General features: G+C 38.8%; 1 protein-coding gene across 1 annotated transcript; it reads right to left on the reverse strand.

Annotated features, from left to right (window-relative positions):
• Positions 1-8251: 8251 nt before the first annotated feature.
• Positions 8252-70751, reverse strand: KCNK4 (potassium two pore domain channel subfamily K member 4). The gene is made up of 6 exons (XM_053720069.1): positions 70563-70751; positions 64251-64368; positions 57127-57287; positions 32827-33013; positions 24627-24766; positions 8252-9103 (listed from the first exon to the last, which is right to left on the reverse strand). Exons 1-6 carry the CDS (start codon positions 70749-70751, stop codon positions 8582-8584), a joined length of 1317 nt encoding a protein of 438 aa, XP_053576044.1. The 3' UTR covers positions 8252-8581.
• Between the last annotated feature and the right edge of the window lie 73428 nt (positions 70752-144179).

Below are 144179 nucleotides of genomic sequence, written 5' to 3' on the forward strand. Positions count from 1 at the left end.
AAGGGGAGCAGCAAACATACGGACAATCTAGAACCTGTTTTTATTTCAAATATCCTAAAGACAGATCCGTATTTCTCTATTTGGAACGCTCTGGACTCTGGTTTATCAAAGGAGGATTTTATCCACATTTCTACATATGTTTTTGGGCCAGAACTGTCACTTACAAGTCACATATATGAGAGACGGTAGTGTATACATATGTTAACAATGAATTTCGTTTTGACACCAGTCTACACATAAGTAAGGATTGTGAGGTTTATCATTGTTTAGTTGTCTGGCTGTCGTTTCTATATATTCCTAGGACTAATTTCAACATTGTGTGTGTCCTATTTTTATTTTATTTAGTCATCTTTTCTAGTATATGTGTATATACATATAAGGTCAGTTTTTTTTTTTAATATAATCTAATCTGTACTTATTATTTATTATTTTTTAATATTATTGCTAATTATTAGAGAGGGCAGCGCTTTGTGTGTTTTTCTTTGCATAAGGCTATCCTACATACTAATTAATGCCTGGGATAAGCATAAGGCTATCCTACATACTAATTAATGCCTGGGATAAGCATAAGGCTATTCTACTTACTAATTAATGCCTGGGATAAGCATAAGGCTATTCTACTTACTAATTAATGCCTGGGATAAGCATAAGGCTATCCTACATACTAATTAATGTCTGGGATAAGTATAAGGCTATCCTACATACTAATTAATGCCTGGAATAAACATAAGGCTATCCTACATACTAATTAATGCCTAGGATAAGCATACGGCTATCCTACATACTAATTAATGCCTGGGATAAGCATAAGGCTATCCTACATACTAATTTTTGCCTGGGATAAGCATAAGGCTACCCTACATACTAATTAATGCCTGTGATAAGCATAAGACTATCCTACTTATTAATTAATGTCTGGGATAAGCATAAGACTATCCTACTTACTAATTAATGCCTGGGATAAGCATAAGGCTATCCTAATTACTAATTAATGCCTGGGATAAGCATAAGGCTATCCTACTTACTAATTAATGCCTGGGATAAGCATAAGGCTATCCTACTTACTAATTAATGCTGGGGATAAGCATAAGACTATCCTACTTACTAATTAATGCCTGGGATAAGCATAAGACTATCCTACTTACTAATGAATGCCTGGGATAAGCATAAGGCTATCCTACTTACTAATTAATGCCTGGGATAAGCATAAGGCTATCCTACTTACTAATTAATGCCTGTGATAAGCATAAGGCTATCCTACTTACTAATTAATGCCGGGGATAAGCATAAGGCTATCCTACATACTAATTAATGCCTGGGATAAGCATAAGACTATCCTACTTACTAATTAATGCCTGGAATAAGCATAAGGCTATCCTACATACTTATTAATGCCTGGGATAAGCATAAGGCTATCCTACTTACTAATTAATGCATGGGATAAGCATAAGGCTATCCTACTTACTAATTAATGCCTGGGATAAGCATAAGGCTATTCTACTTACTAATTAATGCCTGGGATAAGCATAAGGCTATCCTACATACTTATTAATGCCTGGGATAAGCATAAGGCTATCCTACTTACTAATTAATGCCTGGGATAAGCATAAGGCTATCCTACATACTAATTAATGCCTGGGATAAGCATAAGGCTATTCTACTTACTAATTAATGCCTGGGATAAGCATAAGGCTATCCTACATACTAATTAATGCCTGGCATGAGCATAAGGCTATACTACATACTAATTAATGCCTGGGATAAGCATAAGGCTATCCTATATATGAATTAATTCCTGAGATAAGCATAAGGCTATCCTACATACTAATTAATGCCTGGGATAAGCATAAGGCTATCCTACATACTAATTAATGTCTGGGATAAGCATAAGGCTATCCTACATGTTCTGTCCATATAGTCATATGTACATCTTTAAATGCTATTTTAGTTCTTGTGCTCCCTCTAGTGTTATGTTTTATTATTGTATTCAATTTAATGTATATTCTATGTGCTACCTCTGACCTTTTTGAGGTCACTTCCTGTCTCCATTTTTGTTTCACTTGTGTGTGTAAATTAGTTTCACTTTCAATGTGTAAAGTTTGCTAGAACTTTCTGCTAATAGCTTTGTAGAGGCAAATTCTTTTTACCTGGCAATTACCACTTCTGGAACCTCAGAATTCTTGTTTTGCAACAATAAAGCTTGAATGATTCATAAATCTCTGCTGTGGAATTTGTCTGAGTTAAGCTACTCTGCTGGATTCTACTAAACTGTAAGTTGGATTGCATGTCTAACTTTACATCATAAGGCAGTCATCTTGCAAACGATAAATGAAAACAGAATAGTAAAAAGAATACCTGCAGAGTTATTAATCTTCAATAGAAAGACTCATGTTTGGTAAACTGTACACAGCTCAGTGTGTAACTAAGGACTTTATATAAATGAGAAGCTGCATTGCTTGCTGCACACAGCTCAGTAAATGTTTCTGCATTTAACAAGGAAGATTCCATTAAGCATCTGCACTGTCTCACACAAGATAATCTGCAACTGAGAAGTTTACACTGAACTTTTGTATAAACTGTGAGTTTCCTCAGAGAAATTTATGACTGCAGTTAAATAGCTCTAATCTAGTTACTTAAAATGTCTGAAAAAGAACTTGCAATACAAGATACACTGTCACAGGAGAAAGAGCAGAGCATTAGACCACAGCGTACAATAAAACCCACTGAGAAAGTCATACAAAGTTATCAAGCTGAGAAAGATGAATTAGTGGATGCATTGGATCAAATGTGGGAGAAGCTTAGAAAATGTTTGTCTTTAGCAAATGAAATTCCTGATGACAAAGAACAACTAAACAAGATTGCTGACAGACTTAATGCTTGTTATGAAAATTATGAAAGGTTGTCACGCAAATATTTTAATCTGCTATCAAAAACTAATGTTGAGGAAACTGTGCAAATTCAACCCCAGTTTAACAGCGCAAGAAACTAGTGGAAAGCACATTAGCAACAGTTGAAAGCAGGATTGCAGACTTGCTAGAATCCAGATCACAGCGTGCTGCCTCAACAATTCGCTCTGCTAAATCTAGAAGTACTTCCTCTTCATCTATAAGCTCCGCCATTATCAAAGCACGTGCAGAAGCAGAAGCTGCAATGGTGCGCGCCTCTTTTAGCAAAAAAGAAGCAACATTGAAAATGGAGGCAGCAAAACAGGAGAAGGAAAAAGAATTAGAAGCAGCAAAATGGGAGAAGGAAAAAGAATTAGAAGCAGCGAAAAAAGAAACAGATTTAGAAATACTGCAAAATGAAAAAGAAGTAGCTGTCGCCATGGCAAGATTAAAGGTACTTGAGGCAGCCAATACAGAAGAGCTCCTAGAATATTCTGTCAGTCTGGTGGGATCAGACTACCCAGAGAAGAGAACATGTGATTATGTTTTTAACCAGAGTGGAAAACACTACAACTCCTTTGAAGAGGAAGAAGGAGGCAATGCTCATAAAGACAGAGGTTGGAATGATGTGCACCCTACCACAAATGATTTACATCTCAATAGCGATCCAATTGCTCCAGCCAGAACAGATGCAATTCAGCGGATAAGCAGCTCAGGTGTCAATGCACAAATCACACAACCTCTTGTAAACAAACAAGTATGGGGTCCATCACAGTCGCCTCCATTAAGATCAGTGAAAGAAAAGGCTTCAGCTGGATTAAATGCATCAGCGAACCCATACTATCCCTCAGCATTCAATTCCTATTACCCAAGTGATCTTCAGGCACCTCCAGTAACAAAGACTGAAAGGTTAGAGATGTCTGAGTTTGCAAGGTATATGATTCGACGTGAGCTTACTAATACAAGTCTTACAAAATTTGATGATCTGCCAGAGAACTATAGGTCTTGGAAGTCTACATTCAAGACTGCTGTTGAAGATTTAGGTATATCTGCTAGAGAAGAGCTTGATCTGCTGGTAAAGTGGTTAGGTGCTGAATCTGCAGAACGTGTCAAGAGGCTCAGAGCTGTCCATGTAGACAACCCAGTTGCAGGTTTAAAAATGATTTGGGAACATTTGGATCGGACTTATGGTAGTCCAGAAGTAAATGAAAATGCCCTTTTAAAGAAAATACAAAAAATTCCAAAAGTCACAGTTAGGGACAATTGCAAGCTACAAGAGTTAAGTGATCTTCTGCTGGAACTAGAAGCAGCTAAAGCAGATCCATGTCTATCAGGACTGTGTTATCTTGATACTGCACAAGGTGTAAATCCAATTGTGGCGAAGTTACCTCATGCTCTTCAAGATAAATGGGCAACACAAGGATCAAGATACAAGCAAGAGAATAATGTATAATTCCCTCCCTTTTCCTTTTTCAGTAAGTTCATCCAAGACATAGCAAAAACAAGAAATGATCCAAGTTTCTCTTTAACCGAATTAAATCAGTGGGCGGTGACTTCTCCAGAACATGAAAAAGAAACTTCAAGATTCAAGAACTCAAAGAAATCAGTATTTGTCCAAAAGACAGATGTAGCACCTTCCAGACAGGAAATGCAAAGTGAGAAATTAAAGAATTTAATTCAAGAATGCCCATTGCACAAGAAGCCTCACCCACTTAAGAAATGTCGTAGCTTTAGAGAAAAGCCTTTGCAAGAACGCATAGAGCTTCTTAAAAATTATGGACTATGCTTCAGGTGCTGTGCTTCAACAGATCATCTTTCTAGAAACTGTAAAGCCAATATTAGATGTTCAGAATGCAATAGTGACAGACATGTGTTTGCTCTCCACCCAGAGTCTTCAAGTTCCCTTCCACTTGAAAGTATTGCCCCTGCTGAAAAGCATGGCGGGGAGAAAGCAGAAGAGACAACAAACAAAACATCTGTTGCTTCAAAATGTACTGAAATATGCGGTGAAGGACTTAGTGGAAGGTCCTGCTCTAAAATATGTCTTGTTAAAGTGTATCCTAAGGGAGAGCCTGATAAATCAGTAAGAATGTATGCAATTCTGGATGATCAAAGCAATCGATCACTGGCTAGAACTGAATTCTTCAACATATTCAACGTAAATGGTAATCCTTCATCTTACACCCTTGGTACATGTGCAGGTCAGTTTCAAACAAAAGGAAGAAGAGCTAGTGATTTCATAATAGCTTCTATTACAGATGGTATACAGTTGCCTTTACCTACACTTATTGAATGCAATCAAATTCCAGATAACAGGGATGAGATTCCTACGCCAGAAATAGCACATTACCATCCTCACATGAAACACATAGCTAGTTGCATACCAGCTCTAGAGAAGAATGCCCAGATATTGCTTTTACTTGGTAGAGACATTCTAAGAATACACAAGGTACGCCAGCAATGTAATGGACCTCATAATTCTCCATACGCTCAGAGACTTGACCTTGGCTGGGTAATAGTTGGACATGCCTGTATAGGAAAAATCTACAGAACAGATATTACTAACTCCTTGAAAACTAATGTGTTAATTAATGGGCGTCCATCTTACTTTGAGCCATGCCCAAATCACTACCATGTAAAGGAGAAACCTGGAATCTATTAATATTCATAATATGCCAATCAAGATGATATAGTTACTCCCTTACCAGATGATGACAACATTGGAAGTACAGTGTTCCACACAACACAGCATGACAATAAACTAGCTCCTTCTATCGAAGATAAAGAATTTCTCAAGTTAATGGACAAAGATTTTTACAAGGATGACTCAAACAGTTGGGTAGCCCCTCTGCCATTTCGCAATCCAAGACAAAGGTTACCCAACAACAGAGTTCAAGCACTCTCTAGACTTTCTTCCTTACAACGTACTCTAAAGAAAGATCCGAAGATAAAAGAACACTTTGTATCATTCATGCAGAAGATATTTGAAAATAAGCATGCAGAGCCAGCTCCTCCACTAAAAGAAGGTGAAGAATGTTGGTATCTTCCTTCATTTGGCGTCTATCATCCACGCAAACCAGGTCAAATAAGGGTTGTGTTTGATTCAAGTACACAGTATGAAGGCATGTCACTCAATAGTGTTCTTCTTACTGGACCTAACCTTACTAACAGTCTCTTAGGAGTATTGATCAGGTTCAGGAAAGAACCTGTAGCATTCATGGCTGACATACAACAGATGTTCTATTGTTTCATTGTTAGAGAAGACAATAGGAATTACCTCAGGTTTTTGTGGCATCACAACAATGATACTAGTGCTGAGATAATAGATTATCGCATGAGAGTGCATGTCTTCGGCAACAGTCCATCACCTGCAGTGGCAATATATGGACTGAGAAGAACAGCTCAAGAAGGTGAAATGGAATATGGAACAGATGCCAGACAATATGTAGAAAGAGACTTCTATGTGGATGATGGAATCAAGTCTGTACCGACAGATGAAGAAGCCATTGATCTGCTTAAAAGAACACAAAAGATGCTATCTGTAGCAAACCTAAGGCTTCATAAAATAGTCTCAAACAGCAGCAAGGTGTTGAAAGCCTTTCCTCCAGCAGACCATGCAACGGACCTCAAAGACTTAGATCTAGGTACAGATAAACCACCTGTACAACGAAGTCTTGGTCTACATTGGAACATATCAACTGATGAATTTGTTTTCAAAGTTTCTACTGATGAAAAGCCATACACTAGGCGTGGTGTTTTATCAATTATTAACAGTCTTTATGACCCACTGGGGTTTGTAGCTCCAGTGACTATACAAGGAAAGTCTCTGCTTAGACAGCTTTCATCTGAGTCAAAATCCTGGGATACTTTACTACCTATAGAGAAACGTCAGATGTGGGAAAAGTGGAAGGATTCTTTGAAGGCTCTTGAAAAGCTCTGTATTCCAAGGTGTTATGCTTCTATATCTCTATCAACAGCTACAGTAACAGAGATATACATCTTCTCAGATGCATCTACAGAAGCTAATGCAGCTGTGGCCTACCTAAAAGTGACCGACACTGAAGGAAAACCACATGAAGGATTTATCAACAACCGAGTAGAACGCATCAGGAGATCTACAAAACCAGAGCAATGGTATTACGTACCTACTGACCAAAATACTGCAGATCTTGCAACTAGGTCATTAACTTCAGCACAATTCATGAAATTGACATGGTTGACAGGACCCGCATTCTTGTTAAACGCTACAGATACAACATCAACCAGTACTACATTTCAGTTTGTGGGACCTGATAAAGAGAACCATCTTCAAGCTACTACACTTCTTACCAGTGTACCTGGTCTTGGATTACAGAAGTTGTACTTCTTCTATTTCACATGGACTGTGATTATAAACATAGACACTGGTTGACAATTTGTAAGGATTACAATAGAGAGATGACTACAGGGGACAGTGCCAGCCCTGCTTCTCTTCAAGAATTATCATGTTAAAACAACATGGACTTATGTTCGCAATTGCATTTTGTATGTTTTCTCTCTTTCTTTGTCTTGCAGATCTCATGGATAAAGATTATACTTTATAGGAAATGTGGACAAACAACTTGGGCTTAAAGTTCTTATACGTTGTCAAAATCAATGTTTCTATAGAAACACTTCCTCTCTTTGGTAAGTAAGCACAATATTTAGATGTATTTTACAGCAAAAACAGACAAAATTAAATTAATATATAGTGCAATGATGTTTCCCTTTTCCTTAAAGAGACAGGATACCCCAAAATTTTCTTTCATTTTTTAGATGGAGAATAACATTTTTTTAAAAGTTTCCAATTTACTTCTTTTATCAAATTTGCTTCGTTCTCATGTTATCCTTTGTTGAAGAGATATCTGGATAGGTAGCGTGCACATTTCTAAAACCCTACATGACAGGAAATAGTGCTGCCATCTAGAGCTCTTGCTAATGTATAACACATTAGTACTGCCATATAGTACTGCAGACACGTGCACACTCCTGAGCTTACCTTCCTGCATTTCATCAAAGGATAACAAGAAAACAAAGATAATTTGATAATACAAGTACATTGGAAAGTTGTTTAAAATTGTATGTTCTATCTGAATCATGAAATATTTTTTTATGTCCCTTTAAACATTCTGTAGGGATATTTAAATATTGTTTATATATTTAATTTCTAGTCTTAAAAAACTCAGGATGGATTAATAAATATCTCAGAAAATATATATGAGGCGGAGGGGTAGTTATGGGACAGGAAGTGCAGACCCCGCTGCCAGGTACTGAGAGTGCTCGTGAGAGACAGTTACTGACTGCTGTGTTTGGTTCTGGCAGTAAATGAGTCCGCAGCCTCACTGGCAGCTTGTTAAATCTCTTTATTTCAGACCATTAATTAGCCCTGCCCCTCACAACCACCAACCTCAGATACCCGTAACTCAATAGCCTGTCCTGCAAGAGACATTTTACTGATGGAATCTCTTCCCAAGTTGCCTCCTCCATCAACGCAAGGCACAGATATCAGCTGCTTTAGTTATAGAAGCAGTAAGGGCAGTGTGTGAGGAGGCTGTAGCTGCCTAGGCTGTGCATTCTTGGTAACACAGGGTGAGGCAGGCACTTATGGGGTAACACAGGGTGAGGCGAGTAGGGGTTTACTTTAAAACAGAGTATTAGGACAACTTAAAGTCCTTCTCCTATCCGCTTTCACCCTTGTCCCGGTTCCGTGGCACAGGAAGGACGTCAACTTTGGCTCCTCTTTTCACACCGCGCCTTTTTCTCTTACCTCTAGGAACCCTACATTTAACCTCTCCTTCACCTCCTATCTCCCCATCTTCAGCTCCCCTCTCACTTTGGGTGTCAGATGACTCGTCTATGAAGGCCAAGTTTTCTCCCCACTCCAAGGGCCATCTCCCAGCATCCTCTGTAAGGCTAGGCGTTTGAGGTGGTGTCTGCATGATTATTGGTGTGGAAGGAGGTATTGTTTGGGGAGGTTCCTCTTCATCGTTCATGTCTTCTTCTTCTTCCTCCTCCTCCTCCCTCTCGGGCTCGTCGCCGTTGTCATTATAGTCTCCTTGTATACTTCCAGACCCTGGCTTGCCTCCTTTTGTACGAGACAACTTTTCCTGGAAGTTGAGGCTCAGCCCGCGGTGCGGCAGCTTCATATCCGCTGTCATACTTGCTGTCCAGTTTGCTGCGTGAGCAGTAAGGCCCCCCATCTATGAGACAGGTTAAAACAAAATGTCACGTAAAATTATATTAAACTCAGAATTACATTCACTATATTTAAATATGCGGAGTGAAAACGTTTCTAATGCACGTTTTGTGGTTTTCCACTATACCAGAGTGCATACTGTAGTATCTTGACCCTACAACATGCTACACAGTGATTGCTTGGTCAGTGCAGGAGCTCATTTACATTGGTCCCTTCACAACAAAAGAGATAAGATAAACATACTCAAGATGGGCTTTAGTTGAAAATGCATAAACAATATAAATTTTTTAGAACTGTATTTTTTTTATTTCTTTTTAAATAGGTTTTAAGATAAAACAAACAGAACAAGTAAGAATAGGAAATAATCACAGTGATAAATTGTAAATGGTATCAAACCGTATGATAACAATAGCGCAGGTAGAAGGCTGCTTAAAGGGCCATACATTAAAAAAAATAACATACTGTAATTAATTAGAACATGTCATTGTAAGACTAGCGACCCTGAACTACTGTACATTTAACCCCGTAAACATACAGTAGAAGTACTGCTCGGGATCCGCAGAGCACTTCCAGTCCTGTGCAGAAAAGCACTAGTTTGGACATTTGATATATTGTTCTGCTAGAGCCCTTTGCGAAAATCACTGCAACACATTTCACAAGTTTAAAGAGGTGTTGGATGTTATCTATAACACCCATGAGATTACTATAAATAGATGTCTGTGGCTTCTCCGGCCCTCTGCTTACAGAAAATTTATATTATTGAGAGTGCAGTGGATCCTGCTAGGCTGCTGGGAGAATAATCGTCAGACAGTCAGGAAGTTGGTCGCTGTGTGGAAAGTTAAGAGTGACTGCGCACTTCCCTGTTTTCTGTGCCACAATGTTTTCAAAAAGGCTTCCTAGGCCTGACAAGAATACCAAGCCCAACGCTATGGAATCTTACCTAAAATCTGCTAAAGGAAGCAAACAAATAGGAATCCCTGAAACGGATACAGAAAGAGACTCTGATATACCCTTAGAGCCACAATCCCAAATAAAGGATCTGACTCCAATGACTAAGGCTGATTTGCAACTCCTAGTTTCGAAGCAAGATATTGCCATAAATTTTGAAAAATTACGGGACAAAATAGATGGCCTCCACGCCACAGCTACAGCCAGCCTCACAGAAATCAAGCAGGACGTCTCAGATTTAGGAGAAAGAGTAGAGACGCTTGAAGATAATCAGGATACCATGGTGGAAGATTTATCAAATTCAGCGCAGGTTGTCTCATCCCATCAGCAGCAAATACAGGAGCTTGAAGATAAAATAGAAGATATTGAAAACAGGAATAGAAGGAACAATATAAGGCTTAAAGGAGTGCCAGAATCAAGAGGAGCAAAGGATTTATCTACATATTTGCAGCAACTTTTTAGAGCAATTACAGGAGAAAAAGGGGAGAAGGACTTTCCCATTGAGAGAGCTCACAGAGCATTGAGGGCAAAACCTTGAGAAGACCATCCGCCTAGAGATGTTATTATCATGCTACTCCGTTATCCTGATAGAGAACACATCCTCACAGCGGCAAGGAAGAACCCCACCTTCAAGCATCAAGGAACTGTGATACAGTTCTATCAAGATCTTTGTATTAAAACATTGCAACGTAGACAAGCACTTCGGCCTCTCACATCTCTACTACAGAAAAATGACATTTCCTACAGGTGGGGTTTCCCATATCCCTCAGGGATAGACAAGATATCCCAGAGGTCTGTAAGTTGCTACCTCTGGAAGTTCCGGAACTTCAACCTGAAGAGACTTCCGTTTTGTCCAATGACTCTAGGGAACTCCAGATAAATTCACGTAAATCCACCTGGTCCAGGGTGGCATGTAAGAAAGTTAAGGCTTGATTATGTAATGTTCTATACTTTGTTTAAGATGTCTATTGTCATTTAGAGGATATCTTATGTTGCTTATTCTTTGATGAGGATATCTCTAGATATAGGAGTAATGTAGAGGATCTTCGTGAAAGTTCCTAGCTCCTAGACTTCTACCAGTTCTTCACCTGTTATCGAGAATTTTTTGAAGATAAGACTGCACCTATTTAATTAAAGTTGATATGCATAAATGTTTAATTATACATTTTAAAAAGGGGACTGTTTATATGCAGTATTTAATGTTTAAATGTTTACTGTTAATTTTTTGTTTTTTGGTCATTGTGATGCACGTCTCTCCTTCTCTATCCCTTGTTAGGCGGAAAATCCATGCTCGGGGTGCAAATAGCTTACAATTAAACTCTGTAGTGTTGGCTCTGGTTGGTTTTTGTTGGTTAATAGTTAAGAAGATAGGCCTGAACGAATCAAGGTATCTTGAGAATCACGCTTGCCGCCACTTCACACTATTCAACAATGTCCCTTCCGAACATTAGGCTCATCTCTCATAATGTGAGAGGTCTAAATTCAGACATTAAGCGACGCACAGCTATGACACATTATAAAAAGCTACAGGCCAATATTATCTATTTGCAAGAAACTCATTTTACTAAACCGAGCATACCAAAATATTGGTCTAAGGAATAAACAACACTCACGCGACTACAGACACTAAGAAAAGAGGGGTATCGGTGTTGATTCACTCCTCCCTGCATTTTGTACTTGATAAGACTATAGCTGATAAAGAGGGTCATTATCTATTAGTTCAGGGACAGATACAAGGGGTGGAGGTTTTATTATGCAACATATATTCCCCGAATGAAAGACAAGATGTTTTTTTTCAACACATCTCACATTTATTGACCAACTGGTCTCAGACTAGGATAATTTTGACAGGGGATTTTAATGTAGACATCAAATCCTTATGCTATACAGATTCATCTAGGCTAACCAAAAAACAGCAGAGATCTAGACCAAGTATAGAAAAAGCCAAAATGCGCTTGCTGACCAATAACAAGTTGAAATTGTGACCTTGGAGGGCGAACATAAAAAAACACAAACAGGATCTACACTCCATACATTACAACAGAAGAGACAACAATTAAATAGTATCCTAAATGAACAATCGCTTAAGTTAGCCCAGAGGTTGAAAACTAACTATATGTTATATGAGAACAAACCTGATAAATATTTGGCCAGGAAGATCAGAGAGAGCTTCTATCCCAGTTATTCAACGGGCTGATGGGGAATTGACTTCCCACCCCCAAGAGATAGTAGACACATTTGCATGTTTCTATGAGACATTATATGACAGGAAGAAAGTAGAGCACTCCAGGGAGACCACAAGCCTTTTACAGGCTTTCTTAGAGGAAGCTAAGCTAAACCAAATCTCTAAAGATGAGCAAGAAAAGCTTAATTCCAAGATTACACAAGCTGAGGTGGTACAGGCAATTAAAGACCTTAAACCTGCTAAAGCCCGGGCCCAGATGGCCTGTCTGGGGAATACTATAAATTATTTGCATCTACTTTGATCCCACACTTGGTACAATTTGTGAACCACATCTTGGAAGGAAATGAGGTGCCCAAAGACCTGCTTCAAGCTAAAATCATAGTTATATCAAAACCAAGTAAAAAATCCAAGTTCTGTTCAAACTACAGACTGATATCTCTAATTAATCAGGATATTAAAATAGTAACGAAAATTTTGGCAAATAGACTTAAAATAATTCTACCCCATATTATACACCCAGATTAAGTTGGGTTTATTAAAGACAGGGAGGCCCCAGATAATGTTAGGAGAATGACGATTGTAATAGACTATTTGAAAAATCATGGAAAACCCTCTCTATTGCTGTCACTGGACGCAGAGAAGGCCTTTGACAGAGTGGATTTGGCCTATATGCAATCAGTTCTAGAGAAAATGGGGTTTGAAGGGGCATTTGTTAAAGCTATTCAGAACATTATTGATGAACATCATTGATGAAACAGTTTTTACTGAGAAACGCGTTGCATGGTTTCTCCTTTTATCCAAGATTTTATTTGGCACCACAAGAAGTTGTGTATTTTACAAGTTTTAAATAAAAAAATTTTTATTTTACCAACTTTTAAGTGTCTATCCTATCTTGGTGCTGCGCTACTAATAGGGTGAATTGCCCTTTTGCTACCATCCTGCCTGTATACCTATTCTGGTATTCAACCTGGACCTGTTGATTCCCTGCACCCTGGAGTTGCTTGTTGGGGCCTTGATCAGCTAGCTGGACTGCTGTAGAAATCCAGCCTGCCCCTATAGGCATAACTGATTGCCTCTCCCACAAGTGAGTACCCTGTACATATCTCCTTCTGATAACCCTTGAGATTCCTCATTGATCTGCACCATTGGCGCCTCTATCTATTTTGTCTTCAATTCAGAACATTTACTTTAACCCAACAGCGTTTGTGAGAGCGATTGGCCATCAATCAGAAACATTCCCAATATTAAATGGTACCAGGCAGGGTTGCCCATTGTCCCCATTGTTGTTCGCGATTTGTATAGAACCACTTGCAGCAGTCATCCGTAATTCCCCAGATATAATGGGTCTGGATATTGGAGGCACCTCACATAACATAACCCTATTTGCGGATGACGTTCTGCTCACACTCTCTAAACCATTGATCTCTGTCCCTAATGTATATGAAAAACTGCACAGATTCGCTAAGATATCTGGATATAAACTCAATTCGGATAAATGTGAGGCTTTACCTACAAATATCCCTGAACATACTACCAAGCTGTTGAAATTAAACTTTGATTTTAATTGGGCTAAAGATCATATCCCATGCTTAGGTATTAAACTGACTTTACACTCATCCCATTTATACAAAGCAAAATATATTCCGCTGTACCGGATGATTAGACAGGATTTAGCAAGGTGGCAAAAACAAAACTTTTCATGGTATGGGCGGTTGTCCTCGGTGAAGATGAATATTCTTCCCAAGATTCTTTACTTATTTAGAGTTCTTCAGATACAGATAAACAAACAGGATTTGGCTTCACTGCAATCAAACATCCATAGCTTTCTTAGAGGGAATAAACATGCTAGGATCTCTCACCAAGTTCTTACTAGACATAGGCAGCTGGGTGGGGTGGGGCTCCCGAATTTATTGGATTACTTTAACGCAGCTAGATTAGCTCAGATATCCATGTTGGGTAGGAAAACGGGGGATGTAATTTGGCCCAATATAGAAGCAGCATTGGGAGGCTATGACTCCCCAGAAGATATTTTATGGGAGGAGAGAGGAGGGGTGTCAGGTATTCCTAGTTCTTCAACGATTACATTGATGTCTAGGAAGCTATGGAACAAAATGAGCAATATTAGTGACCTGCTACCCACAAACACACTAGTTATTCCAGTACAGTACCTACTCCCCAAAGATTCTAAAAGACTTATTGATAAGTGGGAAAATAAGGGACTTTATAGAGTAGCAGACTTTTTGTTAAATTTAACACCCCTGACCTACGGCCAGCTACGACTTAAAATAGAGCCACTCCCACTTCACTGTTTTTTTTATCTGCAAATTATGACGGCCATACGTAAGCGGGTTGGAGACTATGTCTCAAGGCCTCTAACCACGTGAGATGGTGTTATAATTATATTTCTTGTTTGTTTGTTCACTATGGGAAGTGAAACATACAGGATTTCTTATAGCAATTATTATAGAAATTGACAGAAAATATGTATAGTGTTACAGGTTGGTTAACAGAATAAGTCTTTTGCTAGGTTAACCTATCTGTATTAATATTTGCCAGCTAGATAGTTTTATCCTACAAACACTGTAGTCTGCAGTAAACTAATTAGGCAGGATTAAAGTTCAGGTTCATGCAATAATACTGTCCAGATATTCAGTGAGATATTGATCAAGGTAGATACTGAAGCGAATGAAATATAAGGTTTCAAGTTATAGTATTGGTAAACATACGACCTGTTAATCAGTCCTGGAAACAGAAGTGTGCAAAGTTATATGAGAGACCGCGGAGGTTTGCGGCTTGCAGCGTGGAGCTGTGTGAGAATGGCTCCAGGCGGTAGCTGATGACGTCAGCGGGTAGCAGCCGATACTGGTCTGAGACAAGCTGAAAGTACAAGCTGCGGTTAGTAGCGAGAGCGAGAGTGCCGCTCTGAGATGCTGGGAAAATTAGGTGGAGCCGGATTGGCTCAGTTTCACACACAGTTCACTGAGGAATTGCAGATAATCCAGCATAGAAGAGAGGCAAAGGTGTGTCTTAAATAGGCAGGTGCATTCATTAAAGGGGCAGTGAGCAGAGAAAAAAGGAAGGATCTGACATATCCCCCCCCCAAGAACACCCACAGCGAGGGTTCTAAGGACAAGGTCTATCCGGATTTCTACGGTGGAAAAGTGAAACACACCTGGGGGCCGTGACTGAAGTAGCAGGTTCCCATGAGTCTTCAGAATGATCATACCCTTTCCATCGTACTAGATATTCCAAAACACCCCTTCGCCTCCTGGAGTCAAGAATAGCTTCTATCTCATATTCTAAATCCTGGGAAAGAACATGTGTAACAGAATCCACGGTAAATCTGTCGGAAAGACAGGGTTTAACCAGGGAGACATGGAAAGTCGGGTGCAACTTATATGAGTGTGGCAGTTGTAGAGTGACAGTAGCTGGATTCCTAACGGCAATTATAGGAAAAGGCCCTATAAATAGCTTACTCATTTTCTTGGAGGGTGTATGTAAGCGCAAATTTTTTGTTGACAACCAGACTAGTTGTCCAACCTGGTAGACAGGTTGAGGCTTATGCCGCAAGTCATAATAACGTTTATGGGATGCTTGTGCATGTTTTATGTTGTCTCGAGCAACAGACAAGGTCTGGGAGATGTCATTCATAGTGTCGTTGACTTTAGGACAGGGAGATGGTACATAAGGAAGGAAGCTGATTCTGGGATGGAGTCCATGATTGAGAAAGAAAGGGCTAAAGCCAGTTGAAGAATTCTTAGCGTTGTTGTAGGCGAATTCTGCCAGAGCTAGATGGTCAGCCCATTGATCCTGTTGGTTGGAGCAAAAGCAACGGAGGTATTGCTCCAACCACTGATTGGTGCGCTCTGCCTGTCCATTCGTTTGTGGATGATAAGAAGTTGTGAGCTTTTGAGTTACTTGTAGAGTATTACATAAATGTCTCCAAAACCGAGAGGTGAATTGTGATCCTCTGTCCGAAAGGAGTACCATAGGCAACCCATGTAATCTAACAACATTCCTGATAAACAAGTCGCAAGTTTGTTGTGCAGTGGGTACTCCTATAGCTGGTATGAAATGCGCCATTTTTGTTAGTAGATCAACTACTACAAAAATGGAGGTGTAGGACAAAGATTTTGGTAGATCGACAATAAAATCCATTGAGAGATGAGTCCAAGGGGTTTCTGGAACTGGATATGGTTGTAAAAGTCCCATCGGAGATTGATGTGATGGTTTACACGTGGCACAAATACCACAATTTGAAATATAGTCTTCTACAGAGGAAAGCATAGTTGGCCACCAGTAATTACGCTTAAGTAGCTCTAGAGTTTTTTGTATGCCTAAATGTCCCGTGAGTGGGGAATCATGATGAGCTCGTAAAAGAGAAATTCTATACTGAGGTGGTATGTATAGATGTTTACCATGGTAATATAAACCATCTGGATTTCTTTGCAGTAGATGAGTTGGTTTTGTGGAATCCTGATTTTGAGCTTTCTGGAACTGAGGATCTGTATGAACGAGTAGACCTAAAAAGTTTGATGAGGGTATAACTGTAGACGGGGTTTCCACATTGAGCGGTCTAATGTCTTTGCGGGAGAGGGCGTCAGCTTTGCCGTTTCGACTACCAGGTCTGTAGGTGATGAGATAATTGAATCGTGAGAAATAGAGATTCCAGCGGAGTTGTCTGGAGGAGAGAGTCCTACTTTGTTGTAAATATTGTAAATTTTTGTGATCTGTAATAACGATAATAGGGTGTAAAGCTCCCTCTAATAGATGTCGCCATTGCTCAAATGCAGTTTTGATGGCCAGTAATTCCTTTTCCCCTATGGGGTAATTTCGTTCAGCTGGTAGCATGAGCCTGGAAAGATAGGCGACAGGATGCATCACATCAGTAAGAGACTGTTTCTGTGACAACACTGCCCCCAGAGCATAATCCGACGCATCAACCTCTACAATAAATTGTAAATCTGGGTCTGGGAATTTAAGAATAGGTGCCGTGGTGAAGTCAGTTTTCAACTGTTGGAAGACTCTCTGACAGTCAGATGTCCAGTTAAAAGTGTTTGTGTGTTTTGTTAAATCAGTAAGTGGTTTAGCAGTCTGGGCGAAATTACGAATAAACTTTCGATAGAAATTCGCAAAACCAAGGAATCTTTGTACTTGTTTGCGATTTTTTGGGGTAGGCCACTGAGTGATAGCATGGATTTTAGAGTCATCCATTTTAATACCAGTGTTCGATATAATGTAACCCAAGAAAGTGACTTGACTGCAATGAAATTCACACTTTTCTAGTTTAGCGTATAACTTATGTTGACGAAGTCTTGCTAACACTGTTCTCACGTGGGTCACATGTTGTTGTATAGTATCTGAATAGATCAAGATGTCGTCAAGATAAACTACTATAAAGGTGTCCAAGATGTCTTTAAAAATGTCATTTATGAAACATTGGAATGTAGCTGGAGCGTTACATAACCCAAAAGGCATAACGGTATATTCATACAAGCCATAACGAGTTCTGAAAGCTGTTAACCATTCATCTCCAGCTCTCATTCTTATAAGATTGTAAGCACCCCTGAGGTCCAATTTTGTGAAGACTTTGGCAGTGCGCAATCTTTCTATCAATTCAGGGATGAGGGGTAATGGGTAGCGATTTTTCTTGGTACGTTTGTTTAACTCCCTGTAGTCAATAATTGGTCTGAGCGACTGATCTTTGTTTTTAACAAAAAATATACCTGCGCCAGCAGGTGAGGTGGAAGGTCTAATAAACCCTTTTGCTAGATTTTCCTGTAGATATAATTTTAGGTGATCTAATTCGGGTTTAGATAGGGGGTATATGTGACCCACTGGTATTGTGGAGCCAGGTAAGAGGTCTATAGGACAGTCGTAGGTCCTGTGTGGCGGAAGTGTCTGTGCATCAGTCTTGTTAAATACGTCTTGGAAATCAGTATATTCGGATGGCAACTGAGAAGTAGATGAGAGAAGAATATTATTGAGAGGGAAACAAGTTTGAGAGCAGTAGGAAGACGTTAGGTCTATAGTCAATTTGTGCCAGTCAAAGATAGGTTTATGGAGTTGTAACCAAGTAAGACCTAATATAACAGGATATAGAGGACTAGGTATAATGTCAAAGCTGATAGATTCTCTATGTCCTGTGGAGGTGCACATAAGTAAGGGAGTGGTTTCAAGAGTTACTGGACCATAGGATAATGAAGACCCATCAACCAAATTTATAGAAACAGGAGACATTTTTGCTTGTGAGGGTATTTTATTCTTATTTACAAAATCACAATCAATGTAATTTCCTGAAGCGCCTGTATCAATAATCGCATCAATCTTTAGGCAATGTAGATCCCACTGTAAAGTAAAAGACATAGAAATATGTGGTTGTTTTGGTCTGTTTACTGAAAGGCTAAGAAACGTTGAAGAAGTCTTACCGTTTTTTGTCTTTTTTAAGAGAGGACATGCTGTCAGGTCATGCTCAGGGGCAGCGCAGTACATACACAGACGATGAGTGCGTCTTCTGCCCTTCTCCTCAGGTGATAAAGGACCTCTGATAAATCCAATATCCATTGGAGTCTCATTCTCCCTAGAGGGTACTGGCGGAGTATTCTGTCTCTTGTATGAGGTTGGGGTGTTTGCCCTCTCTTGTTTGCGTTCCCTTATACGCCTATCAATTGTAGTACAATGTGTGAAGAGATCCTCCAAATGCTCTGGTACACCAGTACGGGAGAGCTCATCTTTGATGTCTTCTGAAAGCCCAATCCTGAACTGATGTCTAAGCGAGGGTTCATTCCACTTTGATTCAATTGCATAGATTTTAAATTGTGATATATAATTTTCTACAGGTTGTCTGCCCTGTCTCAAGGCCCTGAGAGAGGATTCGGCAGATTCCTGTTTAAAAGGATCTTCATATAGTGAGGATAGAGCCTTTAGAAAATCCTGTATAGAGTTTAGAATGGGATTCTGATTTTCAAACAAACTATCCGCCCAGACACGGGGTTCACCCCTTAAATAAGAGATAGTAGTCAATACCTTAATTCTATCAGTGCTATAAGTTCTGGGTTTTAGTTCAAACATCAAAAGACAAGCATTTCTAAATTCCTTAAACATTGCTCTATTACCACTAAACTTGTCAGGAAAAGACACCTGTGGTTCAGGATGTGCTTCTGCATGTGCAGTTTTAGTAGTATACATATCTCTAAGGCAATCTTTGAGCACCTGATTTTCAGTTTGCACATCTCTGAGAGTTAAATTTACAGAATCCATACGTTGAGTTAAAGTGGCAATTTGGTTTGCAATTTCTGTCATATCCATAGTGCTATACCTGTATTCAGAGGCTGGATTATACTGTTATAATTATATTTCTTGTTTGTTTGTTCACTATGGGAAGTGAAACATACAGGATTTCTTATAGCAATTATTATAGAAATTGACAGAAAATATGTATAGTGTTACAGGTTGGTTAACAGAATAAGTCTTTTGCTAGGTTAACCTATCTGTATTAATATTTGCCAGCTAGATAGTTTTATCCTACAAACACTGTAGTCTGCAGTAAACTAATTAGGCAGGATTAAAGTTCAGGTTCATGCAATAATACTGTCCAGATATTCAGTGAGATATTGATCAAGGTAGATACTGAAGCGAATGAAATATAAGGTTTCAAGTTATAGTATTGGTAAACATACGACCTGTTAATCAGTCCTGGAAACAGAAGTGTGCAAAGTTATATGAGAGACCGCGGAGGTTTGCGGCTTGCAGCGTGGAGCTGTGTGAGAATGGCTCCAGGCGGTAGCTGATGACGTCAGCGGGTAGCAGCCGATACTGGTCTGAGACAAGCTGAAAGTACAAGCTGCGGTTAGTAGCGAGAGCGAGAGTGCCGCTCTGAGATGCTGGGAAAATTAGGTGGAGCCGGATTGGCTCAGTTTCACACACAGTTCACTGAGGAATTGCAGATAATCCAGCATAGAAGAGAGGCAAAGGTGTGTCTTAAATAGGCAGGTGCATTCATTAAAGGGGCAGTGAGCAGAGAAAAAAGGAAGGATCTGACAGATGGCCTAAGAGGGCCATCTCACTTCTATACCTAGAAATCCAGAGGGGTAGTATCAAATCCAAGTCTACTATTATTCAAAAATGGGAACACGACTTGGGTATAACTAAACCCCTAGAAGAATGGCATTCGATTTTCTATAACTCAAACAAAGGTTTGCTTAGTGCAGACTTTAGGGAAAATGCAAATAAATCGGTTTTCCGATGGTATCTCACTCCGGTTCAGTTAGTACATATGATCAAGGGTAGTTCCCAGAATTGTTATAGAGGTTGTCAAGAAAAAGGCACATACTTTCATATGTGGTGGGAATGCCCCAAAATAAGGGAACTTTGGACAAAGGTTTCTATTTTTCTAGGTGAAATATTGGACGAACCAATCGAGACATCACCTTCCCAGGCCCTGTTGAATGAAGAGTATGAGAGATTTAGTCCCCAGATTAATACATTTCTCAGAATTATTTACACCATAGTCAGGACTAGGATTGCAAAACACTGGAAAGTCGGGGTGCCAGATTGGAGTGAGATACTAATTAGAATAGAATCGGCATATAATATGTACCGATTAGCGGCATATTTGCAGAACAATACAGGAACTTTCCATAAAGTCTGGTTCTACTGGATGCTTAGGGGTCAGTTATCTCTGTGATTGGAACAGTGGTAGAAAGGGAGTTGGGTCAGAATGGGGGGTTGGTGTTGAGAGTGCCCGACTTTAGCATGGAGAAGAGGAGCTGAATTCAGAGAAGCTTCTTAAGAGGGGGTTGGTATTCACAGTGACAATTATTAATTTATTTTTACCAATTATTTTAATGTATATTGGTTTTTTAGTTTCTGTTTATCCTAGATTCTAATTATATTTATAGGTGGAAAAAGCAGTGAATTGGATTTGGTAATGGCCTAGACATGTTTGATGCATTTGTAATAATATGGAGTTGAGAATATATTTTTGTCACAAAGTATACTTATGTGTCAAGCAAAATGTTCTTGATGTTTATGTATGTGTGAACAGGTTCAGTCACAGACTCAATAAAAATAATTTCAACTAATTATGTTAAAGAGTAAAGTCATAGATTTGGATTGCAGACGGTGCGGCATTTTGACAATGAGTTCATCCATGAGTGGAAAGAATAGTATGTCCTCTGATTTGCTCTGAGTGGTATGTTACATATAATATAAATACTATGAAACATTCATAATGTGGAAAACAAATTGTACATTTATTATCAAAAGGTGCAGTCCCACTGAGTGGTTAGTGATTGGTAGTGAGAAAATAGCGCAGCAGGTGGCACCCTATGCCTTCACAAAGTGTGCTGAGAACACATCTAGTATATTCAGGATGCACTTCCTGTTATCCTCCAAAATAGGTATAATCAGTAAGAGAAAATGTGTTTAACACCTCTCCTCCACTCTCTGCACTTGCTGCCAATAAAATGGCGCATACTATTTATGATAAGCCTGCTATCCTAAGAATCTCTGCATGATTAAGGGCCAATCTGCATGATTAAAGGGACAGTATACACCAATTTTCATATAACAGCATGTAATAGGCACTACTATAAAGAATAAGATGCACAGATACTGATATAAAAATCCAGTATAAAACTATAAAAACTTACTTAGAAGCTGTCAGTTTAGCTCTGTTGAAAAAGTAGCTGGAAAGCCCACTGCAAGTGGGAAATAAGACACTCCCCCCTCCCCCTTCTTTTGGATATAAAAAGACCCTTTACACAAACAGGAGCAAGCTGGAGTAGGTATCTGACGGTATTTTCCTAAAACTTTGGGGCTTGGTTAGGAGACTGGAAATCAGAGCAATGTTATTTAAAAATAAGCAAAACTATACATTTAAAAAAACCAACTTTATGGGTTATATAAATAGATCATTTACAAAACAATTATTCAAAGAAAAAAATGAGTGTATAACGTCCCTTTAAGGACCAAGATATTTAAAAGAATTACTGGTGCCCTATGTCCCAACTCGCACCCTTCGATCAGCACATGCCCAGAAGCGAAAAGTGCCAAGAATTCACAAAACATGTGGTTGGCAAGCTTTTAGCCATACCGCCCCTTCTCTATAGAACACTCTCCCAAGCACAGTAAAAGAAGCCACAAAGACTCAAGAACGACCTGTTACACAAACCTTTCAGGAATCAATTCTGTAGCTTCTAACCTCCTATGTCAATATCCTGTGTGTAAAGCGATTTGAGACCAACCCGGAGAAAAGAGCGATATACGTTGCTGTTATTGTTATTAGGTGTGGTGAATAATTAGATGAGAGAACGAGAGGTGGTTGCTAAGTTTATAAGGTTGTCTGGTGAAGTAGAAAAAATCACACCCTTCAGAGGCAGCAATGTCCAATAGTGTTACAGTATTTCAGCCAGTTCCTGTTTCCCATGAAAATGATAGCAGAGATAGAGAACCATTCCATTACCCCGAGGGGTTGAGGAGGCTTTCATTGTTTGGGGATTAGCTTCTTGGTACAATTGGTCATATTTTGTAATAGGATTTCTCTTACACAAACAAGGCGTTAGTATTGGTAATATTAAAGGGACAGGTCACTGTAAAATTGTGTTCCCCATGACTGTTATACCAGCTGCAGCGTATAAAATGTATGAGAAACTGCTCATTTATGCTTCTTTTTGTAAAAATATTAGCTGTATTTGCTCTTATCACTCAAATGCTTCATTTTCTTATCTCTGTCTCTGTACAATACTTAGAAAGAACCATTGAAAATTAAAATTTCAGTGCTTTATCTGTTCCACCTCCCACTGTGAGTGTAATTTCTTCTGCTGGCTGTGTTTACATAGTTTTTCTGTAGCCTATACCTAGGTATTGAAACGTTTAGTATAGGTAAGGACGCTACAGGATAAATCAGCTATTTCAAATGCCAACATAAAGGCTAAGGAGCTATTTGTAAACAATTTAATAGATTCCAGCAGGTAAAATGGAGAGAATTTTTGGGGGTAAACTGTCCCTTTAAGGATTTTTTCTAGCCCTAGGTTATATTCATGTAGAAAATGTGATGTGAGATCATCTTGTAATGAGTTTGACAATTGTTTCTATAGTAGACCCTGATAATGAGGCTTTAAATGTAGAGGTTAATATAGATTATCACTTTATCGCCTCTGCTGTGGCCAATTAGTTACCTTAATCATGAAAGTTTAATTTTCACGTTCACGCCCCTATTAAAGGGATATGAAACTTAAATGTATTTATTTCATGATTCAGATAGAGCAGCAAGTTTAAGCAACTTTCTAAATAACTCCTATTATCAATTTGTCTTTGTTCTCTTGGTATCTTTATTTGAAAAAGCAGGAATGTAAGCTTAGGAGCCGGATCATTTTTGGGTCAGTACCCTAGGTAGCAATTGCTGATTGTGGCTAAATGTAGTCCCCAATCAGCAACCGTTATCCAGGGTGCTGAACCAAAAATGGGCCAGCTCCTAAGCTTACATTCCTGATTTTCAAATAAAGATACCAAGAAAACGAAAAAATAATATTGATATTAGGAGTAAATTAGAAAGTTGCTTAAAATTGCTGCTCTGATTCATGAAAGAAAACATTTGGGTTTAATGTCCCTTTAATGTAATCTGCCATAAAATATTAATGTGTTTTTTTTCTTTCTTTTTAAAATTGTAACAGGAAAGGATGGGGCTAAAGAATAAATTTAATTTATTCTCTTGGTATCTTTTGTAAAAAGCATATCTAGGTAGGCTCAGAAGCAGCATTGCACTACTGGGACCTAACTGCTAATTGGTGGCTGCACCTATATGCCTCTTGTCTTTGGCTCACGAGATGTGATCAGCTAGCTCTCAGTAGTGCATTGCTGCTTTGGAGCTTACATTAACTATGTGTTAACCCAAAGCCAGGGGCATTATTATTTACTTGCTAGAGGCCAAAAGGGGCGCGATACGATTGGCTACAGACTGAATAGTCACTGAATTAAGAAACAGGGTATACGTTACGGGCAGAGGAACGGCGTATTGGATGAACACATGAAAATGGAATTATAAAAAAAAAAAAGTAAGCGTTTACTAAGACTTTTATGAATTAAAGTCGCCATCTTTTACTTTAAGATCACTAATATTGTCAATAAAAATGTACAAGTTTACAATCACTTTAATGAGCTTTTGATCTGAACTAACCAATCACTGTGTAGCATGTTGCTCAATTAGAAAGCTTTACCATATTTATAGCAAAACAGACTACATAAATAATGCTCTTATATTGCAATCCCCCCCTTATACATAAACATTTGACAAGGAAATTAAATGATGGGTTAACAGAGATCTTAATAGAAGCCATCATGGTATCATTTAACTCCTTGTCTGCCAGTTCTCTACCATTTTACCTCCGCTCACCTCAGCTCTCGTTTTCCGGGTCAGCACTCTCAGCCAGTTGCCGATCATCGTCAGTATTGAAGCGAAGTAAGCGAGACCCAGTAATATCCAAAACCACACCAGAGGTTTGTACCATGTGTCCTCTCTTCCTGAGCCATCCCCTGCAGTGTAGAGTGGGACTGAGTATCACCTCACACTGATGAAGAACATGCTGCACTGTATAATGATGCAGATTATCTACATAATGAGAATCAACACGGTGTATAATGAGGATGGGTTAGATGTGGCACTGCATAATGATGCTGAGTATCTAGAATGAGGGACATGAAACCCAATTGTTTTCTTTCAGGATTCAGGTAGAGCAGCAATTTTAAAGAACTTTCCAATTTACTTCTATTAAATTTGCTTCATTCTCTTGTTATCCTTTGCTGAAGAAACAGCATTGCACTACTGGCAGCTAACTGACATCTAGTTAGCCAATCACAAGAGACAAATGTGTGCAGGCACCAATCAGCAGCTAGCTCCCACTAGTGTAGGATATGTGCGTATTCTTTTTCAACAAGGGATACCAAGAGAACGAAGCACATTTGAAAATAGAAGTGAATTTAAAAGTGTCTTAAAATGACCGGCTCTATCTGAATCCTGCAAGTTTAATTTTTGACTTTCCTATCTCTTTAATTCTCTTTGTATCCTTTGCTGAAAAGCATACCTAGGTAGGCTCAGAAGCTGCTGATTGGTGGCTGCACATATATGCTTCTTGACATTTGCTTTCAGCTCACTCCTACTTCTTCAACAAAGGATACCAAGAGAATAAAGCAAGTTAGTTAATTGAAGTACATTGGAATGTTCTGTCTGAATCATGAAATAAAAGATGGGTTGCACTACATAATGTATAGGAGTTGTATATAATGCTGGCCTGGATTCACTAAAGCTGGCTGGGTCACTAAGGGATACATTTAAATGGCCACTAAAGTAAAAAATAAACTTTCATGATTTAGATAGAGCAGCAGCTAAGCAAATTTACTTTTATCAAATTGTGCTTTTTATATGCACCAGCTTCTACTGAGCATGTGCAAGAGGTCATGTGTATATGTATGTGAGTCTGTGATTGGCTGAAGGCAGTCACATGGTACAGTTTTATATGTACTTTGTCGGAGGCACCAGCTTCTACTGAGCATGTGCAAGAGTTCATATGTATATGTATGTGAGTCTGTGATTGGCTGAAGGCTGTCACATGGTACAGTTTTTACACGCACTTTGTCTGAGGCACCAGTTACTACTGAACACGTGCAAGAGTTCATGTGTATATGTATGTGAGTCTGTGATTGGCTGAAGGATGTCACATGGTACAGTTTTACATGCACTTTGTCTGAGGCACCAGCTTCTACTGAGCATGTGCAAGAGTTCATGTGTATATGTATGTGAGTCTGTGATTGGCTGATGGCTGTCACATGGTACAGTTTTATATGCACTTTGTCTGAAGCACAAGCTTCTACTGAGCAAGTGCAAGAGTTCATGTGTATATGTATGTGAGTCTGTGATTGGCTGAAGGCTGTCACATGGTACAGTTTTATATGCACTTTTTCTGAGGCACCAGCTTCTACTGAGCATGTGCAAGAGTTCAGTGTATATGTATGTGAGTCTGTGATTGGCTGAAGGCTGTCACATGGTACAGTTATATATGCACTTTGTCTGAGGCACCAGCTTCTACTGAGCATGTGCAAGAGTTCAGTGTATATGTATGTGAGTCTGTGATTAGCTGATGGTTGTCACATGATACAGTTATATATGCACTTTGTCTGAAGCACAAGCTTCTACTGAGCACGTGCAAGAGTTCATGTGTATATGTATGTGAGTCTGTGATTGGCTGAAGGCTGTCACATGGTACAGTTTTATATGCACTTTTTCTGAGGCACCAGCTTCTACTGAGCATGTGCAAGAGTTCAGTGTATATGTATGTGAGTCTGTGATTGGCTGAAGGCTGTCACATGGTACAGTTGGTTCAGTGTATATGTAAGTGAGTCTGTGATTGGCTGAAGGCTGTCACATGGTACAGTTTTATATGCACTATTTCTGAAGCATCAGCTTCTACTGAGCATGTGCAAGAGTTCACAGTGTATATATGTATGTGAGTCTGTGATTGGTTAAAGGCTGTCACATGATACAGGAGGCTGGCAGATTAAAGGAAAATGTGAAATTTGTCAGAAAAACAACTACTGCTCATATAAAATTCAAAGTAATTTATACAGAATTGTATTTTTATTATGCACTTGTTCATTATGCAAATCTACTGTATTTAAAGGAGCACTAAACACAATAGAACTGAATAACTGACAAATACACAATAACAGACCGTACAACAGCACTTAAATGAGCAGTTCAATGTTTTCTGTCAACTTTTCCCTCCACCTGCATCATGTGACAGCCATCAGCCAATCACACAATTTAGATACGTATATACTGTGCACTTTTGCACATGCTCAGTAGGAGCTGGGGCTTCAGAAAGTGTAAATATAAAAAGAATGTGCACATTTTGATAAAAGAAGTACATTGGAAAGTTTTTTAACCCCTTAATGACCACCGACGTACCCTGTATGTCGCTGGTCTTTCTATTGTGTGTCTTTTTCAATAGCGCTCTATTTTAGCAGGCCTGCAGGAGGGAGGGAGGGTCTAATAGCGCAGTCTTGCCGCTCTCTGCAAGACCCATGCTATTAAACACAGACAATCCCTTAATAAGCGATGTACACGGTCGTTAAGGGGTTAAATTGCTGCTTTATCTGAATCATAAAACTTTAATTTCTTTCTAATGACACGGTGAGTCCACGGATCATCTTAATTACTGTTGGAAATATCACTCCTGACCAGCAGGAGGAGGCAAAGAGCACCACAGCAAAAGCTGTTCAATACCACTCCCCCTACCCACAATCCCCAGTCATTCTCTTTGCTTGTATCAGTTGCAAGGAGGGGTAAAGTTAGGTGTCTGATTCTTCAATCAAGAGTTTATTTTTTAAGCACAGCAAGTTTGTTCTGGTTTTCTTTAGGGTTTAGCCGTAGTCCATGTCAGTCTCTTCAGTAGAGCAAGTGGTGGCTTTTAAGCATTTAGGAACTTGTGGGGTATAATCCCCACTGGGCCTCCCAAGTAATTTCATGCTGCCCTTGGTTGAAAGTTTGAGTAAGTTTACTCAGCCTTTTCTTTTTTCCACAGGTCCATGTGAGGTAGGAAGCCCCTCTCATACCAAGTGAGCTGTCCTGCTGCCGGACAGATTTTTGAGGTAAGTGCCTATTTCTTTCCCTGTTTTGATATAGGAGAATTTGGCACTTTGACAGTTAATTCTGTCTAAATATACAATCAGCTTTCTAGGTTAACGGTTTATTGTATAGCAGTTCTGCAGGCACTGGGGATGTTTGGAGGATCAGTTTATTATGTTTTCACTTTGGTGTACATGTTTTTTGTTTGTGTATTAATGGATACCGGAAGGTTTGTTAGGCCACACCCACAATAGGCGGGCTTATCTGAGATAGCAAGGGCGTTTTTGGCGCCCTTTTAGCTGTTTCCTGTTGTTCCTGGATGTTGCAGCTCTGTTGCATAGCTCCTCAGAGGTGGTTCAGCCTTCTCTCCGGTGCGGCTGTATGGGGTCCGGATCATTTTCTGACTTTGTTTCCGGCAGCAAGGAGGTCAGGTAGGCATCTCAGCAGAGCTTGCTGAGGTGTGGAGGTTGCCTGTTGTTTTTCTGTGGAGCTGTTGCTCTGTTTATATTTAAGTTTCTGTCTGAATTTCAGGGACTATAACCTTTGTGTCTCTTTTTGCATTCATTTTGTGAAAAATTGTTGCTGCAAGATTTATTGTGCATTTTTTTAAGGATTTTCTAGTTTGGGAAAAAAAAAAAAAAAAGTCTGTTTAAAATTTAAAGGTACAGTAACGCTTTTTTGTTTCATTAAAATTCTGATTTGAACTTAGAATTTTTTATTGATTAAGTTTTTTTTCCTTTGGAATAAGATGGACCAAGAGGCCCTGCAAGCTGTTGCTTGTTCTCTATGTTTAAATACTAATGTTGAGCATCCTATCCCTTTTTGTTCCTCTTGTATTGAGAGAACATTACATTACAAGGCTATACTTATTGATTCTGAGCCTTCATTGTCTAGGGCGGATGTTGTTCAGGAGTCTCCTGTTCAGGCTAATCTGCAGCTTTCTCCTTGTACGTCCCAATCTTTTGCAGTGCCCTGTGTTTCATCTCAGGTTGGTTTTTCCTTTCAGGATATGGCTACCCATATATCCTTGGCAGTATCTGAGGCTTTGTCTGCTTTTCCTATGTTACAAGGGAAGCGCAAGGGGAAGTATAAGATTTCTGATTCTGTTGCAATTGTGTCTAGTGTTTCTTCTCATAAGTCTGAGGAGGAAGATATTTCAGTAGCATCTGAAGGTGAGATCTCAGATTCTGATAGTGTAAATCCTTCTTCTGAACCTGAGGTTGTTTTCCTTTAGGTTTGTTACTCAAGGAGGTTTTAGCTACCTTGGATGACTCTGAGGCGTCAGTCATGGTTATTCCTAAGAAATCTAGTAAACTTAATACGTTTTTTGATGTCCCTTCCTCGGTGGAAGTTTTTCCTATACCAGATCGTGTTTCAGATATTATTGCACGTGAATGGGAGAAGCCTGGGATTCCTTTTTCCCCTTCTCCAATTTTTAGGAAGATGTTTCCTATTGCTGATTATATTAAGGAATCTTGTCAGATGGCTCCTAAGGTGGAGGGAGCAGTTTCCACTGTGACCAAGAGGACCACTATTCCTATTGAGGACAGCTGTTCCTTTAAAGATCCTATGGATAAGAAGTTGGAAGCTTTGCTTAAAAGGATTTATGTGCACCAGGGGTATCAATGGCAACCGGCTGCATGTATTGCTACGGTTACTAGTGCAGCGGCATATTGGTTTGATGCATTGTCTTATTCTATTCAGCAAGATACTCCTCTTGAAGAAATTCAAGATGGTCTGTGGATGTATCCTCTAAATCTAAACTTTTGTCTATTCCTTACAAGGGTAAGACCTTGTTTGGGCCAGGTTTGGCTGAGATTATTTCTGATATTATGGGAGGGAAGTGGCATTCTCTTCCTCAGGATAAAAGAAATAAACAGAAGGGTCGGCAGAGTAACTTCTCTGGTAAATCTTCCTCTTCTTTCTCCAAGCAGGAACAGTCCAAGCCTTCTTGGAAGTCAAATCAGTCTTGGAATAAGGGGAAGCAGTCCAGGAAGCCTGTTGCTGACTCAAAATCAGCATGAAGGGTCTTTCCCCGATCTGGGAATGAATCTTGTGGGGGGCAGACTCTTTCTTTGCTCAAGCTTGGGTTTGAGATGTTCAGGATCCCTGGGTGGTAGATATCGTGTCCCAGGGTTACAAACTGGAGTTCAAGAATTTTCCTCCCAGAGGCAGGTTTCTTCTCTCCAGGTTATCTGTAAACCAGATCTTACGTTGTGTTCAGAATCTTTCCGTCATGGGAGTGATAGTTCCTGTTCCGGTTCAGGAACAGGGTCTGGGTTTTTATTCCAATCTCTTCATCGTTACCAAAAAGGAGGGAACTTTCAGACCTATTTTAGATCTCAAGAGTGTAAACAAGTTTCTCAGGGTTCCGTCTTTCAAGATGGAAACTATTTGTTCCATTCTTCCTTTGGTTCAGGAAGGTCAGTTCATGACCACAGTGGATCTAAAGGATGCATATCAGAATATTCCCATTCACAAGGATCATCACAGGTTCATAAGATTTGCATTTCTAGACCAACATTTTCATTTTGTAGCTCTTCCTTTTGGTCTGGCAACAGCTACCAGAATTTTTTCAATGGTCATGGGAGTATTGTTGGCGGTGCTTCGATTTAAGGGTGTTGCAGTGGCTCCTTATCTGGTCAACATTTTAGTTCAGGCTCCATCTTTTCAACTAGCAAACTCCCACATGGAGTTGTTGTTGTCTTTTGTGCGCTCCTACGGTTGGAAGGTGAATTTAGGAAAAAGTTCCTTAATTCCGGCTACAAGAGTGTTATTTTTGGGGACCATTATAGATTCTCTAGAGATGAAAATTTTTCTGACAGAAGCAAGAAAGTCAAAGATTTTCAACATGTGTCTTGCTCTTCAGTCCCTTCCTCGGCCATCAGTGGCTCAGTGCATGGAGGTTATTGGTCTGATGGTTTCAGTCAGGGACATCATTCCGTTTGCTCAGTTCCATCTCAGACCTTTGCAGTTATGCTTGCTCAGGCAGTGGAACGGGGATTATGCGGATCTATCTCCAAAGATTGTTCTAGATCAGATGTACAGAGATTCTCTTCCATGGTGGTTGTCTCAGGATCTTCTCTCTCAGGGAACTTGCTTTCACAGACCTGCCTGGGTGATTGTAACCACCACGGATACCTGTTTGCTGGGCTGGGGTGCTGTCTGGGGTTCATTAAGGGCTCAGGGTATATGGACTTGGGAGGAGTCGGTTCTTCCAATAAATGTTTTGGAACTGAGAGCAATTTTCAATGCTCTTCTAGCCTGGCCTCAGCTAGCTTCAAACCAGTTTATCAGGTTTCAGTCGGACAACATAACATCAGTGGCTTACATCAATCATCAGGGAGGAACTCGGAGTTCCTTGGCCATGACAGACGTAGCCAAGATTATTCAGTGGGCGGAGATTCACTACTGTTGTCTATCTGCTATCCATATTCCAGGGGTGGACAATTGGGAAGCGGATTTTCTGAGCAGACAGACTTTTCATCCGGGGGAGTGGGAACTTCATCCAGAGGTATTTTACTGCTTGATTCTCAGTTGGGGGGCAGCCAGAGTTAAATCTCATGGCATCTTGTCAGAATGCCAAGCTCCCGAGGTACGGGTCGACGTCAAAGGATCCTCAGGCTGTTCTGATAGATGCTCTGGCAGTTCCTTGGAATTTCAGTCTGGCATATGTGTTCCCTCCGTTTGCGCTTCTTCCTCGGGTCATTGCTCGGGTCAAACAAGAGAAGGCATCAGTGATTCTCATTGCTCTGGCGTGGCCTTGCAGAATCTGGTTTGCAGATCTGGTGGAGATGTCTACCCTTCCACCTTGGCGTCTTCCATTAAGGAAGGACCTGCTTCTGCAGGGTCCCTTCCTTCATTCAAATCTCGTTTCTCTGAAGCTGACTGCTTGGAGATTGAACGCTTGATTCTTTCTAAGCATGGTTTTTATGAGTCAGTCATTGAGACTATGATTCAGGCTCGTAAGCCTGTGACTAGGAAGATTTTTTTCTATAAACTTCAGGCACCTCTGCACCTTAGATTACTTCCTTTCTCCTTTCCCTTTGGTCGAATGACTGTGGATTGTGGGTAGGGGGAGTGGTATTTAACAGCTTTTGCTGTGGTGCTCTTTGCCTCCTCCTGCTGGTCAGGAGTGATATTCCCAACAGTAATTAAGATGATCCGTGGACTCACCTTGTCAAGAAATAAATAAATTTATCAGGTAAGAAAAAATTATGTTTTTGACTTTAGTGATCCAGTTTAATACGAGTAACTTGTGACACATTTGCATACCTCACAACTGTCCTGCAGGATTGCCAATAGTCTAGCCCACTTCCTGCCCACAGACTCTTGGGGCCACATGTATGGATTAAGGGTGTGTCATGGATGAGTCAGGGCATGCCATTGGAGGAACTGGGATAACAGACCTCACTACTCATGACAGGTAATAAATAAACAAATGGACTATCAAAGATCCCCTCACAGCCAAGATGGCAGTAGTGTCACTGAGGGGCCATGGTGTGGCACTCACATGCACTCCCCCAATGGTGATCATCCTTTGTATTCCCACCACCACTCCTCCCAGTCCTGCCCACTACATTCACCATCTCTTCTCACAACATGAAATGTTCCGCCTTCCTATCATTGCGCCTCTCACAAATAACTCCTCCTAGAAGTGCCCTTCATATTAATATATATTTAACTTCTGGAGACACCTCTGCAAGAAGGAGGATTTCAGGACACATCTTGTCCCTCCGTATGGTTTGGAGGGGATTGTGCAGCAACTAGCACTTATGTATGGGAATGATAACAGTTTGGCAACATCATGAATTTAGGTGAGTGAAATTTCCAGTGCTTTAACCCCCCCCCCCCCAAGTAATGGCAAGGGAGGCCCCATTTCTGATTAGCTCACTTGACCTTGCAGATATAGAGAATCCAGGTCAGTATCTACATTTTGATAATGAATGTGTTGTATATTTATGATGAGTACCCGCTACATAATCCCCGAAGCCGATGGTGGTCAAAGTAATGACTACAAAATATATAGACTCTAGGAGGGTCCATTCCTCGATCCGCTGGAAGATGAACGTGGGGATGAGCACAAAGAGGAGACAGCCAATAAGAATGAAGAGAACAGCAGACAAGACTCTTACAATTGTGGGGGAGACGCGCCACTTCTGCAGAGGAAAGAAGAAAAGTCGGACTTAATACTTAACTTGTCCATTTTGTATTTACAGCTCATTAAAGTAAACATTCTTCCCTCCTGTTATATTCACACAAATACAGCTACTACCCTAGATACACTAAGGTTGGAACATCCTTTACAGATACTATACTATACCATGAAACAGATGCACTAAGAACAGCTGAGGCTGGACAAGTCAATACAGCAAAATGAATCTATGGAAAAACCACTTGATTCTTTACCTTTTACATACAGCCCCAATAGTGTCACTTTTCTCACTTCTTAAGGCCTCTACAACTTTACCAACCTCCCCAGCCACTACAGCTTCACCAACCTCCCCAGCAATTACAATTTCACCAACCTCAAGAGCCTCTACAGCTTCATCAACCTCTCCAGCAATTACAATTTCACCAAACTCACTAGCTTCTACAGCTTCCCCAGGTACTACAGCTTCACCAACCTCACTAGCCTCTACAGCTTCACCAACCTCACTAGCCTCTACAGCTTTACCAACCTCACTAGACTCTACAGCTTCACCAACCTCGCCAGCTTCACCAACCTCACTAGCCTCTACAGCTTCACTAACCTCGCCAGCTTCACCAACCTCGCTAGTCTCTACAGCTTCACCGACTTCGCCAGCCTCTACTGCTTCACCAAGCTCGCCAGCCTCTACAGCTTCACCGACCTCGCCAGCCTCTAAAGCTTCACCAACCTCACCAGCCTCTACAGCTTCACCGGTCTCCCCAGCCTCTACAGCTTCCCCAACCTCGCCAGCGTCACCAACCTTGTCAGTCCCTACAGCTTCACCGACTTCGCCAGCCTCTACTGCTTCACCGACCTTGCCAGCCTCTACAGCTTCACCAACCTCGCCAGCCTCTACAGCTTCACTGACCCCGCCAACCTCTACAGCTTCACGACCTCGCCAGCCTCTACAGCTTCACCGACCTCCCCAGCCTCTACAGCTTCACCGACCTCCCCAGCCTCTACAGCTTCACCGACCTCCCCAGCATCTACAGCTTCACCGACCTCCCCAGCCTCTACAGCTTCACCGACTTCCCCAGCCTCTAAAGCTTCAGCTACCCACAGCCTATAAAGCTTCACTAACCTTCCTGTCATATACACCCCACACCCTGTCACTTAACCTGTCACTTGTCATCTACACCCCACACCCTGTCATTTAACCTGTCACTTGTCATATAAACCCCACACCCTGTCACTTAACCTGTCACTTGTCATATACACCCCACACCCTGTCACTTAACCTGTCTCCTGTTATATACACCCCACACCCTGTCACTTAACCTGTCTCCTTTCATATACACCCCACACCCTGTCACTTAACCTGTCTCTTGTTATATATACATCCCACACCCTATCACTTAACCTGTCTCCTGTTATATACACCGCACACCCTGTTACTTAACCTGTCTCTTGTTATATACACCCCACACCCTGTCACTTAACCTGTCTCCTGTCATATACACCCCACACCCTATCAATTAACCTATGTCTTGTTATATACACCCTACACCCTGTCACTTAACCTGCCTCTTGTCATATACACCCCACACCCTGACATATAACCTGTCTCCTGTCATATACACCCCACACCCTATTACTTAACCTGTCTCCTGTTATATACACCCCACACCATGTCACTTAACCTGTCTCCTGTTATATACATCCACATCCTGTCACTTAACCTGTGTCCTGTTATATACACCCCACACCCTGTCACTTAACCTGTCTCTTGTTATATACACCCCACACCCTGCCGCTTAACCTGTCTCTTGTTATATACACCCCATACCCAGTCACTTAACCTGTCTCCTGTCATATACACCCCACACCCTGTTACTTAACCTGTCTCCTGTTATATACACCCCACACCCTGTTACTTAACCTGTGTCCTGTTATATACACCCCACACCCTGTTACTTAACCTGTGTCCTGTTATATACACCCCACACCCTGCCACTTAACCTGTCTCTTGTTATATATACCCCACATCCTGTCACTTAACCTGTCTCTTGTTATATACACCCCACACCCTGCTACTTAACGTGTCTCTTGTTATATACACCCCACACCCTGTCACCTAACCTGTCTCCTGTCATATACACCCCACACCCTGTCACTTAACCTGTCTCCTGTCATATACACCCCACTTCCTGTCACTTAACCTGTCTCCTGTCATAGACCCCACACCGTATCACTTAACCTGTCTCCTGTCATATACACCCCACACCCTGTCACTTAACCTGTCTCCTGTTATATACACCCCACACCCTGTCACTTAACCTGTCTCTTGTTATATACACCCCACACCCTGTCACTTAACCTGTGTCCTGTTATATACACCCCACATCCTGTAACTTAACCTGTGTCCTGTTATATACACCCCACACCCTGTCACTTAACCTGTGTCCTGTTATATGCACCCCACACCCTGTCACTTAACCTGTCTCCTGTTATATACACCCCACACCCTATCACTTAACCTGTCTCTTGTTATATACACCCCACACCCTGTCATTAACCTGTGTCCTGTTATATACACCCCACACCCTGTCACTTAACCTGTCTCTTGTTATATACACCTCACACCCTGTCACTTAACCTGTCTCCTGTTATATGCACCCTACACCCTGTCACTTAACCTGTCTCCTGTTATAGAAACATAGAAACATAGATATTGACGGCAGATAAGAGCCATAGGCCCAGCAAGTCTGCCCGACCTTACCTAACAGTATAAACTTATCTAGTTCGTAGGATAGCCCTATGCTTGTCCCATGCATTTTTAAAGTCCCCCACAGTGTTTGTTGCTACTACCTCTTGAGGAAGTTTATTCCATAAATCAATCACTCTTTCTGTAAAGAAGTGCTTCCTCAAATTACTTCTGAATCTACTACCCTTTAGCTTGAGCTCATGACCCCTTGTTCTTGAATTTTCCATTTTATGTAAAATACCCACAGCCTCAGTTTTACTAAACCCTTTAATGTACTTGAAAGTTGCTATCATATCACCTCTTTCCCTTCTCTCCTCTAAGCTATACATATTTAGGTCATTGAGCCTATCCTGGTAAGTTTTATTTTTTAGACCATGTACCATTTTGGTAGCCCTCCTTTGCACAGATTCAAGTTTGTTAATATCCTTCTGAAGATATGGTCTCCAGAACTGCACACAATACTCAAGATGAGGCCTAACTAATGATCTATAAAGTGGCATAAGAACCTTACTATTTCTGCTGCAAATACCTCTACCAATACATCCAAGCATTCGGCTAGCTTTACTCGCTGCATTACTACATTGTTTACTAAGTTTTAAATCATCTGAAATAATAATTCCCAAGTCCTGTTCCTCGTCTGTAACAGTCAGTAAAGTGTCATTGAGTCTGTAATTAACATTTGGATTTTTCTTCCCTAAATGCATTATTTTACACTTTGCTGTGTTAAACTTTAGACCCCAGTCATTTGTCCAATCCTCCAATTGTTGTATATCACTTCTCATTTTGTCTACCCCCCCTGGAACATCCACTCTGTTGCAAATTTTTGTATCATCTGCAAAGAGACATACTTTCCCCTGTAGCCCTTTGCTGATATCGCAGATAAATATGTTAAACAAAACAGGCCCCAGAACTGACCCCTGAGGAACACCACTAGTAACAGCCCCCTCTGCTGAATGAACTCCATTTACTAAGACACTTTGTTTTCTGTCCTTAAGCCAGCATTCCACCCAGTTCACAATTTTTGAATCTAGACCAAGGAGATATAGTTTGTGAATAAGTTTATTGTGTGGGACGGTGTCAAATGCTTTGCTGAAATCTAGATATGCTACATCAACTGCTCCTCCCTTGTCTAATACTTTTGTTACATAATCAAAGAAGTCAATTAGATTAGTCTGACATGATCTCCCTGAAGTAAAACCATGCTGATTTTGGTCCTCTAAATTGTTTGTCTTTATGTAAGTCATAATTCTTTCTTTTAAGAGGCTTTCCATTAATTTCCCTACTACTGAAGTTAAACTAACTGGCCTGTAGTTGCCAGATTCTTCTCTACTGCCCTTTTTATGAAGGGGTATTACATTTGCTATTCTCCAATCATCTGGGACAGCTCCTGTTAATAGTGACTGATTAAACAGATCAGTTAATGGGACAGTTAGCACTGATCGAAGTTCTTTTAAAACCCTTGGATGAATATTATCAGGACCCACTGCCTTTGTAACATTTATTTTTGATAATGCTAACAAAACCTCATCCTCTGTAAAAAGATTACTGTTAAGCTTGTTTCTATTTTGCGTTGCATCCCTTAATGTAGACATTGTATCTTCACAATCTTTAGTGAAAACAGAACAGAAGTAATCATTGAGACAGTCTGCAATCTGCTTATCTCCTTCTATTATTCTACCATCAACTGATTTCAATTTTACTATTCCTACCTTATTTTTTCTTCTTTCACTGATATATCTAAAGAATGTTTTGTCCCCATGTTTTACTGACTGTGATATCTTCTCTTCTGCATGAGCTTTAACCTTCCTAATTAACTGCTTAGTCTTTTTTTTGTTGGAGTCTCCATATTTTCATATCATCATCTGCTTGTGTGTGTCTGTAATTTTTATAAGCTATCTTTTTTGTCTTTACAGCATGTGCTACTTCTTTGGAAAACCAAATTGGTTTCCGCTTTCTTTTACTTTTACAGACATGTCTAATACAGTGTGCGGTTGCATCTAAAATGGCACCTTTCACAAATTCCCACTGTTCTTGAACCCCTGTAATAAGAGTTTTCCCCTTTAAATAGTTCTTTAGGTATTCTCCCATTAATGAAAAATCTGCCGTCCTAAAGTCTAAAACTTTTGTTTTAGTCTGGGTGGACAGTTCCTGAACATGAATACTAAACCAAACAGATTGATGATCACTGGATCCTAAGTTCTCACCTACAGACACATCTGAAACTGTATCACTGTTTGTAAGTATTAGATCTAATATAGCTTCCTTACGAGTTGGTTCCTTGACTAATTGTTCAAGTGATTCCCCTAGCAGAGATTCAAGAATATACCTGCTTCTAGCCGATCTGGCAGAAGGAATCTTCCAGTCTATATCTGGCAAATTAAAGTCCCCCAGTACTATAACCTTACCCTTCATGGTCATTTTGGTTATTTCATCTAATAACAGATTGTCCAGTTTTTCATCCTGCAATGGAGGCCTATATACAACCCCTATTCTAAAAACATTTTTATCTCCAATTTCCAAAGTCACCCAAATACTTTCCACCTCATCATTTGTTCCTACAATTTCAGTAACCTTTATATTTTCATTTACATACAAAGCAACTCCTCCACCTTTCTTTCCTACTCTGTTCTTTTTAAATAACCTGTATCCAGGTATGACTATGTCCCAGTCATGCAAATCATTGTACCATGTTTCTGTTATAGCTACTAAATCCAAGTTGTCCCTAGTCATTATTGAAATGAGTTCACCCCACACCCTGTTACTTAACCTGTCTCCTGTTATATACACCCCACACCCTATCACTTAACCTGTCTCTTGTTATATACACCCCACACCCTGTCACTTTACCTGTCTCTTGTTATATACACCCCACACCCTGTCACTTTACCTGTCTCTTGTTATATATACCCCACACCCTGTCACTTAACCTGTGTCGTGTTATATATACACCCCACACCCTGTTACTTAACCTGTGTCCTGTTATATATACACCCCACACTCTGTCACTTAACCTGTCTCTTGTTATATATACCCCACACCCTGTCACTTAACCTGTGTCCTGTTATATACACCCCACACCCTTTCACTTAACCTGTGTCCTGTTATATACACCCCACACCCTGTTACTTAACCTGTGTCCTGTTATATACACCCCACACCCTGCCACTTAACCTGTGTCCTATTATATACACCCCACACCCTGTTACTTAACCTGTCTCCTGTTATATATACCCACACCCTGTCACTTAACCTGTCTCTTGTTATATACACCCCACACCCTGTCACTTAACCTGTCTCTTGTTATATATACCCCACACCCTGTCACTTAACCTGTCTCTTGTTATATACACCCCACACCCTGTCACTTAACCTGTCTCCTGTTATATACAACCCACACCCTGTCACTTTACCTGTCTCTTGTTATATACACCCCACACCCTGTCATTAACCTGTGTCCTGTTATATACACTCCACACCCTGTCACTTAACCTGTCTCTTGTTATATACACCTCACACCCTGTCACTTAACCTGTGTCTTGTTATATACACCCCACACCCTGTCACTTAACCTGTCTCCTGTTATATGCACCCTACACCCTGTCACTTAACCTGTCTCCTGTTATATACACCCCACACCCTGTTACTTAACCTGTCTCCTGTTATATACACCCCACACCCTATCACTTAACCTGTCTCTTGTTATATATACCCCACACCCTGTCACTTTACCTGTCTCTTGTTATATACACCCCACACCCTGTCACTTTACCTGTCTCTTGTTATATATACCCCACACCCTGTCACTTAACCTGTGTCGTGTTATATATACACCCCGCACCCTGTTACTTAACCTGTGTCCTGTTATATACACACCCCACACTCTGTCACTTAACCTGTCTCTTGTTATATATACCCCACACCCTGTCACTTAACCTGTGTCCTGTTATATACACCCCACACCCTGTCACTTAACCTGTGTCCTGTTATATACACAACACACCCTGTTACTTAACCTGTGTCCTGTTATATACACCCACACCCTGCCACTTAACCTGTGTCCTATTATATACACCCCACACCCTGTTACATAACCTGTCTCCTGTTATATATACCCACACCCTGTCACTTAACCTGTCTCTTGTTATATACATTCCACACCCTGTCACTTAACCTGTCTCTTGTTATATATACCCCACACCCTGTCACTTAACCTGTCTCTTGTTATATACATCCCACACCCTGTCACTTAACCTGTCTCCTGTTATATATACCCACACCCTGTCACTTAACCTGTCTCTTGTTATATACACCCCACACCCTGTCACTTTACCTGTCTCTTGTTATATACACCCCACACCCTGTCACTTAACCTGTGTCCTGTTATATACACTCCACACTCTGTCACTTAACCTGTCTCCTGTTATATATACCCACACCCTGTCACTTAACCTGTGTCCTGTTATATACACCCCACACCCTGTCACTTAACCTGTGTCCTGTTATATACACCCCACACCCTGCCACTTAACCTGTGTCCTGTCATATACACCCTGTCACTTAACCTATCTCCTGTTATATACACCCCACACCCTGTCACTTAACCTGTCTCCTGTTATATACACCCCACACCCTGTCACTTAACCTGTCTCCTGTCATATACACCCCACACTCTGTCACTTAACCTGTCTCCTGTTATATACACCCCACACCCTGTCACTTAACATGTCTCCTGTTATATACACCCCACACCCTGTCACTTAACCTGTCTCTTGTTATATACACCCCACATCCTGTTACTTAACCTGTCTCTTGTTATATACACCCCACACCCTGTCACTTAACCTGTGTCCTGTTATATACACCCCACTCACTGTTACTTAACCTGTCTCCTGTTATATACACCCCGCACCCTGTTACTTAACCTGTCTCCTGTTATATACACCCGCACCCTGTTACTTAACCTGTCTCCTGTTATATACACCCCACACCCTGTCACTTAACCTGTTTCCTGTAATATACACCCCACACCCTGTCACTTAACCTGTCTCTTGTTATATACACCCCACACCCTGTCACTTAACCTGTCTCTTATTATATACACCCCACACCCTGTCACTTAACCTGTCTCTTGTTATATATACACCCCACACCCTATAACTTAACCTGTCTCCTGTCATATACACCCCACACCCTGTTACTTAACCTGTCTCTTGTTATATACACCCCACACCCTGTTACTTAACCTGTCTCTTGGTATATACACCCCACACCCTGTCACTTAACCTGTCTCCTGTCATATACACCCCACACTCTGTCACTTAACCTGTCTCTTGGTATATACACCCCACACTGTGTCACTTAACCTGTCTCCTGTTATATACACCCCACACCCTTTCACTTCTGTCCCTACAAGGGTTGGCAGATTATTTCACTGTTTACTGGCTAGTTTTGATAATTGGGGCCTTAGTCTCCAGTTATGAAGACACCACAAACAGTTGTCTAATTTCTCTCCTGTATATACAATCTGCATAGAGTAACTTAATCTCTCCTACTTACATAAGATGAGCAGATCGCAGATTTACAATATTGCCAAGCAATCAGTCCCATGTGACTTCTCGTCTGCACAAGTTCTAGACTGAACTTCAAATTGAATTTTAACCTGACAAATCAATAAGCAAGCTCCTTGGGAGGTTAGAACCAATCTTTCTCATTACAACTCCTAAAGAACAGGAAAGGACTGATGGAAAGTCAATTATAATTACCCTAACACTCAGCACGCAACTCATCCACTATCTTGTGTACCAAGGAAGGGAAAAATAAATTATACAGTGGTGAAAATTCACTAAAATTCTTTACTAGTTACCCCTAGCTTCCCCGGCCTCACCAATTGTTTTTATTATTTTATTTTAAAACATAACATTATCTATTTTGTTAGTGAATTTTTTTTTAACAAATTCCTTTCCTTTACTGTAATCATAGAAACATTGATTGTGATAGTAGATAAGAACCATAGGCCCAACAAGCCTCTTCATAATTCCTATCATGTGTAAGCTTAATTAGTACCTAGGATATACTTATCACAGGCATGAATTAGTATGTAGGATAGCCTTATGCTTATCCCAGGCATTAATTAGTATGTAGGATAGCCTTATGCTTATCCCAGGCATTAATTAGTATGTAGGATAGCCTTATGCTTATCACAGGCATGAATTAGTATGTAGGATAGCCTTATGCTTATCCCAGGCATTAATTAGTATGTAGGATAGCCTTATGCTTATCCCAGGCATTAATTAGTATGTAGGATAGCCTTATGCTTATCCCAGGCATAAATTAGTAAGTAGAATAGCCTTATGCTTATCCCAGGCATTAATTAGTATGTAGGATAGCCTTATGCTTATCCCAGGCATTAATTAGTATGTAGGATAGCCTTATGCTTATCCCAGGCATTAATTAGTATGTAGGATAGCCTTATGCTTATCCCAGGCATTAATTAGTATGTAGGATAGCCTTATGCTTATCCCAGGCATTAATTAGTATGTAGGATAGCCTTATGCTTATCCCAGGCATTAATTAGTATGTAGGATAGCCGTATGCTTATCCCAGGCATAAATTAGTAAGTAGAATAGCCTTATGCTTATCCCAGGCATTAATTAGTATGTAGGATAGCCTTATGCTTATCCCAGGCATTAATTAGTATGTAGGATAGCCTTATGCTTATCCCAGGCATTAATTAGTATGTAGGATAGCCTTATGCTTATCCCAGGCATTAATTAGTATGTATTATAGCCTTATGCTTATCCCAGGCATTAATTAGTATGTAGGATAGCCGTATGTTTATCCCAGGCATTAATTAATATGTAGGATAGCCTTATGCCTATCCCAGGCATTAATTAGTATGTAGGATAGCCCTATGCTTATACCAGGTATTAATTAGTATGTAGGATAGCCTTATGCTTATCCCAGGCATGAATTCGTATGTAGGATAGCCTTATGCTTATCCCAGGCATTAATTAGTATGTAGGATAGCCTTATGCTTATCTCAGGCATTAATGCGTATGTAGGATAGCCTTATGCTTATACCAGGCATTAAGCAGTATGTAGGATAGCCTTAAGCTATGTAGGATAGCCTTAAGCTTATCCCAGGCATTAATTAGTATGTAGGATAGCCTTATGCTTATCCCAGGCATTAATTAGTACGTAGGATAGCCTTATGTTTATCCCAGCCATTAATTAGTATGTAGCATAGCTTTATGCTTATCCCAGGCATTAATTAGTATGTAGGATAGCCTTATGCTTATCCCAGGCACTAATTAGTATGTAGGATAGCCTTATGCTTATCCCAGCCATTAATTAGTATGTAGCATAGCTTTATGCTTATCCCAGGCATTAATTAGTATGTAGGATAGCCTTATGCTTATCCCAGGCACTAATTAGTATGTAGGATAGCCTTATGCTTATCCCAGCCATTAATTAGTATGTAACATAGCTTTATGCTTATCCCAGGCATTAATTAGTGTGTAGAATAGCCTTATGCATATCCCAGGCATTAATTAGTGTGTAGAATAGCCTTATGCATATCCCAGGCATTAAATAGTACGTAGGATAGCCTTGTGCTTATCCCAAGCATTAATTAGTACGTAGGATAGCCTTATGCTTATCACAGGCATTAATTAGTACGTAGGATAGCCTTATGCTTATCCCAGGCACTAATTAGTACGTAGGATAGCCTTATGCTTATCCCAGGCATTAATTAGTACATAGGATAGCCTTATGCTTATCACAGGCATTAATTAGTACATAAGATAGCCTTATGCTTATCGCAGGCATTAATTAGTACATGGGATAGCCTTATGCTTATCCTAGGCATTAATTAGTATGTAGGATAGCTTCATACCTATCCCAGGCATTAATTAGTAAATAGGACAGCCTTATGCTTATCCCAGGCATTAATTAGTACGTAGGATAGCCTTAGGCTTATCCCAGGCATTAATTAGTATGTATGATAGCCTTATGCTTATCCCAGGCATTAATTAGTATGTAGGATAGCCTTATGCTTATCCCAGGCATTAATTAGTACGTAGGATAGCCTTATGTTTATCCCAGCCATTAATTAGTATGTAGCATAGCTTTATGCTTATCCCAGGCATTAATTAGTATGTAGGATAGCCTTATGCTTATCCCAGGCACTAATTAGTATGTAGGATAACCTTATGCTTATCCCAGCCATTAATTAGTATGTAGCATAGCTTTATGCTTATCCCAGGCATTAATTAGTGTGTAGAATAGCCTTATGCATATCCCAGGCATGAATTAGTGTGTAGAATAGCCTTATGCATATCCCAGGCATTAAATAGTACGTAGGATAGCCTTGTGCTTATCCCAAGCATTAATTAGTACGTAGGATAGCCTTATGCTTATCACAGGCATTAATTAGTACGTAGGATAGCCTTATGCTTATCCCAGGCACTAATTAGTACGTAGGATAGCCTTATGCTTATCCCAGGCATTAATTAGTACATAGGATAGCCTTATGCTTATCACAGGCATTAATTAGTACATAAGATAGCCTTATGCTTATCGCAGGCATTAATTAGTACATGGGATAGCCTTATGCTTATCCTAGGCATTAATTAGTATGTAGGATAGCTTCATACCTATCCCAGGCATTAATTAGTAAATAGGACAGCCTTATGCTTAACCCAGGCATTAATTAGTACGTAGGATAGCCTTAGGCTTATCTCAGGCATTAATTAGTATGTATGATAGCCTTATGCTTATCTAAGGCATTAATTAGTATGTATGATAGCCTTATGCTTATCTAAGGCATTAATTAGTATGTAGGATAGTTTTATGCTTATCTAAGGCATTAATTAGTATGTATGATAGCCTTATGCTTATAGGACTAAAAAGAATTAGGCAGCTAAGGGGTTACTATAGCACTCACTCTCACTCATATCGGTCAAAAGAATATAATAAAATACATACTTTATTATTTATGTTTAAAATCTGGGATACAAATCCCTAGGAACCTTTAATTTACCCACAACCATGTATTAAACTAAAATTAAAATATGGCCGCCAAACACTCTTCTGTTTCCTGGCCGAGAACTGGATACATCGGCTTCAGGTGGCTGGAGTGAGTGGTCGACCTATAGTCAAAAGTGCGGAACAAACGCGTTTCGGCTCTAATATCGCCTTTCTCAATGTTACACTTTCTTTAGAAAAATGAGTAAGCAGAGGCTTCGGAGTGCAGGACTTAAATATTCATAGAACAATTGCTCTCTACCAATCCGGTACACTTCCGGGACCTCCGCCTCCGCAACAACCAATCAGCTTGTTTTTCGGCACACGCCTATCGAAAGTAGTGTTGTGATTGGAGGAATATCGAGTGGTATTGAGCTTATCCATGAAATGCCTGCACTTTGAATTGAATAGTATAATGTAAGCTATTAGAAACATAAAGGATTCTACACTGATGTGATAACATATATTTAGGCTCAAATACTGTAAACGTAGTAAGTACAAATATCGTATGGAAAATATTTTTAGAAGACTTACACACGCTATAGTAAATATACAATTAGATTATTATGGAGCGCAAAATAACTATAAGGTGCTTTTTATGGTACTATAAGGTGCTGGTTTAGTGGTATATAGTTATGTCCTCATTATGTTTGTGTACGTAGTAATGATTCCAAATCCAAACTTGTACATATTTTCAATTTACAGAACAGGACTTTCCACCACTTTTTGCCATTAAATACAACATCAGGGAATAATTATCTACCTATCTACCTAAGGCAGTGATCAATCTCCCTGATGTCAAATCACGGGTACACGGTGGGCTATATATGTTAATTCAGTTCATGGATTATGTTTCAATGCTCACAAATTATTTAGATATACACCCAATAATTGTTAAATTCATTCATACCATTGGGTATAACCGAGTTCAGATTGAAAATCCATTTGGTTTCCATTTTTAACAATCTTTGCTCGGTGTCCCCACCTCTTATCCCAGGTTTAAGTTTTTCAAGCCCCCAACATTTCATTGCATTGGTGTTCCCCTTATGAGACATTAGGAAATGTTTGGCTACACTAGTGATTTGTTTCTTCTTTTCTATATCTTTCTGGGCTGTCCTGATATTGCTAAGATGTTCAGTCATACGTGTGCCCAGGCATCGTGTGGTCATGCCAACGTAGAGTAAATCACAGCTGCAGGATATGCAATAAATCACATTAGTGCTTTGACAATTAATATGTTCTTTTATTGCCCATTTTTTACCAAACCTATCCATTGTATATTCTTTTTTAACCATATGTTGGCACACTTTGCAGTGTCCACATGCGACTGAGCCTTTGTGTATAGGATCCCTTTTAGCATTCCTATCGTAATGACTAGTTACTAACTTGTCATTAAGGTTGCTAGCTCTCCTATAAGTCACCAGTGGTCTATCTGTTAACAATGGTTTCAATAATGTATCCTGGGTCAGAACATGCCAGTGTGTTTTCAGAATGTTGGTGATCTTATCACTCTGGGGTGAGTATGTCGTTATGAACCTGATAGGGTTATTACTTTCTCTTGATCTTGGAGTGAGTAACTCCTTTCTATCTTTCAGCAATGCATTATTATATGCCTTAGCTAGTATCTTTCTTGAATAGCCTCGTTCTAGTAATCTTTGTCTCAGATCCCTAGCTGATTCTTTATACTTCTCAATAGTGCTGCAGTTTCGTCTTAGGCGAATATATTCCCCCATTGGTAACCCTTTAATAGTATTGGGGTGGTGGTAGCTGCTTGCATGTAGGATATTGTTGGTAGATGTAGGTTTCCTATATGCATTTGTTGCAATGGAGTTATCGACCTTCTCAATATAGAGGTCTAAAAATTCAACCTTAGACTTTTCTACAGTAGATGTGAGATATAATCCAAAGGGATTATTGTTGAGGCTGCTGATGAATTCAGACAAAAGGTGTTCAGGTCCATCCCATACAAAGAATATATCATCTATATACCTGGACCAGTGGGATACATGTTGGGTAAGATGTTTAAGATCCTCGTGGAAAACCACGGTTTCCTCCCACCAGCCCAGGTATATATTCGCGTATGTAGGGGCACACGACGTGCCCATGGCCGTACCACATACTTGCAAGAAGAACTTGTCGTCAAAAACAAAAAAGTTATGTGTCAAAACAAATTCCAACAAATTGAGCAGAAACTCTTTCACCTCTTGACTTATATTGGTGTTTTTGGATAAGTAATAAGAAATCGCTCTACATCCCCACTGGGTCTTAATGCTTGTGTAGAGCGATTCTACATCACAAGTAACCAATAACGACGAATTCATATCAAGCTTCAGATCATTCACTTTATTTAATAGGTGCATGGTGTCCCTGGTATAAGATGGAAGAGATTCCACAATATATCTCAGCCTTGCATCTATATATTTACTTGCCTTCTCGGTCAAAGATCCAATCCCAGAGACTATAGGTCTCCCGGGTGGTTTTGACATGTTTTTATGGACCTTAGGCAATAAATAAAGTGTGGCTATTTTGGGTGATTTTACTTCAAGAAAGTTATACTCCTTTTGGTCAATTATGCCATTAGTGAAAGCTGATTTAATTAGTTTGTTGTAACTGTTCAAAAACATATCCATAGGGTTACACAATAGTGGTTTGTAATTTGTTGGATTGTTTAATTGGCGAAATGCCTCTTCACGATACATATTGTCAGGCCAGATAACTATGTTCCCACCCTTATCACTACATTTAATCTGAATATTCTTCATTTCAGATAATTGTTTCAACGCTACATTCTCTTCCTTACTCAGATTATAGTTAGATGTTCCAATATGACCTTGGATATCGAGGACATCCTGGCACACTAAGTTTAGGAAAGTTAATGCATTGAATGATGTGTTGTTAGGGGGAACAAATTTCGATTTTACTTTTAAAATCTGGCGCCAACTATTGTTATCTTCAGTTTCAACATTACTAATAGATTCCTCTAGTAGAGAAATTAGATCACTGATGGCCGCCTGATCAGAGGCATTTAGCTGGTCCTGATCAGGATTGCTGAAATATTTTTTCAAAAGGATTTTACGAATGAATAAATGTATATCTTTAATCGCCTCAAACTTATTGAATTGTGGTGTGGGTATGAATGATAGGCCTTTTTTCAGGACAGATATTTGGTCAGGTGTCAGAATTATATTGGAGAGATTAATAATGTTTAACTCAGTGGTGTTTACTTCTTGTGATGTAGGGATTTCTGTGTGAATCTCACTTGTCGCCTGGTTCTGGGTTTTGCTTTTGCGCCCCCTTCTGGTTCTCCGCCTAAAGGGATGTTAGCGTTATTGACTTTATGAGGCTGAATTCTATTTTTATTTTTAAGTATAGTTTTTGGTATAGACTCCCCATCAGATGCATCCGCATCAGTACTGTCTCCTTCTCTGTCTGAGGTGTCTATATCTGAATTAGCACTCATATTTTTTCCCCATGCGTATATGGTATCAGAGGAATAATCTTTAAGGTCTCTGTCGATTTTACGTTCTTTTTTCTCAGATATGAAACGTGCAAACTTCTCGACTTCTCCCTTAATCTTTTTGTATGATTTCTGAAATTCCTCATTAATTTCATATTGTTTAAGTTCATCACAGATTATAGCAATATCTGCATTAATATCTGTAAGCTTGTCTAGTTCATACTCAGTTAAATATCCCATTAATTTTATTGAGCACTCAGTTAGTGCACTTTCCCACTTTAATTTGAATTCAGGTTTAAAATCTTTGAAGGAAGGAAACAATTTCAAGCGCAAACCTCTGGGAATGACATTATTTTCTTTATAGAAATTGTACATGCCAATATTCCATTGCTTTTTAATTTGTTTCCTTCTTATCTTTTTTAGTTGTTTCAGAGATTCAAACCATTCCAAAGTATTATTAATTTCCACAGTATTTTTGTTTTTTAATTCTGCTGTTAGACTAGTTATATCATTAGTCCACTGGAGCATTTCTGCTCCTAAATCAAAAACGGCCATTATATAAACAAACCAGGTTATATAGAGTGTGTGCTCAAGTTTAAAGGAAAAATGCGAGTACAATTCTCACATTAAATGTAACAGTATTAGGACAAAAAAAGAAAAACTGGCACTACACCATAGACTAGGTGAGACTGGAATATAGAATAAATTCCGGTGCTACCCCTTGTAATATAACTATAGGACTAAAAAGAATTAGGCAGCTAAGGGTTTACTATAGCACTCACTCTCACTCATATCGGTCAAAAGAATATAATAAAATACATACTTTATTATTTATGTTTAAAATCTGGGATACAAATCCCTAGGAACCTTTAATTTACCCACAACCATGTATTAAACTAAAATTAAAATATGGCCGCCAAACACTCTTCTGTTTCCTGGCCGAGAACTGGATACATCGGCTTCAGGTGGCTGGAGTGAGTGGTCGACCTATAGTCAAAAGTGCGGAACAAACGCGTTTCGGCTCTAATATCGCCTTTCTCAATGTTACACTTTCTTTAGAAAAATGAGTAAGCAGAGGCTTCGGAGTGCAGGACTTAAATATTCATAGAACAATTGCTCTCTACCAATCCGGTACACTTCCGGGACCTCCGCCTCCGCAACAACCAATCAGCTTGTTTTTCGGCACACGCCTATCGAAAGTAGTGTTGTGATTGGAGGAATATCGAGTGGTATTGAGCTTATCCATGAAATGCCTGCACTTTGAATTGAATAGTATAATGTAAGCTATTAGAAACATAAAGGATTCTACACTGATGTGATAACATATATTTAGGCTCAAATACTGTAAACGTAGTAAGTACAAATATCGTATGGAAAATATTTTTAGAAGACTTACACACGCTATAGTAAATATACAATTAGATTATTATGGAGCGCAAAATAACTATAAGGTGCTTTTTATGGTACTATAAGGTGCTGGTTTAGTGGTATATAGTTATGTCCTCATTATGTTTGTGTACGTAGTAATGATTCCAAATCCAAACTTGTACATATTTTCAATTTACAGAACAGGACTTTCCACCACTTTTTGCCATTAAATACAACATCAGGGAATAATTATCTACCTATCTACCTAAGGCAGTGATCAATCTCCCTGATGTCAAATCACGGGTACACGGTGGGCTATATATGTTAATTCAGTTCATGGATTATGTTTCAATGCTCACAAATTATTTAGATATACACCCAATAATTGTTAAATTCATTCATACCATTGGGTATAACCGAGTTCAGATTGAAAATCCATTTGGTTTCCATTTTTAACAATCTTTGCTCGGTGTCCCCACCTCTTATCCCAGGTTTAAGTTTTTCAAGCCCCCAACATTTCATTGCATTGGTGTTCCCCTTATGAGACATTAGGAAATGTTTGGCTACACTAGTGATTTGTTTCTTCTTTTCTATATCTTTCTGGGCTGTCCTGATATTGCTAAGATGTTCAGTCATACGTGTGCCCAGGCATCGTGTGGTCATGCCAACGTAGAGTAAATCACAGCTGCAGGATATGCAATAAATCACATTAGTGCTTTGACAATTAATATGTTCTTTTATTGCCCATTTTTTACCAAACCTATCCATTGTATATTCTTTTTTAACCATATGTTGGCACACTTTGCAGTGTCCACATGCGACTGAGCCTTTGTGTATAGGATCCCTTTTAGCATTCCTATCGTAATGACTAGTTACTAACTTGTCATTAAGGTTGCTAGCTCTCCTATAAGTCACCAGTGGTCTATCTGTTAACAATGGTTTCAATAATGTATCCTGGGTCAGAACATGCCAGTGTGTGTAAATTGAAAATATGTACAAGTTTGGATTTGGAATCATTACTACGTACACAAACATAATGAGGACATAACTATATACCACTAAACCAGCACCTTATAGTACCATAAAAAGCACCTTATAGTTATTTTGCGCTCCATAATAATCTAATTGTATATTTACTATAGCGTGTGTAAGTCTTCTAAAAATATTTTCCATACGATATTTGTACTTACTACGTTTACAGTATTTGAGCCTAAATATATGTTATCACATCAGTGTAGAATCCTTTATGTTTCTAATAGCTTACATTATACTATTCAATTCAAAGTGCAGGCATTTCATGGATAAGCTCAATACCACTCGATATTCCTCCAATCACAACACTACTTTCGATAGGCGTGTGCCGAAAAACAAGCTGATTGGTTGTTGCGGAGGCGGAGGTCCCGGAAGTGTACCGGATTGGTAGAGAGCAATTGTTCTATGAATATTTAAGTCCTGCACTCCGAAGCCTCTGCTTACTCATTTTTCTAAAGAAAGTGTAACATTGAGAAAGGCGATATTAGAGCCGAAACGCGTTTGTTCCGCACTTTTGACTATAGGTCGACCACTCACTCCAGCCACCTGAAGCCGATGTATCCAGTTCTCGGCCAGGAAACAGAAGAGTGTTTGGCGGCCATATTTTAATTTTAGTTTAATACATGGTTGTGGGTAAATTAAAGGTTCCTAGGGATTTGTATCCCAGATTTTAAACATAAATAATAAAGTATGTATTTTATTATATTCTTTTGACCGATATGAGTGAGAGTGAGTGCTATAGTAACCCCTTAGCTGCCTAATTCTTTTTAGTCCTATAGTTATATTACAAGGGGTAGCACCGGAATTTATTCTATATTCCAGTCTCACCTAGTCTATGGTGTAGTGCCAGTTTTTCTTTTTTTGTCCTAATACTGTTACATTTAATGTGAGAATTGTACTCGCATTTTTCCTTTAAACTTGAGCACACACTCTATATAACCTGGTTTGTTTATATAATGGCCGTTTTTGATTTAGGAGCAGAAATGCTCCAGTGGACTAATGATATAACTAGTCTAACAGCAGAATTAAAAAACAAAAATACTGTGGAAATTAATAATACTTTGGAATGGTTTGAATCTCTGAAACAACTAAAAAAGATAAGAAGGAAACAAATTAAAAAGCAATGGAATATTGGCATGTACAATTTCTATAAAGAAAATAATGTCATTCCCAGAGGTTTGCGCTTGAAATTGTTTCCTTCCTTCAAAGATTTTAAACCTGAATTCAAATTAAAGTGGGAAAGTGCACTAACTGAGTGCTCAATAAAATTAATGGGATATTTAACTGAGTATGAACTAGACAAGCTTACAGATATTAATGCAGATATTGCTATAATCTGTGATGAACTTAAACAATATGAAATTAATGAGGAATTTCAGAAATCATACAAAAAGATTAAGGGAGAAGTCGAGAAGTTTGCACGTTTCATATCTGAGAAAAAAGAACGTAAAATCGACAGAGACCTTAAAGATTATTCCTCTGATACCATATACGCATGGGGAAAAAATATGAGTGCTAATTCAGATATAGACACCTCAGACAGAGAAGGAGACAGTACTGATGCGGATGCATCTGATGGGGAGTCTATACCAAAAACTATACTTAAAAATAAAAATAGAATTCAGCCTCATAAAGTCAATAACGCTAACATCCCTTTAGGCGGAGAACCAGAAGGGGGCGCAAAAGCAAAACCCAGAACCAGGCGACAAGTGAGATTCACACAGAAATCCCTACATCACAAGAAGTAAACACCACTGAGTTAAACATTATTAATCTCTCCAATATAATTCTGACACCTGACCAAATATCTGTCCTGAAAAAAGGCCTATCATTCATACCCACACCACAATTCAATAAGTTTGAGGCGATTAAAGATATACATTTATTCATTCGTAAAATCCTTTTGAAAAAATATTTCAGCAATCCTGATCAGGACCAGCTAAATGCCTCTGATCAGGCGGCCATCAGTGATCTAATTTCTCTACTAGAGGAATCTATTAGTAATGTTGAAACTGAAGATAACAATAGTTGGCGCCAGATTTTAAAAGTAAAATCGAAATTTGTTCCCCCTAACAACACATCATTCAATGCATTAACTTTCCTAAACTTAGTGTGCCAGGATGTCCTCGATATCCAAGGTCATATTGGAACATCTAACTATAATCTGAGTAAGGAAGAGAATGTAGCGTTGAAACAATTATCTGAAATGAAGAATATTCAGATTAAATGTAGTGATAAGGGTGGGAACATAGTTATCTGGCCTGACAATATGTATCGTGAAGAGGCATTTCGCCAATTAAACAATCCAACAAATTACAAACCACTATTGTGTAACCCTATGGATATGTTTTTGAACAGTTACAACAAACTAATTAAATCAGCTTTCACTAATGGCATAATTGACCAAAAGGAGTATAACTTTCTTGAAGTAAAATCACCCAAAATAGCCACACTTTATTTATTGCCTAAGGTCCATAAAAACATGTCAAAACCACCCGGGAGACCTATAGTCTCTGGGATTGGATCTTTGACCGAGAAGGCAAGTAAATATATAGATGCAAGGCTGAGATATATTGTGGAATCTCTTCCATCTTATACCAGGGACACCATGCACCTATTAAATAAAGTGAATGATCTGAAGCTTGATATGAATTCGTCGTTATTGGTTACTTGTGATGTAGAATCGCTCTACACAAGCATTAAGACCCAGTGGGGATGTAGAGCGATTTCTTATTACTTATCCAAAAACACCAATATAAGTCAAGAGGTGAAAGAGTTTCTGCTCAATTTGTTGGAATTTGTTTTGACACATAACTTTTTTGTTTTTGACGACAAGTTCTTCTTGCAAGTATGTGGTACGGCCATGGGCACGTCGTGTGACCCTACATACGCGAATATATACCTGGGCTGGTGGGAGGAAACCGTGGTTTTCCACGAGGATCTTAAACATCTTACCCAACATGTATCCCACTGGTCCAGGTATATAGATGATATATTCTTTGTATGGGATGGACCTGAACACCTTTTGTCTGAATTCATCAGCAGCCTCAACAATAATCCCTTTGGATTATATCTCACATCTACTGTAGAAAAGTCTAAGGTTGAATTTTTAGACCTCTATATTGAGAAGGTCGATAACTCCATTGCAACAAATGCATATAGGAAACCTACATCTACCAACAATATCCTACATGCAAGCAGCTACCACCACCCCAATACTATTAAAGGGTTACCAATGGGGGAATATATTCGCCTAAGACGAAACTGCAGCACTATTGAGAAGTATAAAGAATCAGCTAGGGATCTGAGACAAAGATTACTAGAACGAGGCTATTCAAGAAAGATACTAGCTAAGGCATATAATAATGCATTGCTGAAAGATAGAAAGGAGTTACTCACTCCAAGATCAAGAGAAAGTAATAACCCTATCAGGTTCATAACGACATACTCACCCCAGAGTGATAAGATCACCAACATTCTGAAAACACACTGGCATGTTCTGACCCAGGATACATTATTGAAACCATTGTTAACAGATAGACCACTGGTGACTTATAGGAGAGCTAGCAACCTTAATGACAAGTTAGTAACTAGTCATTACGATAGGAATGCTAAAAGGGATCCTATACACAAAGGCTCAGTCGCATGTGGACACTGCAAAGTGTGCCAACATATGGTTAAAAAAGAATATACAATGGATAGGTTTGGTAAAAAATGGGCAATAAAAGAACATATTAATTGTCAAAGCACTAATGTGATTTATTGCATATCCTGCAGCTGTGATTTACTCTACGTTGGCATGACCACACGATGCCTGGGCACACGTATGACTGAACATCTTAGCAATATCAGGACAGCCCAGAAAGATATAGAAAAGAAGAAACAAATCACTAGTGTAGCCAAACATTTCCTAATGTCTCATAAGGGGAACACCAATGCAATGAAATGTTGGGGGCTTGAAAAACTTAAACCTGGGATAAGAGGTGGGGACACCGAGCAAAGATTGTTAAAAATGGAAACCAAATGGATTTTCAATCTGAACTCGGTTATACCCAATGGTATGAATGAATTTAACAATTATTGGGTGTATATCTAAATAATTTGTGAGCATTGAAACATAATCCATGAACTGAATTAACATATATAGCCCACCGTGTACCCGTGATTTGACATCAGGGAGATTGATCACTGCCTTAGGTAGATAGGTAGATAATTATTCCCTGATGTTGTATTTAATGGCAAAAAGTGGTGGAAAGTCCTGTTCTGTAAATTGAAAATATGTACAAGTTTGGATTTGGAATCATTACTACGTACACAAACATAATGAGGACATAACTATATACCACTAAACCAGCACCTTATAGTACCATAAAAAGCACCTTATAGTTATTTTGCGCTCCATAATAATCTAATTGTATATTTACTATAGCGTGTGTAAGTCTTCTAAAAATATTTTCCATACGATATTTGTACTTACTACGTTTACAGTATTTGAGCCTAAATATATGTTATCACATCAGTGTAGAATCCTTTATGTTTCTAATAGCTTACATTATACTATTCAATTCAAAGTGCAGGCATTTCATGGATAAGCTCAATACCACTCGATATTCCTCCAATCACAACACTACTTTCGATAGGCGTGTGCCGAAAAACAAGCTGATTGGTTGTTGCGGAGGCGGAGGTCCCGGAAGTGTACCGGATTGGTAGAGAGCAATTGTTCTATGAATATTTAAGTCCTGCACTCCGAAGCCTCTGCTTACTCATTTTTCTAAAGAAAGTGTAACATTGAGAAAGGCGATATTAGAGCCGAAACGCGTTTGTTCCGCACTTTTGACTATAGGTCGACCACTCACTCCAGCCACCTGAAGCCGATGTATCCAGTTCTCGGCCAGGAAACAGAAGAGTGTTTGGCGGCCATATTTTAATTTTAGTTTAATACATGGTTGTGGGTAAATTAAAGGTTCCTAGGGATTTGTATCCCAGATTTTAAACATAAATAATAAAGTATGTATTTTATTATATTCTTTTGACCGATATGAGTGAGAGTGAGTGCTATAGTAACCCCTTAGCTGCCTAATTCTTTTTAGTCCTATAGTTATATTACAAGGGGTAGCACCGGAATTTATTCTATATTCCAGTCTCACCTAGTCTATGGTGTAGTGCCAGTTTTTCTTTTTTTGTCCTAAGCCTTATGCTTATCTAAGGCATTAATTAGTATGTAGGATAGCTTTATGCTTATCCCAAGCATTAATTAGTATATAGGATAGCCTTATGCTTATCCCAAGCATTAATTAGTATATAGGATAGCTTTATGCTTATCCCAGGCATTAGTTAGTATGTAGGATAGCCTTATGCTTATCCCAGGCATTAGTTAGTATGTAGGATAGCCTTATGCTTATCCCAGGCATTTTTTAATTAATAACAAGTGTTGGTCTTTACCACCTCAAATAGAAATTTATTCCATGAATCTCCCACCAATTCTGTGAAGAATCTTCTGCAAATTAAGCTAAACCTACTGCCCTTCACTATAAGATTTGGACCACATGTTCTGGCATTGATTTAACCCTTTTAAATTAACTAAAAAGACATTAAAAGAAAAAAGGTTTTGTTTTAAAATAAAATTCCCTAACAAAATAGTAGGCTTTATTGTAACAGTAGCATGTGCCTTTAACAATGACAACTGCAAGATGTGTTACAAATCCCATGCGCTGTGCAAAGCAAAGAGAGAGGTAAAATAATAGAAATAGGAACAGGACACGAGGTCCACATTAGAAGGATTCTGGGAAATGGTGTTAAAAGGATATTAAACTGCGGAAATGGTGTTAAAGGGACATTTAATTGCAGGGAACATGGTTACTACACACCATGCTAATGTTTTACTGAGCCTGTAGCTTTTGTTAAAGCTATTCTCCTTTTTAACTTTTTACATGGGTCAGCTGGCCAATGTTGGGCGCCATTTTGGAGCATACACTATGTGATTCAGCATTCAGTGATAATGGCAGCATTCTGATAGCTGTACTGTGCTCTTCGGGTTAGAGCACATGATATAGTGTAAAGCAAAGAGAGAGGGTTAGAGCACATGATATAGTGTAGAAGCTTTATAGTTCTACAGTGGATTTATTTCTCTATATTTTTCATATTATTAACTTTTAAACTGTGTATTAAAATTGCAAAAATGTAACAACCTGCTCTGTATTGTGTGTGCTTACCTGAAGGCACGATACAGTTACAGATTTGTGAGCTCCATTATGGCAGTGCCCAGTATGAAAATGCTTCACCAACTGGCACCTGTAAAGGGTTAATGTAAGAGAACAGCTCTGATGACCGCTACAAGCACAGTAGAAAACAGTAGCATGGTGGGTAGTGACAGTGATATTCTGTCCAGCAGTTCAACATCCATTTAATGCTATACTGGTTAAAGTGTCACTAAGCCAGTACACTATTCTAAGATTTTTTGGGACAAAATAAGTAGCTATGAAATTTGTGACCTCACCAGGAATATCATCTCCACTTTCCCAATTCCTTTACGAAGAGCAGATCCCAAGTGATCGCCGACTCCAGCCAAAAGAATTCCAAAGAGGGGAATCCCTACGAGGGCATAGAAAATACAGAAGATGCGTCCACCGTCCGTCTTAGGGGAATTATTACCAAATCCTGCAAGAAAACAGAAAGGAGAAAAATAGGAATTAACAATTAGAGGAAAGGAGTCAATGAAAAGAAGAAAGGAATTGATGGCTGGAGGAATGTACAGGGGTTAAGAGAGAGAGGATTTAAGGGAGCAGAATTCACTCTAAATTCTCTACAGTCTCTTCCTATGTTATTCCATGAACCTAATTCAGTAAAGAGAGCAGAGATGAGTGAGGTTCACTGAGGTTGCCGTCTAAAATTACGTTAGAACTGGGGAAATAGTTGAAGAGAATACATTTTGTCCAATTAGATCAACGTATATAGGCAGAACAAAAGAGTAGTTGAGGAACTTTTAAAGTGAAATTCTAACGTAATGATGAAATTCTCTCATGCATTACTGCATTTTTAAATGATTTATTTATTTACAAATGATCAATGATAACTATGTGTTTAACCCTATGGCTTATATTTATCAATGTGCGTGCGGATAGGGTTCCCAGATTACAGATCCCTAACTCAGCACCTCCGGCCACCCACGTCACACACTTTCTTCAATGAGGTGACGTTTCCTCCTCTAAACCAATAGCAGTGTGTGTCAACTTACATCCTAGCGCAGCTAGAGGTGGAAGCATCACATCATTGGAGAAAGCGCTGTGCTGTAGGTGGCCGGAGGTACTGTGTTAGCGATATGCTTTCTTTATAGATAGGGTAAGTTTAACATCATATTTGACAAAACAATGAGAGAACCTAATGTTTATTTTTAGTGATGGTAAATCCTATCATTTGTTATATGCTTAGATTTACCATCACTTTAACCCTCTAATCAAAAAGAACTTCCTCCTAATTACCCCCATAACCTCTATGGAAACGTTATTTGTTATTCACTCACACTTCTAACAATTTTAAAACTTTGCTCCTCCCATTATAAGTATGGAATTAGCGCTCACAGTAACATCTTTGGGCATTTTTTAATGTGATTTGAAATAATGAATTAGTGATAATACCGGGCCTTGCTCTAATTAACACAGCATACATTATCAGTGATGCATCTAAAGTGACTTTGCCCCTAGTTATTCTCATAATGGTTTTCCAACCCTGAGCAAGACACAGCCTGTGTGCAAGTCATGAGTTGCATATGCAGGTAGCAGCCGTGTCCTGTAGTAAGGGTTAAACACATAAGCTCTAACAAATTAGAAAATTATTACATTAGATTTTTCCTTTAAGATGAAAAAAAAATAGGGAATTAAGTTGTAAAACAAATGACATTGCTTGCAGAAATGACAATTTTCAATTTAAAATAACAGACTTGACTGAATTTACTTTGATGGTGTTAAAAAGCCACAAAGCATTAACCAGTTCGCTGCTGTTAAGTGTTTTTTTTACTGCTGAATTACACACAAGAGTTTTTCAAAAGCACAAGCATTGTATCAGGCAGCTGGAGGTAAGTTACCATATACATTACAGGACTTCAGTTCTGGGCAGCTGAAGGTAAGTTACCATATACATTACATGACTTCAGTTCTGGGCATCTGGAGGTAAGTTACCATATACATTACAGGACTTAAGTTCTGGGCATCTGGAGGTAAGTTACCTTATACATTACAGGACTTCAGTTCTGGGCATCTGGAGGTAAGTTACCTTATACATTAAAGGACTTCAGTTCTGGGCATCTGGAGGTAAGTTACCATATACATTACATGACTTCAGTTCTGGGCATCTGGAGGTAAGTTACCATATACATTACAGGACTTCAGTTCTGGGCAGCTGGAGGTAAGTTACCTTATACATTACAGGACTTCAGCTCTGGGCATCTGGAGGTAAGTTACCATATACATTACAGGACTTCAGTTCTGGGCATCTGGAGGTAAGTTACCATATACATTACAGGACTTCAGTTCTGGGCATCTGGAGTTAAGTTACCATATACATTACAGGACTTCAGTTCTGGGCATCTGGAGGTAAGTTACCATATACATTACAGGACTTCAGTTCTGGGCAGCTGAAGGTAAGTTACCATATACATTACAGGACTTCAGTTCTGGGCATCTGGAGGTAAGTTACCATGTACATTACAGGACTTCAGTTCTGGGCATCTGGAGGTAAGTTACCATATACATTACAGGACTTCAGTTCTGGGCATCTGGAGGTAAGTTACCATATACATTACAGGACTTCAGTTCTGGGCATTTGGAGGTAAGTTACCATATACATTACAGGACTTCAGTTCTGGGCATCTGGAGATAAGTTAACAAATACATTACAGGACTTCAGTTCTGGGCATCTGGAGGTAAGTTACCATATACATTATGGGAATTCAGTTCTGGGCATCTGGAGGTAAGTTACCATATACATTACAGGACTTCAGTTCTGGGCATCTGGAGGTAAGTTACCATATACATTACAGGACTTCAGTTCTGGGCATCTGGAGGCAAGTTACCATATACATTACAGGACTTCAGTTCTGGGCATCTGGAGGTAAGTTACCATATACATTAAAGGACTTCAGTTCTGGGCATATAGAGGTAAGTTACCATATACATTACAGGACTTCAGTTCTGGGCACCTGGAGGTAAGTTACCATATACATTATAGGACTTTAGTTATGGCCATTTGGAGGTAAGTTACAATATACATTACAGTACTTCAGTTCTGGGCATCTGGAGGTAAGTTACCTTATACATTACAGGACTTCAGTTCTGGGCAGCTGAAGGTAAGTTACCTTATACATTACAGGACTTCAGTTTTGGGCATCTGGAGGTAAGTTACCATATATATTACAGGACTTCAGTTCTGGGCATTTGGAGGTAAGTTACCATATACATTACAGGACTTCAGTTCTGGGCATCTGGAGGTAAGTTACCATATATATTACAGGACTTCAGTTCTGGGCATCTGTAGGTAAGTTACCATATACATTACAGGACTTCAGTTCTGGGCATCTGGAGGTAAGTTACCATGTACATTACAGGACATAAGTTCTGGGCATCTGGAGGTAAGTTACCTTATACATTACAGGACTTCAGTTCTGGGCATCTGGAGGTAAGTTACCATATACATTACAGGACTTCAGTTCTGGGCAGCTGAAGGTAAGTTACCTTATACATTACAGGACTTAAGTTCTGGGCATCTGGAGGTAAGTTACCTTATACATTACAGGACTTTAGTTCTGGGCATCTGGAGGTAAGTTACCATATACATTACAGGACTTCAGTTCTGGGCATCTGGAGGTACGTTACCTTATACATTACAGGACTTCAGTTCTGGGCATCTGGAGGTAAGTTACCATATACATTACAGGACTTCAGTTCTGGGCATCTGGAGGTAAGTTACCATATACATTACAGGACTTCAGTTCTGGGCAGCTGAAGGTAAGTTACCTTATACATTACAGGACTTAAGTTCTGGGCATCTGGAGGTAAGTTACCTTATACAATACAGGACTTCAGTTCTGGGCATCTGGAGGTAAGTTACCATATACATTACAGGACTTCAGTTCTGGGCATCTGGAGGTAAGTTACCATATATATTACAGGACTTCAGTTCTGGGCATTTGGAGGTAAGTTACCATATACATTACAGGACTTCAGTTCTGGGCATCTGGAGGTAAGTTACCATATACATTACAGGACTTCAGTTCTGGGCATCTGGAGGTAAGTTACCATATACATTACAGGACTTCAGTTCTGGGCATCTGGAGGTAAGTTACCATATACATTACAGGACTTCAGTTCTGGGCATCTGGAGGTAAGTTACCATATACATTACAGGACTTCAGTTCTGGGGATCTGAAGGTAAGTTACCATGTACATTACAGGACTTCAGTTCTGGGCATCTGGAGGTAAGTTACCATATACATTACAGGACTTCAGTTCTGGGCATCTGGAGGTAAGTTACCATATACATTACAGGACTTCAGTTCTGGGCATCTGGAGGTAAGTTACCATGTACATTACAGGACTTCAGTTCTGGGCATCTGGAGGTAAGTTACCATATACATTACAGGACTTCAGTTCTGGGCATCTGGAGGTAAGTTACCTTATACATTACAGGACTTCAGTTCTGGGCATCTGGAGGTAAGTTACCATATACATTACAGGACTTCAGTTCTGGGCATCTGGAGGTAAGTTACCATATACATTACAGGACTTCAGTTCTGGGCAGCTGATGGTAAGTTACCTTATACATTACAGGACTTAAGTTCTGGGCATCTGGAGGTAAGTTACCTTATACATTACAGGACTTCAGTTCTGGGCATCTGGAGGTAAGTTACCATATACATTACAAGACTTCAGTTCTGGGCAGCTGAAGGTAAGTTACCTTATACATTACAGGACTTAAGTTCTGGGCATCTGGAGGTAAGTTACCTTATACATTACAGGACTTCAGTTCTGGGCATCTGGAGGTAAGTTACCTTATACATTACAGGACTTTAGTTCTGGGCATCTGGAGGTAAGTTACCATATACATTACAGGACTTCAGTTCTGGGCATCTGGAGGTAAGTTACCTTATACATTACAGGACTTCAGTTCTGGGCATCTGGAGGTAAGTTACCATATACATTACAGGACTTCAGTTCTGGGCAGCTGAAGGTAAGTTACCTTATACATTACAGGACTTAAGTTCTGGGCATCTGGAGGTAAGTTACCTTATACATTACAGGACTTCAGTTCTGGGCATCTGGAGGTAAGTTACCTTATACATTACAGGACTTTAGTTCTGGGCATCTGGAGGTAAGTTACCATATACATTACAGGACTTCAGTTCTGGGCATCTGGAGGTAAGTTACCTTATACATTACAGGACTTCAGTTCTGGGCATCTGGAGGTAAGTTACCATATACATTACAGGACTTCAGTTCTGGGCAGCTGAAGGTAAGTTACCTTATACATTACAGGACTTAGGTTCTAGGCATCTGGAGGTAAGTTACCTTATACATTACAGGACTTAAGTTCTGGGCATCTGGAGGTAAGTTACTATAGACAGTGGTTAAGATGAGGAAATGAGAGGTCACTGGAGCAGCATTTTGTGCCCCTTTAACTTTAGAAATGCAAATTAAGCTATTACATTTTTGTGCTATAGCTGTATAATATATTTTATATCCTTCATGCAATAAAGTTGAATTCAAGGGAAAAACAAATTGTAATGCTAAACTTCTAGCACTGATCTCACTTTATCATTTACATTGTTGTGTATATTAATCTATATACGTGTAAGTAAATCTTATATATGTTTAAGTAAATCTATATGTGTAAGTAAATCTATATGTGTAATTAAATCTTATATATCTGTATATAAATCATATATCTTTATAAAAATCTTAAATATGTGCATGTAAATCTATATATGTGTACATAAATCTATATATGTGTATATAAATCTATATATGTGTAAGTAAATCAATATATGTGTAAGTAAATATTATATATGTGTAAGTAAATCTATATATGTGTATGTAAATCTTATATATATATATATATATATATATATATATATATATATATATATATGTAAGTAGATCTATATATTTGTATATAAATCTTATATATGTGTATGTAAATTTTTATATGTGTACGTAAATCTATATATGTGTATATACATTTTTATATGTGTACGTAAATCTATATATGTGTATATAAATTTATATATGTCTATGTAAATCTTATATACGTGTATGTTAATCTTATATATGTGTGTATGTAATTCTATATATGTGTATGTTAATCTTATATATGTGTATATAAATCTATATATGTGTACCTAAAACTTTATGTGTATGTAAATCTATATATGTGAATGTAAATCTATATATGTGTATATAAATCTGTATACCGTATATGTATGTAAATCTATATATGTGTATATAAATCTATATATGTGTATGTAAATCTATATATGTGTATGTAAATCTATATATATGTAACTAAATCTATGTATATGTTTAAGTACATCTATATATGTGTATGTAAATCTATATACCATATATGTATGTAAATCTATATATGTGTATGTAAATCTATATATATATGTATATAAATCTGTATATATGTAAGTAAATCTATATATGTGTATATAAATCTATATATGTAAGTAAATCTGTATATGTGTATATAAATCTATATATGTGCATGTAAATCTATATATGTGTATAAATCTATATATGTGTATGTAAATCTATATATGTGTATAAATCTATATATGTGTATATAAATCTATATATGTAAGTAAATCTGTATATGTGTATATAAATCTATATATGTAAGTAAATCTGTATATGTGTATATAAATCTATATATGTAAGTAAATCTGTATATATGTGTATAAATCTATATATGTGTATGTAAATCTATATATGTAAGTAAATCTATATATGTGTATATAAATCTATATATGTAAGTAAATCTATATATGTGTATAAATCTATATATGTGTATGTAAATCTATATATGTGTATAAATCTATATATGTGTATATAAATCTATATATGTAAGTAAATCTGTATATATGTGTATAAATCTATATATGTGTATATAAATCTATATATGTAAGTAAATCTGTATATATGTGTATAAATCTATATATGTGTATGTAAATCTATATATATAAGTAAATCTGTATATATGTATATAAATCTATATATGTGTATATAAATCTATATATGTAAGTAAATCTGTATATATGTGTATAAATCTATATATGTGTATGTAAATCTATATATGTAAGTAAATCTGTATATGTGTATATAAATCTATATATGTAAGTAAATCTGTATATATGTGTATAAATCTATATATGTGTATGTAAATCTATATATGTAAGTAAATCTGTATATATGTGTATAAATCTATATATGTGTATGTAAATCTATATATGTAAGTAAATCTATATATGTGTATATAAATCTATATATGTAAGTAAATCTGTATATATGTGTATAAATCTATATATGTGCATGTAAATCTTTCCATTTGCTGACGATCACATGACATTACCGATGGTGGTGATAACTGTGCCCGCGAAGAAGAAGCAGCTTCCAATATCCCAGCGCGTTGTTTCATTTGTGGAATTCCCAGCAGGGTCAACCCCGGAGCCGAGTGCATCCTTTACCTGCTGCAAATTCAGAACATCATTTAACCGTTCTACTAAAGGCCAGTGCAGGGGAAGGGTCATTCAAGTCAAAATTACACTTACATGATTCAGATACAGGATGCCATTTTAAACAGCTTCCCAATTATCTCCATTAGCAGTCTTTTCAAATGCACACTTTCTGAGGCAACAGCGCCTACTGAGCATGTGCAAGATTCATGGTGTGTACGTATATGAGTCTGTGACTGGCTTATGGTTGTCACATGATATAGTAGGCAGGGAAATGGAAGCAATTTTAAATTTCTCAGAAAAAAAATCTACTGATAATTAGAAATTCAGAGTAAGTGCTATTGCATTGTCTTTTTATTGTGCAATTCTACTGTATTTAAAGGGACACTAAACCCAAAAATGTTCTTTCATGATTCGGGTAGAGAATACAATTTTAAGCAAGATTTCAATTTACATCTATTATCTAATTTTCTTCATTCTTTATATATCCTTTTTTTGAAGAAATAGCCAATCACATGAGACATCTATGTGCAGCCACCAATCAGCAGCTACTGAGCCTATCTAGATATGCTTTTCAGCAAAGGATATCACGAGAAACAAAGGAAATTAGATAATAGGAGTAAATTAGAACTTTGCTTAAAATTGCATATTCTGTCTCAATCATGAAAGAAAAAAAAATTAAGTTTCATGTCCCTTTAACCCCTTAAGGACCACAGCACTTTTCCATTTTCTGTCCGTTTGGGACCAGGGCTATTTTTACATTTTTGCGGTGTTTGTGTTTAGCTGTAATTTTCCTCTTACTCATTTACTGTACCCACAGATATTATATACCGTTTTTCTCGCCATTATTTTCATCATATCTTATAATTTACTATAATTTTTTTTTATAAAATATGAGGAAAAAATGGAAAAACACACACTTTTTCTAACTTTGACCCCCAAAATCTGTTACACATCTACAACCACCAAAAAAAAAAAAAACATGCTAAATAGTTTCTAAATTTTGTCCTGAGTTTAGAAATACCCAATGTTTACATGTTCTTTGCTTTTTTTGCAATTTATAGGGAAATAAATACAAGTAGCACTTTGCTATTTCCAAACCATTTTTTTTTCAAGATTAGCGCTAGTTACATTGGGACACTGATATCTGTCAGAAATCCCTGAATATCCCTTGACATGTATATATTTTTTTTTAGTAGACAACCCAAAGTATTGATCTAGGCCCATTTTGGTATATTTCATGCCACCATTTCACCGCCAAATGCGATCAAATAAAAAAAAATCGTTCACTTTTTTCACAAATTTTTTCACAATATTTAGGTTTCTCACTGAAATTATTTACAAACAGCTTGTGCAATTATGGCACAAGTGGTTGTAAATGGTTCTCTGGATCCTCTTTGTTCAGAAATAGCAGACATATATGGCTTTGGCATTGCTTTATGGTAATTAGAAGGCCGCTAAATGCCGCTGCGCACCACACGTGTATTATGCCCAGCAGTGAAGGGGTTAATTAGGGAGCTTGTAGGGAGCTTGTAGGGTTAATTATAGCTTTAGTGTAGTGTAGTAGACAACCTAAAGTATTTATCTAGGCCCATTTTGGTATATGTCATGCCACCATTTCACCGCCAAATGCGATCAAATAAAAAACAAAAACCTAAAATGTTTCACAATTTTAGGTTTCTCACTGAAATTATTTACAAACAGCTTGTGCAATTATGGCGTATCTGGGATCCCCTTTGTTCAGAAATAGCAGGCATATATGCCTTTGTAGTTGCTTTTTGGTTATTAGAAGGCCGCTACATGCTGCTGCACACCACACTTGTATTGTGCCCAGCAGTGGCTGGGTTAATTAGGTAGCTTGTAGGGTTAATTTTAGCTTTAGTGTAGAGATCAGCCTCCCACCTGACACATCCCAACCCCTGAACTCTGCCTGACCCCTCTAAAATAGCTCTCCCCCCCCCACCTTACAATTGTCACCGCCATTTTAAGTACTGGCAGAAAGTCTGCCAGTACTAGAATAAAAAGCATTTATTTTTATTTTATTTTTTTATATTGATTCTGCAGTGTTGGATCCCCTCTTAGCCCCCAACCTCCCTGATCCCCCCCATATAGCTCTCTAACCCTCCCCCTCTAGCTATTTGCCGCCATCTTGGGTACTGGCAGCTGTCTGCCAGTACCTAGTCTGCCCCTAAAAACTCTATTTTAATTACTTATTTTTATAAAACATATTTTCTGTAGTGTAGCTGCCCCCCCCCCCTCGATATTCTACCTCCCTCCCCCTCCCAGATCTCTTTCCCAACCCCAGGAGAGCTCCACCATCGTTACATTAATTTTTTTTATGAAAAAACTTGCTGATCGCCGCTCGTGCATGCGCATGCGAGTGCACACGCCACCACCCGTCCCCCCTCGCCGCTTCCGCCACCGACAGGATACAATATCGGGAGGTGATCAGACATGAGGGACATTGAAGGGCTTCTCACCGGCGTCACAACTGATGCTCCCACCCACCAACACTTGCCGACATCAATGCACGATGCAGAGAGGGCCACAGAGTGGCTCTCTCTGCATCGGACTACTAAATAGTAAGGTAACTTACCTCCAGATGCCTACTCAATATCGAGGCATCACTGCAATAACAGGAAAGCGGCTGGAAGTGATCAGGATCGATTCCACCGCTTTCAAAGACCAACGACATACGGGGTACGTCCTTGGTCGTTAACTGCATTTTTTTGCAGGACGTACCCCATACGTCGTTGGCCGTTAAGGGGTTAACCACTTAATGACAATTTTCCATTTTCTGTCCGTTTGGGACCAGGGCTATTTTTACATTTCTACAGTGTTTGTGTTTAGCTGTAATTTTCCTCTTACTCATTTACTGTACCCACACATATTATATACCGTTTTTCTCGCCATTAAATGGACTTTCTAAACATACCATTATTTTCATCATATCTTATAATTTACTAAAAAAAAAATAATAAAATATGAGGAAAAAATGGAAAAAAACACACTTTTTCAAACTTTGACTCCCAAAATCTGTTACACATCTACAATCACCAAAAAACACCCATGCTAAATAGTTTCTAAATTTTGTCCTGAGTTTAGAAATACCCAATGTTTACATGTTCTTTGCTTTTTTTGCAAGTTATAGGGCCATAAATACAAGTAGCACTTTGCTATTTCCAAACCACTTTTTTTCAAAATTAGCGCTAGTTACATTGGAACCCTGATATCTGTCAGGAATCCCTGAATATCCCTTGAAGTGTAAATATTTTTTTTTAGAAGACATCCCAAAGTATTGATACATACAATTTTAAGTAACTTTCTACTTTATTTCTATTATCAATTTTTTTTCGTTCTCATGCCATCTTTATTTGAAAAAGCAGGAATGTTAGGTTAGAAGCCGGCCCATTTTTAGTTCAGCACCTAGGTAGCGCTTGCTTATTGGTGGCTAAATGTAGCAAACCAATCAGCAAGCTCTACCCAGGTGCTAAAACAAAAATGGTCCGGCTTCTAACCTAACATTCCTGCTTTTTCAAATAAAGATAGCAAGAGAACGAAGAAAAAATTATAATAGGAGTAAATTAGTAAGTTGCTTAAAATTGTATGCTCCGAGAGAGACTCATATAAAGTTATTATATAGGACCTACTATACCCCGAAGAAGGGGTCTAGATATGGGAACATTAATTTCTGTAAATGTCCAAAATGTTCATTTTTATCAGCAGATCTCATTCATATGATCTGGGAATGTCCCAGAATCAAATGCTTTTGGCTTAAGATTGAATACTGGATCAATTAAATATTAAAAATTTCCCCTTTAAAATTAAAAGTGGCTGATGTAATTTTTCTATGGGACGCGACTAAAAATCTGCGGATGTATAATAAAATAGTGAATATGATTATCTTAGCGGCAAGGTACTTGATTTTTAAGAAATGGAAAGGAAGTAGGAACCCTAGTATAAATGAGCTTAAAAACTGTCTAAAAAAACAGTGTATACTAGAGCAAAAAGATACCAATATGGAAAAGGAAACAGATATCGAAGGTTTCTTTAAAAAATGGTCAGTACTTATTAAAACGCTGTCACCAAATGAGATAGAATATATGATTTACCCTTTCAGAAATTCAGAGCTAGTTTTGCTGGGGGTTTGGTAATCCGCTCTGCTCAGGCCTCAAACTGGTGGGTCAAGATTCCTTCCTTCTCCCCCCTTTTTTTTTTTTTTTTTTTGTTTGTTGTTGTTGTTTGTATGTGTTTTGTTTTTTAATTTTTATTTTTTCTTGTTTGTTTGTTTTGTTTTTTTTTGTTACTGTACGGTTATTTTTTCTTAAAAATTTTCAGATTACTGTATAGTAAAAGGTCTAATTTGTTGTAATGTTGAGAGAATGGAATAAAAAAGGAAAGAAAAGACTCCAGCAGAGAATATAATTTATTTTAGAATCTATGTTTTGGTATAATTCTGTGAAATACTGACAACTTTTTTATTTTTCTTGTATTGTCTACATTAGTTGTAATATGTAACATCAGGCCCTGCGTGGCGCAAAATTTGTAATTTGATTTCTTTTTTTCTCAATATAATGCTGGATTTAAATAAAAGTTTAAAAAAAAAAATTGTATGCTCTATCTGAATCATGACAGAAAAAAATTGGGTTTAGTTTAGTACCCCTTTAATGATCCTTTGCATCTTCACTTAACCCAGTATGGGCTAGATTACGAGCGCTATTTATTGTTCCGGCTCCACTAGAAGGAAGCTTTTTGTGCGTGTCGGGTAGCACCTGTATTAGAAAAAGAAAGTAAAACGTTTTCGCACGAGTGCACAAAAAATCGTACTTTGAATATCGCGTCCGCATTAACCTATTCTCTGATAGACTTCAATAGTTTGCGAAAAGTAGGGAAAAAGGCTAACACCGTTACTCGAGCGCAAACCCGATCGCATTTCTTCAAGTCTGCTAACCTGACATGAAATATTTCACATTCCAATGTTCTTCACATAGAAGAACATGTTTTATATATATATATATATATATATATACTGTGTATGCATACATATCTATTTATGCATTTATATGTGTACATATGTCTGTAAATGCATATACTGTATACACATATAAATATATAAATGCATATGTGCACACGTATAAACATATATGTATCCCTATGTTAAAGCCCTTAAAGACCTCATATCTTTAAACCCTTATAACTTTTTTATGCAATGTTTTTTTTTAACAAAATGTTTATTAGACATTAATATGATTGTAACGGTACTGATAAATGTAATTTTGATGTGTTTTGTACAACTGTTTTGTTGAGGGTAACAGTTATCCAGAGCTCTAAAGTTGCTCTATCCAGTGCGCGTTAAATTCAATTGTGCTTGAGCGAATGCGTTTACTTTCAACCTTTAATATGCGTGCTACTTCCAAAGCGCACCACTCATAATCTAGTCATTTTTTTTCTTTTAATGAATATTAGATAAAAGTTCTTTACATCTAAACTGAAGCAAATACCGCAGTAATGGTTATCTTCTTATTGTCATTATCTTTACTGGCTGATTTAGTGCAGGAACATGAGCTATAAAAAACAAACACTAAAACATATTATGACATGCTCTCTATTAGATAAAACAAAAACTAAAGTTTATGCTTATCTGATAAATTAATTTCCTTCTTGGCAGTGAGAGTCCACGAGAACATTCATAACCTATGAAAAAATACTCTACCTGGCCAGGAGGAGGTAGCAGAGGCCCCCCAAACAAAGCAATAAATATCCCACCACTTTGCCTACCCTCTCAGTAGTTCCAGACGAGGATATGGAAGAAGTGAAGAGAGATACAAGGAGTACAGAGGTGCCAACACCTGCAGCCACTACACGTTTCGCTTTAGGGCAGGGTTGTGGACTCTCACTGACAAGAAGGAAATGAAATGAAACCCTTCTCCCAAAAGATGCTCCACTGAGGTAAATATATCAAATTTATCAAACTTAATTTCTTCTTCTTACAGAGCACCTCTCTCTGCCTACCTCCTATGATAAGAGGCAAAGAATTACTGAGAGGGTAGGGGAAGTGGGATTGGGGTTGAGTATTTTCCCATAGGTTATGAATGTTCTCGTGGACTCTCACTGCCAATAGTAGGAAATGTTGAGTACATTGACTTTTTAATTGACAAAGTATTAGTTAACCCCCAGCTTTCCTGAATCATGCAGATCATCTTACTAACCAGTATAAAGACGTCCAAATTCTCTTCAGGAATGCACGTGTACTCCTCAAGGAAAGCCTTGCGATGCTTAGTGAGTTGGCCTTGCTGTTCAGCCTCATACGGTTGCTCCAACATCTGGAAGATTACAGCCCCTGTCACCAGGTAACCCAGGACCACACCAAACAAGGCCAGCACAGTCTTTTTCTTCATGACACTGCGACTTGTCACTGCCTGTTGCTCAGACCTAACTGTGTCCCCCAATAAGATAGAGTCCTGGGAGGAGCAGGAGATGGGATAGAGAAGAGCCCCAGGAAGGGACGCTTTGATAGAATTGCAGGACACTGTGGGAGGACATAAATAAATAGTGTGAAATACAGATGTGATTGCGTCTTTATCTACTGCTGACTTCTTAAGTGTTTCTTTAAAACTGTCAGTGCGATTTACAACTGGAAATGAGTCAAATGAAAAATGACTGACTATTTGTAGCGTTTTTAACTTCTTAAAGGGATTTGATACCCAATTTTCTTCTTTCATGATTCAGATAGAGAATTCAATTTAAAAAAAGTTTCCAATTTACTTTTATTATCAAATTTGCTTTGTTCTCAATTTATTCTTTGTTAAAGAGATATCTAGATAGGTAGCGTGCACATGTGTGAGGCACTACATGATAGGAAATAGTGCTGCCATCTAGTGCTCTTGCTAATTTATAACATTGTTATAAATCTGCTGCCATCTAGTGCTCTTGCTAATGTATAACATTGTTATAAAACTGCTGCCATCTAGTGCTCTTGCTAATGTATAACATTGTTATAAAACTGCTGCCATCTAGTGCTCTTGCTAAGGTATAACATTGTTATAAATCTGCTGCCATCTAGTGCTCTTGCTAAGGTATAACATTGTTATAAAACTGCTGCCATCTAGTGCTCCTGCTAATGTATAACATTGTTATAAAACTGCTGCCATCTAGTGCTCCTGCTAATGTATAACACTGTTATAAAACTGCTGCCATCTAGTGCTCTTGTTAATGTATAACATTATTATAAAACTGCTGCCATCTAGTGCTCCTGCTAATGTATAACACTGTTATAAAACTGCTGCCATCTAGTGCTCTTGTTAATGTATAACATTGTTATAAAACTGCTGCCATCTAGTGCTCTCGCTAATATATAACATTGTTATAAAACTGCTGCCATCTAGTGCTCCTGCTAATGTATAACATTGTTACATAACTGCTGTCAGAAAGTGCTGTAGACACGTGTTCGCGCCTGAGCTTACATTCATGCTTTTTAACAAAGGATAACAAGAAAATGAAGAACATTTGATAATATAAGTAAATTGGAAAGTTGTTTAAAATTGTGTGTTCTATCTATTGTGTGTTCTATCTGAATCATGAAATAATATTGGGGGTTTTATGTCCCTTTAACAAAACGTAGTACCCGACAGTGGTGACGGAAATAGTCCGCTCTCGCCACTATCCTTAACAATACAATGATTAGCTGAACTTACAGCAAACAAATAATGCTCCAATTTTATGACATACTGATAGATTTATTTATTTTTGTCTAGTAAGTTCCTTTGTTTTGTGATTGCAAATAATCGGCTAGATTAAGAGTTTTGCGGTATGAGTGAAAAAGCAGCGTTAAGGCTCTTTTTCACTACCGCTGGTATTACGAGTCATGCAGGTTTAGCTGCACCGCACACTTTTTTGTCCGTAATGAAACGTAACTACCGCAGCTTTCCAAAAGTCGTTTTTCAATGGGACTTCCTTTGCGCCGGTATTACGAGTCTGCCTGGGAGGCCAAAAAGTGAGCGGTACAGCCTATACCGTCAAGATCCATACCAAATAAAATTATTAACCCCTAATCTGCCGCTCCGGACATCGCCGCCACTAGAATAAACATATTAACCCCTAAACTGCCGTACTACCGCATCGCAAACACTAGTTAAATATTATTAACCCCTAATCTGCTGTCCCTAACATCGCGGCAACCTACATTACTGTTATTAACCCCTAATCTGCTGCCTCAAAATCTCTGCCACTATACTAAAATTATTAACCCCTAAACCTAACCCTAAGTCTAACCCTAACCTTAACACCCACTAACTTTAATGTAATTAAAATAAATCTAAATAAAACTTACTATTAATAACTAACTAATTCCTATTTAAAACTAAATACTTACCTGTGAAATAAAACCTAAGCTAGCTACAATATAACTAATAGTTACATTGTATCTAGCTTAGGGTTTATTTTTATTTCACAGCTAAGTTTGTATTTATTTTAACTAGGTAGACTAGTTAGTAAATAGTTATTAACTATTTACTACCTAGTTAAAATAAATACAAATGTACCTGTAAAATAAAACCTAACCTGAGTTACACTAACACCTAACCTTACACTACAATTAAATAAATTACATTAATTAAATACAATTAACTAAACAAAAAAAAACAACACTAAATTACACAAAATAAAAAAGAAATGATCAAATATTTAAACTAATTACACCTACTCTAATAGCCCTATCAAAATAAAAAAGCCCCATGGGGCTTCCTGGATACCCCTCCCAGACCGCTGACACCATGGGAGAACCGACTCTCTACAGATTCTCAACACATCTCCACCCTGTCCTTCCATTATCAAATTCTCCTTGATGCTACCAAGCTCACTAAGACCAGACAGATGGAGGACTGGGAGAGAGACTGGGGGGTGGATTTACCGACAGAGGTGTGGTCAGAAGCAATCCAACACACTAAGTCATCCATTCACTGTATAACACTCTTTGAATTGTTCTACAAGCTGATGACTAGATGGCATTATGTTCCCTCAAAGATACATAAAACTGCCCCATCATTGCCCCTCTGTGGCGTGAATTGGAGGTTCTGTGCCGTCATCTGGGCCTTCTTACGTCCCTGCCCCCAGAATGGCCCTGATCCATGCCGGTCTACGGTCACTCTCTGCATCAAACCGCATTTTGCTGATAACAATCATGATGGCTGCAAAGCTATTAATCGCTAGAAATTGGAAGAAACCTGATTGTCCTAACTGGCAGGCCTTGATTCAACTCATTTCCTATTTTCGCTCCATGGAAAACGATGTATATAACACCCGCCAACTAATAGACCTACATGCTATGACTTGGGGTCCCTGGGACTCACTGGGAGAGGGCAAGATTCTTTCCATTTGAGGGAAGATAGCTGATACCAATTTCAATATGTATTCTGTGGGAGGGGACTGTACTACTCCCCCCCCCCTCCCTGTGTCTGGCTTTATTAACTACCCCCCCCCACTTTTTTTCCCCTCTATTCTCTTTCTCCTCTTCTTCCCCTCCCCCACTACCCTTCCTGCTCTGTTCTTCTAAGATATTTTCTACCTGAAAAATGCTTATACTGCTCTCTGTCTGCAAACGCCCTACGTCACTCACCTAGAACTAATTTCTGTACCCTAGATACTCGTTGAATATTTATATCTCTAATGTTTATCAACATAGTTAAAAATGTTAAAGTCCTCTTAAAAGGTAAATGAAGATCCATTATGCCCAGGTGCATTACATACTTCAGATAGTTTTTGCCATAAAAATCTACCAATATGTGCCTTAGACGTACAAACTAATTTTCTACCCTAGTCACCGTTGTTGCACGTTATGGTTTGAATCACACAAAAATAGACGTGGGTGTTAGATGATCATTTATCTGTTTTGTATATTTCTCTTACCTATAGTTAGTACCCAAGGCCCAAAAGAGGCCATTTTTATCTTTTCATCTCCATTCTCCTTTATATTGTTTTATTTAAGCAACAGGGTCCTTGAGGGACCTTATTTGAGTTCAGGGGATTATATTTTACAGAATTTAAATAAAAAATGAGGTATCACTATTACAATTTCATTTATATGTTAATACAGTGATTTTCAACCTTTTTTTTGCGGTGGCACACTTTTTTCATTAAAAAATCTTGCGGCACACCACCATCCCAAAATTTTACAAAATAACACATTGTAGCTTAATACAGTGTGTGTATAAATATATATATATATATATACACACACAAACATACACACATACACACACACTGTACTGTGCTGTCATGCCATGCCTCCAACAAACTATACATGACATATTGACATTCATTCACAAACAATCATAATGATTGTCTGTGAATGAATGTCAATATGTCATGGTTGAAAAAAATGACGCCTGATGAGCCTGTTACATACCTCCCAATATTTCAAAATTTGAAAGAGGGAGACCCCCGCACTGGGAAAAGCCCCGCCCCATCAGTCATCATCTCACTGGTTGAAAAACACTGTGTTAATAGTTCATGTAATATCGATGATATTCACAAGATTATTTTACTTGGTTGATGTACTGCCATGTCTATTGTCGTCTGCTTCTGGAGAATATTTCAAATTGAAATTGCACTTTCAATTTAAACTGTATGTTTTAAATACCTCAATAAAGAATATATATATATATATAAAAAAAAGCCCCCCCAAATAAAAAACCCTAGCCTAAACTAAACTGCCAATAGCCCTTAAAAGAAATCAGCTCTTTTACCTGTATAAAAAAAATACAAACAACCCCCCAACAGTAAAACCCACCACCCACACAACCAAATCCCCCAAATAAAAACCTATCTAAAAAACGTAAGCTCCTCATTGCCCTGAAAAGGGCATTTGGATGGGCATTGCCCTTAAAAGGGCATTTAGCTCTTTTTTAAGTGCCCAAACCCTAATCTAACAATAAAACCCACCCAATAAACCCTTAAAAAACCTAACACTAACCCCCGAAGATCCACATCCATCCTCAACGAAGCGGCAGAAGTCTTCATCCAAGCAGCAAGAAGTCCTCAATGAAGCCGGGAGAAGTCTTCATCCAAGCGGGCCGAAGTCTTCATCAAAGCCGCCAGAAGTCTTCATCCAGACGGCATCTTCTATCTTCATCCACGGCGACTGAAGAATGAAGGTTCCTTTAACGGACGTCATCCAAGATGGCGTCCCTTGAATTCCGATTGGCTGATAGAATTCTATCAGCCAATCTGAATTAAAGGTGAAAAAATCCTATTGGCTGATGCAATCAGCCAATAGGATTGAGCTTCAATCCTATTGGCTGATCCAATCAGTCATTAGGATTGAGCTTGCATTCGTTTGGCTGTTTTTATTTTGGGGGGCTTTTTATTTTGATAGGGCTATTAGATTAGGTGTAATTAGTTTAAAAAATTGATCATTTCTTTTTTATTTTGTGTAATTTAGTGTTTTATTTTTGTAATTTAGTTAATTGTATTTAATTAATGTAATGTATTTTATTGTAGTGTAAGGTTAGGTATTAGTGTAACTCAGGTTAGGTTTTATTTTAAAGGTAAATTTGTATTTATTTTAACTAGGTAGTTAGTAAATAGTTAATAACTATTTACTAACTAGTCTACCTAGTTAAAATAAATACAAACTTAGCTGTAAAATAAAAATAAAACCTAAGATAGATACAATGTAACTATTAGTTATATTGTAGCTATATTAGGGTTTGTTTTATAGGTAAGTATTTAGTTTTAAATAGGAATTATTTAGGTAATAATAGTAATTTTTATTTAGATTTATTTTAATTATATTAAAGTTAGTGGGTGTTAGGGTTAGTGTTATGTTAGGGTTAGACTTAGGGTTAGGGGGTTAATAACTTTAGTATAGTGGCGCCGAAATTGAGGGTGGCAGATTAGGGGTTAATAACTGTAATGTAGGTGGTGGCGACATTGAGGGCGGAAGATTAAGGGTTAGTAAGTGTAGGTGGGTGGCGGCGACATTGGGGGCAGCAGATTAGGGGTTAATAAGTATTATGTAGGTGGCGCCGATATCGGGGGCGGCAGATTAGGGGTTAATAAGTGTAATGTAGGTGTTGGCGATGTTGGGGGTGGCAGATTAGGGGTTAATAAGTGTAATGTAGGTGGCGGGGACATTGGGGGCGGCAGATTAGGGGTTAATAAATATAATGTAGGTGTTGTCGATGTCGGGGGTGGCAGATTAGGGGTTAATAAGTGTAATGTAGGTGGCGGTGACATAGGGGGCGGCAGATTAGGGGTTAATAAGTGTAGGTGGGTGGCGGCGATATTGGGGGCGACAGATTAGGGGTTAATAAGTATAATGTAGGTGGCGGCGATGTCGGGGGCGGCAGATTAGGGGTTAATAAGTGTAATGTAGGTGGCGGTGGTGTCGGGGGCGGCAGATTAGGGGATAATAAGTGTAATGTAGGTGTCAGCGATGTCGGGGGCGGCAGGTTAGGAGTGTTTAGACTCAGGGTTTATGTTAGGGTGTTAGGTGTAAACATAACTTTTGTTTCCCCATAGGAATCAATGGGGCTGCGTTACCAAGCTTTACACTCCTTTATTGCAGGTGTTAGGCTTTTTTTCAGCCGGCTCTCCTCATTGATGTCTATGGGGAAATCGTGCACGAGCACGTAAAACCAGCTCAAAGCAGCGCTGGTATTGGAGTGCGGTATGGAGCTCAATTTTGCTCTACGCTCACTTATTGCCTGCTAAGGCCGGGTTTATGCAAACCTGTAATAGCAGCGCTATAGGGAGGTGAGCGGTGGCAATAACATGCAAGTTAGTATCAAGCCGCTCATAACGCAAAACTCGTAATCTAGCCGATTGGTTGCTGAGATATAAAGGTTTAAATTATCCTTATTTTGACATATTAAGAACATACTCAGTAGTAGGAAACAGCTGTAAAAAAGGTAAATCAAGACATGCTCAATAATGATTTGGCAATGTTATTCAGCTTCTTGTAAATTTAAGTTGCTTGGACTAAATTCTTTGAAATTTGACAATTTTGTGGGCACACTCAGTGACTGGAAATTAAATTACTTGAGTATTTTGGAGTAATTAAAAAATGTACTCCTTAATATAAAGACATTTGGAGTTCATAAGCCAAATCCTACAACAAAAACCACAGCACCAATCTTCATGAAATTTGACCTGCAAATGTTATTGTTTAGTGGGTGTTTTTTTGTTTTTGTTTGTTGTTGAGTTGTAAAGGTTTAAAGTTATATTAATATATTTCAAACATGCAAAGTAGACGCTTGTAAAAAATAAATAAAGACATGCTCAGTAGCAGAGGATCGTGGGAACTGTAGTCCCAGAAATTGTATGGTGCTGTAACTTGGAGGCCAGTGAGAATTTGCAATGGTGTCCTTTTATAATGCTTATGAAACAAAACCCTCCAATCAAATAATATTTTGCATTATTATATTGTATTAAAAATGTTGTGCAATTAACACTTTTCCACTAAATTTACATAAATATTTAACTAAGCTGTCCTTTCTAAAATGTCAACAAAAACATTGTACAGTAGCTAGTGCATGCACATTCGATGCCTCCGTATGCCTCCGTATGTGGGAGAAGGCAGTCGCTCGGGGCATTTAGCTCTTTTCAGAGACGGATTTATTCTTGTGAAGGCGAAACACACTGATCTGCACTGATTTGCACAGATTTTAGTGTGTTAAACTTTCACAAGAATAATTCCACCTTCTTCCACATTTGGATGCATCTGAAATCTCCACAATGCACAATAGTAGCTTAGATTTATTTATTCCAATCAATACGTGAAACCACTAAATTCATTTGAAGGAATATGCTCATGGTATTTCTGGGTTTACAATAGATATAAGAAACGAGTATCACAGACTTTTCATGTAGGCTTTTTGCACGGATTTTCCAAGACCTCCAAGAAACATAATCAAAATAAAAGTAAAACAAGACAGGTAATTAATTATTGACCATGATGCATACTGTTTGACAGAAGGTTTTTCTCTCAACCAAAAATATCATTACTGCATTCAATTGTTTAGTATAGAGCATGTACGAAGCAGCGAAAGCTGCTCCGGAGCCTTTGCGGGGCAGGTTCGCATATGCGAGCCTGCTTCCCGCAATGTAAGAAGCAGCGGTCATTAGACCGCTGCTTCCTACACCCTACGCCACCTCTTAGGTGGCGAGGCAAAATCATAGAGAGCACGCTCGCTCTCGGTGATTGACAGCCCCTTCAGTCGCGTGATTGGTCGCGCAATTGAAGAGGCGGGTATTACACACTCTGATGAGTGTGTAATGATACATACGGGCAAGCGGATCAACAGATCCGCTGCCCGTGTGTAGCGAAGGCGGGCGGACAGCTTTGCGAGTTAAGAAGCTGTCCGTCCGCCATTTAGTACATGGAGCCCTATGTTGTGCAATATATACTACCCGTTGTTAATTAATATTTGTATCATAGGTCACAAGAGATAGTTATGCTTAGGCTTTTGAAAAAATGTATCCAAAAAGAATAAATGAATATAGGAAAACAGGAATATCTCTAGGTACAAAGAAAATAACATGAAACAGTAGCACAAACGAGGTAAAAATGAATTGTTACTGTTAGATAAAAAGTCAGCAAAGGGAATACGTTTGCTGCCCTGCTATATTAAAAACCACTTCATTACTTGTTATTAGAAAATCATAAGATAAGTAAATAAATCAGACCTTCCTATCCTCTAATAGAGTGGCTGGAGAAAAGCAAGTGTGTGTAAATCTCAATTTGCAACCAGTGCACTATGAAGATATGCTCATGTGTTGAAATCACTAGTGGCCAGATTGCGTTATGAGGGGTGCGGTACTAACTTGCACGTTATTGTCACCGCTCACTTTCCTGCAGCGCTGGTATTACAGGTTTTTACAAACCCGGCGTTAAAAGGCAAGAAGTGAGCAAAATTGTGCTCCATACCGCACTCCAATACCAGCGCTGCTTAAGTCAGCGGTGAGCTGGTTGTATGTGCTTGTGCACGATTTCCCCATAGACATCAATGGGGAGAGCCGGCTGAGAAAAAGTCTAACACCTGCACTAAAGTAGCGTAAAGCTCAGTAACGCAGCCCCATTGATTCCTATAGGGAAACAAAATTTATGTTTACACCTAACACCCTAACATGAACCCGAGTGTAAACACCCCTAATCTTACACTTATTAACCCCTAATCTGCCGCCTCCGACATTGCCAACACCTACATTTTATTTATTAACCCCTAATCTGCCGCCCCAATGTCGCCGCAATTTACCTACACTTGCTAACCCCTTATTCTGCCGCCCCCAACATCGGCGACACCTACATTATATTTATTAACCCATAATCTGCTGCCCACAACATCGCTGACACCTACATAATGTTATTAACCCCTGATCTGTCGCCCCTAACATCGCCACCACCTACCTAATTTATTAACCCATAATCTGCCGCCCCCAACGTCGCCGCCACTATATTATATTTATTAACCCCTAAACCTAAGTCGAACCCTAACCCTAACACCCCCTAACTTAAATATAATTAAAATAAATATAAATAAAAATAAAATCCCAGGAGGGGAAATAGAAAGGCGCGCTTAACAATATTCGGTATTAAAAATTCTGATATGCTCAAAAAAATATATATGAGCCAATAGGATTTTTCAAAATAATGATTTGTGGTAGATATTTTCAAATAAACATTAGGTATTATAGTCCTAAGCAATAGTTATAATTGCTGTTTTGGTCAGGACTGCTCCTCTTGATCACGGAGTGTGGGGTGAAGTGTTAGAAGATAAACAAGAAGAGGGCGCCTCATAGCGTAATTCTGTTTCACAAACAGGGATATGATGATAGGAATTACCACTGTACTGTGACCAGTGCAAATCAGCAGGCTAGCACTTAACCTAACTAAGGCAACTTCCAATCTTTTTTTGTAAAAAGCGTTCTACTTTTTACAAAAAAAGATTGGAAGTTGCCTTAGTTTTTATCTCATTGTATAACTGACACAGAAAGTGAACTAATATTTCTAACAGCCGTGCAGCATCAGATTCGAGAGGTGGCCACTACAAGTGGAACCGGTCCCAGTGTACTAGCCACTGTTAAGTGCTAGCCTGCTGATTTGCACTGGTCACAGTACAGTGCCAACAATTCTGGTAAGCGCAATTCTTATCAAATATAAATAAAGCCTACAATTATTACCTAAATTATTCCTATTTAAAACTAAATACTTACCTGTAAAATAAACGCTAAGCTAGCTACAATATAACTAATAGTTACATTGTAGCTAGCTTAGGGTTTATTTTTATTTTACAGGCAACTTTGTATTTATTTTAACTAGGTAGAGTAGTTACTAAATAGTTATTAACTATTTAATAACTACCTAGCTAAAATAAATACAAATTTACCTGTAAAATAAAACCTAACCTGAGTTACAATAACACCTAACACTACAATTAAATAAATTCCCTAAATAAAATACAATTAAATAAATTCAAAACAATTAGCTAAATTACAAAAACAAAAAAACACTAAATTACAGAGAATAAAAAACAAATTACAAGATCTTTAAACTAATTACACCTAATCTAATAGCCCTATCAAAATAACACCCCCAAATAAAAAAAACCCTAGCCTAAACTAAACTACCAATAGCCCTTAAAAGGGCCTTTTCGGGCCATTGCCCCAAAGAAATCAGCTCTTTTACCTGTAAAAAAAAATACAAACAACCCCCCAATAGTAAAACCCACCACCCACACAACCAACCCCCCAAATAAAACCCTAACTAAAAAAAACTAAGCTCCCCATTGCCCTGAAAAGGGCATTTGGATGGGCATTGCCCTTAAAAGGGCATTTAGCTCTTTTGCAGCCCAAAGCCCTAACCTAAAAATAAAACCTACCCAATACACCCTTAAAAAATCCTAACACTAACAACGATGTCCTAACCCCAAGATGTCCTCAACGAAGCCAGCAGAAGTGGTCCTCCAGATGGGCAGAAGTGGTCCTCCAGACGGGCAGAAGTCTTTATCCAGAAGGCATCTTCTATCTTCATCCATCCGGCACGGAGTGGGTCCATCTTCAAGATATCCGGCGCGGAGCATCCTCTTCCAACAACGACTACCCGACGAATAAAGGTACCTTTAAGTGACGTCATCCAAGATGGCATCCCTTAGATTCCGATTGGCTCACATACAAAAACAGCAACTTCTTGGGAGTTCCAGTGCATGTGAAGACAGGGACTCTGCCAAATCCCCCAATCACATAAATTGAACAATTGTCCACAGCACTGTATATTCTAATGTTTCTTTATTATACAGACATAGAAAAAAGCGACGTTTCAAGTCTAAAGACTCTTATTCATGCTAGTGACACAATACTCTAATACACTCTTTTAAAATCATCTATTTTCGCGCCAACCACTAAATAATGTGGCTCTGCTGCCATCTACTGGTAGAAAATAATATTACAATTTAAAACAATATCGTTGTACAAAAGAATGCTTACACTTCCTTTTGCTCAGATCTAACTTAACTGTATATAACTGTTATCGATATTTTAATAATTCCCTTCATGATTAAACGTTTGTATTTATATACATCTTACACTTGAGTACGAAATTTATTACAAATACTCCATTGTGTATAGAAACACTGACCAATCATACTCCCTGTTTAGGCCTTTAGGTGTCATACTTTCTAACTCATGCACCCAAAACATTTCTTTTTGTTTGAGAAGCTTCTCCCTATTAATCCCACTTCTTTGTGGATTTACATTATCTATTACTTGCCATCTCAATTGGCTGATTTGATGTCCACATTTTAAGAAGTGGTTAGAGACTGGTGCTTCTACATTCTTACACCTTATATTCGATCGGTGTTGACACATCCTGTCTCGGGCCTTGCGGGTCGTTTCCCCTACATAAATTAGGGAACAGGGGCATTTGATGATATACACAAGATAGGTTGATTCACATGTATAATATTCCTTTATTTCATACCTCTTACCTCTATTGAAAAAGTATTCCCCCTTAATCATGGAATTACAGCTCATACAGCCTAAACAGGGATAACATCCTAGATGTTTGTTATTTAAAAAGTCTGTTTATCTTTCTTTTTAGAACCTACATCTGTGTTAGTTAATTGGTCTCTAAGGTTTTTCACCCTCCTGTATGCCATTAATGGGGGATTTTTAAAAATCTTCATATCTTTATTGCATTCTTTTAAAACATGCCAATGTCTTCTTATTATGCGTGATATTTCCTCGCTATTTGGGTTATATTGTGTGACCAAGACCAATCTATCTGCTTTAGTATCTTTCCTTTTGACTACCATACTCTCTTTTAAACTATTAAGTTGTTTATTGACTAAGGCCTGAGGGTAGCCCCTATTAAGGAATTTTTGATGCATTTCCTTCATTCACAATTCCTTAGTATTGTCATTACTCACTACTCTATCAACTCTTAATAGCTGACTTTTGGGTAGGGAGTTTATCAAACCCCTTGGATGGAAACTTTCATAGCTTAATAGTGTGTTTCTGTCTGTGTCTTTCACATATAGATCAAATGTTAATTTATTCCCATCTTTAAAAATTCTTGTGTCTAGAAAAGAAACTGACTCCTCACTATATTCCACCAAGAATTCCAATCCCCTCGCTGCTGCATTTATTTCATTAACAAATTATTTTAGGGACTCAACGTTGCCCAACCATATGCCAAAGACGTCATCTATGTATCTCCACCAAGTGGCTCCATATTTAATGAACTTCTCATTTTCATAGATGATCCTTTCTTCTATCTCATTCATAAAAAATTGGCATATGCTGGGGCAAGGTTGGTCCCCATAGCTGTTCCCTTTACTTGGATATACCAATCCTCTTGAAAGATAAAATTATTCCAATATAATATGAGTCTTAGTAAATCTTTAATGAACTCTACTTGTAACTCAGAACATTTTTTGTTCATTCTAAAATTTTTCTTAATTACACCAATTCCTGTTTCGGGGTTAATAGCTGTATATAAGCTTTTCACGTCCATTGTATATAACAGGAATTTATTTGACTCAAAATACAGATCTTTAGCTTTATTTAGGAAATCTCCTGTATCTTTAAGATATGAGGATATTTGTATAACCTCTGGCTGCAGTATCTTATCTAAAAAAATTGAAAGGTTAGTGAATGTGGAGTTTATGCTAGAGACTATGGGTCTCCCTGGGGGTCTGGTTGTGTCCTTATGCACCTTAGGTACAGTATAGAAAATAGGGTTTCTTGGTTCTTTATTGAATAAATATTCTTTCAATTTTTTATCTATTAAATTGTTACTATATGTCCTATTAAGGATGCCTTCCACCTCCTTCTGTATATTGTTAATGGGATTATAATTTAACATTTTATAGGTCTCCTTATTCCCCAACTGGCTCTCTATTTCCTTGATGTAATAATTCCTGTCCAAAATTATTGTAGCTCTGCCCTTATCCGCTTTTTTAATGGTCACCTCCTTGGCTTTATTTTTAAGTGTTTGTATAGCTTTCAACTCCCCTTGTGTCAAATTCAACCATTTCGGTCGTTTAGAACAGGGGTCGCCAACCTTTTGTACCTCAGGGACCAATAAACTCAGAATTTTTAATCCTGTGGACCACTAACGATTTTTTTAAAAAAAGGGACAAATCTGTATAATGTATATATATATATATATATATATATATATATATATATATATATATATATGTATATATATATGTATATATATATATATGCACACACATATATATTTATATATATATATATATATATATATATATATATATATAAATATACACACACACTGTACATAACTAGTATAACCATAGCTAAGTTTACATTATGTATATATTTACACGTTTTTAAGAATTATTTTTTGGAATCAACTAACTGAATGACAGAACTGATAGAATACTTCCAAATGACAGATGAAAGGTGAGTGCCAATTTTTGAGCTGGAAACAGAGAGGCAGAAAGTGGGAAAAAAAAGGAAAAAAGACTTCCAAGTCAATTATTCAAAACTACTTTTGATCATGGACAGACATTGGAGTCATAACTTAAGTTTATATCAGAAAGCTCTCAATATGCATGTGAGCTAACCACGACTGATGTTTCTAGCAATTACTATAATACTGGTGGGATATGGCTGATCTTCAGGATGGCAATTACTGGAATTCAGTTGGAATGGGTTTGTGCGCAGGAAAATTATTAGAATGAAAAAATAATTAATTAATAAATAAAAAAAAAGAAGATGGAGAGGAGGAAGACAAACAGTGATGTAAGTCCGTCTGAAAGAATTAGGAAAACTACTACAAAGAGACAGGTAAAGGGAAGAAAATAAATGAAATATGAGAAATAGAAAAAACAAAATTTATGCTTACCTGATAAATGTCTTTCTTTTGCGATGTACCGAGTCCACGGTTTCATCCTTACTTGTGGGATATTGTCCTTCCTAACAGGAAGTAGCAAAGAGAGCACCACAGCAGAGCTGTCTATATAGCTCCCCCCTTAACTCCACCCCCCAGTCATTCGACCGAAGGCCAAGGAAGAAAAGGAGAAACTATAAGGTGCAGAGGTGACTGAAGTTTTCAATAAAAAATACTATCTGTCTTGATAGACAGGGCGGGCCGTGGACTCGGTACATCGCAAAAGAAAGAAATTTATCAGGTAAGCATAAATTTTGTTTTCTTTTGCAAGATGTACCAAGTCCACGGTTTCATCCTTACTTGTGGGATACCAATACCAAAGCTTTAGGACACAGATGAAGGGAGGGACAAGACAGGAACCTAAACGGCACCACTGCTTGCACAACCTTTAGTGGAGTGAGCTGTAATTCTTTCAGGAGGCTGCTGTCCAGCAGTCTCATAAGCCAAACGGATGATGCTTTTCAGCCAAAAGGAAAGAGAGGTAGCCATAGCCTTTTGACCCCTACGTTTTCCAGAATAGACAACAAACAAAGAAGATGTTTGACGAAAATCTTTGGTTGCCTGCAAATAGAACTTCAAAGCACGAACCACGTCCAAGTTGTGCAATACACGTGCCTTCTTAGAAGAAGGATTAGGACACAGAGAAGGAACAATAATCTCCTGATTGATATTCCTGTTAGTAATAACCTTAGGGAGGAACCCAGGTTTGGTACGCAAAACCACCTTATCAGCATGGAAAACAAGATAAGGCGAGTCACATTGTAATGCAGATAATTCAGAAACCCTTCGAGCTGAAGAGATAGCAACTAGAAACAGAACTTTCCAAGATAGAAGCTTAATATCTATGGAATGCATAGGTTCAAACGGAACCCACTGAAGAACATTAAGAACTAAATTTAGACTCCATGGCGGAGCAACAGGTTTAAACACAGGCTTGATTCTAACTAAAGCCTGACAAAAAGCCTGAACATCTGGGACATCTGTACAATAGAATAGACAAAGCAGATATCTGTCCTTTTAAGGAACTAGCTGACAATCCTTTCTCCAATCCTTCTTGAAGAAAGGACAAAATCCTAGGAATCCTGATCTTACTCCATGAGTAGCCTTTGGATTCGCACCAAAAAATATATTTACGCCATATCTTATGATAGATTGCCCTGGTGACAGGCTTTCGAGCCTGAATCAAGGTATCTATGACTGACTCAGAGAAACCCCACTTTGATAAAATCAAGCGTTCAATCTCCAAGCAGTCAGTCGCAGAGAAATTAGATTTGGATGCTTGAACGGACCTTGAATCAGAAGGTCCTGTCGTAGGGGCAGAGTCCATGGTGGCAGAGATGACATGACCACCAGGTCTGCATACCAAGTCCTGCGTGGCCACGCAGGTGCTATCAAAATCACTGAGGCTCTCTCCTGTTTGATCCTGGCAATCAGACGCGGAAGGAGAGGGAAAGGTGGAAACACATAAGCAAGGTTGAACGACCAGGGTACTGCTAGAGCATCTATCAGTACTGCCTGAGGATCCCTGGACCTGGATCCGTAACAAGGAAGTTTGGCGTTCTGACAAGACGCAATCAGATCCAATTCTGGTGTGCCCCATGGCTGAACCAGTTGAGCAAACACCTCCAGATGGAGCTCCCACTCCCCCAGATGAAAAGTCTGATGACTTAGAAAATCTGCCTCCCAGTTCTCTACTCCTGGGATATAGATCGCTGATAGATGGCAAGAGTGAGTCTCTGCCCATCGGATTATCCTGGAAACTTCTATCATCACCAAGGAACTCCTTGTTCCCCCCTGATGATTGATATAAGCTGATAATCTGATGAATCCGGCTGAAGCCAGCTGAGGCCACGCCTGAAGAGCATTGAATATCGCTCTTAATTCCAGAATATTTATCGGTAGGAGGGCCTCCTCCTGAGTCCACAAACCCTGTGCTTTCAGGGAATTCCAGACTGCACCCCAGCCCAGTAGGCTGGCGTCCGTCGTCATTATAACCCACGCTGGCCTGCGGAAACACATTCCCCGGGACAGGTGATCCTGTGACAACCACCAAAGAAGAGAGTCTCTGGTCCCTTGATCCAGATTTATCTGAGGAGATAAATCTGCATAATCCCCATTCCACTGTTTGAGCATGCATAGTTGCAGTGGTCTGAGATGCAAGCGAGCAACGGAACTTTGTCCATTGCCGCTACCATAAGTCCGATTACCTCCATACACTGAGCCACTGACGGCCGAGGAATGGAATGAAGAGCTCGGCAGGTGATTAAAATCTTTGATTTCCTGACCTCCCTCAGAAAAATTTTCATGTCCACCGAATCTATCAGCGTTCCCAGGAATGGAACTCTTGTGAGAGGAATAAAATAACTCTTTTTCACGTTCACCTTCCACCCATGAGATCTTAGAAAGGCCAACACTAAGTCTGTGTGAGACTTGGCTAGTTGGAAAGTCGACGCTTGAATTAGGATGTCGTCTAGATAAGGCGCCACTGCAATGCCCCGCGGTCTTAGAACCGCCAGCAGGGACCCTAGCACTTTTGTGAAGATTCTTGGCGCCGTGGCCAACCCGAAGGGAAGAGCCACAAACTGGTAATGCCTGTCCAGAAAGGCAAACCTTAGGAATTGGTGATGATCTTTGTGGATAGGAATGTGTAAATACGCATCCTTTAAATCCACTGTGGTCATATATTGACCCTCCTGGATCATTGGTAAAATAGTCCGAATGGTCTCCATCTTGAAGGATGGAACTCTTAGGAATTGGTTTAGGATTTTGAGATCTAGAATTGGTCTGAAGGTTCCCTCTTTTTTGGGAACCACAAACAGATTGGAGTAGAAACCTTGTCCCTGTTCTGCTTTCGGAACTGGGCAGATCACTCCCATGGTAAAAAGGTCTTCTACACAGCGTAAGAACGCCTCTCTTTTTGTCTGGTTTACAGACAATTGAGAAAGATGGAATCTCTCCTTTGGAGGAGAATCTTTGAAATCTAAAAGATACCCCTGGGTTACAATTTCTACGGCCCAGGAGTCCTCAACATCTCTTGCCCAGGCCTGAGCAAAGAGAGAGAGTCTGCCCCCTACTAGATCCGGTCCCAGATCGGGGGCTACCCCTTCATGCTGTCTTAGTGGCAGCAGCAGGCTTTTTGGCCTGTTTACCCTTGTTCCAAGCCTGGTTAGGTCTCCAGGCTGGCTTGGATTGAGCAAAGTTCCCCTCTTGCTTTGCAGCAGGGGAAGAGGAAGCGGGACCAACCTTGAAGTTTCGAAAGGAACGAAAATTATTTTGTTTGGTCCTTGTCTTATTTGACTTATCTTGGGGAAGGGCATGACCCTTCCCCCCAGTGATGTCTGAAATGATCTCTCTCAGTGCAGGCCCGAATAGGGTCTTACCTTTGAAAGGGATGGTCAAAAGCTTAGATTTTGATGACACATCAGCCGACCAGGAGTTAAGCCATAACGCTCTACGCGCTAAAATGGCAAAACCTGAATTCTTTGCCGCTAACTTAGCGAGATGAAAAGCTGTGTCTGTAATAAAAGAATTAGCTAGCTTAAGAGCCTTAATTCTGTCCAGAATATCATCTAGTGGGGTCTCCACCTGAAGAGCCTCTTCTAGAGCCTCAAACCAAAAGGCAGCTGCAGTGGTTACAGGAACAATGCACGCTATGGGTTGAAGAAGAAAACCTTGATGAACAAAAATTTTCTTTAGGAGACCCTCTAATTTTTTATCCATAGGATCAATGAAAGCACAACTGTCTTCAATAGGTATAGTTGTACGCTTAGCCAGAGTAGAAATAGTTCCCTCCACCTTAGGGACCGTCTGCCATGAGTCCCTTATGGTGTCAGATATGGGAAACATTTTCTGAAAAACAGGAGGGGGAGCGAATGGAATACCTGGTCTATCCCACTCCTTAGAAAAAATGTCCGAAATCCTAACCATGTGTTGGAGGGAGTGCGGGGAGACAGCAACTTTTGCACATATATGGTGGACATGCCCAAAAGCAGCATCCTATTGGGGCTCTCTCAAACCAGAAATCGAAAAAGCGCTAGGCGCATCGCTCCCGCTCACACCATGGGTCTTCCTTTTCAACAAATTCCCTAAGATCACCTGCAAGTTGAAACAAGCACTCCTTACCGCCATGGTAAATTCTGCAAAAAGGCTAATCCCACTCAATTGGAAAAAAACTAATTTACCATCTCTGGCTGTCTGGAAGACTAAAGTCACTCATTACCTCCAACTGGAGAAATACCATTATACCCGCACCAAACGAGCAGAAGAATTTCAAAACATAACCTTCCTTTGGGAGGAATATGTAAATAGCTCATAGAAATCCTTCCCCCTCCCCCTTCCCCGCCTGCAATCTTCCAAATATCAGACTACACAACCGGACCTACACCTTTGACATTCACAGACTTATCTTACGTAATATATACACACAGCAGGGTCAGTCCACAATAGAAAAGAGGGCGATAATGTCATTCCATTCACAGCTACCTCCTATTATTAGGCATGGGAAGATTGGTACTACTAACCTAATCCACTTACAATAACCAACCTTGAGTCTTACTAGCATGAACCTAATCACTGTAAACTTAACTGCACAATTGTAAAGATGTTTTATTTCTTATTCCTCTTGTAACAAAAGATGTTGATTTGAACGTTTTCTTATTGTTTTTCTATGTATATCCTTTAAAACTCTCAATAAAGCATTTGAAAATTAAAAAAAAAAAAAAAAAAAATGTCCGAAATCCTCTTAGGGACCGGAAAAACATCAGTGTAAACAGGAACCTCTAGATATTTGTCCATTTTACACAATTTCTCTGGAACTACAATAGGGTCACAATCATCCAGAGTCGCTAAAACCTCCTTAAGCAATAAACGGAGGTGTTCTAGATTAAATTTAAATGCCGTCATATCTGAATCTGTCTGAGGGAGTAACCTTCCTGAATCAGAGATCTCTCCCTCAGATAGCAAATCCCTCATCCCTACCTCAGAACATTGTGAGGGAGTATCGGATACGGCAACTAAAGCGTCAGAAGGCTCAGCATTTGTTCTTAACCCAGAGCTACTGCGGAGCTACTGCGCTTCCCTTGCAACCCTGGCAGTTTAGATAAAACCTCTGTAAGGGTAGTATTCATAACTGAGGCCATATCTTTCAAGGTGAAAGAATTAGACGCACTAGAAGTACTTGGCGTCGCTTGTGCAGGCGTTACTGGTTGTGACACTTGGGGAGAACTAGATGGCAAAACCTGATTTCCTTCTGTCTGAGAATTATCCAATGCCAAACTCTTATAAGTCAAAATATGCTGTTTGGGGGGGGGGGCGGAGCTAACTGCCAAAGTTGCAAGACGCACTGTACAGGAGCTCTTGAATTAAACTTTATAAAAGGAAAATATAATGGTGATATTCCCCCTGCTTTACTGCTGCCTGAGGGGTAATGGCATAGGAAAAACTCTGAGACATGATAACAAAGAACCGGTGGCTACTTAAGCAATTTTGAGTTGAAGAACTGCAGCGCAGCTCCCTATCATAAGCTGGCCCGCCATCTTGGAGAAGACTGTGTTGCTATCCGACATGGAGGCCCAAGACCTGTTTGCAAACATTAAAGGCCTGCTGGAAGAATATGGGAGAAGAATCTGTGACAGGCTGGACGCATTTACAGCCACAATCCAAACTGCGCGTATATGCAGAGCTACCTCCGCTGTAGCACATGGAGCAGTAATGGAGATGCAGGATATAGCGACGCCAGCGGATCCATGGCCGGGTACTCCACTTCTGACACCGGTGAAGGCGGAACCAGGAGAAGGACTTAGCTCTCCCTTTGTTGACCCGAGAGGTATGCTTGCGCCCTGCTGGGACCGCTACCGGACGCTCCAATCTGGGAGCCATTGCCCCCCTCAAGTTGGCAGACTAGTAGATGTCACCTCTCGCACTCACATGGAGATCTTTGACTCAGATTTGCGGAGGCCCACCAGGCAGCCGGAAGGTACTCAGGACTCCTGTGTCAATACAAGAGTCGGTGTTGGGTGACATTTCAGGCACATAGGGGGCCCCTAGACCCTCGGGTCTGACTTAACGTATTTCATCCCCTTCTAACTGGGCACCTTTTGGAGTTTGGGTCCTGGTCACTTTTATGACAACTATAGTGTTCGAAACAGAGGCCCAGGGAACCATAATTTAGAGCGGTGGACTCCTTTACTCAGGACCTGTTGGTTCTTGTTTTACTTTTGCAAGGACCTGTGTTCAATTTGCCTACCTCCCTGAAGCGTCTTCTATTTGTATACAGGTGGTTTTATAGGCTACTGTAGAGCCGAGCATAGCTGAACCTGGTTAACATCTCACATTTAAGGTTGGGCTCTATGACACCAGACACTCAGACTGCAATTGGTAGGGTATTATGTTCCCTATCTCACACCTAACTGTAGTGAGTTTCTCTAAGTGCTTGGGACCTCTGCAATGTTTATTATACCACACGTCTGTTGTTTTGATGCAATGTAATTTGTTGTAATCTAGTACCTTTAAGATATCACCCCTGCGACTTTTGGAGAGAGTTCTCTTATATGTCACCAAGTATACTACAGCAATATTTCCTGTCTGTTTTTATTTGCATGCTTCTGTATTAGCTGAGTTTTATTAATCTATCCTACAGATATGTGCACTATATTTTTCACGTGTGCTCACTGCTGTGAAGAACTAATATATAAAAACAGTAGAAATGGGGCAATTGTAGATCCCACAGATAGCTCCCATCACATAGCGAGTGAGTATAATAGGGTCTGTTTGGTTCTCTTAGCTAGATACTTTGTGCAGCTGAACTGAGGGTTTAGTGTTACTGTTAACAGTTATGAATGCTAGGACTTTCAATACTTTTACTGACTGTGTATACCACTAGCAATTATTGTATACTTTATCGTATGTTAAGTGGCAGATACGAATAGTGGGTTGTGGTTTTAACTATAGATACGTATCTAACACTTAGGGAGATTTGACCCTTACCTAGTCTAAGCCACATCTAGCTAGCAATCCAGTCACCTTGCGCTTTGTGTGACTATACATATGCTAAATCCAAGGCCCCTAGAATCCTTCTTGTGTAATACTTTAGACTCCTAGCTATACGTGATGATGTTAAAGTTGCTCTACCAATATTCTCTGACTCTATGTTAGAAGTGTAAGATACCACTAGTAAGATCTGTTATTCTAGCCTCCCCTCCGCCCCCCCTCCATTACTTCTGTGCGGTCAGGGATGTTTCCCTTTCTCTTTGCACACCCTTTTGGCAGAGTTTAGTAGTCTCTGCCCAACTCGTAGAGCCATTACTTAGTTTTACCTGCGCCAATGTAGAATGGCTCACGGGGGTTCAACACAGGAATATTGACTTTGCAGTGATATCCTGTTTTCCTGAAGTTTATTCTAGATAATAGTCTTAAAATTGCTTATGTTTTAATAAAGGCTCAGCGCTAATGGTTATTGGATTATACTAAATACTGAGAGATGCTATGCTCCATACTTTCCCAATTGACGATTCATTCAGAGTTATCTTGATGCTTTTATTATGCTTCACTATATCGATATTGTATATGCACTTCATAATTTGTATTTATCCCACATAAGCTGAAATTGCAATTTTTACTGTTATCTAAGTTGACATGTCCTCAATTGCTTTGTTTAACTTTTGGTCCCACGATTGGACCTGCCTGTTTGAGGAATTCGCACACCTATAAGACTTAAAAAAATGAGGTGCCTAATCTGTTATGTCATGCCAGTACAATATATGTTGTAAAATGTATTCTGTTGATGAGACTGTTGTCATTATGCTATTTCAACCTCAATAAAAACTATTTAAAAAAAAAAAAAAAAAAGAGTGCAACTTAGGGGTGAATGGCTCCTTGAACCATAGATACCTTTTGATAGGAGATTGAAGATGAAGCTCAGTGAAATTTTGAGGTATGCGAAGAGAGTACACTTATTTGATAATTTCGGTTTGATTTTTTTTTTTAATTTTCTTTTTCTTATTTAAATTTATTGTAGTATATTTTGTTGTACAATTCTAAAAGGTTAAATTGCAAATCTTAGACTAAGATGTTATACATTTAATGCTAACACTTTTACGGCTCTACCGTGGTTACTATCTTCAAGTCCGGACTCATACCATTACCACATCCATAGCCTCTGCTTTTGGGGCACAACAAGATATCAATGTTAATGAATATCTTGTATCTAGTATAATGGCATGGATTTACTGGACTCTCTGCACAAGAAATTATAGTTTGTTATTGTTTTCTAAAGAATTTGTATTGTATTATGTATGATGTCTTTTTTCTCTGTTTATCAAGGCAACCAAATAAAGAGATAATGAAAAAAAAAAAAAAAAAAAATATGCTGTTTGCAAGTTATAGACATATCAGTACAAGTGGGACACATTCTAAGAGGGGGTTCCACAATGGCTTCTAAACAAATTGAGCAATGCTAGTAATGAGCCAAGCAAGCTTGGAAAACACTTTATTTAATAAACAAAACACAATTTTCAAAAACGGTACTGTGCCTTTAAGAGAAAAAAAGACATACACAAACTGCAAAAATGCTTAAAATTACCTCAAATTTTCCGAAATTTTTACAGTACACCCACTGAGTTACAATAAGATTGCACCACAAATATCTAAGCAATATACCCCCAAATGAAACAACCGGATTGACAAATGTCTAAAACCGGTAAAAAAAACCCTGTCAGCACCTTGCCACAGCTCTGCTGTGGCCCTACCTGCCCTTAGGGAACGATTCTGTGGGAATAAAGCTTCAATTGGGCCCCAGAAGAGTACCAGGACCTCTGGAGACTTGCTTGCTGCTTGCCTGTATCAACTAAGTGCGCAACTGAGGCGTGAAAATAGGCCCCACCCCTCTCACTCAATGTTTCTGGCCCTCTCACTCGATGTTGCTGGGGTATACACAAAAACCTTTCTTTGAAAGCCATGTGGGTTATAAAAACCCTTAAATAAGCCAAGTGTACCCTCAAACATATGTCCCATAAAACACAAACGTTTGCCCAATATATTATACACAAACTGAGTGCCCATAAGATTAGCCCTGTATGTAAGCTAGTAATGCCCCTTATATAACTAGGATTACTGCTTACCCTTCCCCTAATGGGGAAACTGTCAGCCTTTCTGAGTTAAAGGGACACTCAGGTTAAATTAAATTTTCATGATTCAGATACAGCATGTAATTTTAAACAACTTTCCAATTTCTTCCATTAAAAAAAATGTGCACAGTCTTTTATATTTACAATTTTTGAGTCACCAGATCCTACTGAGCATGTGCAAGAGTTCACAGACTATACGTATATGCATTTGTGATTGGCTGATTGCTATCACATGGTACAAGGGGAGTGGAAATATACATAACTTTGAAATTTGTTATAAAAAAATCTACTACTCATTTGAAGTTCAGACTAAGTGATATTGCATTGTCTTGTTATCTTGCATTTGTTTATTATGCAAATCTAATGTGTTGACTGGTCCTTTAACACAGTCTCTGCAGAAAAAATGACTGAACATACCTCATTGCTGTATAGCAAGAAACCGTTCCTCACACTGAAGTTTTCCTGTACTCCTCAGCTTTTGTGGGAACAGCAGTGGACCTTAGTTACAAATGCTAAGATCATCATCCTCCAGGCAGAAATCTTCATCTATGTCCTGCCTGAGAGTAAATAGTACAACACCGGTACCATTTAAAAATAACAAACTCTTGATTGAAGATAAAATAAAACTAACAGTTTAACACCTCTTCTCTTTACCCTTCCAGCTTACAGCCAGCAAAGAGAATGACTGGGGGGGTGGAGTTAAGGGGGGAGCTATATAGACAGCTCTGCTGTGGTGCTCTCTTTGCTACTTCCTGTTAGGAAGGACAATATCCCACAAGTAAGGATGAAACCGTGGACTCGGTACATCTTGCAAAAGAAATACATTTTTTAAGATTTTCTCTTTTTATATACTTTAATTCCACTATTTCAAGCCAAGACTATACCAACCTCTACTGGCTTTAGAATGTAATCATCTTCCTCTGAACAGCGTGCTGTGCGGGAGGAGTTAAAAATACAATCTAGCTGCACAAGTTGCGCAGTACTACGCAATGTGTGTAGGGAGATTGTAATTTAACTTCTCCTCTGTCAGTTTACACTGATGTCCAGCCAGGCAGTTGCGGCACGACAGGGGTGACACCATCAGAGGAGATTAATTCCTGCTTGATGGTGTCAAGGACCACCAACATCTTCTCGTGGACCACCAGTGGTCCATGGATCACTGGTTGGCGACCGCTGGTTTAGAATATCTTTTATTCATTTTTTCTGTCTTATCCTTTAATTTATCTATATCATTACCTATCAATTCAATTAAAAATGTGGTTTAAACAAAGTGAACACGAAGGGCTTCCTACTAAAATTGACAATACAGATTGGTCTTTAAAAGAATTAGCATTGAGAAATAAAAGTGTGTTTAATCCAGCAACAACAAACCATTGTGTAAATACATTCATTGAATTGGTAGGTAATGATATAGATAAATTAAAGGATAAGACAGAAAAAATTAATAAAAGATATTCTAAACGACCGAAAGGGTTCAATTTGACACAAGGGGAGTTTAAAGCTATACAAACACTTAAAAATAAAGCCAAGGAGGTGACCATTAAAAAAGCGGATAAGGGCGGAGCTACAATAATTTTGGACAGGAATTATTACATCAAGGAAATAGAGAGCCAGTTGGGGAATAAGGAGACCTATAAGATGTTAAATTATAATCCTACTAACAATATACAGAAGGAGGTGGAAGGCATCCTTAATAGGGCATATAGTAACAATTTAATAGATAAAAAATTGAAAGAATATTTATTCAATAAAGAACCAAGAAACCCTATTTTCTATACTGTACCTAAGGTGCATAAGGACGCAACCAGACCCCCAAGGAGACCCATAGTCTCTAGCATAAACTCCACATTCACTAACATTTTTTAGATAAGATACTGCAGCCAGAAGTTATACAAATATCCTCATATTTTAAAGATACAGGAGATTTCCTAAATAAAGCTAAAGATCTCTATTTTGAGTCAAATAAATTCCTGTTATATACAATGGACGTGAAAAGCTTATATACAGCTATTAAACACAAAACAGGAATTGGAGTAATTAAGAAAATTCTTAGAATGAACAAAAAATGTTCTGAGTTACAAGCAGATTTCATTGAAGATTTACTAAGACTCATATTATATTGGAATAATTTTATCTTTCAAGATGATTGGTATATCCAAGTAAAGGGAACAGCTATGGGGACCAACGTTGCCCCAGCATATGCCAATTTGTTTATGAATGAGATAGAAGAAAGGATCATCTATGAAAATTAGAAGTTATTAAATATGGAGCCACTTGGTGGAGATACATAGATGACGTCTTTGGCATATGGTGGGGCAACGTTGAGTCCCTAAAAGAATTTGTTAATTAAATAAATGCAGCAGTGAGGGGATTGGAATTCTCGGTGGAATATAGTGAGGAGTCAGTTTCTTTTCTAGATACAAGAATTTGTAAAGATGGGAATAAATTAACATTTGATCTATATGTGAAAGACACAGACAGAAACACACTATTAAGTTATGCAAGTTTCCATCCAAGGGGTTTGATAAACTCCCTACCCAAAAGTCAGCTATTAAGAGTTGATAGAATAGTGAGTAATGACAATACTAAGGAATTGCGAATGAAGGAAATGCAACAAAAATATAGGTTCTAAAAAGAAAGATAAACAGACTTTTTTAAATAACAAACATCTAGGATGTTATCCCTATTTAGGCTGTATGAGCTGTAATTCCATGATTAAGGGGAAATACTTTTTCCATCCAAGAAGAGGTAAGAGGTATAAAATAAAGGAATATTATACATGTGAATCAACCTATATTGTGTATCTCATCAAATGCCCCTGTTCCCTAATTTATGTAGGGGAAATGACCCGCAAGGCCCGAGACAGGATGTGTCAACACCGATCGAATATAAGGTGTAAGAATGTAGAAGCACCAGTCTCTAACCACTTCTTAAAATGTGGACATCAAATCAGCCAATTGAGATGGCAAGTAATAGATAATGTAAATCCACAAAGAAGTGGGATTAATAGGGAGAAGCTTCTCAAACAAAAAGGAATGTTTTGGGTGCATGAGTTAGAAAGTATGACACCTAAAGGCCTAAACAGGGAGTGTAACGGTACCAACCGGATACCAAGGGTTACCACCAGGGAACAATGTCCTGCATAGGGAATCAGCAATTCACAACCCAGCCAGTTTTCAGGTTTTAAAACAGAATGACTTTTATTAAGGCTCATATGCCCAGTATTTATGCAGGTCTGACCCCCCCCCCAGAAGGGGGGTTGAAAGAATGTTGTACATTAGATGAAGGGAACACACCCTTGACATGATACAATAGATTTACCTTGCTTAAGCTGATAACAATTTAAACACAAGATACATTTGGCTTTTCTTATCACCTAAGCATTTGCTCTCTGAGGGTGATTAAACAATGGACTGTGTATTAATAACATTAATGACAGTGCACAATAGTTGAGGCTAAAGCTGAACACAGTTAACTCTTTCAGTGCTGACAGAAGGGTCTGTCACATCTACATAGCACAATATACAGCCTATAGACAAGCTTTCTTACGTTATAGTCCAGAAGTGGCTAGGTTTGCCACAATGCTCCCCCAGAACCAAGCCGGCATACACAGTCTGATCCCAACGGATCGGCTTGGGGATGTCCGGGGCAACTTTCGGCTCAAGTAAGCTACGGGGTGTTCTCCGCCATCTGCTCCAACTTGGCTCAGTACTGCCCCCACCCCAAACATGGAAGCGTCTCTTCCCAGAGGGACTGGGCTTGGGTAGTCACAGGGTTAACATCAGCGGGATCCATGGGAGCATAGGCAGAAACAAGGGGGGCCAAGTCATTTCCAAGGAGAACATCAGCAGGTAAGTCCTTCTTGACCCCCACATTCACAAGTCTAGCGCCCACTCCCCAATCCAAATGTACCCTGGCAACAGGTAGGCGGAACACAGTGCCCCCTGCTACCCTCACAGCCATAGTGTCTCCAGTGTGCTGTTTCTCAGACACCAAGTTCTCTTGAAGCAAGGTCATGGTAGCACCAGTATCCCGTAGACCACTGACCTCCTTCCCATTCACTTTAACCCGCTGCCGGTTATTCCGGTGGGCAGCTTGCACGGGGTCTGCTTCATGTAGGCTGCCCCAGCATTCTGGCGCCTCTACGTAGCGGGCCGCAGGCTGAGGATTATGTGGGATTCCGCCGGCGGGTCTTCTCCAGGACTGTGCTTGATTTGCTGCGTTTAGGGGACACTCTGGTCTTTTGTGCCCTAGTCGCTTACATCCAAAGCACCGAATAGGTTGTGAGTAGCCCCGCGAATTGAACCGGGCTCTCTGAGGGTAGTTCGTGGCCGGAGGCCGCGTAGTATAGCGGTGCGCCGGGGGCTGGTAACTGGCCGCTGCTGGGGTGACTGGGGGTCTGTACTCCACTCTAGCAGTGGGCAATCGGTATACCGCTCCCCCTGCTCCTCGTACTGCCACGGATCCGCCCGTGTGTACTGTATCCGGCACCAAATGGGGAGCTATCAGGGTTAAAGTAGCTCCCGAATCCCGAAGTCCCTGGACCTCCTTCCCCTCTACGGTCCCCAGCTGGCGGGGATGTTGCCAGTTATCGGCGGCCCGGACCGACATCACCTCATGCAGAATTCCCAGGGGTTCCTCGGCTTGGGTGCTCAACACCTCATGAGCGGCTGGCTCCGTTTGGTAATGGTGAGCAGCCGCCCTTGGGGCCTGGTTCTGTCTGACCTGGTTCCAAGCTTGTCTGCTCCGATTTTGGGTGCACTCACGTGCCATATGTCCCCACTGCTTGCAGGTGTGGCATTGTATATTCGCCCGTCCGTTGTTAGGCTGTAGTCCATGGTGCCTCCTGGCATCAAAATGCTGGTCTGCTAATCTGGCTGCTTCGGTTAAGGTGAGGGGTTTTCGATCTCTCACCCATTCTTGGGCTTCTGGGGACAAGCCGTTAAAGAATTGCTCCAACAGCATCAGTTGTCGCAATTCTTCCATGGTGGTAGCTTGGCTGGCCTGTATCCACCCTTGAGATGCTTGATCCAGCTTGTGGGCCCACTCTGCATGTGAATCTCTTTCTGGCTTGCGCAGGCCTCTAAACTTGCGCCGGTATGCCTCTGAGGTAATGGCATATCTTTCCAAGATCGCTCTCTTCACTTTAGCGTAATCCTTGCTGTCCTCCCTGGGTACAGCGCGATACGCTTCCGCTGCCCTACCGGCTAGCTTGCCTGCTAGCACCGGCACCCATACGGACTGCTCCAAATCATGTAACTCGCACAGTCTCTCAAAATCCTGTAAATACCCATCGATCTCATCCTTCTCCTCACAAAACATTTTAAATGCATGGTATGGGATTTTAGGTCTTACTGGGTTGCTGAGTGCGTCCAAAATGGATTCTGCTCGGGAGGATGCATTCCGCGGACTGTGTGCCATCACGTACTCCTGCACATCTGCCATTACCACGGATAGCATATCCCGTGGTACAGGTTGGGGTAAAAATTCCAGCCTGGTCCTCATTTCCCTCTGGTATAGGGTCTCCTCCATGGCTGCTGGAGGCGTAGCGCTGCGAGCTCTGTCTCCCTCCATCAGCTCAGCAATTAATATAGCCTTGGGTTTGCTGCTGCCTATCTTTCCCCTGGCTTCTAGCAGTTCCTTTAACGTTTGTCTCTTTAGCTTAGAATAATCCATCTCCATTCACTTCGGTCCCTGGTACTCCTTCCATCTTAGTCAGTATTGTAGTAATCCCCCTCTTCCTGAGGTTACTGGCTTGTGTAGTTGCTCTTCTGGGCGATAAGGTTCATTCCGTCGCTTGCCACCAATTGTAACGGTACCAACCGGATACCAAGGGTTACCACCAGGGAACAATGTCCTGCATAGGGAATCAGCAATTCACAACCCAGCCAGTTTTCAGGTTTTAAAACAGAATGACTTTTATTAAGGCTCATATGCCCAGTATTTATGCAGGTCTGACCCCCCCCCCAGAAGGGGGGTTGAAAGAATGTTGTACATTAGATGAAGGGAACACACCCTTGACATGATACAATAGATTTACCTTGCTTAAGCTGATAACAATTTAAACACAAGATACATTTGGCTTTTCTTATCACCTAAGCATTTGCTCTCTGAGGGTGATTAAACAATGGACTGTGTATTAATAACATTAATGACAGTGCACAATAGTTGAGGCTAAAGCTGAACACAGTTAACTCTTTCAGTGCTGACAGAAGGGTCTGTCACATCTACATAGCACAATATACAGCCTATAGACAAGCTTTCTTACGTTATAGTCCAGAAGTGGCTAGGTTTGCCACAGGGAGTATGATTGGTCAGTGTTTCTATAGACAATGGAGTATTTGTATTAAATTTCGTACTCAAGTGTAAGATGTATATAAATACAAAAGTTTAATCATGAAGTGAATTATTAAAATATTGATAACAGTCATATACAGTTAAGTTAGATCTGAGCAAAATGAAGTGTAAGCATTCTTTTGCACGATATTGTTTTAAATTGTAATATTATTTTCTATCAATAGATGGCAGCAGAGCCACATTGTTTAGTGGTTGGCACGAAAATAGATGATTTTAAAAGAGTGTATTAGAGTATTGTGTCACTAGCATGAATAAGAGCTGTTAGACTTGAAACGTCGCTTTTTTCTATGTCTGTATAATAAAGAAACATTAGAATATACAGATTCCGATTGGCTGATAGAATTCTATCAGCCAATCGGAATTTAGGTTGAAAAAATCCTATTGGCTGATGCAATCAGTCAATAGGATTGAACTTCAATCCTATTGGCTGATTCAATCAGCCAATAGGATTGAGCTTGCATTCTATTAGCTGTTCCAATCAGCCAACAGAATGCGAGCTCAATCCTATTGGTTGATTGGATCAGCCAATAGGATTGAAGTTCAATCCTATTGTCTGATTGCAGCAAATCGGAATCTAAGGGACGCCATCTTGGATGACGTCACTTAAAGGGACAGTATACACTCATTTTCATATAACTGCATGTAATAGACACTACTATAAAGAATAAGATGCACAGATACTGATATAAAAATCCTGTATAAAATGGTTTAAAAACGTACTTAGAAAGTTTCAGTTTAGCTATGTTGAAAAGGTAGTTGGAAAGCCCACTGCAAGTGGGAAATAAGACACTCCCCCCTCCCCCTTCTTTTGCATATGAAAAGACCCTTTACACAAACAGGAGCAAGCTGGAGAAGGTAGCTGACGGTATTCAAATAAAACTTTGGGGCTTGGTTAGGAGTCTGAAAATCAGAGCAATGTTCTTTAAAAATAAGCAAAATGATACATTTTTTAAAAAAAAGCAACTTTATGGGCTTTATAAATAGATCATCTACAAAACATTTATGCAAAGAAAAAATGAGTGTATAATGGCCCTTTAAAGGTACCTTCATTCGTCGGGTAGTCGTCGTTGGAAGAGGATGCTCCGCGCTGAATGTCTTGAAGATGGACCGACTCCGCGCCGGATGGATGAAGATAGAGGATGCCTTCTGGATGAAGACTTCTGCCCGTCTGGAGGACCACTTCTGCCCGTCTGGGGGACCACTTCTGCCGGCTTCGTTGAGGACATCTTGCCGCTTGGATGAAGACTTCTCCCGGTAAGTGGATCTTTGGGGGTTAGTGTTAGGATTTTTTAAGGGTGTATTGGGTGGGTTTTATTTTTAGGTTAGGGCTTTGGGCCGCAATAGAGCTAAATGCCCTTTTTTTTTTTTTTTTTTTAAATAATTTTTATTGAGGTTTGAACAATACAATCACAAACATTATTCGCCTCTAAAAAACAACAGTAGAGTCATAAGTATGTTACTATAGTGAATGACAACTTATGCATTTGTCACAGGCATAATATTAGCAAGTGGCAAGGTCACGGTAAATAACTATAAACCATGCAATGCCTCACTATAAGTTATTTGGCAAAAAAAAACAGTGCACAACCTCATTTTTTACTTAAACATAATAATTCACCCAGTTCTCTTAGAAGCCACTCTTGTGCTTCTTAACAGCTGTTGGTGCGTACATAGGGGGTTTTGAGTTGTTCAGAATATTAACAGTAAGTAAAATCCCCAGAAGATAATTTATCAGCCGCTTTTGGGCTGCAATAGATTAGAAAGAACTAAAAAGGGGAATGCTAAAGTAAATGAGGGAAAAGACCACTTTTGGGTCTAGAATCTAGAATGGTCAATCTTAACATGTGGGGAGCCAGTCTATGTTATGCTTTAGAAAATGGAGAACAATAACCTCGTACAGTAAAAAAGGGAAATTAATAACTATGTGGGAACATATAGAACAGTCAAACCAGCAGATGCTATTTTGTAAAGTGGAATACATGGGGAATACTGCCTCTCTACATAAGTGGGAACTATGGTGTCTTGTAATGAAGGGGTGTGAGGGATAAGAGCCTTCCATACTAGTTCTGGTATGAGCAGGTACCATCTAAGAACAGCGTTAGTGGTCAGTACAGGAAATCAAGATGTGCCATCTCGGCCACAGGCAGCACATCTCCCAATTAGTGTAACTTAGAGTGACCGACTAATCACAAGCAAGTCTCTACCGTCTATTTCGGGGTAATAGTGATTCATTTTATAGTAGGGTTCAGATATTACAGTATGTGATTATGTATGAGCCAACTGTAGCTAGACTACAAGACTATTTGGGGAAGATAATGGATTCAAACTTTTGCAACAACCCTATAGGCATGGAGATTATTATTTTTCAAATCCTACACAATAGAGCATATCCACCTAGAGCATCCCCTGCCCACAAAAGTGCAGCTAAAATTGAGGAATTGACCTACATATATTAAAGACATAAAAAAGAAACAAAACCGGAATAATAAGAAAAGTAAAAAAACACAAATAAGCAGCTCATATCCCTGCATTCCACCAACACAAGCAGAAGATATCCAGAAGGGCAGAGTATGATGTGAAAATATGTTGTGGCTATTTTTGAGTTAAATAAAATTCCCCTTGCCTTCTATGTAGGCTTAATAATAATCCAGTAGGGTTCAGATATTACAGTATGTAGTTATGAATGAGCCTACTATAACTAGCCCATACGACTATTTAAGGAAAATGATGAATGGACATTATATGGACAGATTCCTGAACTAGTAAACGTTTGCAGAACCCCTATAGGCATTGAGATTAATGTTTTCCAGGTGTTGCAAAATAAGACAAATCTACCTAAATATCTTCAACTTGCAGAAGTGTGGCTCAAATTGAGCAATTAACCTACAGAAATAATACACATCATCTTGTAGCATGAAGGCCAGTCCCAGTTTAAAGGCAATGCCCATCCAAATGCCCTTTTCAGGGCAATGGGGAGCTTAGTTTTTTTTAGTTAGGGTTTTATTTGGGGGGTTGGTTGTGTGGGGGGTAGGTTTAACTGTTGGGGGGGGGGGTATTTGTATTTTTTTTACAGGTAAAAGAGCTGATTTCTTTGGGGCAATGCACCGCAAAAGGCCCTTTTAAGGGCTATTGGTAGTTTAGTTTAGGCTAGGGTTTTTATTTTTATTTTGGGGGGGCTTTTTTATTTTGATAGGGCTATTAGATTAGGTGTAATTAGTTTAAAGATCTTGTAATTTGTTTTTTATTTTCTGTAAATTTAGTGTTTGTTTGTTTTTGTAATTTAGCTAATTGTTTTGAATTTAGTTAATTGTATTTAATTTAGGGAATGTATTTAATTGTAGGGTTAGGTTAGGTGTTATTTTACAAGTAAATTTATTTTAGCTAGTTAGTTATTAAATAGTTAATAACTATTTAGTAACTATTCTACCTAGTTAAAATAAATACAAACTTGCCTGTAAAATAAAAATAAACCTTAAGCTAGCTACAATGTAAACATTAGTTATATTGTAGCTAGCTTAGGGTTTATTTTATAGGTAAGTATTTAGTTTTAAATAGGAATTATTTAGGTAATGATAGGAATTGTTATTTATATTTATTTTAATTATATTTAAGTTAGGGGGTGTTAGGGTTAGGGTTAGACTTAGATTTAGGGGTTAATAAATTTAATATAGTGGCAGCGACGTTGGGGGCGGCAGATTAGGGGTTAATAAATGTAGGTAGGTGGCGGCGCTGTTAGGGACGGCAGATTAGGGGTTAATAATATTTAACTAATGTTTGCGAGGCGGGAGTGTGGCGGCTTAGGAGTTAATATGTTTATTATAGTGGTGGCGATGTCCGGAGCGGCAGATTAGGGGTTAATAATTTAATTTTAGTGTTTGCAATGCGGGAGGGCCTTGGTTTAGGGGTTAATAGATAGTTTATGGGTGTTAGTGTACTTTTTAGCACTTTAGTTATGAGTTTTATGCTACAGCGTTGTAGTGTAAAACTCAAAACTACTGACTTTAAAATGCGGTACGAATCTTGACGGGATAGGGTGTACCGCTCACTTTTTGGCCTCCCAGGACAAGCTCGTAATACCGGCGCTATGGAAGTCCCATAGAAAAAAGACTATACGCAAATTGCGTAAGTTGATTTGCGGTAAGGCCAAAAAAGTGTGCGGTGCCCCTAAATCTGCAAGACTCGTAATACCAGCTGTAGTAAAAAAGCAGCGTTATGAGGCTTAACGCTGCCTTTTTACTCATAACGCAGGACTTGTAATCTAGCCGTAGGTTAGTAGAATAATGAGCCTGGCTGAGTCAATATAAGATAAAGGGCCCAAATACGTACATTGTTTAAAAACCGGCAGGTCCGAGTGAACCATCCCTCCAGTATAACAAATTAGAGAAGCCAATAGACATATGTAACTCACTGATATGTCCCCTCTGAGGAAGCGTAAAGTGAAACGTGACCGCGTCAGGGGCTTCTTTGTTATTTTAATTGTTCTTTACTTGTTAATAATTACAATAACTATTAGACTGGACACTTATGAGAGCAAAGTAAATTTGAATTATTTGCAACAACATTTATGACAATATTATACATTTTTGAAAACACTGCTGCCCTCTAGTGCTCATCAATGTATAACATTGTAAAAAAAACTGCTACAAACACTGGTACCATAGAGTGCACATTCCTAAGCCTATCTATATATGCTCTTTAATAATGTATATCAAAAGAACAAAGTAAATTTGATAAAGATGTAATTTGGACATTTTTTTTTAAATTACATTCTCTATACAAATACTAAAAGTTCAATTTTGAATTTCATGTCACATTAAAAGCATTAGATTTCATGAACCTTTTCATCTTCTATAGACAGATCCTCTTCAAAATGACTGATGCCAAAATAACAAGTATATAGCCTAAGTAGTAATACTTTTCATTGGGCCAAATATAAATAAGAAGAGTGAGCAGCAAAGAGAGAGGAGCCAATCTGTATAAATGGGAATGAGGGAGGAACCAATTGGTATATTATAGTATAACTATAGTAAAACAGCAGGTTACAACTGAAACTGACTTTTTCTTGGGATTCAAACTACCCTATTTGTCGGCTATCATTTTAATTGGAAGGGGTTAACATGTGCGGTCTCGCCTCTAAAGCAAGGCAGATAGTAATCGTGGGTCTCGCCAGCAGTGAGACCCGTGCTGTTACTGAGGTAAAAACTCCTTAATGGCACACAACTTACAGGGTATGTCCTTGTCATGAAGGGGTTAAAAACAAAATTTATGCTTACCTGATACATTTCTTTCTTTTGCGATGTACCGAGTCCACGGATTCATCCTAACTTGTGGGATATTGTCCTTCCTGACAGGAAGTAGCAAAGAGAGCACCACAGCAGAGCTGTCTATATAGCTCCCCCTTAACTCCACCCCCAGTCATTCGACCGAAGGCCAAGGAAGAAAATGAGAAACTATAAGGTGCATAGGTGACTGAACTTTTCAATAAAAAATACTATCTGTCTTGAATAGACAGGGCGGGCCGTGGACTCGGTGCATCGCAAAAGAAAGAAATTTATCAGGTAAGCATAAATTTTGTTTTCTTTTGCAAGATTTACCGAGTCCACGGATTCATCCTAACTTGTGGAATACCAATACCAAAGCTTTAGGACACGGATGAAGGGAGGGACAAGACAGGAACCTAAACGGAAGGCACCACTGCCTGCAAAACCTTTCTCCCAAAAATAGCCTCAGAAGAAGCCAAAGTATCAAATTTGTAAAATTTGGGAAAGGTATGAAGTGAAGAACAAGTCGCAGCCTTACAAATCTGTTCAACAGAAGCATCATTTATAAAAACCCATGCGGAAGCTACCGCTCTAGTGGAGTGAGCTGTAATTCTTTCAGGAGACTGCTGTCCAGCAGTCTCATAAGTCAAACGGATGATGCTTTTCAGCCAAAAGGAAAGAGAGGTAGCCGTAGCCATTTGACCTCTACGCTTTCCAGCATAGACAACAAACTAAGAAGAAGATTGGCGAAAATCTTTGGTTGCCTGCAAATAAAACTTCAAGGCACGAACCACGTCCAAGTTGTGCAACAGACGTTCCTTCTTGGAAGAAGGATTAGGACACAGAGAAGGAACAACAATTTCCTGATTGATATTCCTGTTAGAAACAACCTTAGGGAGGAACCCAGGTTTGGTACGCAAAACCACCTTATCAGCATGGAAAACAAGATAAGGCGAGTCGCATTGTAAAGCAGATAGCTCAGAAATTCTTCGAGCTGAAGAAATAGCAACTAGAAACAGAACTTTCCAAGATAAAAGCTTAATATCTATGGAATGCATGGGTTCAAACGGAACCCCTTGAAGAACATTAAGAACTAAATTTAAACTCCATGGCGGAGCAACCGGTTTAAACACAGGCTTGATTCTAACGCCTGACAGAACGACTGAACGTCTGGAACATTTGCCAGACGCTTGTGCAATAGAATTGATAAAGCAGATATCTGTCCCTTTACGGAACTAGCTGATAGCCCCTTCTCCAATCCTTCTTGGAGAAAGGACAAAATCTTAGGAATCCTGATCTTACTCCATGAGTAGCCTTTGGATTCGCACCAAAAAAGATATTTACACCATATCTTATGATAGATTTTCCTGGTGACAGGCTTTCGAGCCTGAATCAAGGTATCTATGACTGACTCCCGCTTTGATAAAATCAAGCGTTCAATCTCCAAGCAGGCAGTTGCAGAGAAATTAGATTTGGGTGCTTGAACAGACCTTGAATCAGAAGGTCCTGTCGCAGTGGCAGAGTCCATGGTGGCAGAGATGACATGTCCACCAGGTCTGCATACCAAGTCCTGCGTGGCCACGCAGGTACTATCAAAATCACCAAAGCTCTCTCCTGTTTGATTCTAGCAATCAGACGCGGAAGGAGAGGGAAAGGTGGAAACACATAAGCCAGGTTGAATGACCAGGGTACTGCTAGAGCATCTATCAGTACTGCCTGAGGATCCCTGGACCTGGATCCGTAACAAAGAAGTTTGTCGTTCTGACAAGACACCATCAGATCCAATTCTGGTGTGCCCCATAGCTGAACCAGTTGAGCAAACACCTCCGGATGGAGCTCCCACTCCCCCGGATGAAAAGTCTGACGACTTAGAAAATCTGCCTCCCAGTTCGCTGATAGATGGCAAGAGTGAGTCTCTGCCCATTGGATTATGCTGGAAACTTCTATCATTGCCAAGGAACTCCTTGTTCCCCCCTGATGATTGATATAAGCTACAGTTGTGATGTCCGACTGAAATCTGATGAATCCGGCCGAAGCCAGCTGAGGCCACGCCTGAAGAGCATTGAATATCGCTCTTAATTCCAGAATATTTATCGGTAGGAGGGCCTCCTCCTGAGTCCACAAACCCTGTGCTTTCAGGGAATTCCAGACTGCACCCCAGCCCAGAAGGCTGGCGTCCGTCGTCACTATAACCCACGCTGGCCTGCGGAAACAGATTCCCCGGGACAGGTGATCCTGTGACAACCACCAAAGAAGAGAGTCTCTGGTCTCTTGATCCAGATTTATCTGAGGAGATAAATCTGCATAATCCCCATTCCACTGTTTGAGCATGCATAGTTGCAGTGGTCTGAGATGCAAGCGAGCAAACGGAACTATGTCCATTGCCGCTACCATAAGTCCGATTACCTCCATACACTGAGCCACTGACGGCCGAGGAATGGAATGAAGAGCTCGGCAGGTGGTTAAAATCTTTGATTTCCTGACCTCCGTCAGAAACATTTTCATGTTCACCGAATCTATCAGAGTTCCCAGGAATGGAACTCTTGTGAGAGGAATAAGAGAACTCTTTTTCACGTTCACCTTCCACCCATGAGATCTTAGAAAGGCCAACACTAAGTCCGTGTGAGACTTGGCTAGTTGGAAAGTCGACGCTTGAATTAGGATGTCATCTAGATAAGGCGCCACTGCTATGCCCCGCGGCCTTAGGACCGCCAGAAGGGACCCTAGCACCTTTGTGAAGATTCTTGGTATCGTGGCCAACCCGAAGGGAAGAGCCAGAAACTGGTAATGCCTGTCCAGAAAGGCAAACCTGAGGAACTGGTGATGATCTTTGTGGATAGGAATGTGTAGATACGCATCCTTTAAATCCACGGTGGTCATATATTGACCCTCCTGGATCATTGGTAAAATAGTCCGAATGGTCTCCATCTTGAAGGATGGAACTCTTAGGAATTGGTTTAGGATCTTGAGATCTAGAATTGGTCTGAAGGTTCCCTCTCTTTTGGGAACAACAAACAGATTGGAGTAGAAACCTTGTCCCTGTTCTGCTTTCAGAACTGGGCTGATCACTCCCATGGTAAAAAAGGTCTTCTACACAGCGTAAGAACGCCTCTCTTTTTGTCTGGTTTACAGACAATTGAGAAAGATGGAACCTCCCCCTTGGAGGAGAATCTTTGAAATCTAAAAGGTACCCTTGGGTTACAATTTCTACGGCCCAGGAGTCCCGAACGTCTCTTGCCCAGGCCTGAGCAAAGAGAGAGAGTCTGCCCCCTACTAGATCCGGTCCCAGATAGGGGGCTACCCCTTCATGCTGTCTTAGTGGCAGCAGCAGGCTTTTTGGCCTGTTTACTCTTGATCCAAGCCTGGTTAGGTCTCCAGGTTGACTTGGATTGAGCAAAGTTCCCCTCTTGCTTTGCCGCAGGGGAAGAGGAAGTGGGACCACCCTTGACGTTTCAAAAGGAACGAAAATTATTTTGTTTGGTCCTTGACTTATTTGACTTATCTTGGGGAAGGGCATGACCCTTCCCTCCAGTGATGTCTGAAATGATCTCTTTCAGTGAAGGCCCGAATAGGGTCTTACCCTTGAAAGGGATGGTCAAAAGCTTGGCTTTAGATGACACATCAGCCGACCAGGACTTGAGCCATAACGCTCTATGTGCTAAAATGGCAAAACCTGAATTCTTTGCCGCTAACTTAGCGAGATGAAAAGCTGCGTCTGTAATAAAAGAATTAGCTAGCTTAAGAGCCTTAATTCTGTCCAGAATATCATCTAGTGGGGTCTCCACCGGAAGAGCCTCTTCTAGAGCCTCAAACCAAAAGGCAGCTGCAGTTGTTACAGGAACAATGCATGCAATAGGTTGAAGAAGAAATCCTTGATGAACAAAAATTTTCTTTAGGAGACCCTCTAATTTTTTATCCATAGGATCAACGAAAGCACAACTGTCTTCAATAGGTATAGTTGTGCGCTTAGCCAAAGTAGAAATAGCTCACTCCACCTTAGGGACCGTCTGCCATGAGTCCCTCATGGTGTCAGATATGGGAAACATTTTCTTAAAAACAGGAGGGGGAGCAAACGGAATACCTGGTCTATCCCACTCCTTAGTAACAATGTCCGAAATCCTCTTAGGGACTGGAAAACATCAGTGTAGACAGGAACCTCTAAATATTTGTCCATTTTACACAATTTCTCTGGAACTACAATAGGGTCACAATCATCCAGAATCGCTAAAACCTCCTTAAGCAATAAACTGAGGTGTTCTAGCTTAAATTTAAATGCCGTCATATCTGAATCTGTAACCTTCCTGAATCAGAAATCTCTCCCTCAGATAGCAAATCCTTCATCCCTACCTCAGAACATTGTGAGGGAGTATCGGATATGGCAACTAAAGTGTCAGAAGACTGAGCATGTGTTCTTAACCCAGAGCTACTGCACTTCCCTTGCAACCCTGGCAGTTTAGATAAAACCTCTGTAAGGGTAGTATTCATAACTGAGGCCATATCTTGCAAGGTGAAAGAATTAGACGCACTAGAAGTACTTGGCTTCGCTTGTGCGGACGTTACTGGTTGTGACACTTGGGGAGAACTAGATGGCAAAACCTGATTTCCTTCTGTCTGAGAATCATCCATTGCCAAACTCAAAATATGTTGTCTGCAAGTTATAGACATATCAGTACAAGTGGGACACATTCTAAGAGGGGGTTACACAATGGCTTCTAAACAAATTGAGCAATGAGTTTCCTCAATGTCAGACATGTTGAACAGGCTAGTAATGAGACAAGCAAGCTTGGAAAACACTTTATTTAATGAAAAAAACACAATTTTCAAAAAACGGTACTGTGCCTTTAAGAGAAAAAGAGGCATACACAAACTGCAAAACAGGTTAAAATAGCTTCAAATTTTCTGAAATTTTAACAGTGTACCTATTAAGCTTTAGGAGGATTGCACCCCAAGTAAATAAGCAATGCACCCCCTAATTAACAAAACTGGATCACAAAATGTCTAAAACCGGTTTAAATCCCTATTAGCACCTTGCCACAGCTCTGCTGTGGCCCTACCTGCCCTTAGGGAACGATAAAAAGATATTAATGCTTCGATTAGGCCCTCAGGATGAATATCAGGGCCTCAGGAAAAGTTTCTTGCTGCTTGCCAGTACAACTAAATGCGCAACAGAGGCGCAAAAATAGGCCCCGCCCAAATCCAATAAAACCTTGCCTGACGCCATGTGGGTTATAGTAACCCAAATATAAGCCAAATGAACCCTCTGCAAAAGTCCCAATAAAGAACGTCACTCCCAGAAAACCCAAACGTTTGTCCTCCATATCTCTCATACAAACTGAGTGCCCAAAATAAATAAACAAAATAATCCCTTTATGCAAGCTAGTAAAACCTCTTCACCCTAGGATTACTGATTACCCTTCCCCTAAAGGGGATACTGTCAGCCTTTCTGAGTTAACACAGTCTCTGCAGAAAAATTACTGAACATACCTCATTGCTGTATAGCAAGAACCGTTCCTCACACTGAAGTTTTCCTGTACTCCTCAGCTTCTGTGGGAACAGCAGTGGACCTTAGTTACAAATGCTAAGATCATCATCCTCCAGGCAGAAATCTTCATCTATGTCCTGCCTGAGAGCAAATAGTACAACACCGGCACCATTTAAAATAACAAACTCTTGACTGAAGATAAAATAAAAACTAACAGTTTAACACCTCTTCTCTTTACCCTTCCTGCTTAGAGCCAGCAAAGAGAATGACTGGGGGGTGGAGTTAAGGGGGGAGCTATATAGACAGCTCTGCTGTGGTGCTCTCTTTGCTACTTCCTGTCAGAAAGGACAATATCCCACAAGTTAGGATGAATCCGTGGACTTGGTACATCTTGCAAAAGAAATAAAAACATTTGAAAACTCAGAGTTCTTTCAAACATGAGGTGTAATCTGTACTGCTATGCTCCTATATACAGAGCAGTCTGTGAATATGTCAGTCATAGGCCAACAACACACACATGCACAGACACTGATACACATACACACACACTGACATGCAAACACACCTACATAGTTACACACTCACACATGTATATACACACACAGACACTGATACACATACACACACACTGACACGCAAACACACATACATACACACACATGTATATACACACTCAGACACTGATACACATACACACACTGACACGCAAACACACATACATACACACTCACACATGTATATACACACACAGACACTGATACACATACACACACACTGACACGCAAACACACATACATACACAAACATGTATATACACACTCAGACACTGATACTGATACACACACACTGACACGCAAACACACATACATACACACACATGTATATACACACTCAGACACTGATACACATTCACACACACTGACACGCAAACACACATACATACACACACATGTATATACACACTTAGACACTGATACACATTCACCCACACTGACACGCAAACACACATATATACACACACATGTATATACACACTCAGACACTGATACACATACACACACACTGACACGCAAACACACATACATACACACAAACATGTATATACACACTCAGACACTGATACACATTCACACACACTGACACGCAAACACACATACATGCACACTCACACATGTATATACACACACACAGACACTGATACACATACACACACACTGACATACATACACATACATACTGTACATACACTTACACTTGTATATACGCACACACAAACACAGACACTGATACACATACACACACTGACATACATACATACATACACTCACACATGTATATACACACACAGACACTGATACACATACACCACATACATACATACACTCACACATGTATATACACACACAGACACTGATACACTGACATACATACATATACAAACAAGTATATACACACAAACACAGACACTGATACACATACATACACACTGACATACATATACATAAATACATACATACACACTCACATGTATATACACACTCAAACACAGGCACTGATACACACGCATACACACTGACATACAAACACATACATTATACACTCACATGTATATACACACACAAACACAGACACTGATACACATACATTCACACTGACATACATACATACATATACATACATACACACTCATATGTATATACAAACACAGACACTGATCCACATACATACACACTGACATACAAACACATACATACATACACACTTACATGTATATACACACACAAACACAGACACTGATACACATACATACACAATGACACGCAAACACACATACATACACACTCACATGTATATACACACACTCACACATACACACACACTGACATACACATGTATATAAACATATACAAAAACAGACACTGATACACATATACACAGACACACTCACACATACACTTACACACACTGAAATACATATATATACACACTCACACATGTATATACAAACAGACACTGATACACGTACATACTCACTGACACACAAACACAGACAATGATACATATGCATACACACAACCACATACATATACTTGCACCTACATAATCTCACACATATACTTGCTTGTAAACACACACTCACAGAAGCATACACACATAAATATATACATACACAAACATATACATAATAACTCACACATACAGGTACACATATACACTCTCACTGATGAACACACATACTCACATACATGCACACACATAATCATATATTCACACAGAAACAAGGGCACACCCATATACACAATCCTGCATGTATGCTAACACACACACATACATATACACATATTATACTGCAATCATATCCCATATACCTAGATTTGCTAAGAGATCAGAAACAATAAAACAAAACAAAAAACACTTTCCAATTCCCATATCATGCAAAGCTTTTAAGAGTTTAGTGAATCCATCCTTAGGATAACGTAACAAAGGGTAATTGATTCTGTTGCCCAGACAGACAGCAGTTGGAAAATACTTGTCATCTCTTTGGCAGTGATATTTAATACAGCAAAACCTTTACAGTAAGAATGGGATCACTTTATTGCAACAATTCACAATGTTTTGTTTTTTTGGGGTATACTATATATATTTTTGAAGTTCATGTGACCCCACTGATTTACCTGTGTGACCCCTGGGACTATATTAAAAAGACAGTAAACTAAAAATGTGATTTCTCATAAACGGTTTATTCCAAACCAATTTTTCTAAATGGCAGTGATTACAATACAAACAATAACACTATTTTCATATTGGATAAACGTTAGATAGGATATCAGAAAAGTCACACATACAATTCATTTACAATATTGAGTAATAACAAAATATATTAACTAAATATTGATGCAGATGTATAAGGTTGACGCGGACCTGGGCTGGCAGCAATCTCTATTAAGGGAAGTGCTTTACACAGTTTACGCAATATTCTAGCCGTATTTACTAAATATCGCATACAAAGTGATCACATCCAATCCAACAGTCAAAGGCATTTGATAAATACTCATCACCCACACATGAATAACACACATAGGTCAACCAATCTCTGCATGTTCTGACCTAAAAACAAAATGGATCTGGCCATGCCAACAACGGCTCTTTTTGATGACAATTGAATCATGCCAAATAAAAAAGGTATTTAAAGGGGCAGACTACTCCAGATTGGTTATTGTTTAAAAGGATAGATTTATTACCCATTCCTTAGTTTTCCTTAGCCAACATTGTTATATTAATACACTTTTACCTATGTGATTACCTTGTATCTAAGCCTCTGCAGACTGGCCCCTTATCTCAGTGCTTTTGACAGACTTGCATTTTAGCTAATCAGTGCTGACTCATAAATACCTCCACGGGAGTAAGCACAATGTTATCTGTATGGCACACATAAACTAGCGCTGTCTAACTGTGAAAAACTGTCAAATGCACTGAGATAAGAGGTGGCCTTGAAGGGCTTAGAAATTAACATATGAGCCTACCTAGGTTTAGCTTTCCATGAAGAATACCAAGAGAACAAAGCAAAATTGATGATAAAAGTAAATTGAAAAATTGTTTAAAATTACATTCCCTATCTAAATCATGAAAGTTTAATTTTGACTAGACTGTCCCTTTAATATGAAATCATTGTCATCAATTAAAAGTAAAAACATACAAAAACCATTTGTAGGGGCAAATTTATTAAGCTCTGTATAGAGCTTGATGCCCCTTGTTTCCGGCGAGCCTTCAGGTTTAAAGACCGCTGCTCCATAACTTGTCCGCTCGCGCTGAGGCCGCGGACAGAAATAAACCCGATCGAATACGATCGGGTTTATTGACACCCCCTGCTAGCGGCTGATTGGCCGCGAACCTGTAACTGGCGGCATTGCACCAGCAGTTCACAAGAATGATAAATGCCGACCGCGTTTGCCCCATAGTATATTAAATCAGATACCAATGTATACCAATCAGTAAATGATATCAAACATATTTTTGTATTAAAAAAATACCAACCTCGGACATGGACTCTTAACCTATTGTGGTCTTCTGTGATTGGCAGCCATTAGCAACCATTAACGGAGCCATAGTGGGAAAATGGAGATTGACTATGATGAGAGATATTAACCTCGACTGGGTTTTACTTGAATTGTGTGTTTTATATACTGAATATATATATTTCAAGGAGAATTTTATAAAGATTAGAACCGAAACCAAATGTTTATTTATACAAAGCCATTTTTCAAAGTTCTACATGATTTATTGTGCAAACACTGATAATTGTAAGTTTCCCAGCTAAAGTGCATATTTTCAGGCTGAAGTTTATCTTTTGGAATCCAGAACACTGACCCTGCAACATGTTACAGTGTGCCTTTATCAATGCAGTAGCTCATTTATATCTGATCCTAACTGACCACAATAAAGGGAATAAAATAAACCTACTGGAGAAGCTTTACAAGGAGTGTGTATCTGGACTGCAAATCCATGCAAACTTACATAATGATGTTTTTAAAAAGATATACGTATACTACAGATTAGCAATTATGCAAAGGTTTTTAATGTGTGCTAAAAAGGGCATTTTCTAATTGTGTTATCTGAATTGGAATTGTTTTGCATACCAGCGCTAAACCTCTTGAAAAGCTGGGGTATATTTAGCCTATCACCACTGGTGTGACCAGAAATCTGTGCTTGTGCACTTATCAAACAATCACTGTGTAAACTACTGAGTCCTGCAGTATGCACTGCACCTACTAAGGGCCAATGGAAATAAGCTACATTTTAAGAAAATAAATATACTAAATAAACAATTAAAGGATATTGCAAAGTTGTTTTACTAAATAAATTGAAACATTTTAGACCAGATTACAAGTACAGCGGTATTCATCTCTCCTGCACTATCTCCGCTAGAAGTAAGCTTTTTGCACATGTTGGGTTTGCGCTCGTATTACAAGTTCAAAGTAAATAGTTTTAGCTTGCGTGCTAACCCGATGAACGCAAAAAGCCAAACTTTGAATATCACAATCACATTAATGTATTCCTTTATAGAAGTCAATGGAGCAAAAGAAAAAACCTACTCACGTGCAAACCCGATCACATATTCCCAAGTGCACTAACCTGTCATGAAAATATATATACGTCTTTCAGGCATTTTGGGTGTTGCTTTAAGATTTTATGCATTACCGGCATCATATTGCAGTGTTTTGTCTTTTAACCAATCATGAGCACTCATGCTGTTTTAAAAGGTGAACAGGTGTTTAATCCTTAGCTATGATTACAGCCTAAGGGCGGAAACATGTTAGCGGGTTTGCTGCAATTGCCGTTTGTGTGACCCAAGATGCTGAAATAAAGAAGTTGTTTTATCCGTCATCTGCTACTGTATTCTTCTTTGACTATAATTATATATAGGTATAGATATAGGCAGAAATATATAGGTATAGATATATACAGAAATAAATAGGTATAAATATATACAGAAATAAATGGGTATAGATATATACAGAAATAAATAGGTATAGATATATACAGAAATATATAGGTATAGATATATACAGAAATAAATAGGTATAGATATATACAGAAATATATAGGTATAAATATATACAGAAATAAATGGGTATAGATATATACAGAAATAAATAGGTATAGATATATACAGAAATATATAGGTATAGATATATACAGAAATAAATAGGTATAGATATATACAGAAATAAATAGGTATAGATATATACAGAAATATATAAGTATAGATATATACAGAAATATATAGGTATAGATATATACAGAAATATATAGGTATAGATATATACAGAAATAAATAGGTATAGATATATACAGAAATATATAGGTATAGATATATACAGAAATAAATAGGTATAGATATATACAGAAATAAATAGGTATAGATATATACAGAAATATATAGGTATAGATATATACAGATATATATAAGTATAGATATATACAGAAATATATAAGTATAGATATATACAGAAATATATAGGGATAGATATATACAGAAATAAATAGGTATAGATATATACAGAAATAAATAGGTATAGATATATACAGAAATAAATAGGTATAGATATATACAGAAATATATAGGTATAGATATATACAGAAATATATAAGTATAGATATATACAGAAATATATAAGTATAGATATATACAGAAATATATAGGTATAGATATATACAGAAATAAATAGGTATATATACAGAAATATATAGGTATAGATATATACAGAAATAAATAGGTATAGATATATACAGAACTATATAGGTATAGATATATACAGAAATATATAGGTATAGATATATACAGAAATATATAGGTATAGACATATACAGAAATATATAGGTATAGATATATACAGAAATATATAGGTATAGATATATACAGAAATATATAGGTATAGATATATACAGAAATATATAAGTATAGATATATACAGAAATATATAAGTATAGATATTGTGACAGAAAGCAAGGCCTGGTTATAAATGGAAGATATTTAAGACCAAGCATTGTACATGCTATTTCTCCTTTCAGTTAAAATCCCAGGGAGAAAGAGTGTGTATTTGATTATCCTAGACAGCTGTGAAGCTGTCCAGCAGCTAATCACAGGTGTGGCTAATTAGAAGTTATGAGGGTTTAAATAGCAGTCTCACTTAGGCCTTGAGAGAGAGATATACAGCTACAGAAGCTGGTGTGTGTGTTTGTTACACTGTGTAAAAGACTTTTGTTCCTGTGAACTGTAAAAGGACATTATTTTTACAAAGCACTTGTGGAATGCTGTGAAGTGCTGGGACACATTTAAAAGCACTTAACTTTGCTGCAGAGGAAGGATTTCCCTCTTTTGGAAATGAACTGCCTGTTTGTTATTGCTGTGAAAAATAAAGCCTTTTAAACTACAGTGGATTGTCCTGTGCTGCATTTGTGCCCTAGAAGACCGTGGTTAAAAGTGTTCCTGTCACACTTGCCACGTTGTATGTCTGTGGGCATAATAATCTGCAAGCAACATGGAGGAAGTCATTAAAGCTTTGATCCATTCTAATGCTATACAGCAGGAGACTAACAGAAAAGCTGCTGAAAATAGTGCAGCACTGCAACAGTTGGTCTTGGCCCAGTCAGAGAGTGCTATGCTGCTGGCTAAATCACAGAAGGAGAACACTGAATTGTTGATACAACAGATGGCTGCTGTGCAAGCTGAGACATTCAAGAAGACCCGGGAGGAGCAGCAAAGTGCTACACAGACTATGCAACGAGAGGTTCAAGCCATATCAGAAAGACTGAACTCTGAATATGTTGGTGGCAGCCAAGGTTCCAGAGTAATAAGGGCTAGTCATTATCTTCAAAAAATGACAGCAGCTGATGATGTTGAGGTGTATCTTTTGGCATTTGAACGCACAGCAGAAAGAGAAAAATGGCCGACAGTTGAGTGGGCGAGTATACTTGCGCCATTTCTTAGTGGTGAACCTCAGAAGGCCTACTTTGATTTAGAGCCAGCACAAGCCGGTGACTATGAGAAATTGAAAGCAGAAATCCTTGCACGCCTGGGGGTGACTTCGGCAGTCCGTGCACAAAGATTCCATTCCTGGATGTTTTCATCTCATAATGCTGCAAGATCCCAGATGTTCGACCTTATACACCTTGCCAGGAAGTGGCTGCAACCAGAGGTTAATTCGGCTACCAAAATAGTGGAACTACTGGTGATGGACCGTTTTCAGCGTGGATTACCTGCTTCCCTGCGGCGGTGGGTTAATCAAGGTGATCCTCAAACAGCAGATCAGTTGATTGTATTGGTCGAAAGATTTATAGCTTCAGGAGAAGTTTTGCAACAATCTTCAATGGATCAGCCCCACAATCCCAAGTCCCAGAGCTCTACAAGAACTGGTAAGACTGTTCAGGGGATAAAGGGGATAAGAGAGCAGCAGGTGTATAGGCAAAACACCAGAGACATTTCCCCAGGAATTAAGGAAACATTTAAATATAACCAACCTGTAAGATGTTTTAAATGTAATGAGGTTGGGCATATTGCTAGAGACTGTGATAAAGATGAATTTATGGACTGTAATGTTGCACATTCACTATTGTCTAATAGCAACAGCTCTGTTAATAATGATTCCCATTGGTGTACTGTGATGGTTAATGGTAAAGTGTCTAGGGCTTTGCTTGATTCAGGAAGTATGGTCACACTAGTGGCTAAATCTTTAGTACCAGATGCAATATTAGATTATGGGGAAAAAATGGGAATTATCTGTGTTCATGGAGATAAACGGGAATATCCTACAGCTGAGGTGGAGATTGAGACTCAGTGTGGTAAATTAAAATATTGTGTTGGTGTAGTACCAAATTTAGCCCATGAGGTGGTGATAGGGAGAGATTTTCCAAAATTTCTGGAGTTATGGGAATCTCCAGAAATATGTCAAACTTCTGATATTTATGTATTTCCTTTCTCTGAAACTGATTTTGAAGGGGGTTCCATTGAAAAGGAGAAAAATAAGATTTATTGCCCTATGCCTGTATTAGTAGGTGATCAACCTTCTCAGAGTAATGAAGTACCAAGTACTAGCTCGGAAAATATTGATGATTTGATAGATCTGGTTGGTGGCCCTGGTAATTTTAAAAAAGCCCAATGGGAGGATCCAACATTGGTAGAGGCAAGAAATAATATCAGGGTTATAAATGATGTTGTGACACAGCCAGGAAATGTATTACCCTATCCTTATTTTGAAGCAGTTAATGATTTGGTATATCGTGTAGAGAAGAAAGGAACAGACATTGTTAAACAACTTTTGGTGCCCCAGACTTTTAGGAACACTGTTTTAAATCTTGCACATAACCACATTCTAGGGGGGCATTTGGGAGTTGAGAAAACCAAAGAGAGAGTTCTTAGAAGGTTTTATTGGCCAGGGATATTTGTAGCCATCAAGGATTATTGTGCTTCATGCCCTAAGTGTCAACTTACAACTCCTGCTAAAGATTTTCGTAACCCTTTAGTGCCCTTGCCTATAATTGATGTGCCTTTTGAAAGAATTGCTATGGACTTGGTGGGTCCGTTGGTTAAATCTGCTAGAGGACATCAGTATATACTGGTAATCCTTGATTATGCTACACGCTATCCTGAGGCAGTTCCCCTTCGTAACAGCTCTGCAAAGTCCATAGCAAAAGAACTCATGCTAATGTTTAGCAGGGTCGGGATACCTAAGGAAATTTTGACAGACCAAGGAACTCCATTTATGTCCAGGGTTACAAAAGAATTGTGTAAGTTGTTTGGCATAAAACAACTAAGGACCTCAGTATATCACCCTCAGACTGATGGTTTAGTAGAAAGGTTTAACAAAACTCTCAAAAGTATGCTAAGAAAGGTAATTGACACAGATGGGAGAAATTGGGACCTTCTGTTACCCTATTTAATGTTCTCTATCAGGGAGGTTCCCCAGGCTTCTACAGGTTTTTCCCCATTTGAACTGTTATATGGGCGGCATCCCAGGGGATTACTAGATATAGTTAAAGAGACTTGGGAGCAAGAGACAACACCTTATCGAAGTATTATTGAACATTTTTCCCAAATGCAGGATCGTATGGAAGCTGTCATACCCATTGTAAGGGAACATATGGGAAAAGCACAGGAAGCACAAAAGTACAGCTACAACCGTAATGCTAGAGCCAGGGTGTTTCAACCTAGGGATAGGGTGTTAGTTCTGGTCCCTACAGTTGAAAATAAATTCTTGGCTACTTGGCAGGGCCCATATGAGATAATTGAGAAAGTGGGTGATGTTAATTATAAAGTAAGTCAGCCAGGGAGAAGGAAACCTGAGCAAATATATCATATAAATCTGTTAAAACCTTGGAAAGATAGGGAAGTTTTAGTTGCCTTAAAATCTACAGAACTCCCTGTCACTGAACCAGAGGTAAATATATCAGAAACCCTATCTGTACATCAGAAGCGAGAGGTCAAGTATTTTATTAGAAGAAACAAAGAGGTATTTTCTGTGGTACCGGGAAAAACTAATGTTATTAAGCATGACATAATAACAGAACCAGGGAAGAAGGTCTGCCTTAAACCCTATAGGGTCCCTGAGGCTCATAGAAAGGCTATTAAACTGGAGGTAGAAAAAATGTTAAAGCTTGGGGTAATTGAGGAATCACAAAGTGAGTGGAACAGTCCAATCGTGCTTGTTCCAAAGCCGGATGGTTCATTAAGGTTCTGTAATGACTTTCGTAAGCTTAATTGTGTTTCCAAATTTGACACCTACCCAATGCCTAGAGTAGATGAGTTAATAGAAAGGCTAGGAAAAGCACGTTATCTCACTACAATTGATTTAACGAAAGGGTATTGGCAGGTGCCTCTCACGAGTCAAGCAAAGGAAAAGACAGCTTTTTCAACCCCAGAGGGCTTATTTCAGTATACGGTGTTGCCATTTGGTTTACATGGGGCCCCGGCAACTTTCCAGAGGATGATGGATAGAATTCTGAAACCCCATGTTCGTTATGCGGCAGCATATTTGGATGATGTTATAATTTATAGTACAGATTGGGAATCCCATCTTCCAAAAGTTCAAGCAGTACTTGATGCAATACGGTCCGCTGGGTTAACTGCCAATCCTGCAAAATGTACTATTGGTTTACAGGAAGCTAAGTACTTGGGTTATACTATTGGTAGAGGATTAGTTAAACCTCAGACAACAAAAATAGAGGCCATACAGAACTGGCCACAGCCTCTAACTAAAAAACAAGTAAGAGCATTTATTGGGATAACTAGTTATTATAGAAGGTTTATCCCGAATTTCGCTACAATTGCGGCACCCTTGACGGATCTCACAAAAGCAAGGGCCCCAATTATGATAAAATGGTCCCCAGAAGCAGAACAAGCTTTTAAGCAGTTGAAAGATGCCCTTTGTGCCCATCCAGTTTTGGTAACCCCCAATTTCGCTAAAGATTTTATTGTACAGACAGATGCCTCTGATGTTGGTTTAGGAGCAGTTATCTCGCAGGAGTGTCAGGGAGAAGAGCATCCTGTCCTTTTCCTAAGCAGAAAACTTATTTCACAGGAAAAGAACTATTCTATAGTAGAGAAAGAATGCCTTGCCATTAAGTGGGCTTTAGAGACCCTAAGGTACTATCTGTTGGGAAGAAAATTTAAATTAATAACAGATCATGCTCCTCTCACATGGATGAGTCAGAATAAGGAAACAAATTCAAGGGTTACTAGGAGGTTTCTTAGCTTGCAACCCTTCAATTTTACTGTTGAGCACAGGGCCGGTCTTTTGCAGGGCAATGCTGATGGTTTGTCTCGGGTACATTCATTAATGTCCATGGTCGCTCAACCCACTGGGTGTGAGCTGGGGGGGAGGATATGTGACAGAAAGCAAGGCCTGGTTATAAATGGAAGATATTTAAGACCAAACATTGTACATGCTATTTCTCCTTTCAGTTAAAACCCCAGGGAGAAAGAGTGTGTATTTGATTATCCCAGACAGCTGTGAAGCTGTCCAGCAGCTAATCACAGGTGTGGCTAATTAGAAGTTATGAGGGTTTAAATAGCAGTCTCACTTAGGCCTTGAGAGAGAGATATACAGCTACAGAAGCTGGTGTGTGTGTTTGTTACACTGTGTAAAAGACTTTTGTTCCTGTGAACTGTAAAAGGACATTATTTTTACAAAGCACTTGTGGAATGCTGTGAAGTGCTGGGACACATTTAAAAGCACTTAACTTTGCTGCAGAGGAAGGATTTCCCTCTTTTGGAAATGAACTGCCTGTTTGTTATTGCTGTGAAAAATAAAGCCTTTTAAACTACAGTGGATTGTCCTGTGCTGCATTTGTGCCCTAGAAGACCGTGGTTAAAAGTGTTCCTGTCACAATATATACAGAAATATATAGGTATAGATATATACAGAAATATATAGGTATAGATATATACAGAAATAAATAGGTATAGATATATACAGAAATATATAGGTATAGATATATACAAAAATATATAGGTATAGATATATACAGAAATATATAGGTATAGATATATAGAGAAAAATATAGGTATAGATATATACAGAAATATATAGGTATAGATATATACAGAAATATATAGGTATAGATATATACAGAAATAAATAGGTATAGATATATACAGAAATAAATAGGTATAGATATATACAGAAATATATAGGTATAGATATATACAAAACTATATAGGTATAGATATATACAGAATTATATAGGTATAGATATATACAGAAATATATATATATATATATATATATAGATATATACAGAAATATATATGTATAGATATATACAGAAATAAATAGGTATAGACATATACAGAAATAAATAGGTATAGATATATACAGAAATATATAGGTATAGATATATACAGAAATATATAGGTATAGATATATACAGAAATATATAGGTATAGATATATACATAAATATATAAGTATAGATATATACAGAAATATATAAGTATAGATATATACAGAAATATATAGGTATAGATATATACAGAAATAAATAGGTATAGATATATACAGAAATATATAGGTATAGATATATACAGAAATATATAGGTATAGATATATACAGAAATATATAGGTATAGATATATACAGAAATAAATAGGTATAGATATATACAGAAATATATAAGTATAGATATATACAGAAATATATAGGTATAGATATATACAGAAATATATAGGGTTAGATATATACAGAAATAAATAGGTATAGATATATACAGAAATATATAGGGTTAGATATATACAGAAATAAATAGGTATAGATATATACAGAAATAAATAGGTATAGATATATACAGAAATATATAAGTATAGATATATACAGAAATATATAGGTATAGATATATACAGAAATATATAAGTATAGATATATACAGAAATATATAGGTATAGATATATACAGAAATATATAGGTATAGATATATACAGAAATATATAGGTATAGATATATACAGAAATATATAGGTATAGATATATACAGAAATATATAGGTATAGATATATACAGAAATAAATAGGTATAGATATATACAGAAATATATAGGTATAGATATATACAGAAATATATAGGGTTAGATATATACAGAAATATATAGGTATAGATATATACAGAAATAAATAGGTATAGATATATACAGAAATATATAGGTATAGATATATACAGAAATATATAGGGTTAGATATATACAGAAATATATAGGTATAGATATATACAGAAATAAATAGGTATAGATATATACAGAAATATATAGGTATAGATACATACAGAAATAAATAGGTATAGATACATACAGAAATAAATAGGTATAGATATATACAGAAATATATAGGTATAGATATATACAGAAATATATAAGTATAGATATATACAGAAATATATAAGTATAGATATATACAGAAATATATAGGTATAGATATATACAGAAATATATAGGTATAGATATATACAGAAATATATAGGTATAGATATATACAGAAATATATAGGTATAGATATATACAGAAATATATAGGTATAGATATATACAGAAATATATAAGTATAGATATATACAGAAATATATAGGTATAGATATATACAGAAATATATAGGTATAGATATATACAGAAATATATAGGGTTAGATATATACAGAAATAAATAGGTATAGATATATACAGAAATATATAGGTATAGATATATACAGAAATAAATAGGTATAGATATATACAGAAATATATAGGTATAGATACATACAGAAATAAATAGGTATAGATATATACAGAAATAAATAGGTATAGATATATACAGAAATATATAGGTATAGATATATACAGAAATAAATAGGTATATATATATACAGAAATATATAGGTATAGATATATACAGAAATATATAAGTATAGATATATACATAAATATATAAGTATAGATATATACATAAATATATAGGTATAGATATATACAGAAATATATAGGTATAGATATATACAGAAATATATAGGTATAGATATATACAGAAATATATAAGTATAGATATATACAGAAATATATAGGTATAGATATATACAGAAATATATAGGGTTAGATATATACAGAAATAAATAGGTATAGATATATACAGAAATATATAGGTATAGATATATACAGAAATAAATAGGTATAGATATATACAGAAATATATAGGTATAGATACATACAGAAATAAATAGGTATAGATATATACAGAAATAAATAGGTATAGATATATACAGAAATATATAGGTATAGATATATACAGAAATAAATAGGTATAGATATATACATAAATATATAGGTGTAGATATATACAGAAATAAATAGGTATAGATATATACAGAAATAAATAGGTATAGATATATACAGAAATAAATAGGAATATCTATTTATAAATACATAGAACATATTCTGCTTTGTGCAGAACACTGGAATGTGAAATAGTTACAGTAAATAAACAGTATATATATATAAATAAATGATAAATATATAAATAAATGACACATACATATTTAGACATGTATATGTATATATCTCTATGTTAAAGCTCTTTTCCTAACACCTGAGATCTCATATCTTTGAGCCCTTATAACTTTTTGTGCAATCATTGTTATTAGATAGTGTTATTATGTGTGTAACTGTACGGTGTAATGTATATTTATTAGATAGTGTTATTATGAGTGTAACTGTACTGTGTAATGTATATTTATTAGATAGTGTTATTATGAGTGTAACTGTACTGTGTAATGTATATTTATTAGACAGTGTTATTATGTGTGTAACTGTACTGTGTAATGTACATTTATTAGACAGTGTTATTATGTGTGTAACTGTATTGTGTAATGTATATTTATTAGACAGTGTTATTATGTGTAACTGCAGTGTAATGTATATGTATTAGATAGTGTTATTATGTGTGTAACTGTATTGTGTAATGTATATTTATTAGACAGTGTTATTATGTGTAACTGCAGTGTAATGTATATGTATTAGATAGTGTTATTATGAGTGTAACTGTATTGTGTAATGTATATTTATTAGATAGTGTTATTATGTGTGTAACTGTACTGTGTAATGTATATTTATTAGATAGTGTTATTATAAGTGTAACTGTACTGTGTAATATATATTTATTAGATAGTGTTATTATAAGTGTAACTGTACTGTATAATGTATATTTATTAGAAAGGGTTAATATGAGTGTAACTGTACTGTGTAATGTATATTTATAAGATGGTGTTATTATGTGTGTAACTGTACTGTGTAAGGTATATTTATTAGATAGTGTTATTATGAGTGTAACTGTATTGTGTAATGTATATTTATTAGATAGTGTTACTATGTGTGTAACTGTATTGTGTAATGTATATTTATTAGATAGTGTTATTATGAGTGTAACTGTATTGTGTACTGTATATTTATTAGATAGTGTTATTATGTGTGTAACTGTACTGTGTAATGTATATTTATTATATAGTGTTATTATGAGTGTAACTGTATTGTGTAATGTATATTTATTAGATAGTGTTATTATGTGTGTAACTGTACTGTGTAATGTATATTTATTAGATAGTGTTATTATGTATGTAACTGTACTGTGTAATGTATATTTATAATATGGTGTTATTATGTGTGTAACTGTACTGTGTAAGGTATATTTATTAGATAGTGTTATTATGTGTAACTGTACTGTGTAATGTATATTTATTAGATAGTGTTATTATGTGTAACTGTACTGTGTAATGTATATTTATTAGATAGTGTTATGATAAGTGTAACTATACAGTGTAAGGTATATTTATTAGATAGTGTTATTATACGTGTAACTATACAGTGTAAGGTATATTTATTAGATTGTGTTATTATGTGTGTAACTGTACTGTATGATGTATATTTATTAGATAGTGTTATTATAAGTGTAACTGTACTGTATAATGTATATTTATTAGATAGTGTTATTATGTGTGCAACTGTACTGTGTAATGTATATTTATTAGATAGTGTTATTATGTGTGTAACTGTACTGTGTGATGTATATTTATTAGATAGTGTTATTATGTGTGTAACTGTACTGTGTAATGTATTCTTATTAGACAGTGTTATTATGTGTGTAACTGTACTGTGTGATGTATATTTATTAGATAGTGTTATTATAAGTGTAATTATACAGTGTAAGGTAAATTTATTAGATAGTGTTATTATGTGTAACCATACTGTGTGATGTATATTTATTAGATAGTGTTATTATGTGTGCAACTGTACTGTGTGATGTATATTTATTAGATAGTGTTATTATGTGTGTAACTGTACTGTGTAATGTATATTTATTATATAGTGTTATTATGAGTGTAACTGTATTGTGTAATGTATATTTATTAGATAGTGTTATTATGTGTGTAACTGTACTGTGTAATGTATATTTATTAGATAGTGTTATTATGTATGTAACTGTACTGTGTAATGTATATTTATAATATGGTGTTATTATGTGTGTAACAGTACTGTGTAATGTATATTTATTAGACAGTGTTATTATGTGTGTAACTATACAGTGTAAGGTATATTTATTAGGTAGTGTTATTATGTTTGTAACTGTACTGTGTAATATATATTTATTAGATAGTGTTATTATGTGTGTAACTGTACTGTGTAATGTATATTTATTAGATAGTGTTATTATAAGTGTAACTATACAGTGTAATGTATATTTATTAGATAGTGTTATTATAAGTGTAACTATACAGTGTAAGGTATATTTACGAGATAGTGTTACTATGTGTAACCGTACTGTGTGATGTATATTTATTAGATAGTGTTATTATGTGTGTAACTGTACTGTGTAATGTATATTTATTAGATAGTGTTATTTTGTGTGTAACTGTACTGTGTAATGTATATTTATTAGACAGTGTTATTATGGGTGTAACTGTATTGTGTAATGTATATTTATTAGATAGTGTTATTATAAGTGTAACCGTACTGTGTACTGTATATTTATTAGATAGTGTTATTATGTGTAACTGGTATTGTGTAATGTATATTTATTAGATAGTGTTATTATGAGTGTAACCGTACTGTGTAATGTATATTTATTAGATAGTGTTATTATAAGTGTAACTGTACTGTGTAATGTATATTTATTAGATAGTGTTATTATGTGTAACTGTACTGTGTAATGTACATTTATTAGATAGTGTTATTATAAGTGTAAATGTACTGTGTAATGTATATTTATTAGATAGTGTTATTATGTGTAACTGTACTACTGTGTAATGTATATTTATTAGATAGTGTTATTATAAGTGTTACTATACAGTGTAAGGTATATTTATTAGATAGTGTTATTATGTGTAACCGTACTGTGTGATGTATATTTATTAGATAGTGTTATTATGTGTGTAACTAGACTGTGTAATGTATATTTATTAGACAGTGTTATTATGTGTGTAACTATACTGTGTAAGGTATATTTATTAGATAGTGTTATTATGTGTGTAACTGTACTGTGTAATGTATATTTATTAGATAGTGTTATTATGTGTGTAACTATACTGTGTAATTATGTGTAACTGTACTGTGTAAGGTATATTTATTAGATAGGGTTATATGAGTGTAACTATACAGTGTAAGGTATATTTATTAGATAATGTTATTATGTGTAACTGTACTGTGTGATGTATATTTATTAGATAGTGTTATTATAAGTGTAACTATACAGTGTAAGGTATATTTATTACATAGTGTTATTATAAGTGTAACTGTACTGTGTAATGTATATTTATTAGATAGTGTTATTATAAGTGTAACTATACAGTGTAAGGTATATTTATTAGATAGTGTTATTATGTGTGTAACTGTACTGTGTAATGTATATTTATTAGATAGTGTTACTATGTGTGTAACTGTACTGTGTAATGTATATTTATTAGATAGTGTTATTATGAGTGTAACTATACTGTGTAATGTATATTTATTAGATAGTGTTATTATGAGTGTAACTATACTGTGTAATGTATATTTATTAGACAGTGTTAATATGAGTGTAACTGTACTGTGTAATGTATATTTATTAGATAGTGTTATTATGTGTGTAACTATACTGTGTAATGTATATTTATTAGATAGTGTTATTATGTGTGTAACTGTACTGTGTAATGTATATTTATTAGATAGTGTTATTATACGTGTAACTATACTTTGTAATGTATATTTATTAGACAGTGTTAATGTGAGTGTAACTGTACTGTATAATGTATATTTATTAGATAGTGTTATTATGTGTGTAACTGTACTGTGTAATGTATATTTATTAGATAGTGTTATTATGTGTGTAACTACTGTGTAATGTATATTTATTAGATATTGTTATTATGTGTGTAACTGTACTGTGTAATGTATATTTATTAGATAATGTTATTATGTGTGTAACTGTACTGTGTAATGTATATTTATTAGATAGTGTTATTATAAGTGTAACTATACAGTGTAAGGTATATTTATTAAATAGTGTTATTATGTGTGTAACAGTACTGTGTAATGTATATTTTATTAGACAGTGTTATTATGTGTGTAACTATACAGTGTAAGGTATATTTATTAGATAGTGTTATTATGTGTGTAACTGTACGGTGTAATGTATATTTATTAGATAGTGTTATTATGTAACTGTACTGTGTAATGTATATTTATTAGATAGTGTTATTATGAGTGTAACTGTACTGTGTAATTATGTGTAACTGTACTGTGTAATGTATATTTATTAGATAGTGTTATTATGTAACTGTACTGTGTAATGTATATTTATTAGATATTGTTATTATGTGTGTAACTGTACTGTGTAATGTATATTTATTAGATAGTGTTATTATGTGTGTAACTGTACTGTGTAATGTACTGTATATTTATTAGATAGTGTTATTATGTGTGTAACTATACTGTGTAATGTACTGTATATTTATTAGATAGTGTTATTATGAGTGTAACTATACTGTGCAATTATGTGTAACTGTACTGTGTAATGTATATTTATTAGATAGTGTTATTATGTGTGTAACTGTACTGTGTAATGTATATTTATTAGATAGTGTTATTATGAGTGTAACTGTACTGTGTAATGTATATTTATTAGATAGTGTTATTATGTGTGTAACTGTACTGTGTAATGTACTGTATATTTATTGGATAGTGTTATTATGTGTGTAACTATACTGTGTAATGTATATTTATTAGATAGTGTTATTATGTGTGTAACTATACTGTGTAATGTATATTTATTAGATAGTGTTATTATGTGTGTAACTATGCTGTTTAATGTATATTTTATGTGTTTTGTGACACTTTTTAGTTTTGCGAAACAGTTAACCAGAGCTCTGAGGATGCGCAATCCTGACGAACGTTAACTTCAACTACGCTAAAGCGAATGCGTTTACTGTCAACTTGTAATAGTAGTGCAACACCCGATGTGTGTAAACAGACACGATAAACCCCTTTTTGTTTGCGCGTAACCAGACACGATAAACCCCTTTTTGCTTGCACGTAACTTTCAGCGTACCACTTGTAATGTGGCCGTAAATGGGGAGTCTAATGTCCCTTTATTTTTTAAAGAATGCAGATCTTTTGCAGATATGCTATATGATATACTGTCTATCAATCTATAATCTATCTGTCTTTCTGTCTGTATCTATATCTATCTGTCTGTCTGTATCTATCTATCTCTGTCTGTCTTTCTTTCTATCCATCATGTATCTATCATCTATCTATGTATCTATCTATCATCTATCTATCTATCTATCTATCATCTATCTATCTATCATGTATCTATCTATTTATCAAATAAGAAACCTTTAAATTAGTTTATGCAAAAATAGAATTACGATGACCGATGACCGATCTCAGATTTTTTTAACTCTCATTCTGTCTAACTCCCTTAAAAGCTATAACACTCCAGTGTTCTAACAGTGGAAAATCTTCTTTATTAGTTTTCGTCCAATATAAATTCTGTATTTAATAAAGATCAGGACATGAAAGTCTGTTTTCCCACTTCCCATCAAAATATATTGATTCTCCTGGATATTTACTGGCACAATAAAAAAGTCGTCAATTTTGTCTAATTAGCTTAAAACACAGTAAATGGTAGCACAGGAATGTGTGAGGGCAAATATATATATATATATACTGTATATATATGGGAAAAGGCTTATATGTCTTTGCTTAATTATAACTTGAATACAAAATAAACATATAGGCATATCTCGTTTTAATTGCGCTTCTCAGATATTGTTTTTATTACAAAGTGACGGTTTGCGGCAACCCTCCATCAAGTTAGTCTATTTGCGCCATTTTTTAAACATATATACACATATAAACACACATGAATACACACAAAAACACATATAAACACATAAATACACATGTATACACAAATAAACACCTAAATACACATGAATACACAAATACACATATAAACACATAAATACACATAAATACACATGAATACAACTATGCACATAAATACAAATACACATAACACATAAATACACATGTATACACAAATAAACACATAAATACACATAAACACATAAATACACATAAATACACATGAATACAAATACACATATAAACACATAAATACACATGTATACACAAATAAACACCTAAAAACACATGAATACACAAATACACATATAAACACATAAATACACATAAATACACATGAATACAAATATGCACATAAATACAAATACACATAACACATAAATACACATGAATACACAAAGAAACACCTAAATACGCATATAAACACATAAATACACATGTATACACAAATAAACACATAAATACACATATAAACACATAAATACACATGTATACACAAATAAACACATAATTACAAATACACATATAAACACATAAATACACATGAATACACAAATAAACACCTAAATACGCATATAAACACATAAATACACATGTAAACACAAATAAACACATAAATACACATGTATACACAAATAAACACATAAATACACATGTATACACAAATAAACACATAAATACACATATAAACACATAAATACACATGTATACACAAATAAACATATAAATACACATAAATACACATACACATATAAACACATAAACACACATGAATACAGAAATAAACACATAAATACACATATAAACACATAAATAGACATGTATACACAAATAAATACCTACATACACATATAAACACATAAATACACATGTATACACAAATAAACACCTAAATACATATGAATACAAATACACATATAAACACATAAATACATAAATAAACACCTAAATACACATATAAACACATAAATACACATGTATACACAAATAAACACATAAATACACATGAATACAAATAAGGTATTTTTTAATTAAGGTATGTACATTTTCTTAGACATAATGCTATTGCACACTTAATGGACTACAGTATAGTGTAAATATAACTTTTATATGTACTGGGAAACAAAAAAAATTGTGTGATTTGATTTATTGCTATATTCGTTTTATTGCGCTGGTCTTAAACCAAACCCAAAATATCTCTGAGGTATGTCTATATATAATTTAAACATGTGCAATTGTACCCACAAAACACAATGCATCTATGTTATTAAAAAACATTCACATATATACATGCATGAGTGTGTGTGTAAGGATGTTTGTGTGTATACAATTGTGTGTATATGTGTGTGTGTATGTGTGCTTGTGCGTGTGTTTATATCTGCGTGTATATGTGTGCTTGTGTGTGTGTTTGTATCTGCGTGTATATGTGTGTGTATATGTGTGCTTGTGTGTGTGTTTATATCTGCGTGTATATGTGTGTGTATGTGTGCTTGTGTGTGTGTGTTTGTATCTGTGTGTATATGTGTGCTTGTGTGTGTGTTTGTATCTGTGTGTATATGTGTGTGTATATGTGTGCTTGTGTGTGTGTTTGTATCTGCGTGTATATGTGTGTTTGTGTGTGTGTTTGTATCTGTGTGTATATGTGTGCTTGTGTGTGTGTTTGTATCTGCGTGTATATGTGTGTGTATATGTGTGCTTGTGTGTGTGTTTGTATCTGCGTGTATATGTGTGTGTATATGTGTGCTTGTGTGTGTGTTTGTATCTGCGTGTATATGTGTGTGTATATGTGTGCTTGTGTGTGTGTTTGTATCTGCGTGTATATGTGTGTGTATATGTGTGCTTGTGTGTGTGTTTGTATCTGTGTGCATATGTGTGCTTGTGTGTGTGTTTGTATCTGCGTGTATATGTGTGCTTGTGTGTGTGTTTGTATCTGTGTGTATATGTGTGTGTATATGTGTGCTTGTGTGTGTGTTTGTATCTGTGTGTATATGTGTGCTTGTGTGTGTGTTTGTATCTGTGTGTATATGTGTGCTTGTGTGTGTGTTTGTATCTGTGTGTATATGTGTGCTTGTGTGTGTGTTTGTATCTGCGTGTATATGTGTGCTTGTGTGTGTGTTTGTATCTGTGTGTATATGTGTGCTTGTGTGTGTGTTTGTATCACGTGTATATGTGTGCTTGTGTGTGTGTTTGTACCTGCGTGTATATGTGTGCTTGTGTGTGTGTTTGTATCTGCGTGTATATGTGTGTGTATATGTGTGCTTGTGTGTGTGTTTGTATCTGCGTGTATATGTGTGTGTATATGTGTGATTGTGTGTGTGTTTGTATCTGCGTGTATATGTGTGCTTGTGTGTGTGTTTGTATCTGCGTGTATATGTGTGCATGTGTGTGTGTTTGTATCTGCGTATATATGTGTGCTTGTGTGTGTGTTTGTATCTGCGTGTATATGTGTGCTTGTGTGTGTGTTTTTATCTGCGTGTATATGTGTGCTTGTGTGTGTGTTTGTATCTGCGTGTATATGTGTGCTTGTGTGTGTGTTTGTATCTGCGTGTATATGTGTGCTTGTGTGTGTGTTTGTATCTGCGTGTATATGTGTGCTTGTGTGTGTGTTTGTATCTGCGTGTATATGTGTGTGTATATGTGTGCTTGTGCGTGTGTTTATATCTGCGTGTATATGTGTGTGTATATGTGTGCTTGTGTGTGTGTGTTTGTATCTGCGTGTATATGTGTGCTTGTGTGTGTGTTTGTATCTGCGTGTATATGTGTGCTTGTGTGTGTGTTTGTATCTGCGTGTATATGTGTGTGTATATGTGTGCTTGTGTGTGTGTTTGTATCTGCGTGTATATGTGTGCTTGTGTGTGTGTTTGTATCTGTGTGTATATGTGTGCTTGTGTGTGTGTTTGTATCTGTGTGCTTGTGTGTGTGTTTGTATCTGTGTGTATATGTGTGCTTGTGTGTGTGTTTATATCTGCGTGTATATGTGTGTGTATATGTGTGCTTGTGTGTGTGTTTGTATCTGTGTGTATATGTGTGCTTGTGTGTGTGTTTGTATCTGCGTGTATATGTGTGCTTGTGTGTGTGCTTGTGTGTGTGTTTGTATCTGCGTGTATATGTGTGTGTATATGTGTGCGTGTTTGTATCTGCGTGTATATGTGTGCTTGTGTGTGTGTGTTTGTATCTGCGTGTATATGTGTGTTTGTGTGTGTGTTTGTATCTGTGTGTATATGTGTGCTTGTGTGTGTGTTTGTATCTGCGTGTATATGTGTGTGTATATGTGTGCTTGTGTGTGTGTTTGTATCTGCGTGTATATGTGTGTGTATATGTGTGCTTGTGTGTGTGTTTGTATCTGCGTGTATATGTGTGTGTATATGTGTGCTTGTGTGTGTGTTTGTATCTGCGTGTATATGTGTGTGTATATGTGTGCTTGTGTGTGTGTTTGTATCTGTGTGCATATGTGTGCTTGTGTGTGTGTTTGTATCTGCGTGTATATGTGTGCTTGTGTGTGTGTTTGTATCTGTGTGTATATGTGTGCTTGTGTGTGTGTTTGTATCTGTGTGTATATGTGTGCTTGTGTGTGTGTTTGTATCTGTGTGTATATGTGTGCTTGTGTGTGTGTTTGTATCTGTGTGTATATGTGTGCTTGTGTGTGTGTTTGTATCTGCGTGTATATGTGTGCTTGTGTGTGTGCTTGTATCTGTGTGTATATGTGTGCTTGTGTGTGTGTTTGTATCACGTGTATATGTGTGCTTGTGTGTGTGTTTGTACCTGCGTGTATATGTGTGCTTGTGTGTGTGTTTGTATCTGCGTGTATATGTGTGTGTATATGTGTGCTTGTGTGTGTGTTTGTATCTGCGTGTATATGTGTGTGTATATGTGTGATTGTGTGTGTGTTTGTATCTGCGTGTATATGTGTGCTTGTGTGTGTGTTTGTATCTGCGTGTATATGTGTGCATGTGTGTGTGTTTGTATCTGCGTGTATATGTGTGCTTGTGTGTGTGTTTGTATCTGCGTGTATATGTGTGCTTGTGTGTGTGTTTTTATCTCCGTGTATATGTGTGCTTGTGTGTGTGTTTGTATCTGCGTGTATATGTGTGCTTGTGTGTGTGTTTGTATCTGCGTGTATATGTGTGCTTGTGTGTGTGTTTGTATCTGCGTGTATATGTGTGCTTGTGTGTGTGTTTGTATCTGCGTGTATATGTGTGTGTATATGTGTGCTTGTGCGTGTGTTTATATCTGCGAATATATGTGTGTGTATATGTGTGCTTGTGTGTGTGTGTTTGTATCTGCGTGTATATGTGTGCTTGTGTGTGTGTTTGTATCTGCGTGTATATGTGTGCTTGTGTGTGTGTTTGTATCTGCGTGTATATGTGTGTGTATATGTGTGCTTGTGTGTGTGTTTGTATCTGCGTGTATATGTGTGCTTGTGTGTGTGTTTGTATCTGTGTGTATATGTGTGCTTGTGTGTGTGTTTGTATCTGTGTGCTTGTGTGTGTGATTGTATCTGTGTGTATATGTGTGCTTGTGTGTGTGTTTATATCTGCGTGTATATGTGTGCTTGTGTGTGTGTTTGTATCTGTGTGTATATGTGTGCTTGTGTGTGTGTTTGTATCTGCGTGTATATGTGTGCTTGTGTGTGTGCTTGTGTGTGTGTTTGTATCTGCGTGTATATGTGTGTGTATATGTGTGCGTGTTTGTATCTGCGTGTATATGTGTGCTTGTGTGTGTGTGTTTGTATCTGCGTGTATATGTGTGCTTGTGTGTGTGTTTGTATCTGCGTGTATATGTGTGTGTATATGTGTGCTTGTGTGTGTTTGTATCTGCGTGTATATGTGTGCTTGTGTGTGTGTTTGTATCTGTGTGTATATGTGTGCTTGTGTGTGTGTTTGTATCTGCGTGTATATGTGTGCTTGTGTGTGTGTTTGTATCTGCGTGTATATGTGTGTGTATATGTGTGCTTGTGTGTGTGTTTGTATGTGTGTTTGCATCTGCGTGTATATGTGTGTGTATATGTGTGCTTGTGTGTGTTTGTATCTGCGTGTATATGTGTGCTTGTGTGTGTGTTTGTATCTGCGTGTATATGTGTGTGTATATGTGTGCTTGTGTGTGTGTTTGTATGTGTGTTTGCATCTGCGTGTATATGTGTGTGTATATGTGTGCTTGTGTGTGTTTGTATCTGCGTGTATATGTGTACTTGTGTGTGTTTGTATCTGCGTGTATGTGTGTGTATATGTGTGTGTATATGTGCGTGTATATGTGTGCTTGTGTGTGTGTTTGTATCTGCGTGTATGTGTGTATATGTGCGTGTATATGTGTGCTTGTGTGTGTGTTTGTATCTGCTTGTATATGTGTGTGTATATGTGTGCTTGTGTGTGTGTTTGTATCTGCGTGTATATGTGTGCTTGTGTGTGTGTTTGTATCTGCGTGTATATGTGTGCTTGTGTGTGTGTTTGTATCTGCGTGTATATGTGTGTGTATATGTGTGCTTGTGCGTGTGTTTGTATCTGCGTGTATATGTGCGTGTATATGTGTGCTTGTGTGTGTGTTTGTATCTGCGTGTATATGTGTGTGTATATGTGTGCTTGTGTGTGTGTTTGTATCTGCGTGTATATGTGTGTGTATATGTGTGCTTGTGCGTGTGTTTGTATCTGCGTGTATATGTGTGCTTGTGTGTGTGTTTGTATCTGCGTGTATATGTGTGTGTATATGTGTGCTTGTGTGTTTGTATCTGCGTGTATATGTGTGTGTATATGTGTGCTTGTGCATGTGTTTGTATCTGCGTGTATATGTGTGTGTATATGTGTGCTTGTGTGTGTGTTTGTATCTGCGTGTATATGTGTGCTTGTGTGTGTGTTTGTATCTGCGTGTATATGTGTGCTTGTGTGTGTGTTTGTATTTGCGTGTATATGTGTGTGTTTGTATCTGCGTGTATGTGTGCTTGTGTGTGTGTTTGTATCTGCGTGTATATGTGTGCTTGTGTGTGTGTTTGTATCTGCGTGTATATGTGTGCTTGTGTGTGTGTTTATATCTGCGTGTATATGTGTGTGTATATGTGTGCTTGTGTGTGTTTGTATCTGCGTGTATATGTGTGCTTGTGTGTGTGTTTGTATCTGTGTGTATATGTGTGCTTGTGTGTGTGTTTGTATCTGTGTGTATATGTGTGTGTATATGTGTGCTTGTGTGTGTGTTTGTATCTGCGTGTATATGTGTGTGTATATGTGTGCTTGTGTGTGTGTTTGTATCTGCGTGTATATGTGTGTGTATATGTGTGCTTGTGTGTGTGTTTGTATCTGCGTGTATATGTGTGTGTATATGTGTGCTTGTGTGTGTGTTTGTATATGTGTGTGTATATGTGTGCTTGTGTGTGTGTTTGTATCTGTGTGTATATGTGTGCTTGTGTGTGTGTTTGTATCTGCGTGTATATGTGTGTGTATATGTGTGCTTGTCTGTGTGTTTGTATATGTGTGTGTATATGTGTGCTTGTGTGTGTGTGTGTATATGTGTGCTTGTGTGTGAGACAGTGGAGGGCAGCATAGCCCAGAACGACCATAATAATTAAGGCCCTTAGGAGTGTGCTGCTGTGAAGGTTGCAACAATGTTGCATTAGTGAGGGTGGGGTTTAGCTTACCTTTAAGTAGTCAGCTCCCAAGGCCCAAACCCTCTTTTCCAGCTCGTCTTCACAGCGTCAGGATCATCTGTCAGGAGTCCTGTGGAAGAAGATGTCGGAATTAGATGAGCTGATGATCGATGAGTTTGACTCTGGAGAAGATGTGGTGCAGCCTTCCCCCCCTCGCTCGGTGAGTCGTACCCCGGGGCCTAGCCTGTATCCTGAAGTTAGGGTTGTCTCTCCCTCCCCTCCTTTAATCCCCCTTTCAGTAGAGGTGGGTCCCCAAATAGCAGAGGAGGTTATGTTAGGGGAACAGGGCCCTGTTCTGGACGGGGGGGAGGCCGTATCTGCTCCGGTCGTTCTTACCGGGGAGGCGGTCTCCACGGCGGTAGCGCTGCTCCAATCCTTGGCAGCGGTGCTTTCCGGCGGGGGGCCGGCATCCCGGGGAGGCCTCCCGGCTTCAGTTTGCGCGCCGGCGTCCACGCGGTCCTCCATGGCCTCTTCAGAGCGCGTCTCTTCCGGTTTGGCCGTTTCCGGTGACGTCACTTCCGGTGACGTCACGTCCGGAAACGCCATTCCGGACACAAGAGGCAAGCGGGCAGCATCGTCTTCTCCGCCGGGGTACGCAGGTAAGAGAGGGGTACCCCGGGGGGGGCGACGCCCGCGGGGGGTGCGCAGCGAGGCTCAATTACTCAGCGCCCGCGAAGGGACACTGATTTGGCGGCCATTGAAAGGGGTAGAAGGTTGCATGAGGGATCTCATGAGCAGGCCGCAAGCCTGACCGGGGGTATGTTAGCACTTGACGGTGCTCCGATCGGGGCAACTAGTGTGTCTGAGGGGCAAGTGGTTTCTGAGGGGCAAGGAACAAGGGCACGTTCGCCCAGAAGGGCCCAGATTAGGGAAACAGGCATTAATGAGCAGGCCGCAGGCCTGACGGGGAATATGCCTACTGCGCAACAAGTCGCAGGGCCTCAGGCCGCAATCACGCAGCCTGGGGGCAAGCGTAGGCCCGCGAATACATCGCGGCCTAGCAGACGACGTAGTACTGCGTCACGCAGCAAACGTAACACCCGACAGGGTGCGCGGGCGGCGCCCGCGGGTGTGGCCCTCAGCGGGGCTCCGCCAGGTGTTGTCACTAGGGCTTCAGCAAAGAAAGGCCCAGTTATCACGCCCAGTCTTTGTCAGGGCACGCAGGCTGCGAATGAACAGAATAGACAAGTACAGTTTGCTAATGCAGTGATGAATGTGCGTATGGCTGATATGGTGGATGATGGTATTGAAGAGTGTGGCAGTGATCACAGGAGCCCCAGTCCCCTAGGGTCCCGGGGTAATGTGGTTGGTGGGCCTTCGTCCCCTTCCCTGGGTACTCCTCTTTCACATTTGTCTCCACAGATCATTATGGAACCCAGAACTGCATTACAGCCACTCCAGTCCACCCCCAGTGCCGTGGAAAGGGAGCCACAGTCTCAGGAACAGCCATCCACCTCTTCTGGTCCTGTCCCGGTGCAACGCCTCTTGGGAGCTGGTAAGCGCGCTATTACTTTTGAACGTAGTGTTTTAAGTTCATCCTCGGATGATTCAGGTTCAGAGAGTGATAGATCCCTGGGGTTGGAAGCGAAAGGGCAAAAAAGAATGTATAGGATGGTGAAATGGTTAGTGGAAGAAAGGAAGGCTATGGGTCTTCCCCTCCCCCCTGGTTCATCCCGCATGGAGCCCACTGTTCCTATGTTGACACCTCCTGCGTCAACAGACTTAGTTAGCCCACTTATGGGGAACAGGCGCAGGGCAGCTATACATGGGGACACTGACACATGGCCTGCGTTTAGCCTTCATGAGCATCTCAAATCTAAGATGGTGCGGCGCATTCAGGGTGGGAGGTACGTGCACATGTTTGAGCTTTCTGCGGAAGCTTATCGCCAGAAAGAAATGGCGGATGATGGAACGGGCCCGAAAAAATTTAAACGCCCTGATTCCTATGAGGAATGGCGCAAGTGCTTTAGGGTTTATGCGTCCTGTTATATCTCTAAATTTCCCGATCAAGCCTTAAACATCCTGAAATATCAGGATTCCATTGACACAGTGTACGAGAAGTACAGGGATGGAGCTTGGCGGGATTACGACGCTGCTTTCCGTAGGAAGATGGTTGGGAACCCTCTTCTTACTTTCGGTGACGTTGATTCGCGTCTGTGGGCGCAATTGGGTCCTGAAAAACAGGCGGCGCCTGCTGCAGTAGTCGGAGCATCAGGGGGCTTTAAGGCCTCGCAGCGCTCTCGACGGCGGGCCACAGGGGTGTGCTGGCGCTTCCAGGACAAATCATGTACCAGGGGAGCGGCATGCGCATTTCGGCACGCGTGCAGAACCTGTGGTGGCGGCCACTCGGGGTCCGAGTGTACCAGAACCCAGGACGCGGGTCGTCCCCAAGAGAGACCAGCAGCTGGCTCAAAACCTTTCACTGTTGGAAAGGGCGGCCACACCTCTGAAGGTGGCCGTAATTGAGAAGTGGCTGCTGCTATACCCATTCGAGGAGGCCGCCTTGCTGCTTAGAGGCGGTCTGCGGTCGGGATTTGTTATCCCAGTCGGATCGCACGTGGAGGGTTCCTTGTCACGCAGGAACCTGAAATCCGCGTATCAGTTTCCCGGGGTTTTGCGGGATAAACTGAACAAAGAGATTGGGTTGGGTCGTATGGCAGGCCCATTTGAAGATATTCCCCTGCCAGGGCTGGTGGTATCACCCTTGGGGGTGGTTCCAAAAAAGGAGCCGGGTAAATTTCGGCTCATCCAACATCTGTCCTTCCCGAAGGGTCGTTCGGTGAATGACGCCATCCCCCCTGAACTGAGCTCAGTTTCTTACCAATCATTTGATGAGGCATTGGGGCTAGTTCGCAGGGCAGGGGCCGGGGCTCTGATGGCTAAACTGGATATAGAGTCCGCCTTTCGGCTCCTGCCCATTCACCCCTCCTCTTTTAGGCTTATGGGGTGCTATTTTGAGGGGCAGTACTATGTGGACAAATGCTTGCCCATGGGGTGCTCAATTTCGTGTGCCTACTTCGAGGCTTTCAGCTGCTTCTTGCACTGGGCCATTGCGGAGGTGGCCGGATTCGACGGCCTGGCACACTATTTGGATGATTTTCTGCTGGTTGGGCGGGCAGGATCATCTGAGTGTGCTTTCCTGATGAAAGTCACTAGGTTTCTAATGGATAGAATGGGAGTTCCTCTGGCGGAAGACAAGTCCCAGGGTCCTTGCACGTGCCTTACTTTTTTGGGCATTGAAGTTGATTCGGTGGCAGAGCAGTGCCGTCTGCCACATGAAAAAGTTCAGCGCATGTTGGAGTCAGTACGCGCTATGAGAGCAGAGCTGTATAGCTCCGTGAAGGATCTTCAAATCCTATTGGGTTTGCTGAACTTTGCCGGCAGGATCATTCCCATGGGAAGAATATTCCTTCGCAGGCTCGAGAGGCAGCTGTGCGGAAAAAGATCGCAGACCCGGAGGTTCCGGGTGTCTGCTGATATGGTGGAAGATCTTAAGGTCTGGGAAGATTTTCTTCTCCACTTTAACGGGATCTGTCTGTGGCGGGAGGTTGTTCCTTCTAACGCAGCGATCCAGTTGTTCACTGATGCGGCTGGGTCCCACGGGTACGGGGCTTTCTTGGCCGGGCAATGGAGCGCGGGCCCATGGCCCGCCGCGTGGATAGAGAGAGGCTTGGTCAGGAACCTATGCCTTCTCGAACTGTTTCCCATACTGGTTGCTCTTGACATTTGGGGCAATCAGCTTCGCGACCGTGAGGTGGTTTTCTGGACAGATAACATGAGCGTTGTTTATGCTGTTAACAGGTTATCATCTAGTTCCCCTCCGGTTGTGCGGTATTTGAGACTGTTGGTGCTGAGGTGTCTGCACCTGAATATTGTGTTCCGTGCTAAGCATGTCCCGGGCGTCCAGAATAGAATTGCTGATGCGCTCTCCCGTTTTCAATGGGAAGCATTTTATGCTTTGGTGCCCGATGCGGACACTAACGGATTGTCCTGTCCCACTTACTTATGGCAGGTGGCGCTGGATGGGGCCCCTTGATTGCGATGGTGCGGGCTTCCCTCGCTCCGTCTACCTGGGCTACGTATGTGAAATACTGGACGGAGTGGATCGCCTTTTGTGACTTCAGGTGTCGTCCCTCCTGTGACGGGGACCAGTGGGGCTTGCTTGACTGGATTACCGAACTTAAAGGTAATGGTGTTTCGAAGACTGCGATGGGTTCACGCCTGGCGGCAGTGTCCTTTTTCTGCAAGTTGTATGGGCTTGTTGACGCCTCGAAGACCTTCCTGGTTAGGCAGGTACTTCGGGGCTGGGGGCGTATGGCCCCCAGGGTCAGGGATTTCAGGGAACCAGTTACCATGGAGCGTCTGGTAACGTTGTGCCAAGTTTTGCCGGCGGTCTGTTCATCCGCCTATGAAACTGCCCTATTCTCAGCCGCCTTTGGGTTGGCTTTTCACGGGGCTCTTAGGGTAGGGGAAATTGTCCCGCCCTCTAAGAATAAGACGGGCGGCCTTTTGCTGCCTCATGTTAGAGACGACGGGTCGTCTATCTTGGTCTTTCTTCCCAGATCCAAAACTGACCAAGAAGGGAGAGGTGCCTGGTTGGCTTTGCCATCCCATGTTGAAGCTGTTTGCTGCCCGGTCAGACTGGTTAAAGCCTATATGGACGTGCGTCCTGAGGGTTTCTCGCAATTTCTAGTTCACGAGGACGGTTCCCCGTTGACTAGATTCCAGTTTAGGAAGGTGTTGGCCTGGGCAGCATCAAAGGCAGGTCTTGATCCCAGGGTGATTGCTCCCCATTCCTTTAGGGTGGGCGCAGCCACCACTGCCGCTAGTTTAGGATGGTCGGCTGACCATATTAGAGCTCTGGGGAGATGGAGGTCGCAAAGGTATCTTTTATACGTTAGGCCTTTGACTGTTTAGAAATGATTATGTTTTGCAGATGCAAGGGATAACCTCTGTTTCTTTTCTTAGGACCAAGGAGCGGTCCACTGAGAGTATGGATTACGGGGCATTCGTACATCCACTGGGCGGAGCTTCGAGCGATCGCGAGACCTGATGGGCGTCAGCTGGGGTTCCCCTCTTCCCGAGTCACTGTTAGGTGGTTAGGGCGCAGGGGGCTTACGTGGCAGGCTCTGCCTGAGTTGCTGCAGGGGGCTTTGCGCAGGTGGGAGAAACCCCATGTACTTATCATTCACGCAGGTGGAAATGATATGGGGCTCCTACCATGCAAACAGCTCAGTGCAGTTATTCAGTCGGATCTGCGCACGATTCAGGCATGGATTCCCCAAGTCAGGATAGGGTGGTCTAACATCATCCCCAGAATAGAATGGCGCCATATGCAGTCTCATCGCGCGGCTTTTCAGGTCCGCAAGAAAATTAACAGAGAAGTGAGGATTTTCTTAGGGCAGTCAGGTGGGTTTGTTGTGGAACATGGGAACATATCAACGGCTGAGAGGTGCCTCTACAGAAGGGACGGGGTGCACCTCTCTGAGAGGGGCATTGACCTGTTCCTCTGTAATTTGAGGCGTGCTATACTTAATCATCTATAGGTGTGGCGGCAAGAGGTGAGCCTGTTGGGCTATCTCTTGTGGCGGTTGGTCCGCGCCCCGGTTTGCCATCAGAGGTAGAGTGACGGCTGCCCAGGGGAGGGTGATCTCTGCAGGCGCGCGCCTGGGGTCCCTCCCATTCTAAGATGCCGAGAACTCCCTAAGCTTCTGCGGCAGCTGAGCTCCGCTTGTGTGGGCATTCACGGGCGCGGTCCATTCTCCTAGCAGGGGGTCCCTACTCCTAGCTAGATTGCCGCCACATGTTTTAGCTGGCCCCGTTGAGTCCAGCCGGTTCTCACGTTCTACAATAAATGCGACCTTCGGGTCTTTTCCCATATATCTGTGTCTGCGTGGTTATTTAAGTATTACAGTTTTATACAAAGTTATTTAAGAGTTATAGTTGTACATAGTTAAGTTGTTGAGTCAGTTCTATGGCTCCAGTTATTATTTGTACATAGTTATGTGTTGAGCCAGTTTTATGGCTCCAGTTATTAAGGTTTTCCAGCAAGCCAGGAGGATAGGGCATTTAATTAATTAAGACAGTGGAGGGCAGCATAGCCCAGAACGACCATAATAATTAAGGCCCTTAGGAGTGTGCTGCTG

The sequence above is a fragment of the Bombina bombina genome, chromosome 7, assembly GCF_027579735.1.
Source record: "Bombina bombina isolate aBomBom1 chromosome 7, aBomBom1.pri, whole genome shotgun sequence".
Taxonomy (NCBI): Eukaryota; Metazoa; Chordata; class Amphibia; order Anura; family Bombinatoridae; genus Bombina; species Bombina bombina.

Bases quoted from the DNA above. Each gene is read 5' to 3' on its own strand.
- KCNK4 (XM_053720069.1), bottom strand. From the start codon at position 70,751: ATGAAGAAAAAGACTGTGCTGGCCTTGTTTGGTGTGGTCCTGGGTTAC. The intron at 64,369-70,562 runs GTTAGTAAGATG...CTGAATTTGCAG, and splicing joins ATTTGGACGTCTTTATACTG to CAGGTAAAGGATGCACTCGG. The intron at 33,014-57,126 runs GTGAGGTCACAA...TTTCCTCTGCAG, and splicing joins AAGTGGAGATGATATTCCTG to AAGTGGCGCGTCTCCCCCAC.